This window comes from Macaca nemestrina, chromosome 4, assembly GCF_043159975.1.
Source record: "Macaca nemestrina isolate mMacNem1 chromosome 4, mMacNem.hap1, whole genome shotgun sequence".
Lineage (NCBI taxonomy): Eukaryota > Metazoa > Chordata > Mammalia > Primates > Cercopithecidae > Macaca > Macaca nemestrina.
Genome location: NC_092128.1, coordinates 24,324,053 through 24,439,339, shown reverse-complemented (window position 1 = coordinate 24,439,339; position 115,287 = coordinate 24,324,053). Strand labels below are relative to the sequence as shown.

At 40.2% G+C, this 115,287-nt stretch overlaps 1 protein-coding gene and 1 long non-coding RNA gene across 6 annotated transcripts; one reads left to right on the top strand and one right to left on the bottom strand.

The window, feature by feature from the left end:
* Positions 1-38,483: 38,483 nt before the first annotated feature.
* On the bottom strand, positions 38,484-92,502 carry LOC139362729 (uncharacterized). The gene is made up of 3 exons (XR_011621959.1): positions 92,421-92,502; positions 87,303-87,446; positions 38,484-38,618 (listed from the first exon to the last, which is right to left on the bottom strand). It is a non-coding gene; the product is annotated as an uncharacterized lncRNA (long non-coding RNA).
* LOC105471341 (bisphosphoglycerate mutase) lies at positions 63,789-114,296 on the top strand. 5 transcript variants are annotated; one of them, XR_011621956.1, is made up of 7 exons: positions 63,789-63,929; positions 78,424-79,085; positions 95,177-95,663; positions 101,609-101,816; positions 102,244-102,360; positions 109,639-109,805; positions 114,006-114,296. XR_011621956.1 is itself a non-coding variant. In XM_011723791.3 (4 exons), exons 3-4 carry the CDS (start codon positions 78,485-78,487, stop codon positions 95,353-95,355), a joined length of 780 nt encoding a protein of 259 aa, XP_011722093.1. In that variant the 5' UTR covers positions 63,800-63,929; positions 64,361-64,469; positions 78,424-78,484; the 3' UTR covers positions 95,356-96,139. The 5 variants fall into 5 exon arrangements, 2 of the variants coding, with proteins under 2 accessions (XP_011722092.1, XP_011722093.1); XR_011621955.1 differs by lacking the exon at positions 102,244-102,360 and having other exon boundaries at positions 114,006-114,294; XR_011621957.1 differs by lacking the exons at positions 101,609-101,816; positions 102,244-102,360; positions 109,639-109,805; positions 114,006-114,296 and adding an exon at positions 96,987-97,281.
* Positions 114,297-115,287: the final 991 nt, after the last annotated feature.

Genomic DNA, 115,287 nt, shown 5'->3' with positions numbered 1-115,287 from the left:
AATGCAGTGAGGCGCCTATTGCTGCTCCCGTTCAGGCTAGAGGCTCACCATTGTTCCTGTGCAGCTAAGTGCCTGGGTTCATCCTAATTGAGCTAAACACTAGTCACTGGTTTCCACAGTTCTCTTCCATGACCCACAGCTTCTAATAGAGCTATAACACTCACTGCATGGTCCAAGGTTCCATTCCTTGGAATCCATGAGGCCTAGAACCCCAGGTCAGAGAACAAAAGGCTTGCTGCCATCTTGGGAGTGGTTGCCACCATCTTGGGAGTGGCCTGTCACCATCTTGGGAGCTCTGAGAACAAAGACCCACCTGTAACATTTGGTGGCGTGTACAGGGATTCTCTAAAGCAGTAAGTAATATCAGACCACTTTTGCTTGCTATTCTGTCCTATCCTTCCTTAGAATTGGAGGAAAATAACTGGGATCTGTTGGCCAGTTATAAACGATTAGCATGGCCATTGGAATAAAGACTCAGGTGTGAGGCTTCCTGGGAAAAGGCTTTCTAACAACCCCCAACCCTTCTGATTTGGGAGCATTGGTCTGCCTGGAACCAGCTTCTGCTTTCACAGCTTTCCCGGGGAAGCTGAAGGTTGACTAGAGGGGAAGCTGAAGGTTGACTAGAGGCAGAAAGCTGTCATCCTGAACTCCTGGCATCAGCTGGTAGAGATCATGGCGCAGTCAGAAGTCTCCACTCAACAGTCACCCATGCGTGCACCCCTACCTCTCCTTCTGACCCATACCTCCTGGGTCCCAACCATGACTTTCTTGAAAGTGTAGCACCAAAATTCTTCTTACCTCTGAATCTACCTCCTCCAATCCCTGCCTCCTAGGTACTAATGCTTCAGACTCACTTGCTTTCCCAAGTATTAGAGCAAGTTTTATCTCCAAAGGGATCTAAGGAAGCTCTATGCTGTGTCCTTAGGCATCTAGGCTATGAACCCAGGGAGTCTTATCCCTGGTGTCCCTCCCAATTCAGGCATACAGCTCTCAACATGGGCAGTTATGTGGGACCCATTCCCCACCACCATTGCTGGGTCCTTAGAACTGATAACCCAGAACTTTAACAATTGGAACTGGGTCTACAACAACATAATAGATCAGGATGAAAATGAACTGAGTAAATGAAAGGCAGGCACATATTCCTATAGTGACAAATGGGGGCAATGAGCGAACATCCTTCCACTGTGTTTCCAAAATCCATCTACAAAGGCAGATAAGAGAGAGACAGAGACAGAGAGGAGACAGAGAGGGAGAGAGAGAGAGAGAGAGAGGGAGGGAGAGAGAGAGAGAGGAGAGAGAGAGGAGAGACAGAGAGGGGAGAGAGAGAGAGACAGACAGAGAGACAAGGAAAGAGCAGCAGAGAGAGGGGGGAAACAGAGAGACAAAGAGGGAGTCAAAGAGAGAAAGAAAGAGAAAACTAGAAGTAGTAAAGAAAAAAACAGTGTACCCTATTCTTTTAAAAGCCAGGGTAAATTTAAAACCTATAATTGATAATCGAAGGTATTCTCCATGATCCTATAACACTCTAATACTACCTTGATGTCATTGTAAACAAGGGCATAGTCCAAAAACACTGAGACCACTGACAACCTGTAATGTTTCTATCAAAAATCCTTAACCCAGTAACCCGTGGATGGACCAAATGCATTCAGTAGGTAGTAGCAACCGCTTTGCTAAAAGTAGCAAAGTAACCTTTAGAGGAAACCTCATTGTGAGCACACCTCAACAGTTCAGAGCTATCCTAAGTTAAAAAAAAAGCAAAAAGGTAGCTTACTAACTCAAAAATCTTAAAGTATGGGGCTAATCTGTTAGAAAAAGGTGATTTAACATTAACCACTGAAAATTCCCTTAACCCAGCAGATTTCCTAAAAGGGGATTTACATTTTAATTATCATACAAAGGTCCTTCCATACCTAGGAGGAACTCCCTTCAGGACAGGATGACAGATGGTTCCTCCTGGGTGATTGATTAAAAAATCACAATGGGTATTCAGTAATTTTTAGGGAGACTCTTGTGGAAGCAGAGTTAGGAGAATTGCCTAATAATTGGTCTGCTCAACCATGCGAGCTGCTTGTACTCAGCCAAGTACTTACAGAATCAAAACTCTATCTCAATCCTGACTCAAAAGGTTACCTACACCCTCTCTGAAACGAATTTGCATAAGAACTGTTGTTTATGGGAATGCATCTTGATGGGGCAGCTGGGTTGTTATGAAATACTCAGGAACCCAGCCCAGCTCTAGGACCCACCCCTGAGCACAAAGGCAGTATTGGGCACGCTGGTAAAGGACCACTAGAATCCAGCAGCCCGGATCCCTTTCTTTATAGTCAAGAAAAGTGGGAAACAGGTGCAGGACTGCTACATCGGTGAGTGTAACTAATCCGATAAGCAGAGGTCCATGAGAGGTTATGCACTCTGGAAAGGTGCCGAGACCAGCTCAGTCATGGAGACCCTAATCCAGCAGCACTAGAGGAATTAAAGACACACACACAGAAATACAGAGTGTGGAGTGTGAAATCAGGGGTCTCACAGCCTTCAGAGCTGAGAGCCTCGAACAGAGATTTACCCACATATTTACTGACAGCAAGTCAGTAATAAGCATTGTTTCTATAGATTATAGATTAACTAAAAGTATTCCTTATGGGAAACAAAGGAATGGGCCGAAATAAAGGGATGGGCTCTGGCTAGTTATCTGCAGCAGGAACATGTCCTAAAGCACAGATTGCTCATGCTGTTATTTTGGTTTAAGAATGCCTTACGTGGTTTTCTGCCCTGGGCAGGCCAGGTGTTCTTTGCCCTCATTCCAGTAAACCCACAACCTTCAGCAGGGGCGTCATGGCCATCACAAACATGTCACAGTACTTCAGAGATTTTGTTTATTGCCAGTTTTGGGGCCAGTTTATGGCCAGATTTGGGGGCCTGTTCCCAACAGAAAGGAATAATCATTAGGACCATAGAGGAAGCTCTAGGACTAAAGCTCATTGGAAAATGACTAGGGGTGCTAGCATCCCTATGTTCTTTTTTCAGAAACATTCCCCCCAAGGCAAAAATGCCCCTAAGATGTATTCTGGAGAATTCAGCCCAGTCAGACTGTATGTACTTTTTACCTTCTCAGACTTGAAGCAAATTAAAATAGGCCTAGGTAAATTCTCAGATAACCCTGATGGCTATACTGATGTTTTACAAGGGTTAGGACAATCCTTTGATCTGACATGGAGAGATACAATGTCACTGCTAGATCAGACACTAACCCCAATTGAGAGAAGTGCCACCATAACTGCAGCCCGAGAGTTCGGCGATCTCTGGTATCTCAGTCAGGTCAATGATAGGATGACAACAGAGGAAAGAGAACAATTCCCCACAGCCCAGCAGGCAGTTCCCAGTGTAGACCCTCACTGGGACGCAGAATTAGAACATGGAGATTGTTGCTGCAGACATTTGCTAACTTGTGTGCTAGAAGGACTAAGGAAAACTAGGAAGAAGCCTATGAATTATTCAATGATGTCCACTATAACACAGGGAAAGGAAGAAAATGCTAATGCCTTTCTGGAGAGACTAAGGGAGGCATTGAGGAAGCATATCTATCTGTCACCTGATTCTATTGAAGGCCAACTAATCTTAAAGGGCAAGTTTATCAGTCAGTCAGCTGCAGACATTAGCAAAAACTTCAAAAGTCTGCCTTAGGCCCGGAGCAAAACTTAGAAACCCTATTGAACTTGGCAACCTCCGTTTGTTATATTAGAGATCAGGAGGAGCAGGCAGAATGGGACAAACAGGATAAGAAAAAGGCCACTACTTTAGTCATGGCCCTCGGGCAAGTGGACTTTGGAGGCTCTGGAACAGGGAAAGGCTGGGCAAATTGAATGCTTAATAGGGCTTGCTTCCAGTGCAGTCTACAATACACTTTTAAAAAGATTGTCCAAATAGAAATAAGCCACCCCCTCATCCATGCCCCTTATATCAAGGGAATCACTTGGAAGGCCCACTGCCCCAGGGGATGAAGGTCCTCTGAGTCAGAAGCCACTAACCAGATGATCCAGCAGCAGGACTGAGGGTGCCCAGGGCAAGCGCCAGCCCATGCCATCACCCTCACAGACCCCCGGGTATGCTTGACCATTGAGGGCCAAGAGGTTAACTGTCTCCTGGACACTGGTGCGGCCTCCTCAGTCTTACTTTCCTGACCTGGACAACTGTACTCCAGATCTGTTACTATCCAAGGGGTCCTAGGACAGGCAGTCACTAGATACTTCTCCCAGTCACTAAGCTGTGGCTGGGGAACTTTACTTTTTTCACGTGCCTTTCGAATTATTCCCAAAAGCCCCACTCGTTTGTTAGGGACAGACATCCTAGCAAAAGCAGGGGCCATTATACACTAGAATTAGGAGAAGGAAAACGGGTAAATATATATACAGACTCTAAGTATGCTTACCCAGTCCTCCATGCCCACGCAGCAATATGGAGAGAAAGGGAATTCCTAATTTCCAAGGGAACACCTATCAAACATCAGGAAGCCATTAGGAGATTATTATTGGCTATACAGAAACCTAAAGAGGTGACAGTCTTACACTGCTGGGGTCATCAGAAAGGAAAGGGAAATAGAAGGGAACCGCCAAGCAGATATTGAAGCCAAAAGAGCCATGAGACAGGACCCTCCATTAGAAATGCTTATAGAAGGACTCCTAGTATGGGGTAATCCCCTCCAGGAAACCAAGCCCCAGTACTCAGCAGAAGAAATAGAATGGGGAACCTCATGAGGACATAGTTTCCTCCCCTCAGGATGTCTAGCCACTGAAGAAGGAAAAATACTTTTGCCTGCAGCTAACCAATATAAATCACTTAAAACCCTTCACCAAACCTTTCACTTGGGCATTGATAGCACCCATCAGATGGCTATATCATTATTTACTGGACCAGGCCTTTTCAAAACTATCAAGCAGATAGTCAGGGCATGTGAAATGTGCCAAAGAAATAATCCCTTGCCTTATCACCAAGCTCTTTCAGGAGAACAAAGAACAGGCCATTATCCAGGAGAAGACTGGCAGCTAGATTTTACCCACATGACCAAATCTCAGGGATTTCAGTATCTACTAGTCTGGGTAGATACCTTCACTGGTTGGGCGGAGGCCTTCCCTTGTAGGACAGAAAAGCCCCAAGAGGTAATAAGGCACTAATTCATGAAATAATTCCCAGATTCAGACTTCCCCAAGGCTTACAGAGTGACAACGACCCAGCTCTCAAGGCTGCAGTAACCCCGGGAGTATCCCAGACGTTGGGCATACAATATCACTTACACTGTGCCTGGAGGCCACAATCCTCAGGAGAAGTCAAGAAAATGAACAAAACACTCAAGAAACATCTAAAAAAGCTAACCCAAGAAACCCACCCTGCATGGCCTGCTCTGTTGCCTATAGCCTTACTAAGAATCCTAAGCTCTCCCCCAAAAGTGGGACTTAGTCCATATGAGATGTTGTATGGATGGCCCTTCCTAACCAATGACCTTGTGCTTGACCGAGAGATGGCCAACTTAGTTGCAGACATCATATCAACAAGTTCTTAAAACATTATGGGGAACCTGTCCCCAAGAGGAGGGAAAGGAATTATTCCACCCTGGTGACATGGTATTAGTCAAGTCCCTTCCCTCTAATTCCCCATCCTTAGACATATCCTGGGAAGGAAACTACCCAGTCATTTTATCTACCTCAACCATGGTTAATGTGGCTGGAGTGGAGTCTTGGATACATCACACTCGAGTCAAACCCTGGATACTGCCAAAGGAACTCCAAAATCCAGGAGACAACGCTAGTTATTCCTGTGAACCTCTAGAGGATCTGCACCAGCTCTTCAAGTGACAACCATGAGGAAAGTAACTAGAATTGTAGGTCCCCCTGGCTTTCCCTTGTCATATTTTTTTACTCTTCTCCTACCCACTTTTACTCTCACTGCACCTCCTCCATGCCGCTGTACTACCAGTAGCTCCCCTTACCAAGAGCTTCTACGAAGAATGCGGCTTCCTGGAAATATTGATGACCCATCATATACGAGTTTTCCAAAAAGAAACCCCACTTTCACCGCCCACACCCCTACGCCCCTGCACTTCGGGCCTACATTTCAATCCCTGTATCTTTAACCTCCTTGTTAAGTTTGTCTCTTCCAGAATCAAAGCTGTAAAACTACAAATAGTTCTTCAAATGGAGCACCAGATGCAGTCCATGACTAAGATCTACTGTGGACCCCTGGACAGGCCTACTAGCCCATGCTCTAATGTTAATGACATTGAAGCTACCCCTCCTGAGGAAATCTCAACTGCACAACCCCTACTACACCCCAATTCAGTGGGAAGCAGTTAGAGTGGTCATCAACCAACCTCCCCAACAACACTTGGGTTTTCCTGTTGAGAGTGGGGACTGAGAGACAGGACTAGCTGGATTTCCTAAGCTGACTAAGAATTCCTTTGCCTAGCTGAGGAAGGTGACCTCACCCACCTTTAAACACAGGCCTTGTAACTCAGCTCACACCCGACCAATCAGGTAGTAAAGAGGGCTCATTAAAATACAAATTAGGCTAAAAGCAGGAGGTAAAGAAATAGTCAAATCATATATTGCTTGAGAGCACAGGGGGAGGAACAATGATTGGGATATAAACCCAGGCATTCAAGCAGGGAGCAGCAACCCTCTTTGAGTCCCCTCCTGTTGTAGGGGAGCTCTGTTTTCACTCTATTAAATCTTGCACTTGTACACTCTTCTGGTCCATGTTTGTTCTGGCTTGAGCTGAGCTTTCGCTCACCACCCACCACTGCTGAACAATGCTGTTGCAGACTCACCGTTGACTTCCACCTCTCTGGATCCAGCAGGGTGTCTGCTACATTTGTGATGCAGTGAGGCGCCCATTGCTGCTCCCGTTCAGGCTAGAGGCTCACCATTGTTCCTGTGCAGCTAAGTGCCTGGGTTCATCCTAATTGAGCTAAACACTAGTCACTGGTTTCCACAGTTCTCTTCCATGACCCACAGCTTCTAATAGAGCTATAACACTCACTGCATGGTCCAAGGTTCCATTCCTTGGAATCCGTGAGGCCAAGAACCCTAGGTCAGAGAACAAAAGGCTTGCTGCCATCTTGGGAGTGGCTGCCACCATCTTAGGAGTGGCCTGCCACCATCTTGGGAGCTCTAGGAACAAAGACCCATCCTGTAACACTAGGGTGGCTGTAGCAAATTACCACAAGCTTAAAACACCAGAAATTTATTCCTGCATAATTCTGGAGGCCAGGAGTCCAAAATTTAGGTGTCATCCGGGCTATACTCCCTTGAAGGCTCCAGGAAAGAATCCTTCTTGCCTCTTCCTAGTGTCTGGTGGCTGCTGGCAATCCTTGAGGTTCCTTGGCTTGTAGCTGCCTCCCTCTGATTTCTGCCTCTGCTTTCACATGACCTTCTTATGAGGACACCAGTCATTGGATTTATGACCCACCTTAATTCAGAATGTCCTCATCTTAATTTAACTAACTCCATCTGCAAGGACTCGATATTCAATTAAGGTCCCAATCTGAGGTTATGAGTGGAAATGGACTTTGGGGGAACATGATTCCACCCAATATAGTGTCTGGCACATTGTCCTGCTCATAGTTAAATGCTTAATATTTGTGAATATATACTTAGGGAGTTTTGTTTGTTTGTTTGTTGAGACAAAATCTTGCTATGTTGCCCAGGCTGGAATGCAGTGGCGTGATCTCGGCTCACTGCAACCTCAGCCTCCTGGGTTCAAACCATTCTCCTGCCTCAGCCTCCTGAGTAGCTGTGATTACAGGTATGTGCCACCATGCCTGGCTAATTTTTGTATTTTCAGTAGAGATCGGGTTTTGTCATGTTGGTTAGGCTGGTGCTTGTGCCCCAGGGCTTGTGGTGCTTGTGCACCACTCCCGACCTCCAGTGATCTGCCCACCTTAGCCTACCAAAATCCTGGGCTTTTAGGCATGAGCCACTGTACTCAGACAACATTTTTTATCAGAACTTACTTTCTCATTCATTCGTTATCCAAGTAGCTAAAATAGCATCTCTTGGTATAATCTGATTCATGTTTAGCCACTGCTCTTCTCAGTAGCCTGTTTGTTTCTGTATATATTCATTCTCCAGTCTCCCTGGATTCTCATTGTTTTATTCAAAGCAAAGCCTTCTCAGTTGTGTCTGTGAGTGTTGGCAGCTTCCCCAGCACTATGACTTTGCATTTGTGCTCTCTGACAAGGAAATTTGGACTCAAGCAGTTTAGTCCCACAGTTGACATTTACTGACCTTGTGGAAGAAACAAATTCCTGATCTGACTGGAAGATTAACCGGGCCTTTATCTATCTGGCCTAGGGGCATTTTGCTTTTTATAGCCAGGCTGAGTGGAGGCCCTGATAGTGATAGCCAGCCATTCTCTATCACAAAGAAAATGTAGTTCTAAGATAACCTCCAATGATCCTTGTGTAATCTTGCCCTATGTAACCTCTTTCCTTGAAGAATAGGCAGAATCTGTGATGAACATGATCACATTGGCATGATTATTATGTTGTATGGTAAAAGAAATTTTTTTTTTTTTTTTTTTTTTTGAGACGGAGTCTCGCTCTGTCGCCCAGGCTGGAGTGCAGTGGCCGGATCTCAGCTCACTGCAAGCTTCGCCTCCCGGGTTTACGCCATTCTCCTGCCTCAGCCTCCTGAGTAGCTGGGACTACAGGAGCCCACCACCTCGCCCGGCTAGTTTTTCTTATTTTTTAGTAGAGACGGGGTTTCACCGTGTTAGCCAGGATGGTCTCGATCTCCTGACCTCGTGACCCGCCTGTCTCAGCCTCCCAAAGTGCTGGGATTACAGGCTTGAGCCACCGCGCCCGGCCAAGAAATTTTTTTTAGATGTAATTAATGTTTCAGATCAATTGATGTTAAGATGGGGAGATCACTGGGGTGGGCCTGACTTAATCACACAAGCCCTTCATTATGTTACCTCTGTTTATTAGACACCTTATATTCTGAAAATGATGTAGAAGAAATGAAATGAAAATGAAAAGTGGAAACCATAGTTTATTTTCCTTTCAGTACATCCTTACCAACCAGTAAGCCAAAAATAAAGTATATTAGTAGACTGTGTGCACATCAGGAAATGAAATAAAAATATTTGGGCCAGGCACAGTGGCTCATGCCTGTAATCCCAGCACTTTGGGTGGCCAAGGCAGGCAGGTAACCTGAGGTCAGGAGTTCAAGACCAGCCTGATCAACATAGAGAAACCCCATCTCTACTAAAAATACAAAATTAGCCGGGTGTGGTGGCACATGCCTGTAATCCCAACTACTTGGGAGGCTGAGGCAGGAGAATCACTTGAACCTGGGAGTCAGAGGTTGCGGTAAGTGGACATCATGCCACTGCATTCCAGCCTGGGCAACAGAGTGAGACTCCATCTCAAAGAACAGACAAACAACCCCCTCCAAAAAAAAAAACAAAAACAAACAAAAAAATTTGAATTAGTTTTGCGCAGTGTTTCCACTCTTCTAAGAACAACGTATATACACATATATGAGCTCCAAATATGAGTTGTATAAAGTTGGTGACTCTGTAAAATCTGGTATTGCACAATATAAAGACAAACAGTATAACTCATGCTAAAAACTTAACATTTTAATTTTTCTATACTTAAAATGACATTAAATAACAAACAAACAAAAGCGACTATGACAACTTGGGAAAGAAACTGTGGGAAAAAGGAAAAAGATTTATATTTTAGCACTTTTTTCCCCAGTGAAAAATGATATGCATTTGATCCAGTAAAATGTTATTAAAACTGTAATATACCATAATACAAGAAACTCTTGTGTATTAGTCTGTTCTCACTTTGCTATGAAGATACTACCTGAGACTGGGTAATTTATAAAAGAAAGAGGTTTAATTGACTCAGTTCTGCATGGTTGGGGAGGCCTCAGGAAACTTACAATCATGGCGGAAGGTAAAGGGGAAGCAGGCACCTTTTTCACAAGACAGCAGGAGAGAGAAAGAGCACTGGGGAAACTTGCCACTTTTAAACCATCAGATTTTCAAGAACTTCCTGACTAGCATAAGAACAGCATGTGGAAAACCACCTCCATGATCCAATCACCTCTGACCATGTCCCTCCCTTGACACATGGGGATTATATTTAGAGATGAGAGTTGAGTGCGGCCACAGAGCCAAACTGTATCACCTTGCTAATACATTTTCCCCCATTTCTCAGTTGAACTCAGGTGAAAGTTCAAGATTTTTAGGCACTGTTATTGAAAGCAAATTTTTTTTTCTAAGTACCAAATATAAATTTCACTGTAGAATATGTAGGAAAACAGAAAATCTCAAAAAAAGAAATTAAAATAATCAGTAATCCCAGTACTCAAAGATCACCATTTTTAATGTATTGGTATGTTTCCTTCATTCTCAGTCTGTCCTGGGATATGCCTTCCTTACACGAATACTATATTTTGTAATGTGCTTTTCTCTTTTTTTTTTTTTTTTTTTTTTGAGATGGAGTCTTGCTCTGTCGCCCAGGCTGGAATGCAGAGGCACGATCTCAGCTCACTGCAACCTCCACCTCCCAGGCTTAAGCGATTCTCCTGCCTCAGCCTCCTGAGTAGCTGGGACTACAGAAGCATGCCACCACACCTGGCTAATGTTTTGTATTTTAGTAGAGATGGGGTTTCACTGTGTTGCCCAGGCTGGTCTCGAACTCTTGAGCTCAGGCAATCCGCCTGCCACAGTTACATCAATGGATGATGAAACTAGTGGGTAAACATTTGATGAGGAATAGGGTATCTGTCTTGCCTCAAAGCACCTCTTTATGAAATGCTTATTAATTAATAAAAACAGGTACTTTACAACTGACAGACTGGCAGATACCACTTGTATTAGTTTTCTATTGCTGCATGACAAATTACCACAAACATAACAGCTTGAAACAGCCCATTTATGGTCTTATAGTTCTGTAAGTTAGAAGTCCAGGCCGTACCCCTGAGTTCTTTGCCTAGGGTCTCCCAAGGCTGCAATCAAGGTGTTGGCTAGGCTGGGCTCTTCTCTGGAGGTTTTGGGGAAGAATCCTTCTCCCAGAATTAAGTTTCTTGCTGCAATTAGACCAAGGTCTCTGTTTCCTTGCTGGCTGTCAGATGATGGTTGTGTTCCTAACCTGGAGGCTAATCACAGTTCTGTGCTGTGGGTCTTCCCCATCTCAACAAGGTAGAGCATCTCTGGAGGTGAATCTCTGCCACATCTTGAATACTTTTGACTTCTTTGCTGCTGTCAGCTCTCAAAAGCTCTTTGCTTTTAAAGGCCTGATTTATTTAGATTAGGCCTACCTCGGTAATTACCCATTTACCATATAACACCATCATGGGAGTAATACCATGAGCCAAGGTCATAGGGATGTCTTAAAATTCTGCCTACCACACAATCTTAATCAAATGATCAATTTAATATTACTAGTAATAGGACAAATTGAAATCGTGTACCACTTGATAGCATGCAGTGTGAAGAATCCAGATTCAAATCTGTGATATCCCTGCTAAAGATGCACATTTTGAATCTAAACACTAGGAAACATAAGACAAACCCACAATGAGATAAATCCCACAAGATTAGTGGTCTGTAGTGTTTCAAACAGTCAAAATTATGAAATCAGAAAAACTGAGAAATGGTTCCAAATCAAATAATATTAAAAAGACATGATAAATGAAATATATAATTTTAAAATGGATCATTTGGCTAAAATGGATATTACTGGGGCAACTGAAAAAAATTTAATGATGTCTGAAACAAAACGATAGTAATGTATTAGAATTAATTTCCTCATTTCAACGGTTTAAATGTAGTAAGAGGTGTAAGTCTTTGTAAGAATTGCACACTAATGTATTTAAGGGTGAAGGGGTATCATGTTGGTAAAATACTCTCAAATTACTAAGGAAAAAAAAGTTCTTTGTATGATTTCTGCAATTTTTCCTAAAATTTTTTCCTGCAATTATCCAAAAGGAAAAAAAGAAAACAAAGAATCATTAGTTAATAAAATAAAAGAGACAAACTAGATACAAAACGGAATTGAAAAGAAATGATTTGGGGAAGAATCTCACATATTCTTTTTAAAATCCATTTTATTTTATTGAACATTTAAAAAAATCACCAAGTATAAGGGTCTGTCCCCTTTACCAAATCAGTTTGTAAAAATGGAAAAATTGTTAACTGGGAAGAAATGTCAGTAAATCAGTGTGAGTAATAAAACTGGTCTTGCTGGGCGTGGTGGCTCACGCCTGTAATCTTAGCACTTTGGGAGGCCGAGGAGGGAGGATCTCTTGAGCCCACGAGCTTAAGAGCAGCCTGGGCAACATGGAAAAATCCTGTCTCTACAAAAAAGACAAAAATGAGCTGGGCATGGTGATGTCAGCCTGTAGTTCCAGCTACCCCAGGGGGCTGAGGTGGGAGGATCTCTTGAGCCTGGAAGGTGGAGATTGCAGTGAGGCATAACCACACACTCCAGCCTGAACCACAGAGCAAGACCCTGTATCAAAACAAAAACAAAAACAAACTTGTCTGAGTAGTTGTAAGACAATCAGGGTATCAAAATGGCAAAGCAGAATTTCAGAAGGACAGAAAAACAGTATTTGTTTCTACAGTATATTAAGAAGGTGACAAATGTTTTTAAAAGTGTACAGAAATGTCAAGAGTTTTGTCATGGTCCCAGGGTTACAGAAAGACAATGACTTTCCTTTATGTGGCAATAAGAGGGGTTTATAACAGTTTTTAAAAACATTTCATAAGCAGTGAATATTTACTGATCATTCTTGTTTCTCCTGGAATTCAATGCTTAATCAATACACAGGATCTAACTTTGGTTTCTGTAAAAACAAAAATTGCCCAAGCTTAGGTTTTTTAATTGTCTTAGTAACATTATCAAACTCTAGTCATCACCTCAGACACACATTCGAGGTCCTACTTTTTTAAAAATAAACTCTGATGACTTCCTCAGGTTGGTTCTCTGCACTTTGGATTTCCATGTCCAGATATGATCTGATCAAATATTAAGTTTGCTGGCTGAGTTCCCAGCACCATGACTTTGCAGATGCACCTTCCTCACCCTGTCTTTAGATTTGGGATTTTGACTTTTGTCTGTACAAGATACATCATTGTCATTCTCTCCCACCAAGGCCAGGGCTGTGGAGTCTTGGAGGAGAGCAGGCTTGTGAGAATCAGAAACAGCCACATGTCCCCAGCTCATTCTTTCTCTTAAGAACCTCTTTTCCTGGTGCTAGTTATTATTTTAAAAAAAAAAAAAAAGTCCCAAAAAAGTTATTTTAAAAAAGTCCCACATCTCCCATGCATACTCTTCAGAAGAAACCACATGCCAAGTATTTTCTTAAAAGTACACAATCAGAAGATTAGTACATTGGTAAAGTTAGAAACTACAACCCTTCCTAAAGTATTAATATTCACACATCTGCCAAAAATTAAGTTCCCTCTCTTCCGCTTGCCTCTCAGATAATGTAACATCAGAAGAGGCTCTTTCTGAACCCTATACTTTTCCTTGGCAACAATTTGGAGCTAGCCCTAAAGGCGCTGGAACCTTTGAATCTGCTTCCTTCATTTCTGCTTCAGTTTGCAAAGGGAAAAGTGATCTTGGGAAAATACTTCTTTCGGCTCCTTTTGTCTCCTCTGATTCCAACATTAAAGGTGCAGCTTCTGTCTGTTTAGCTTCACTTGATTTATTTATAAACAAACAGTTAATATTCTAAAGCAGAAAATCCTACTGCAATTGGTGTGTCCTGATGTTTTGTAACTTAGTTCCGTTCTACCTACAAGCTGGAAACCAAGCATCCAGACAAGGGCTTTAAACACTTGCTTCATCATCATATTATCAGCTGCAGTCTCACCCGTTATGCATTCACTAGGTACAAAGCAGCACACGCATAGCGGCAAGCTGTACAAGCCGATAAACTAACAAGTTTGTCTCACTGGAGCCCTGCCCTGTTTCTGTGCAAGATATGAGATAGGGCTGGTAGAAAAGGTAACTCCAAGGCTAGCATGCAGCTGTAGGCTTCGGGCTGCAGGAGAAGGGATGTGGTTCATTTAGGAGGTTTAGCATGTGCCTGCCAGTCTAGAAGTGGAACCAAACGCATGCTCGCTGCTTGCAGAGTCTAATTAACAAGAGCGAGGTCTGGTAGAAAGAAAGTGACTTTATTAACCAACACTAGTAAAGGGGAAGCTGCTGGATTCCTATTCAAAGGAACTTCCTTGAATCTAGTGGGGAAAGCAGGAGTTCAAAATGGGAATACTTGATAAGGAAGGCATGTAAGAATTGTGCTGATTCCAGTGCCTGTGTGTCTTGTTCTGGTGACTGTCTTAGGTCCCAGGCCACCTGGATCTCAGGCTGGCATCATCTTAACAATGGCCAGGTTGTTGACTAGTCACCTTGAAGTAATCTCTGGAATTCTGTAGCTGGGTCTCCAGACTTGGTCTTCTGTCTAAAAAATTAGCCCCTGGCACTTCTAAGAAGGCACACAATTATTATAGACACGAGCATGCAGTTAGATAAATGCGAAGGGCCTATATCTGGTGAGAAAGAGAGGGACATGGAGTCCATTTTAAGGTTAAGGGAAAAGGCTTCTGCAGTTTGCTTCAAGGTTATATGTTGGAACCCAAGAGAAAGGAAAAAAAATGTTTAAGATGCATTTTGAAGTTAAGCAGCCCAGTTACAGTTCCCCATGGTCAAATTTTATTCTACTTCTGTGGAAAGTGGGTGACATAGTCAATCTGGCCACTTCCTGCTGAGAAGGGGTGTAGGTAATGGGTACTGAAATGGAACCTGTTGACCTGGAATTGGAAATATTCTCGAGCCCCTGGACTTACAGTAGGGGTTTGTTGGAGCATTATGGTGGAAGGACCTGAGCAAGTTTGAGCAAGTTCGTCCTACATTACTGTATAAAGTATACAACAGCAATAAAATCCATAGCAACGGAAAACAACAATGGGCAGAAGGCCAATCATACTGTATGTGAGAGTCTTCCATGTATTAGGAAGTTGACTAAACCATGCTGTCACGAGGTCTTGAGAGACAGCATCTATAGTAGAAATATGGGTATTTAAGGCCTGTGTAGCTTGTGAGGATAATTTAGTATATACATAAAATACTCAACCTTAATTAATGCACAAGTGTTGCCTTGGGCTATCGTTAGGATATTTAAAGCCATATGATTTGAAGACATTGTGCGATTAGACATAGCACTAGTTTGTTTGTGCATGTCTTGTAGGGCTGAAGATGTGTTTTTGGAGCAATCTGGAAAGTATGTAAAACATTTAGTCTTAATTACAGTGCATGTTCCTCGCTGTTGTTTGTACCCAGATTTCCTGTGGGGATATGACAAGAACCTGGTTGAACATACATATTCAGTGCCCATACGAAGATGGTCCTGACATGTGGGTACTGAACAAATACGCATTTTTGACCCATGTTATTTTGAGGTGGAAACTTAATATTTAAATGTACTACATTTAGTCCTTATATGTCAAAAGGTCTTTTTAGGACATAAGGCACACAAATGTGTGGTTTATGTAAACTGGCCAGAACTGGCCATGGTTGGTGGTCTTTTATCAGGAAAAAAGTTACTGCAATTAGTTTCTTGACTAATTAAAGCTGTAGTTATGGCTGGTGGAACAGGGGCTGGGAATCGATCAGCTTATTTTGAGGCCAATGCTTTTTTTGGCTGCTAAAGAAAAAGAAGAACATAGTTTCCTCGTTTAGTGTGGGAGTGTGTGACTTAATCCTTGCCTGGTATGGTCATAGGCCCTGTGATGATTTGATATTTTACAGCTAGAGAGCCTGTTTTGTTAGTCTTACAAGGCCAAAAGGGGGGTCCATTCAGTTTGTTGAGGGTCTTAGAATTTTATTTTTTAAGTTTATATTGCCCCTTTTTTTGTTAAGGTATGCCAGAGGCAGTATTAACAGCCAAGCATTTATTTTGTCTCATATTGATGCCGGGGTGGTGAGCTATCTGTCCCGGTCCATTATGTCCCTTGGTGGGAACTCTGTGGCCACGGGAGTTAGAGTCAAAAGACTTACAGCCAATCAAATGTTTAGGCCAGATGGGAATGGAGGTGGGCAGGCACTCATTAACTTTTAAAACTTCTTTTAAGTAATAGAAGAGCCTGTAATCCCAGCACTTTGGGAGGCCAAGGCGGGCGGATCACAAGGTCAGGAGATCGAGACCACAGTGAAACTCCGTCTCTACTAAAAATACAAAAGATTAGCCGGGCGCAGTTGCAGGCGCCTGTAGTCCCAGCTACTCGGGAGGCTGAGGCAGGAGAAAGGCGTGAACCCGGGAGGCGGAGCTTGCAGTGAGCCGAGATTGCGCCACTGCCCTCCAGCCAGGGGAACAGAGCGAGACTCTGTCTCAAAAAAAAAAAAAGTAATAGAAGAGCCAAAACCCAAAAGCCAAAAGGCAAATTTGTTAAGTTTACTTATTTACAAATTCTATGCATTGAGCTACTGTAATCTTGGCTTGTGGCAATTGGCTATATGAAACACAAGGATTTTGTTCAACTATTTAGGCATCTGTGTGCCTCTCCTTGCTTTTCAGGGTCTAAATTAATTTTATTCCTCAAAATCTGGCCCTTACAATCTCATATGCCCACCTCTCCTGCAATATTTCCTGGGCCTGGAGGGATTGAGTAGTTTTAGATTTTGGAGGTAAAAACAAACATAAAGAATTAGCAAAGTTTTAAATAAAAATGTCATAAGCCCTGACTAGTTCTGAGAATGACAGAAAAGGCAGATTAAGGGTAGCTAAACATTTAAATTATTTAGTATCAAGGTATAGAATAACAAATTGTTTTAGAGAGAGGCAAAGTTATTAAATCAATCTTAATGGTTTTGAATGTCGGCCTGTCCCTGTGTCTCATGAAAGCACCTAATTTTGATTGTCTCCTTTGCTTGGGTGCAAAGACAAGGCTTTAGTTAACTTAGATTTGGTGTCAGATACTGGTAGGAGTCAGTGCCTTCTCTGGATGAGGTATGTCCACCCAGTAGTCAAAGCCCTGTGACTTAGCAGCACAAGGATTAGTTAATAACACCGGATAAAGGATTGGGTTTAATAGCACCTGGAGGTGGTGATAACGGAGTCCATGAGCTGATTGAAAGCTGCAAAAAAATTTTATCTTTTTTTTTTTAATGGGCTGTCTTGCAAAAATTTTTTATAGCCTTGTGGTGATTACTTTTATAGCTTTAATAAACCCAAGCAACAAGTCAGAGACTTAATTTTGGATTCAATTTTGAAGACATTTGTCAAAGATATTAACACACTTAAAGCATTTTATCAAAATAGAACAACAGGTCATTGTAAAATAATAGTTATTCATTCAGCCAAAGTGATAATCAAAGGACTTTAAGGACAATACAGGAGGTTACACAGATGTAAGAACCTTAACCCTTCAGACCTCAGTTTTTCCAAGCAATTAAAAACCCAATAAAGACAACATAGGAATTATTTTGATAAAACATAATATGTTGTTTCTTAAACCAGTTACCAGAAAGGCAAAGAAAAGCCTGCAGTGTGAGTGCTTCTCCTTATGGGAGGCCCATTTAGGTAAACCAGGAGTTAAACCCAATGAACAAAAAGTACTTGAATTTAATCAATCACAGGAAGAGTGTGTTCAAGGTTATGAGTATATCAGGGGAATACATAATTCTTTTTTTTTTTCTTTTGAGACAGAGTCTCACTCAGTCAGCAGGCTGGAGTGCAGTGGTGTGATCTCAGGGGACTACGTAATTCTAAATAACTGTATGAGAAGGGTCCTGACTACAATGAAAAATTTAGACGTATCAAGAAAAGCCAAGACAACAAAAATTAGAACTGGAGGGAAAACGTTGAAAAAGCTGAAGGAGAGAGTTATCATCTCAGGCCTCCCCAAGGAGAGAAGAAGCTGAGAGCAGTGAGACACAGCAAAATTGAACTTCTGAGATATGATTCTGAGACATTTTCAAAAGAAATATAAAAATTATTTTCTAGAAATGTAAAATCTAAACATAAAATATATTTTATATTTTAGGTAATTATTTTCTAGAAATATATTTTATAGAAATATATTTTATAGAAATATATTTTATAGAAATATATTTTATAGAAATATAAAATTAAAAAAAATTCTTGACTGGGCACAATGGCTCATGCCTGTAATCCCAACAATCCCAATATAAACAGGGTAGGATTGCTTGAGCCCAAGAGTTTGAGACCAGCCCGGGCAACACAGTGAGATCCTGTCTCTACAAAAAAAAAATTAGTTAAAAAAAATTAGTCTGGCATGGTGGTGCACACCTGTAGTCCCAGCTGCTCAGTAGGCTGGAATGGGAGGATTGCTTGAGCCAAGAAGGTCAAAGTGGCATGGACTATGATCATGTCACTGCATTACAGCCTAGGCAGCAGAGCAAGACCCTGTTTCAAAAAAAAAAAAAAAAAAGAGAAAAAAATTCTTGTAATTCATTAAAAGCAAATCAATACCTTAAGAAAACCTTGTTTTAAAATAGGGAACCAATCTTAGAAAGATTATTTTAAATAATTTCCTTTTAATTATAGCTAATTTAATTACACACAAAATCCTTTTATAAATTTCCTTTCATGAACCTTATAACTTATATAGACCATCTACAATATGCTTAGACTTTCTCACTTGTCTTACGTTTCTCTTGTTCCTAAATAATGTCATTTTACTTTATTTAACATATAAGATTCTTTTTTATACAAAATTATTTTATTTTGTTTATAACCTTTTTATTAAAAAATATACCTTTATATTCATAACTTTTTTCACATCTCCCTCCCCCACTTATATTGCTTTCTTTTCCTTTTTAAATAAATAATTTTAAAATAACTTCTAAATTACATAAAATTATTTTTATAATACAATTTATAGAATTATTAATTATAATTTTTATTTCTAATAATCTTAAATTTTAGTGAAAATTTAGGAAGCAAGAAATTCTGAACTGTTGTCGGATGTTAATATTTTATAGATTAAGTCATTTCACAGTTTTAGAACCATGTTTTTTCATATCATAATTTTTTTAATTGGAAATGACCCAGATATCAAATGAGCATTTATTATTTAATTTAAATTTTAAGATTTTTAAATTACACAAAAAGTCCACTTACAAGCATTTATCTCATTTACATGTACTTAATTTTTTAAATTTTTTATCAGTTTAGATTACTTTTGAACACCCAGATATTGTACAAAGTTACTCATTAAAGTTATTTCCCTGTTAACCATAAAGGCAAATATAAAATTTATTTACTCAGACACAAATGTATGCTGGTGATTCTGGAGATATTTTTATTTTACTAATAATTTTTGAAGTCAATTATATTTATCAAAGATTCATGCTGTGAACCCCCAAAATTTGAGACAGGTCTCAGTTAATTTAAAAAGTTTATTTTGCAAAGTTGAGGACACATGCCAGTGACAGCCTCAGGAAGTCCTGATGACATGTGCCCAGGGTACTCAGGGCACAACTTAGTTTTATACATTTTAGGGATACATGATACATCAATCAATATATGTAAGAAGTGCATTGGCTCAGTCTGGAAAGGCAGGACAACTTGAAGCAAAGGCAGGAAGACTCGAAGCAGGGAGGGGGCTTCCAGGTCACAGGTAGGTGAGAGACAAATGGTTGCATTCTTTTGCATTTCTGATTAGCCTCTCCAAAGGAGGCAATCAGATATGCTTCTATCTCAGTGAGCAGAGGGATGACTTGGAGTAGAATGGGAGGCAGATTTACCCTGAGCAGTTCCAGCTTGAAGAAGCTGAAGATATTTTCCCTTCACAATGTGAACTTGAAAAGTGTTTGGACTTAATTTATGAGTAGTCATTATATGACAATTTGGTAGCATGCTAGACATAAAACAGAACATATTACATGTACATCACATAAACATATCTAAACCTATAAACATACATACACAAAGATCCAATAGCTGTTACCTTGGAACTCTAGCCATGAGGCAGCATCACAAACTCACCAACCTATAAAACCTGGCTTCAAGTTATTTTTCAGATAAAACTGGAACCTGTCCACATGGCTAAACTTTGTTTGCCCTGATAGGTAATTCAAGGAAAGGTGTGAGCCAAAATTTTGGATAAAGCAGTCTTTATGGCAGTTTGGTTTTAAAAACCTCTTTTACCCTTTCCCCCCAGAATTTCAAACAAGTTTCCAATGTTTACATTCTAGTTAGACCATAAATAATAAGTCTTAGCACCAGCAGCTTAGTAACAGCAGATTTAAAGCAGGCAGAAGAGAGAGGAAGATAGAGAGCTTTAGAAGACTCTACTTAACTCTATAATGTAGGTTAGCCATTTGCACTCTGAACTTTTCTTGTTATAATTTGCCCACTAGCTTAAAATGTGCACACAAATGGGCCTTCCTTGGGATGACAGAATCAGGAGCCGGGACGCTGGACACTGTTTTCCTCCTTCAAGGCTGAGTCTCTGGCTTGAACAGGAAAAGAGAAAAATAAAGAAAAAGAATGGAGAGGAGAAAGGTCAAGTTTTATAGGAGAGAAGAGGAAAGAGAAAAGAAAGAGAAGAGGCTCGTGAACCTTCTAGCCACTGTGTGATGTGGAGTTAGTATCCCCTACCATCCTCGTTTAGCTCCCATCAGGGAGAGCCTCAGCATCCAAGACTTACACACCATGTGGCGTGAATCCCTCCCACTTCCACAAGTCACCTGTCAAGGTGAACTGTTTCCAGCTGGAGGGAGCTACGGATGCCTTTGGCTGAGAGGAGGAAGGCTGTAGGTGGCTTCCCAGATAACCAGGAGGATGAAGTCAGAAGAAGGAAAGAGAGAGAGAAAAATCAGGGCCCACACACTAAAGTCACACATTCACATTCACACGTACAAACAAATGGCGAGCCTTCAAATAAATACCCTGTTAAGGGGCTGAGTAGAGTCCTAAATTCCTTGCCTCCCAAGTCTGCTGAGTCCTAGCCAAGCAAAGTCCCAGGATACCACAAATACAAATGCATAAAATGCTCAACTTGTGCCCCTAGTGGCCAAGTCTAAATAGCATAGAGACCCAGGGGCACCACAAAGGAGGCAGAGGGTGGTTGGTGCATTCCAACTAACTCACCCAGTTCCAAAGTTTTAAAGTTCCCAAATCCCCAAATTCCAAAATTTGTCGACTTCTCTAAAGGTCACTTTCTTTGCACCAGCGAAGAATTGAAGGCAGCAGGCACTGCAGCAGGAAGAGAGAGGATCCCTGAGACAAAAGTATCTCAGCAGCTGCAGGGAAAGTCCTCACTCCAGCCAAGGGTCAGCTAGCAACAAGCAGCTCCAACTCACAGACGCCCTGTGCCCTGCCGATAGACACCTCACCGGTGGGCTCAGGCCCCCAGGGCACACAGTGCTGCCTGCACAGGCCGCCAAAACTGTACCTGAACAGAGGCCCAGACTGAATTTGTTGGCTTCCAGTATGGGCCACCAAAATTGTGACCAAACACATGTTCGCTGCTTGCAGAGTCCAATAAACAAGAATGAGGTCCGGAAGAAAGAAAGTGATTTTTATCAACCAAAACTACTAAAGGAGAAGCGGCTGGATTCCTACCAAAAGGAACCGCTTCGCTAGTTGCGGAGAAAGCAGGGGTTTAAAAAGGGAAAACTTGTTACGGAAGGCATGCAAGAATTGTGCTGATTCCAGTGCCTGTGTGTCTTGTTCTGGCGGCTGTCTTGGGTCCCAGGCCACCTGCATCTCAGGCTGGCATCACCCTGCATCTCAGGCTGGCATCACCCTTACGATGGCCAGGTTGTTGACTAGTTGCCTTGAAGTAATCTCCGGAATTCTGTAGCTGGGTCTCCAGACTTGGTCTGTCCAAAAATTAGCCCCATAAGAATTATGTGCTTTTCTGCTATATTTAGAGTAGAAAGCCCTGATGGGAGCTAAACGAGGGTGGTGGGGTGTACTGACTCCGCACTATGCAGTGGCTGGAAGGTTCACGAGCCTCTTCTCTTTCTTTTCTCTTTCCTAGCATGCAGTTAGATAAATGTGAAGGGACTATATTCTGTGAGAAAGAGAGGGACGTGGAGTCCATTTTAAGGCTAAGGCAAAAGGCTTCTGCAGTTTGCTTCAAGGTTATATGTTGAAACTCAAGAGAAAGGAAAAAAAATGTTTACAATGCATTTTGAAATTAAGTTGCCTCGTTACAGAATCATAGACTCGAGGTTGGTGGGGCCCAGAGGCACTGACGTTCTTCTAGATCTTCAATATTCCACACAGTCTGGCTAATGTTTAAACACCTCTAGGGATCAGGAATTCACTTCCCAACTAATATTTAGGAGAAAATCTTGTGTTTAGCAAGTCTTTCTTATGTGCAGCTAAAATGCCATCTTCCTTTATCCTCCACTTAGAGATCTCAATTCCGCACGCAGTGACAGCACAGAACAGGTCTTTTCCTATTCTTCATGAAAGCCCTCCAAATATTTGATATAGGTCTTATATTCCTATGTTACACCCGATTGTTTTTGATGAATACCCCCAATTAATGGATACAGTTCAAATTCACAAATTCATTTTAAAATTTAATTTATTAAAAATAGATTTATTAGTTTACTAATATTGATACATCAATTAAATCACATAACTTCAATTAATACAGTTCCAAATGGATGTGTCTATAATACCCTTAGCTTTAAGAGACAGACAGAAGGCTGGGCATGGTGGCTCACGCCTGTAATCCAAGCACTTTGGGTGGCCGAGGCGGGTGGATCACGAGGTCAGGAGTTCAAGACCAGCCTAGCCAAGATAGTGAAACTCTGTCTCTACGAAAAATACAAAAATTAGCCGGGCGAGGTGGCAGATGCCTGTAATCCCAGCTACTCAGGAGGCTGAAGTAGGAGAATCGCTTGAACCAGGCGGGCAGAGGTTGCAGTGAGCTGAGATCATGCCACTGCACTCCAGCCTGGGTGACAGAGCTAGACTCTGTCTCAAAAAAAAAAAGGAGAAAGACAGAAGCCTCCAGCTGAATCTTTTAGGCTGTCAGTACCTTGGTAGGGTCATTTTGAGACCAAGGTCCAGTCTACAGTTTTTCAAATTTAAAAAATTATTTCTAATTCATTAAAAAACTGATAAATATAGTAGAATCCTACTTACATAACTATTCAGAGAGATACATCCATCAAGCCGACTGAAATATATGTGCACCTGCTGGTCATATATGATCTTTTCAGTAACCAGAAAGCCTTTGAAAATGATTTGCATATCAGAAGAGTGATTATAATAAATAACTTAAGCCTGAGGCACTTACCATCTTGATTGATCGTAAGGACAGAGCACACTGCCATATGCCTGCAACCCAGTGGGTGGATCTTCTTTTGATAGTTGTGGAGGGAGATTCTCATGAATTCTGGATGAATGATTCGTCCCTTTCAATATTCATTATCTGGCATACAAGTCTTCCATCATCTCTGTATTTGGCAGTATGCGTAGTCGCTATGAGGCTTGGCTCTAAAGTAAGTATTTATCAAATGAAGGACTGAATACACAAACCACATGTCATCGGGATAGGATAAAGTCAGTTGAAATTTAATGACAGGAGCATATTTTGCTGGAGGATAGTTTAAAAGCATTGCCTATCCAGATAAAATTTGTAAAAGGTGCCACCTCAGGGTCCTTCCTATGATTTAGAAAACGCTCCAGTTAGTAATGTTTGCAACATCTTTTGGGGGAGTAAGTTGATTCAGAGATGAGATACAGGATACCCATTTTCATTACTTTCTGTTGAAGAGGGTGGAATTTCTGTCTTCTCCATCCAACTCTGTGCACTGACCCTGAAAGACTCTGTAGCTCCTGTGCTCAGTCTACAGTAGAGAGGGGCTTCAGAGAGGACAGGATGGATGATCTCAGCCTCCTAGATAAAGGAGGATGTGAGCTCAACTGCTGCGGTTGGGGAAGCTGAAATGCGGTAAGGGATTTCAGGGAGTGGGGAAGGCTTAGAGTGCTTCCACAAGGAATCACCTAGGGAGTTAATGAAGAATGAAACTTGAGCATTGAAGTCACCGCTGAGGTTACATATCACGCATTTAGAATTAAGTCACTGTGCAGACTTTTGTAATTTTCTGCCAAGCACCTGGCTGCCCAGAGAAAGAGAGATAAGAAGGTTGATTTTATCTAGTGCTGGGAATTGCCTAAGTACAAAGAATTCCAGGAGGCCTAGTGACATTAAGTGATCTTTAAATAGAAAATCCTTAAGGGTTGTTTAGCAGGAAATGTTTCAAAGCAGGGGAAAGGCTACCCATGTAGACAGATAGGAGATGATTATAGACAATGAACCTGAGAGTACCCTGTCATCTCTCCAGCGGCTGAGGTCTCACCATTTGTCTGGTTTACACTTGCATGGGGCTTAAGATCTTCTTGGCCCCAGCTGACTGACCTCCCTGTATTACTCGCTATTGTTTGTTTAATTCCACTATTGTCTTACCCCTTCAAACTTGAGGCTTTCATTATAAATATTAATTATCTGACTTGGTGCCCAAGCTGGGCAATAGTCTAGTTGGGGCTCTACTGTCACCTAGTGGTCTTTGGTTGCTTTGCATGTCTACGGTGTCAAGGCTAGGAAGGGAGCAAGTGAAACCAAGACACAGCTTGGATAGAAGCATTCAAGGGGTCTGGAGTTCACGACGAGGGCAAAGAGAAAAAATTGCTAGGTACCAACAAGACAGAAGAATAATAGTTTGTAGTCTAAAAGAATTTCAGAGTTTGAGATCTTGATGATGGAGGAGTACTAGGGAGGATAATACCAAAGAAGTGGCTATGGTTGTGTGTAGCTGAAAAAGACTGAAGAAGGACATTAAAGCTGAAGGTCAAGGGGTTCAGGGCCAATTTGTTGCAAGGGCCATTTACATTCTCCACTTAGAGATGAGTGTCCCTGTGTTAGGGTCCACGTTTTGGTAATACATATTTTTTATCTTCCACACTTCCCAATACAGTGTCAGCAAAATGTTGGTTGAATTGACTTGAGTGTTGAACAAAAACAATCACTCACAATGACTGTAGGGGATGGAGTGGAGATTATAACTTTGAACTGGCTAATCTATACTTTTAGATGAGAATGGCTTCAAATAGCTGGCTTTCTCAAGCCAGGCAGCTATTTTCACTCCTTCAGTGACTGTCCCAACATATCTCCACTGGATGAATCTCCCCATTCCTGGTATTTTACAGTTTGTTGTGATTCCTTCTAAGGCAAGAGAACATCCTGGATGTTGCTGTGTGCTCATTGTCTGAAATGAGCACACCACATGTAGCACACCACATGTAGCAATTACCTTTCCTGCCATTGATTCTCCATGTGAACTTTCTGTAAGCAAGATATTCATCCAGGAGTTCTCCAAAGCCTACCTTCTCTTCACTCCTTTCTGAGTTTCTAAAAAAATTTGGGAGTTAGTTACTCTACTTTCCCATACTACTCCAGGAAATTTGAAATCCCTGCATGTCTACTTCCTAGGTAAGTTGGCTCTTGATCACACTGTTTTCAGTCAGCTGGGTCTTTGGCCAACCCAGAGGTATTCCTTTGTTAATTCCCACAAGCTAGAGGATTTCTAGAGATTTTTTTCATTACTTATTCAGTGGACACTATTTCTTCTCACCCCAAATCATCTGCTTGCCTCACTCCTGCCCCACTCTGATTTAACTCCCATGTGACTCATTAGCTCCAAGCCAGTTTGCAGTGACTCCTAGGCTCCCAGCTGCCTGAAGGATTGGCTGCCATACTGGACACTTTGATGACTATTCTGGTTGTCTCTTGATTCTTAGAACATCTTTGTAGGCCAACCTATCTATAAAATGACTTCCTTCTTTGTCAGCTATAATAATGGATATTGATTTTTTTCTAATTTTTCATTATAGGAATTGTGAACATATAGAAAGCTGGAGGGAATAGTGTATTGAATGTAGTGTACATACTCAGCTTTAGTGTAATTTATGGACAATATTATTTCATCTATACTTTTTTAGATCCCTGATTATTTTGAAACAAATCCTAAACATCATATCCTTTTATCTGTCGATGACAGTGCATAGCTTTAAAAAATAAGAACACTTGCCACGTCACAAGTAAAAATTAGCAAAATTTAGCAAACAAATTTCCAAAGTCATTCAGACTAGAATAATAGTGGTTGAGAGTAGCTCTTCTTGTTTAGAAAAATTTTAATTTCAGCCTGAGCTAAGACCAAAGAAAATCACAATTAAGCTTTACCACTGCTAAGCCATTAAACTCTTGTTGATAGAGCAATTCAGGATATTCAGCTTCTATTTTTGATAAAAAATCGTAGAATTGCAGATGTTTACACCACAAAAGTGAATAAGGTCCATTTTGGATATGGCCTGTTCAATAATATATGATAGAACCAAACATGTTATACAAAGTACCTACTGATGAATAATACAATGAATGATTACAGGTTTTAACATCTTACTTTTTCACAAGCTTTTAAATGAGTCAAGTAAGCCTTTGTCTGCTTCACAAAAATTTTTACCACCATGTAGCACATCTTAGCAGATTCCACTTCAGGTTGTACTGGCTTAGAAATTTTACCAGCTTCTTTGAAAATATTATTCTCACTTGTAGTTGTTCCATACAGAGTATTCATAGAACCTAATTCTTCAGTTACTTCAAACTTAGCATTGATACCTCAAGTAAAAAACAACAGCTGAGCAGTATCAGTAGCATCTGTCTATTCAACAAGAGACAAGGAAAGATACTCAGAACAATTAACTTTGTTTTTAACTAACTATTGATGTTGCTCCCAATGTCCTCAACTCTTCAATCAACTTTTCTTACCAAAAAGCTCACAGTCTTGAACAAATTTATTTTCTGTGTACCCATTTTTTCAGCTAATAAAAACACAATTTAATTAGCTTACCATTGATACATGGGTTTCCTTGCTTGCTGACAAATGAACCACTTGGAAACTAAGTTTGGTTGCAGCCTCGTTTACATTTGTAATTCTTGTGAAGAAATTTCACTATAATAAGATATTCTATTTAAATTTCCTAATTTTTCTGCCTGTTGCTTTCCTGTGAGTTGGACATATTGTGATGAGTGCTTAGTCTGACAATGTTGACATATATTGTGCTGTTTTAGCACAGCTTTAGTGTCAGTGCATAATAAACACATGCTTTCTGATCTAATTCAATTTTTTACAAAAAGCCAGATGCACAATAACTTAAAAGTACAACATTTGAAGTGGACTTTTCTTGTTTTGACATGAAAGATATGCACTGATAAAATAAAATAAAAGTAAAACAAATATGCTTGGCACTTGAAACATTGTCAAGTTGACTCACTGAGCAGCAGTAGGAAGTGATGAGGATTCCACAAATGGTCTCTGTTGCAACTCTTCAACTTTGCTGTTGAATCTCAAATGCAGCCATAGACAATATGGAAATGAATAAGTATGGCTATGCTATAGTAAAACTTCATTTATAATATTAAGCTTTAATTTAAAACAATTTTCACATCATAGAATATTATTGTTCTTTTGATTTTTTTCAATTATTAAAAAATGTAAAAACTGGCTGGGCATGGTGGCTCATGCCTATAATCCCAGAACTTTGTGAGGTCGAAGTGGGCAGATCACTTGAGGTCAGGAGTTCGAGACCAGCCTGGCCAACATGATGAAATTCCATGTCTACTAAAAACACAAAAATTAGGCCAGGTGCAGTGACTCATGCCTGTAATCTCAGCACTTTCGGAGGCAGAGGTGGGCTGATCACAAGGTCAGGAGATGGAGACTATCCTGGCTAATATGGTGAAACCCCATCTCTAGTACTAGCCAGGCATGGTGACATTGCACCTGTAGTCCCCGCTACTTGGGGGGCTAAGGCAGGAGAATCGCTTGAACCCAGGAGGCAGAGGTTGCCGTGAGCTGAGATCATGCCACTGCACTCCAGCCTGGGCAACAGAGTAAGACTCAGTCTCAAAAAAAAAAAAAAAAGAAAAGAAAAGAAAAGAAAAGAAAAAATTAGCTGGACATAGTGATGCACGCCTGTAATCCCACCTACTTGGGATTCTACTGCTAAGGCAGGAGAATTGCTTGAACTCAGGAGGTGGAGGTTGCAGTGAACTAAGATGGCACCACTGCACTCCAGCCTGGGTGACAGAGTGAGACTCCTTCTCAAAAAAAAAAAGTAAAAACCATTCTTAACTTGCAGACCATACCAAGGCTGGATGTGATCAATGGGCCATAGTTTGGCAATCCCTGGGCTAGACCATTGCTCCTCTAAAAATTTCACAGATGTGTCATGCCCTTGAATCTTTGTAGGGCTTATCTTCCATCACCTGAGGTGCAGATGCCTTACTTAGGCATTCAGAACTCTAGTCACTTTCTGCCACCAGGTCCACTTGGCATGGTCTCATCAAAATAGTGGAACAATGACCAGAATGTCCAGGTGATCAAGGTCCATCATCTGTCTAGTTTAAGCAAGGACCAAACTGGTAAATTGAATGGGTTTTCATGGGGAGCATCACTCCTGCATCCTTTAAGTGTTTGAGGGAGACACAAATCACTGCAGGATGCAGTGAGTAGCAACTTGAGGAAAGACTGTGAATAACTACTTTAACTACTTGGTACAGCATTGCAGGAACTTCCTCAAGGGGACATGGCCCTTTAATCAGTGTATTCTAAGTCTTAAAATGGCCTTAGTTCTTAAAATGGGACAAGAGATCATGATTTGCTATCATGTGCTGACCAACCCAAGGTCTTTTTCAGATTATTAATCAAACAACACCTTAATGTATGTTGTTGCTAGGATACCGTAGTTTATTAGTCTTAGGCTCCCTGGTTGTCACTGTGGCCTTGTTACCCATTAGGGTAATTGAGTATACCTGTCTCCCTACAAGGTTGTTGTGGAAATTAACACAGCAGCTAATTTCATCAGTCCTACCTTTCAACAGTTTTATGCTGTCATCTGGCTATTCTAGATCCTATCATTTATATTGACACCAGGGAGCCCAGTATCTGAGAGTGTCTCCTACTATCAACCTTGACCTACAGAGGACACACAACATTGAGTTTCTCAAGGTGCTAGTGCCTCCTTTATGAATGTTTTATTCCTTATTGCTTTAGTAAAGAGAGCATTCTCCAGGTCCTCCTGGGAAACATAATCATCTAGTGGTTCTTTGGTGTCTCACAATACATCAGTTCTAACATGCCTACCTCTCTGAAGTTTTAGATCCCTTCCTCTGCCAAGGAATTTCCAGCATCTCTGCCTCATTTACTGCAGGCATCATTGTTTCCAAGCTGCAAGGAGCTATTCTAGCAGTTTATTAGCAGTGACTCCAGCTGTCCATGCCAGGACAAGCTGGGGGAGGAGAAAGCAAAGAGCAAGGAGAATGAAAGAATAGACCACACACCTTCTTCCCTCTGTTAAATCCATCAACCAAAAATCAGTTCTGAACTGCGGGAGTGGAAACATGTTGAAATGTATTACAGTTTGAAGTTTTTAGCCAGATAGTACCTCTGAGTACCTGAAAAGTCAGACTGTTTTAACACACAATAGTGAATGGAAAGTGATTGCCTATGATATCTCCAAGGAACAGGGAAGAGAGGAGAACCAGTGGTATTTTGGGGTTGGGGGACAAGATGTTGCTCTGGAGTGAAGTGGTGTGATCTCAACTCATTACAGCCTCGACCTCCCTGGATCAATCAATGTTCCTACCTCAGCCTCCTGAGTAGCTGGGACTACGGGTGCACGCTACCATGCCTGGCTAATTTTTTCATTTTTGTAGACACGATGTCTCGCTATGTTGCCCAGGCTGGTCTTGTGTTTCTGGGCTCAAATGATCCTCCCGTCTTGGCCTTCTATAGTGCCGGAATTACAGGCATGAGCCACCATGCCTGGCCCTAGTGGTACTTTTGAAGGCAGTGGTGGAAGAAAAATCACTGTTTCCTCATTGTTCACTACCAATTACAGATAGTTCAAATAACCAGCTACACAGATGTTGCAGTGCAAAATGGAGTTGCTGCTTCTTCATTCTTTGATTTTTTTTTTTTTGCATTTAGGAAATGGGTTAAAATAAGCTATTGTGGAATATGAAATTACTAGACATTCTGTCCTTTATAAACACACGGAACAAAATACATGAATTCTGCATACCAAAATACGTGAACTGGTTTTGGAGACTGGGAAGTAGTAAAAAAAAATGTCATACAGGAGCTTTAGCCATGCACTATGGTGCTCAAGGAAGGAAATAAATGTCTCATCCATGGCTATGGGGGGCTGCTGGTCAAAGAGAACTTAATGAAAAAAGTTATACTTAAACAGAAGTTGACATGCTGAGTGTGGTTTTGAAAGATATAAAGAAATAATGATTTCTGAGTATAGCAAGCAACAGGAAAAGGCATGGCAGTATATTAAAAATGAGTAATCCAATTTAGATGAAACAAAGAACCTATGAAGAGATATAATGGAAAACAAAGCCTGAAAATATATTTGGCCAGTATCTGAAGTCTTGGACACAAGATGGCAGGATTTATACATTATCAGTGGGCGCATGCTCTGGTTTGCACACATAGTTCACATGTTGGATGTGATCACCTTAACACCCAAGGTGATGGTATTCAGAGGTGGGGTCTTTGGGAGGTAGCGAGGGCTCCATCCTCATGAATGAAATTAGTGCCTTTATAAAAGGGCTTGAATGAAACTGTTAGCTTCTTCTACCTTTTCTGCCACGCGAGGATGCTGCAAGAAAGCACCCTCACCAATTACTGAAGCTGCTAGCACCATGATCTCAGACTTCTCAGCCTCTAGCACTGTAAGAAATACATTTCTATTGCTTATAAATTCCCCCATCTAAGACATTTTGTTATTGCAGCAGGAACAGACTAAGGCAGTGTATTAGTCCATTTTCAAGCTGCTGATAAAGACATACCCAAGGCTGGGTAATTTATAAAGAAAAAGAGGTTTAATAGTCTTACAGTTCCACGTGGCTGAGAGAGGCCTCACAATCATGGCAGAAGGCGAAAAGCACATTTTACAAGGTGGTGGACAGGAGAAAAATGAGAACCATGCAAAAGGGGTTTCCTCTTATAAAACCATCAGATCTCGTGAGACCTATTCATCACCACGAGAACAGTATGGGGGAAATTGTCCCCGTTATTCAATTATCTCCTACTGGGCCCCTTCCACAATGTGGGAATTATGGGAGCTACAATTCAAGATGAGATTTGGGTGGGGACACAGCCAAACCGTATCAGGCAGCATAAGAAAGATTGATTGAAATTCTAATATTTCTCTTAATGTTTGAAAAATAATTTATTTAAATTCTTATTTATAAACTGGACCTCAAGATAGAGGAATTGGGAGTAAGACTCCACAAAGGGACAGTGGGAAGGGAGTTGTGAAGCAGAGCAGTGACTGGGGTAACTATCAGTACATTCTGATGGGAGGGACTTAGTGAAAAGGGACAGCCCAAAATTCTTGCTGCATCTGCAAGTCAGCAATAGCTGAAGTGGGAACAGGCAGGCACCTGTTACTCAGGCACCACTTCTGAATTTGGCATCCTCCAATAAGTCTTTCTTTTGCTGAAGTCCACCCACTATCCCATCCCAGTCTGATCTTGATCTGAGTAACCAAGAAAGTAAGGGAATGGTACACCTCTGTGTCAGACCCTGTGTGCCAAGGGTTCTTTACCTCTGGAGTTGATCACTTAACCTTCAAGTTGAATGCTGGAGTCCAGTATCAAAACACCGCATTTACACTGACAAGCATATGCTTCCCCATTCCTTAATCATTAGAAGAAAGAGAGTTATTAGAAAGTTGCTAAGGTGTTAGAAATCCATCAACTGTCTCAGAAAGTTGGTGGAAGGATGCAATAGAACAACACATGTGAAATGACTACCACTTCCTGGCCCAGAGTAGATATGCAATATCAAGTTCCCTTTCTGTTGTTTTCCTACACAAGAGAGTGGCACAGAGTAAGTAATATCTGTCCTATAAACTCCCTCTGTGACTATCCCTCCCTGCCCCGCTAAAAAAGACATAGTATATCCTCCCATTAATTTCTTTCCCCGTTCCTACAGACATTCTTCCTATGAGATGGTGTCATCCTTATCCATTCCTGTTTCCTTCTTGTGGACACCTGTGGTTTGTTTCTGTCCGTTTATGATGCAATACCTCAAACAATATTCAGTTCCTCAGATATGAGCTGACTAATGAAGGAGAAACAAAAGAGCTTCTTCATCTTGGCTTCAATTGGCTTAGATGCAACAATTCTGTTTTTCCAGGCTAAGGATTTCTTCAGGGTTTTGTTTTTCTTTGGTTTGGTTTGGCATAGCAGCCACAAGTTGCTGTTGACTCATTTAGCTTCTAGCCAAAGGAAACCCCTGAGCCTCTTTTTCCTCCATGTCATGCTTCCTCCATGTGATGCTCTCTTCCCCACTCAGATCTTGGACAGCTGTTTGCTTTTCTAGATCTGAGTAAAGGACCTCTCATACCCAGTAAATTCCATCTTGTTGGATTCATTTTCTTCATTGCAGCCTTTAAGCACATAAACTATCCTGTTCCATCACCACTCCACGTATCTTCTTCAAATTAGATTGATTTTCCGATGATGTCCTTTATTGAAGACATTGCTAAAAAGCCAAAGTAGGACAGGAGACAACACTCAGCACTGTGACCTGCCACAGGAAGCCTCTTAATAGGTTGGAAGAGAATTCATTAAACAGCGTTCTTTGGTTACGGTCATTCAACTGGATGTGAATTCACCTAATTGATCTAGAATCCAGTTCATATTATTACACATTTTCTTTTTTTCTTTTTTCTTTTATTTTCAGATGGAGTCTCACTGTCACCCAGGCTGGAGTGCAGTGGCGCGATCTCAGCTCACTGCAACCTCTGCCTCCCAGGTTCAAGCAATTCTCCTGCCTCAACCTCCCGAGTAGCTGGGATTACAGGTGCCTGCCACCACGCCTAGCTAATTTTTTGTATTTTTAGTAGAGACAGGGTTTCACTGTGTTAGCCAGGATGATCTCGATCTCCTGACCTCGTGATCCACCCTCCTTGGCCTCCCAAAGTGCTGGGATTACAGGCATGAGCCATGGCGCCTGGCCTATTACACATTTTCTAAAACAAATCATGAGAGATCTTGCCGAATGCTTTGTTCAAGTCACATCTACAATTTATGCAGCACTCACTTCGTCTTCCAGTCTAGAAAGTCTGTCAAAAATGAAAATAATTCTACTGTAGAATGATTTACTCTTTGTGAATACTGTTTATTAAAGTTGGAAATGTATTGCCCCTCTCCATTGCCCTCACCCATTAAAAAACTCATTTTCTAAAATGTACCCCCCATCCCCTCCGTTTTTTTTTTTTTTTGAGACAGAGCCTCTCTCTGTCATCCAGACTGGAGTGCAATGGTGTGATCTCAGCCCTCTGCAACCTCCGCCTCCCAGGTTCAAGCAATTCTCTTGCCTCAGCCTCCCAAGTAACTGGGACTACAGGTGTGCAACACCACGCCAGGCTAAGTTTTGTATTTTTAGTAGAGATGGGGTTTCGCCATGTTGACCAGGCTGGTCTCAAACTCCTGACCTCAAGATCTGCCTGCCTTAGCCTCCCAAAGTGCTGGGATTACAGACGTGAGCCACCACACCTGGCCTCAAATGTACCCCTTTTTTCATAGAGACAGGATAGCACTGTGATCCAGAGTGTGGCTTGAATCCTGGCTCCTCCACCTTCTGGCTGTGTTGACATGGGCACTTCGCCTCAGCTATCTGTCCCTCAGGTTCTTAATCAGTAAAATGGGGACGATGATAGAACCCACATCATAGGATTAGTATAAGGATTGAATCACTTCACATTTGAAAGCATTTAGAAGTATTTCTCGCACTTTAGTAAGCAAAATATGATTTTGGAATTTGGAAGATGTTAGAGCTAGAGATATAAACATGGGAGTCTTTGGCATATCAATAGTATTTGTTTTAGCTTGGGTTCCCCTAGAAGCAGACCCCGACAAGGATGTGAGTGTAAATACTTTATTTGGGAGGAGATTCCAATAAATACTGATGGAAAAATGGGGAATTGAGATAGGAAAAGGAAGGATGTCAATAAACGGTGCATTATAAAGTAAACTCTTGCAGGTAACAGAAGTTTAGTCCCACTGTGGGACTCTGGGAGAGAGTGTACAAGAGGCCTTAAAGTTATCCTAACTGAGGGACCGGAAAGCTAGGATAATTATCCATCAAATCTCATCCATCTTTGGCCAACGCCTGCTTTGGGAGCTTAACTCTTCAGCAGTTCCAGCTTCTCTGCAAGAGAGTCCAGAGCTTCCTGGGCCAAGAAAAGGCCCCAAGACAGAGAATCAGAAGTGCCCCCAGTAATCAGCCTTCTGTGTGCAGAGGTGAGTCTTGAGGGACTATGAGTGGGGCCCCCAAGCATGAGAGTATCTGATGTCATCCTAGGAGTGAGTGAAGTTAGAGAGAAGGTGGGGTCTGGTCACCAAAGTGCTATAGCACTCCAACATTTGAAGGTCAAGAAGATGAGATGGATCCAGGAAAAGAAACTGAGGGGAGGCTAGTGAAAAAAAGAGAGTAGAGTTCTGGACTCCAAGTTGAGAGGAAGAATCCAAACAGGAGGAAGAATCAACCATGTCAAATGTTGCAGAAAGGTCAAATAAGGTAAGGATTGAAGATTGACCATTGGATTTAGATACCTGGAGGCCACTGTTGACCTTGACAGGAGCAGTTTTAGAGAGATAGTTCAGGATAGGGAGTGAGTTCCAAAGAGAAGTAAAATTGGAGGCAGCCTGTAGACAACTCTTTCAAATGGTTTGTTGTAGGGAAATAAAACAGTAGCTGTAGGAAATGTGCAAGTCAAGAGAGAGAGAAATTAAATTTTATTGAGACAATAATCCTGAATTCCAAGAGTTTTGAGAATATGTTAAAAGCAAAGTGAGATAAAAGAGATTTATGGGAAAGCAAAGCAGAAGTTGCTGTACTCAGTCCATTTTGAAGTTGTTTCTTTGCCAAAACTGAATAGGGGGCTAGCAGAAACTCATTTACCCTCCATAAATGTTGGGAGCTGGCTTTTCTCTCTGAGTCTCTTGATTCTGGTGGACCCTGTAGCCACTGACTAGCTAAGTAATCAGAACCTAACATGTCCTTTTACTGTAAGAGTGGTAAATTATCTGTTCCAGTTTAAAAGAGGCTGAGTATGTTACAATCACAGGGAATGGTCTGGAAAAACAGAATGACATGTTCATGGGGCTACGGAGACTGAGACTACCTGTAGTCCCTGAAACTTTGGGGGCAATCTCCTTTAAGTTCCCTTTAGAAAAATATGGCTTCTCTTCCAGAAACCACATATCCTGATAGTCTGAAATATCTGTAGTTATTTTTAGTCCATTGTTCCATTTCCATGAAAGTGTTTACAAAATTAGCCAGGCATTGTGGCGTGCAGTAGTCCCAGCTAGTGGGTAGGCTGAGGCAGGAGGATCACTTGTGCCTAGGAGTTCGTGGTTGCAGTGAGCTCTGATCACACCACTGTATTCCAGCCTGGGCGACAGAGTGAGACCATATCCCAGGAAAAAAAAAAAAAAAAAAAAAGAAACAGTTTGCAAATATTTTGTTTCCCAGGAAGCCATAATACCCTTATGATTCAGTCAGCCTGATTCTGCAGTCCTGAAATCTCGGCTTGCAGCAGGTCTGTGCTGAGAAGGCTATGCTTAAAGAGGGCAGCCTCCCAGATCCCTGTATGCCCTGATTCCTGACTTGTCTCATCTGGAATAAAAAGAAATAACAACCAACACTGCCCTTTGATGCTTTTATTCATTTGCTGCTTTTATTCATCTGTTCTCCACCTCAAGTGCCCTCACCCCACTTAGGAAGTCCTGACTCATCCTTCAAGACTTCCCCAAATGCCTTCTGCCCTGTGAAGTCCGCCTTGAAACTGAAGAAGCAATTATTTTTCCTTCTACGTTCCCACAGAACTCTGCACCTCTACTAAAGGACTTATTAAATTCGATTACAGCTTAGTTTTTATGTAACTGTCTTCCCTGAAACACTCCAGAGGAAGCATCATGACTTATTCATGTCTGAATCACCAGCACTTAATCTAGAACCTGGCTCAATAGTTTTCATATACATTAAGAAAAGCAATACCTTAGAAAATCTCTAGCAGCCAAATTCAAAGTTTCTCTAAAGTGTACAACTGCTATGATTTAACTTCCTCTATTTCGGATTTCAAGCCACTAGAATTTGGAACAGGAACAAAATAGTGCAGAAATTATTGTGTACTATGTGATCAGAGTTCAGTGCAGAATTATGGAGGTATGTTAGTGTTTGTAGCTTTGGCATTATGGTCAGGGGAATCATCTTTCCTGCAGAGGAAAAGGGCAGTGTCATCCCTAGGACCACAAGCTTCTTGCACATGTGGGAGGTGGGTTCTTCCTATTTTGGATTTGAGCTCAGCAAAGGCTTTCCTGAATTAATCACTGGAGAAGCACATGGCACCGTATTTCCTTCATCTGGTCACTGCAGAAAGCGAAAATGTTTATACCAGATGATGTTCAATATGATGTCATCATTTCACGGTTTGTCCAAATTCCCTCTTTCATCATGTTTTGCTTGGAGTTACACCTGGAGTTTTATGTATCTGCAAATACTCAGAATGAATTCTCAGTTATGGAAGAAAAAATAGACGGTGCTCTAAGCTTATGTGTAAATATGCTTTGTAGAAAAGATGAAACATTTCAATGAATAAAAGCTGAGGGCAAGAGGAAGGCTTGACTAGGTAAGTGGTGTATGTTCCCATGGGAACGTGCAGCTGCTGCCAACAAATGCATGGGAAAAGGCTGTAGAGTCTTTCTATGATTCAGGCTAAAATTAAATTTGTAAAGGAGTCGAAACACACATGAATCATCCCCTCTTGTTCACTGTGATCATTACTATCTCCAAGTCAAAATCTAGCCAAGAGTCACAATGAAGACTAGCCTGTTGTGACAACTGAAGTTGTTTGTACTAAATAATATCTCCACCAAGGAATTCCAACAGCTTCTAACATCTACCACATAACAATTTAGATTCCTTGGCCTATTAAGACACTCATAATCTGGCACCATGATCTCTATCCCATCTAATTTCTGACCACTTTCCTATATGGGCCACAGTGGTCTCACTATTCCCTAAACGTTCTTGTTCATTCTTAACTCCAAAACATTTCTCATACACTTTCTTTGTCTTCTAGCGCTGTTTCCATCTTCTTCATCTATTCAAACCAATCTATTCTTAAATTCCAGTCCTAGGATTATCTGATCTGTGAGGTCTGTCATGATTGCAAATCATACTGGTTTCTCCCTGCTCTGGATTTCTGTACTGTCCCTCAAGAGCTAGAGGTGCAAGCTAAAGCTTCTATTGAAATCAGCCATCATTATGGACACTCTTTGGTTCACACACTGTGCTAGCAGCATAATGGACATTTCCTATTGTTCTGCTCCCTATTTTCTTTGCTGTTCCTTTGTTTTAAACCATTTAAAATAGTTTTTTTTTTCCTTCCCCCCGATGATCAACATAACTAAGGGCTTTTTGTTCCTCTTCAATCCTATATAAGGAAAACATTTTCCTCCCCTTCTTAGGATAGGAAAGAATTGGTGGATACTAAGTTTGGTGGAATCTGTTGGAATCTTCAACTTTAACCCCTTCCAAATTGAGGAGCTTGAATAAACCTTAGTTAAAGCACAAATTAATTACTAATTAGGGAAATCCCGTACAGATAAGGGAGTATCAGTTTTGGACCATTTGGCCACTTTTTTGGATATCCAGATTGTAGAATTACCAACAGCCATATTCATTGGTATGTACTGAGTCTCAGCCAGGATTCAGAAAGAGAGTAATTCTTTTGGGATCTGAATCTTGCAGGAAAATAAAAACAGACAAAGCTTGATTCAGGTCTCAAAGTCTGGCAATGCCAGTTTAACCATGAACAGATAATGAAATCTTCATAATAACATTTGATTGATAGCTAAAACCCCAAAATACCTTTATTTCTAGGGCAATACTATCTGTACATTTTTTTTAAAAAAGTTTCTGGATGCCAAGACATTTAGTTTGATTTTATTTATTTATTTATTTATTTCAACAGGTTTTTGGAAAACAGGTGGTGTTTGATTACATGGATAAGTTATTTAGTGATGGTTTCTGAGATTTTGGTGCACCCATCACCTCAGCAGTGTACACTGTAAAGTCACTCTTGTTCACTTATGAAGAATGAGAAGAAAAACTCTGAAACAAAAATTTTCCTGCCTTTAATTGAACAAATTACAGCCTACTCTTGAATGACTTTTCTGTAGCTGACTCACTGTGGTAGAGTACTTTCAAAAATACTCACTCCTTCCCCCTTTTACCTCCACAAGGGAAATATCCTTCCCCAAATCCTTGACTTTAGGTTTGGCCGCATTACTTGCCTTGGCAGATGTGACACAAATAGGGGGTTGAAATGTGCTTGAGTGGTTGGGCCTGGCCTCTTCCACCCCTATCATTGCCACGAGAAGAGTATGTCTTGACTAGTCACTGGTCCAAGGCAGGCGAAGAAGATGAAGAAGAGGCACCCAGCTGACCTGCAGCTCTGTGAGATTAAATGATTGCTATTTTAAGATATTGAGTTTTGGGGTGGTTTGTGACACAGAATTTTTGTGGCAATAGCTGGTACACATCCCAATAGTTCCACAAACGGTCATATCTTCCCAAGTTCTGTTTCTGTCCCCAGAAAATATCATTCTTGACCCCCAAAAATGCAAATATGGTATTTTCCTATGGGCTTATAACGCAAATGGCATAGGGTATTTCAGAAAAATGTTCCTATTTAATTAGCTCAATTGTTTTTATTCCTGACATCACGCTTCCCTCTAAGTACTTCAAGTGCACAGAGGGCAATGTGAGTCTGTGTGCTCAGGTACTTATTTAATTTCAGGCTTAGGGGAGTCTGTGATCCCTAAGTCTGACCTGTCTCATGGACTACGAAGAACTTGCAGGCAGGAGGCTCTATTGGCCAGGGGCTCAGCAGAAGAGACAGCACACTCAGCTTTGTATGTAGAGGCTTTTTCATAAAGGAAATATTTAGAAGTGTGGTTGGGTTTAGAGGAACTAGCAAGGCATGTTGAGGTGCCCAGACACTAGGAACAGCAGGGAGTTCTGACAAATCCCAGGCCTGAGCAGCAGGGGGAGAAAATGCTGTTTTTGGAAACTGGCTAAGAGTTAGAGTCAAGATGGGCTGCCCAACGATAGCTGTAGTTTGAGTGATAAGGCCGTTGATAGAACCACCGTGAAGCAGATGGTGAGTGGGAATAAATGGTGAGGAGAGAAATATTGAAAATAAATATTCCAACATCTCTCTCCTTCCACTGGCCAGAGGGCAAGGGAACCTGGGTAACACAGTACCTAGAGGTCAGGCTCCCAGGACAAAGAACATAACAGAACACAGAATAAATCTTCAACGAATCAAAGAATAATCAGAATAGATGTTTGTGAACACTTGTCCCAGTTTTCTCAGGAAAGAAGGCATGGGGAAAGGGATGGCAAGAAATGTGTTATGTTTACAAGGAAATTGGTTACAGAGAGTTTACAAAGTCTTCAATTTTTGATTGTGTAGCAAAAAGATGGAGAATTAGATGACCTGTGGCTGGGCCAGTAGATATCTTTGCATTGCATATGTCGACCTCAAGCATTTCTCTAAAAGTATCATGAGACAAAACTGTAGCACTAGATGGCATCAGTGAAATTAACATTAAAGTACCTGGAAGATACTTATTTTGAGGAGGGCTATGAGATCAAGCTTCTGGCCTTAATCTCCGGGTTTGACATTGGGATTTTAGAAGAAATATTTAAATGGATAGGGAAGTAAAAGGTATATTGGTGCCAGCAGATTCCTGAGCTATAGAATTCTGACACTATTTCAATTTTTTTATAATCTTCTGATTCTTCACCTATGAAAATATTATATGAAACTATTTACCAAATTTATCAACCCATGACACATCCACAAACTCAAACTTGCCTGAATACTTAATTGTTGTGTTAATGTTTTTGAAGGACAGTGTGGAGGGCAGGGGATACTGGAGACTCCTTGGTCTACATGTCCATACATGCATATCCACATACCAGCATTAGCCATCTCTCTTTCTTCAGCAAAATTACTCTTGCTTTCCATTTCTGTTGCCCAAAATGGGCACAGGTGAGTGAGTAAAACCAAAACACCAATACATCGAGGATGTCTTTTATTATATACAGAAGTATCCTACTATGCTAGAAAACAATATTATACTAATTTTCTTTGAGAAACCAAGTAGCTGACTATTCATCTGAATTCAAATATAGGTGAGACACACTTTTTTGCCCTTCAGATACAATTTTCACATCGTACTTTCTCTTTAGATTTTATGGTTGGCCCGGTTTCCCTTTGAATGAGAGCCTTATAAGCATTTTGTACCTCTCAGCATCAAACTCAATGAATAATTAAGACTTGGGCTATTTGTATTGCCCAAATGGGAAATGGGGGAGGGTAAAGGAAGAGAATCCCCCCGTCTTCATCTGAAGGTTCCAGGGGGCTACAAAGAGGTAATGGTTGATGTTGATTCTAGAAAACTGGTTCTCATGAAGTTTTCAAGCAGATTTCTTTATCTATTAACTTCACTGAAAGGATTCCTTTTGATAAGTGAAGACGAAAAGGCACCATTGAATACCAATTACAAAAAAAAAATCTACAAGCACAATATTTTGCTTCAAATAAAATATAATTATGTGGTTGCTATGTTTTTATTGATAGTCAATATATGTAAATATTTAGCTAAATTATGAAAATTCAAGAAAGATCACAGCTATTGGAAGTAGTAGGCTAACTAAAAGCCTCTGCCGCATTGCTTGAACAGAAACAGACCAAAGGCAGATTATGTCTAAAGATGTATTGATTATTTATATCTCCTCAAAGAAATAATAAGTTCTTTAATAGGGCAATATGAGCAACATTCATGTACTTATGAGAAACGTGTAACTAAATACTTCATTGCTTAACTAAGCATTTATTGGATGCCTATCAGTGATTAGAATGAATGATTAGAAGTCTTGACCAAGGGGGTTCCAGTTAATTAATTACCTGAATTTGTCTTCCTATATATCACTTTCAAGGAAGAAAATAATATGACAAAAAGAAAATGGTTACAAAGTAATGAACATTTTATTTCCCAGTCTAATCTTTTTCATCCTATATTTATACCCAGAGCACTGTGTGGCATGTTGAGCATCAAGTATCTTGGCTTCTGTCAAGATGAATATTTTGTATTGATCAAGGCTTCACACTTTACAAAGCACTTTCAAATACTTGTTTCCTTTGACTTCTAAGTCTTACTGCACCATTGTGTAGATGGAAAAATTGAGTCTGAAGTGGTGATTTCCCCAATGTTATACTACTTCATGCCCACTAGAATAGCTAAAATCTAAGACTGACGATATCAAGTATGGGTAAGGATGCAGAACAATTAAAACTCACATATATTGCTGATGGAAGTATAAAATGATATAACCACTTTGACAAAAAGTTTGGCAGTTTCTTATAAAGTTAAACACATCTTCTGATCCAGCAATTGCAGTTGTAGGTAATTATCCAAGATAAGTGAAAATACATGTTCACAAAAAGACTTGTACAAGAATTTTCATAGCAGTTCTATTCACTGTAGTCAAAAATTGAAAACAACCCAAATGTCCATCAACAGGAGGATGGGTAAACAAGTTGTAGTATGTTAGCACTTAGCAATAAAAATGAATGAATTACTGTACTGGTACATCCAATAACGTGAATAAAACATAATGCTGAGAAAAGAAGCTGCATACAGGAGAGGATATATTGCATGTTTCCACTTATATGAAGTTCTAGAACAGGTAAAGCTAACCTAAGCTGAAAAAAATTCAGTGGTGCCTTTGAGGCTTTGGGGGATTTCTCCCAAGGGAGGACTTTTTTCTTATGAGATGGAAATCTGGTGAGGGTATAGACACACAGCTCAAATTGTTTAATTAATACTTGTGCACCTCAATGTATGTATATTTTACCTTAAAAATTGTAAAAACAATAACAATCAGACGGAGGAATTGGGAGTGGAGGTTTAGATAAAAGAAGCGAGGTAGAACATTGATACTACAAGTTGAGTGATGAGTGACGTCCCTTATACTCTTCTGTTTACCTACACTTGAAATTTTCCACACAAAAAAAAAGTTTTAAAAAAGACAATAAGGAAAAATGATCAAAAAGCTTTCAGTGAACTGAAAATAGTTCAGTGTGGCTGGAGCAGAGAGTGTGTTTTCCACGCTTTCATTTCACAGGAATCTTCCCAGACAGTGGTAAACTGAAAACACCAAATGTCTTAGTCACATCCGATTCTACAGCATGGACGGGTACAATGACTAGCTAACAAAAATGAATAATTGTGGTGGAAAAAAACAGATGTTTGTATCTCAAGTGTAAACATAACCTACCAAATATTATTACTTGAAGTACTTGGCAACAATTGGAAAAAGAATTTAAAGATGAGCCATGTAGCTACCATGGAATATGAACATGTTTAATGGTACGGGCTCAGACCAGTATAATCCCCTTCCATAACTTGGTAATGCTCCTGACATTGCAATAAGTAAACTACACCGCACCCAGTCAGCAACTAATTAAAAAACTATAAATGTCTTATAAATAAAAAATTATGTATCTGAAAATATGTGGGAAATATGCTCAATAAATCACCTGATTCATCACTTCTCATCACTTCTTATTTTAATACAGATTATTGCAATGCTGTGGGTATTTCAATAAGAAATCTACATTAAGTTTTCTTCATCTGAATGCAATGCATTTGTGTGTGTGTGTGTGTGTGTGTGTGTGTGTGTGTGTGTGTGTGTGTGTGAAGTTGGGGTTCTGTGTAGACTTAGAATGAATTACAGATTTCTATTTTAGGTAGAGAACTTAAAAGTTCCCTTTAATTTGACAAATGAGGGAACTGAAACCAAGAGAAATGAAGTGACTTGTCCAAAGTAAAAAGGTGTAAGACCACAGATCAGATCTGATTTCTTCAAATTGAAATAGACTGTTTACAGTGTGCCTGAATCTGAAATGTTTTCCATGAGCTGCGTCCATATTGAATAAATCAAGAAAAGTTTATCTTGGCAATTCACAGAACACTATTCAAATACAGAATTGTTTAAAAGGCTTCTAGTACACTAGTGGAAATATTCTTTTGCCCCATGGAGATTATAATACTGAAGCAGATAGATATCTTCAAAAGGTTGTGGAAAACAGCCAATTTACCATTTGTCTATGCTCACTTACAGAGCATTAGAGTGGATATTGAGCTACCAAGACCCTTTCCTCTATTTTCTCTTCTTGCCTAGCTCTTTACTTGGGTGCCACCACATGCTCTTTACACCACTGTGTTTCAGGCTACGGGTTACAATTCACTTATGAGTTATACAATCAACTCAATGGCCACAATCAGCATTTTTAAAATTAAATTAATTAGATTAGAAAATATGAGTAGACAACACTCATAAGGTTAGGGCAAGTTATTTCTTGAAATTCCTGTTTCAGTCTTACACATTTGTGTGTACACAGTGTGGAAATGTAAAACATTTTTTGCTATGAATCAGTCAAGAGTAGTTGAGAGCAGATGGCTTTCATAGGTCCTTAGAGGGACTTGGACATGCTTTAACTCTGATCACCCCTTCCTCAATTTGTGTGTTCATGGTGTTCATGATTTTATTCTCATTTTTAAGTCAACACAAATGAGATGTTATTATAATAATTTATTCTCATAATATACAATGTACAATGTCTGTATTTACCTGCTTATTTGCTAATTTCTTTGCATCTGTGAACTTTTTTCATGTGATAACTTTCATAAAACACAACATTCACCGTTTAATCATTTAACCACAACTCAGTGGCATTCAGTACAGTGATGTGCAACCATCACCACTATCTATTTCTAGAACATTTTTATCACCCACAAAGGAAACTTCCTATTAATTAAGCATCACTTTCCATTCCTGCCTCCCCTGCAGCATCTGGAAAGCAGTAACCTGCCATCTATCTCCATGGATTCTGGATATTCCGTATAAATGGAATCATACAATATATGGCATTTCGTGTCTGGCTTCTTTAAATTAGCATAATGTTTTTGAGATTCATTCAAGTTGTAGCATGTGTCAGTTCTTCATTCCTTTTTTGTGGCTGAATATTTCATTGTGTGAATATGCCATCTATCCATTGATAGACATTTAGGCTGTTTCCAGCTTTTGGCTACAGTGAGTAGTACTGTTATGAACACTTGTGTACAAATACTTATTTGGATATCTGTTTTCAATTCTTTAGGGGTATATACCTAGGACCAGGATTACTGGTTCGTAAGACAATACTATGTTTAATTTTTTGAAGAATCACCAAACTGTTACAATCTATTCGTGGATTATGAAATCAAACTCTTTTCCACAGTGGCTGTACCATTTTAAATACCCAGCAGTAGTGTACAAAGACTCCAATTTCTGCACATCCTAGCCAACATATTATTTTCCATTTTTGAAAGATGATAGCCATTCTAGTGGGTATGAAGTGGTATCTCATTATGGTTTCAATTTGCATTTCCCTAGTCACTAACAATGCTAAACATTTTTTTCATGTGCCTGTTGGCCATTTGTGTATCTTCTTTGCATAAATGTCCATATAAGTCCTTTGCCCATTTTTAAATCAGGTGTTTGCCTTTTTGTTGTTGAGCCATGAAAGTTCTTTATATATTCTGGATACTAGATCCATATCATTTCTATAATTTGCAAATAATTCTATGTTGTCTTTTTACTTCCTTGGTAGTGTCCTTTGATGAATAAAAGCTTTTAAATCCAATTTACTTCTTCTTCTTTTGCTTGTGCATTTGGTGTCATATCTAAGAAATCATTGCCAAATTCAAGATTGTGAAGTCTATCCTTATGTTTTTTCCTAAGGATGTTACAATTTTAGCTCTTAAATTTAGGTCCATTTTGATCCATTTGAGTTAATTTAGATCCATTTTGAGTTAATTTTTGTATATGGTGTAAGGTTAGAGTCCAACTGTATTCTTCTGCATGTGAATACTCTGAACTTTTTAGAATCATATTTCCTCTTTCTAAAATACATTCTTAAAAGTTTGTTTAGAAAATATTTCTTGGTAATAATTTCTATGTGTTTTTCTGGTAATGTCTTTATTACCACTGTATTCTGGCTTCCATTGTTGTTACTGAGAAACTTGACATCATTTTTCCTCCTTTGTAAATTTTCTACCCCTTTTCTCTGCCTGCTTTTAAATAGTCTTTGGTTTTTAATAAAATATACTTGAGTGTGACTTTCTTTTTATCTACTCTACCTTGGACTCTTGTTTCTTCTATCTGTGGATTCATGACCTTTCTTCAGTTCTGGAAAATTCTCAGGCTTTATATCTTCAAATATTGCCTTTCCTCTATTTTCTCTATTCTCTCTTTCTGGAACTGCACTTACATATGTTATATTTACTCATTCTATCCTCCATCTATCCTCCAATCTTTGTCTTCTTTAATATTTATCTTCTATCTCTCTGTATTATGAGTATTTCCTTCAGATTTAATTCTCTCTTCCTGCATATATTCTGCTGGTTAATTTATTGGGTTAGTGATTTCAATAATGATATTTCTATTTCTAAATATCCAAATTCATTCTTTTATCAAATGTGCCTGGTACTTTAAATTAGATTTATATTTTGATCATTTTTCAGTTTTATTCCATCTTTAATATCTTAAAACATTTGCTGATAATTGCTTTTTACTATAATAATTTCATTATCTTAAATTCTCAAGAACTTAAGTGTGTTTTTGTTTCCTCCTAACTTTTGTTTGTGATATATTTGTTAATATCTTATTATACATTATATTTGATTGAATTTAATGTTTCCAAATCAGAAGGCCTTAAATTGGGAATTTGCATTTGCTTTATGGATCTAGGAGGAAGTACTGATCTGGGACTACTCTAGAGTTTTTCAAAGATATTGGCTTAATGAGAGAGTCTCATTTCCTTTGCAGAAAGCCTAGTGCTTAATCTTTGAATTCCAGTGCTGGCACTGACATTTTCCCCGAGGTAATCCTAGCCTTTTCGTTTGTTTAAACTGTTCATCATTCCAGTTTTAGTTGTTTTTCATTTTCTATTTTTGGCACATGGGGATATTCCTTATTTCTTGTCAGTCAGTGTGATATCATAGAAAGATACTTGGCCTTTGTTTCTGGTTTCTGGCACACAGTTCCCAAAACTCTTAGAATTTCCTGAGTGATAAGGGTGATAGGAGTATTTTTTGTTCTCGTGACATGACTTTTGGTGGGCTTCTAGGTAGCTTCAAGAGGGTGGCTGTTCCGGAAAAACCAGCCTTGATTAGAAGCTTGGAACATTCCACCCACCTCCCTCTAATCTCTAGGGCAGGGAAAGGAGCTGGAGAATGAATTGATTGCTGGTGGCCAATGAATTAATCAATTTTGCCTACAGATGAAACTTCCATAAGAAATCCTAAATGATGAGATTTGGAGAACTTCCAGGTTGGTGAACACATCAAGATGCTGGGGGAGTGACATGACCAGAGAAGGCATGGAAGCCCCATACCCCTGATCCCAAACATTGCCCTACAAATCTCTTTCACTTTACTGTTCCAGAGTCATAACCTTGATAATAAACCAGTGAGTTTTGTGAGCTGTTCTCACAAATCATCAAACCTGAGGAGGGGGTCATGAGAACCTCTGATTTATAGCTTGTCAGTGAGAAAGATGGGAGGCCCGGGACTTATGGCTGGCATTCGAAGGCTGTGTTGAGGGTCAGTCCTGTAGAACTGAGTCGAAACCTGTGGGGTCTGCACTAACTCTGGGTTGTTAGTGTCAGAATTGAATTGAATCACTGGACACTCAACTGGTGTCCAGAGAGCTGGAGAAGTGATATTGGAAAAGACACCATGTATTTGGTGTCAGGAGGATAAATGTCTCAGTCAGCAATGTTTTAAAAATTATATTTGAAATTCATCCAGGCTTTAGTCATGTTATAGTGGGAGAGTCATTCTATCTAGTCTATCATACTCCTGGCAGTAAATGGAATAGAATGCTTTTCTCTATATCCGCTGAAGGTTTTGACTTTGGAAGAAAAAAGGAAGTGAGATGTAAATAATAAACCAGGGAGAGGTCTTGGGTAATAAGGTTTGGTTTCTTCTTTTTTTTTTTTTGAGACAGAGTCTCGCTCTGTCGCCCAGGCTGGAGCGCAGTGGCCGGATCTCAGCTCACTGCAAGCTCCACCTCCCGGGTTCACACCATTCTCCTGCCTCAGCCTCCCGAGTAGCTGGGATTACAGGCGCCCGCCACTTCGCCCGGCTAGTTTTTTGAATTTTTTTAGTAGAGACGGGGTTTCACCGTGTTAACCAGGATGGTCTCGATCTCCTGACCTCGTGATCCACCCGTCTCGGCCTCCCAAAGTGCTGGAATTACAGGCTTGAGCCACCGCGCCCGGCCCAGGTTTGGTTTCTTGAACCATGATTATACCATGCTTCTTTTTCTGTGGGCTAGAAAGATAGCAAAATATATGGAGAAAAGTTAGCTGTAAAAGGGGCTAGAAGGGCTTGACACCTAAAGAGTAAAAGAGAGAAACTGTTTCCTTGTAGTTAACTACTTAAAATAAGTTTTATTTTCATAAAATAATAAACTTCTTGAGAATAAGAACAGTATCTCTTTCATATTGCTTATTCAACAAAGAATAAACACCTATGTACTTTTTGGGATCCAAAGCTACTATGCTAAAATGATTGTCAAAGGTCATGTAGACTTATCCTGAGGTCACACAGCCAGTGTAACAGATCATAGGAGTAGACTAAAGTCTCCTGACTCCAGACCATGCTTGTGTATTACACCACACTACACCTCTGAATTGAGCCAATAAAAATTATTCAAGTATATGGCATTGCATGCCACAAAGAAGGAGAAAAAAATACTCTATTTGGATTCAATTATTTTCTTCTTTACTGATTACTTCATACATAACCTAGTTTGTTGAAAGAAGCACATATTCTCTACGAATATACATCCTCAATTGTACGTTTAAAAAATAACTCATATGGCAAGGACACAGTCATTGTGTATGTATACAGCTCAACTTCCTCAGTTGCTAAGGATGAATACTGCTCAGGAGTAAACGTGAAACACAGATCTAGCTAGAGGCCAAGAAAGAGCTGATTTGTACATCAAAGTCATGGTGTCTGAGAGCTATAAATGGTAAATATGTGATGAAAGAGGTTAAGAGAAGAAAGAGAGGTGTACATGCATGAGGTGAATCAGGCTGGGGTCTGAAATTCTAAAAGGTGGATATGTTTTGCTGATTTGGGGGTAGTTTTAAAGCAGTCAAGACACCTTGCACACTATCTCTAGATTTATCCACCTCCCTTCAGAGTGGGCCTGAGTAGAACTGGATTGGAGTTTCTTTAGTGGTTTGTTTAGTGAAGGTTGTCACATGGTTGAAGGTTTGCTTGTAGCACTGTGGACTCCCATTTGGTCATCAGGTGTCACACCTGTTTTTTACAGGATAACCTGTACAGCACGTCCTCACTTCCTCCAGTAACAGAGGTGAGCTATGGAGGCAGGGTTTATTGGATAGATGCAGCTAGGCTCGGTACAGCAGGGAGCAGTGAAGGGCAGGTGCGTGTGTGTGTGTGTGTGTGTGTGTCTGTGTGTGTGTGTGAAGAGCTAGAGATGAAAGTGACACGACGATAACTCTGGATACCCAAGAATAGGCACAGGGCTCTGTTCCACAGCTCCCAGCTGTGAATTGTAGTACAGATCTGCTAGCAAGAGACTACAACCACCTTGCTACTTCAATAGCTTTCTCTAATTGTGGGTTTGCAGTTAAGATCTTATAGCTCTCTTTGACTATAGATGGATGCAGCAAGGAATGATAAAAGATGAGGTAGATACATAGAGAAAAGTAGTGGATGTGGGGAGACCAGTCATGAGGTTACTGCAGTCAATAAGAAAGGATGGCAACCTGAATAGCAAAAGGGTATAAGTACAACGAAAACAGATATTTTTAAATTGCGAGAAAATACAACATAAAATTTTGGTGCCATAAACTTGAAAATCTAGATGAAATGGCTGATTATACAGAAAACACAAATTACCAAAATTGATTTAAGAAGAGATAAGAAACAGGAATAGACCAGCTAGCAGCAGAGGTCAGGGAAAGGGTGAGGTAGTGAAAAGCATATGAAAAAATCTACCCTGTAAAACATCTCCAAGCTTGAATGACTATGCAAAAAACCCTATCAAACATTCAGAGTGTAGATCATTTCAATAATATCCAAATTATGTCAAAGCATCAAAACCACAAAATTTTGCAATTCATCTCACAAGGTTAGAATAACCTAACAGTCATTGAAAATTTTAACAGTCATTGAAAAAATTACAGCCCAGTCTCTCAAATAGAAATAGATAAAAAATCCTAAAGAAAATATATAACAATTGAATCTAGCAGTATATTTAGAAAATACACTGTGCCGAAGTAGGTTTTTATTTCAGAAATGAAAGGATCGCTAAATATTAAATATTCTATAGTTATACTATACAGTGTAAATACTATTTATTTACATACTATAAAAGAATCAATTAATGAATTTAATTAATAGAATAGAAGATAAAGCAAGCAAAAGATAAAGAGTCAGTAATTAGTTAAGTTGGAGGCTAGAAGTAGCCAGTTTGGGGTCTGGTCAAAATACAGGGAAGATTATTATTCCAAGTGAAGAAGAGGGACAATGAGACAATTAAAGTACCACGAGATGTTAAGATCTCTAAGGAGAGCTCAGTTGTCCAATAGATATTTGGTGTGGATGCTGAGTGTGGACTTTTGGCCACAGACATCTCTCAGGAGGCAATCTGTCCATCACTCACTTGGTGATCATGGGCCATTTACTTCAAATCTCTGTGACCCTAGATTCTCACCTAAAAATATGAGGCTAATGTGATGTAGTATATCTTTCAGGGTTGTTGTGAGGATTAAACGAGATAACGAGAACTAAGTAGTTAGCACAGAACCTGGCACATAATAAAGAATGGTAGCTGCTATCTTCATTATTAATGTATTTTTTTAAACTGAGACTGTATTGACAACCCCTTCATCTGTGCTTTCTTCTCTGACCACCAGAGAGCAGACCAACATTACCCTTCCAGAATGAGTACCTCAGGTTCTGCAGCCCGAGAGTTCAGAATGTTTGGGGTAAGCTGCTCTTCTACAAATTTTGTCAGAAGAGCAAACTAACCTTCATGAAAGGCATAGCAAAATATCTTCTTTCTTCTTTATATTTTAGTTGAGAGAGGAGCAGGATGTAAGTTAAATAGTCACTGAATATGAAATTACATGTAAATACTGAGATACACCATATCTGGCATTAGGAATCAAGACGATAACTTGATATCTTAGTTTTCTTTTTGCTTTACATTGTAGGACACTTTTTGAAGTGCTGTTATATACATATAATAGATATAAATATTCAATTTTATCTTCACAGTAACAGTGTGAACTACACAGGCCAAAGCACATTGTTCCGATTTAACTGGTGTGAAAACTGAGGCTTATTAGAGTTTAGTGGTTCATCTAAAGACACACATATATTTGGTGTCACAATCTGAACTTCACCGGATCTGAAGACAACAGCACGTACAGGAGTGCTCTTTTGGTTATCTTTCCCTCCTTCTCTCTCTTCCTGTGTCCTTCCTGCCCTTCTTTTCTTGCTTTCCTCTTTTTATATTCTTTCCCTTCCCCTAGCTCCCCCCTTACTTTTTCTTCACTTCCTTCTTAATTATACAAGATTCCACACATATATGTGATCTAAATAAAATGAATGTGATTAACCCACCATTCAGCTAAGAAATATTACCAGTATCTCTGAAACCCAACTGCATGCCGTACCCAACCTGTAACCTGGATTTTGTGATAATTTTCCTTTTCTTTCCAGTTTTATCACCTTATCACTTATGCATCCCTACAAATACATACATTGTTTATTTGCATATTGTTGGACTTTATGTAAATGAAATCATTCTCTTTTTTTGCTCAAAATTATGTATCTGAAATTTATCCATGTTGATGTGCATAGCTGTGGTTCATTCATTTTCACAGCTTACAGTACTCCATTTTATTCATCTGTTCTCTTACTACTGGGGCTTTTGGGTGATTTTTAGTTTTGTGCTATCATAAACAAAGCTGTATATGACTCTTGCTGTACATACGCAAAAGTTTCTCCAAGGTATTCATCTAGGAATGAAATTACTGGTTCATGAAGTGTACTTACCTACAACTTTACTAGTTAATGCCGAATTGTTTTCCAAATTAGTTTTACCAATTCCTATAAGCTCATTACTTTGCATTCTCACCAACATGAAATTGTCAGAAATTTTAGCCAATTTCACACCTAATGCTCAGATTTTGGTTTTCAAACACCATTCTGCAATAAAAGGAACCAGGTTCCTTGGAGAAATAGCTGATTCCAGGGCTAGGGCAAGTAATAAACAAGATGAGCTTGGAATATCTTATAGTGCCAGAGAGTAAGAAAATGCTCCACAAAACAAAAACCAACAAAATCACAGCAGCCAATCACAAAGGAACTCCTAACTGCCAAACCTGGAACAATCACAGCAGCAAAATAAATACAGCGTGCCTTAGAACAACATGGGTTTGAGCTGTGAGGGTCCACGTATACATGGATTTCCTTTCACCTCTGCCACCCCGAGACAGCAAGACTAACGCCTCCTCTTCCTCGTCCTCCTCAGCCTACTCATTGTGAAGTCGATGATGATGAAGACATTTACGATGATCCATTTCCACTTAATCAATAGTAAATATATTTTATCTTCCTTATAATTTTCTTAATAACATTTTCTTTTCTCTATTTTAAGAATACAGTATATCATACATATACAAAATATGTGTTAATTGACATGTCTTCTGGAAGGCTTCTGGCCAACAGTAGGCTGGACATAGTTAAAATTTTTGGGAGCCAAAAGTTATAAGTGGATTTTTTTTTAACGCATGGGGGTCAGTGGCCCTAATTCCCACGTTATTCAAGAGTCAACTGTATGGTATTGGATTATAAGCCATAAAATACAATAAGTTTCCATGAATTCATACTGATATAAATAATTAAATAAATAAATAAATAAATAAATAGGGGAAATGGGACAGCTCTTCCTTGTGATAGAATTTGAATTAATAAATGTAAAATGAAAGAAAAACACAAAAAGTCATCGCTAAATACCACCATAATAACTCTTGCAGACATCCTCCATCAAGAGATGCTAAGATTAGTGGGTGAAAGTTTGAGGAGAAATAAAGTTTGAATCATTTCAAAATATCTTCCCTAAAACATTGATGACAAAGAGAAAGACAGTAATTTTACCAGGGAGAAACTTGACAGAAAGCAACTTAATCAAGTGATCGAAGTCACCACTCAAGATATCAACATCATGAGCCCTGCGATATGATGCAGTGAGGACATAGCATCATTTCATGGTAGTCTCACACAACATGCATAACTAGAGTTCAATCACAAGAACACATTAGACAAATTCAAAATTGAGGGACATTTGACAAAGTAATGTCTATTCTTCATGAATATCAAGGCCATGAAATATAAGAAAAGATAAGGCCAGGCATTGACTTCTGTCTAGCTATGAAAGTCCGAGGTGGCAACTTCTTCCAATAGAAATCTGTTTCATTTACATTAAAAATGTGTTTAGTGTAGCCACCTTCATCAATGATCTTAGCTAGACCTCCTCGCTAAGTTGCTGAAGCTTCTACATGAGCACTTGCTATTTCACTTTGCATTTTAAAGACACCTTCTTTCCTTAAACCTCATGAATCAACCTCTGTTAGCTTCCAACTTTTTTCTCTTTAGTTTGAAGCTTCAAACTTTTCTTCTGCAGCTTCCTCACTTTTCTCAGCCTTTATAAAATTGGAGAGAGTTACAGCCTTGCTCTGGATTAGGCTTTGGCTTAAGGGAATGTTGTGGCCGGTTTGATCTTCTATCCAGACCACCAAAACCTCCATATCAGCAATAACGCTGTTTCACTTTCTTATCATTTGTGTGTTCACTAGAGTTTAATTTCCTTCAAGAGCTTTTGCTTTGCATTCACAACTTGGCTGTTTGGTGCAAAAGCTCTAGCTTTCAGCCTCTCTTGACTTTCAACATACCTTCCTCACTAAGCTTAATCATTTCTAGCTTTCGATTTCAAGTGAGAGACTTGTGATTTCCTTTAACTGGAACACTTACAGGTCACTGTAGGATTATTAATTGGCCTAATTCCAATGTTGCTGTGTCTCAGAGAATAAGAAGGTCTGAGGAAATGGGGAGAGATGGGGGAATGGCTGGTCAGTCAAGCAGTCAGAACACACACATTTATCAATTAACTTTGATGTAGTATATGGGTATAGTTCATTGCACACCAAAGCAATACAATAGTAACATCAAAGCTAACTCATCACAGATCGCCATAACATATATAATACTGAAAAAGTTTGAAATATCCTGAGAAGTATCGAAATGCGGAAGAGATACAAAGTGAGCAAATGCTGTTGGAAAAAAATGGCACCAATGGACTTGCTTGACAAAGGGCTGCTACAAACCTTCAATTTGTGAAAAATGTAGTATCTGCAGCATGAAGTAAAGTGAAGAGTAATGAAATGGGTATCTGTAGAGATATTAAACTGAATTAAATATTTCCATTTGGTTCAATGACAGTAACTTATAAGAGTGGTTGATCAGAGATTGCTGGGAGATAATTGCTGGGCACCAAGTCACTTTTTAGTAATGGTTTCAAAATTTACAGTGATTGGAATAGTGAGTTTATATTTGGTGGTGCATGAAAAAACAAGGAGATACATCATAAAAACCTTAGAAATAATAAAATCATTATCTTTTATAGCTTATAAAATGGTGGGCTGAGCTTCCGAGTCTACAAAATGGAGTGGGAAACCTTGCACATAGTGAGTTCACCAAGGCTAGTGTCACCTCCGTGGTTTTCTAGTCCTCATTGCCCACATTTTCTTTTAAACTTCTTTGGGTCCTAGGAAGGTGCCCCCTTGGACAACAATTAAGAAGAGTCCAGACCACATTTCTATCATTCAGGCCTGCTTTCACTTCCCTTTCAAGGCTACATTCATTTCTTTTATCTGTATCTGTAGCGATAGACGGTATTTTCTTTTTTTTTTTTAGACGGAGTCTTGCTCCATGGCCCAGGCTGGAGTGCAGTGGTGTGATCTCGGCTCACTGCAACCTCCACTTCCCAGGTTCAAGCTATTCTTCTGCCTCAGCCTTCTGAATAACTCAGATTACAGGTGAATGTCACTATGCCCGACTAATTTTTTTTTTTTTTTTTTCGGTAGAGACAGGGTTTCACCATGTTGGCCAGGCTGGTCTTGAACTCCTCACCTCGTGATCAAGCCACCTCAGGCTCCCAAGGTGCTGGGATTACAGGAATGAGCCACCACATCCGGCTGATAGATGGTATTTTCTAAGCAACAAGTGAGGGTATTTGAGTTGAAAAAAAAGTGTCTCTCTTCAAAGAAAGAATGGATAGAATATTTCAAAAATTCGCCAGTCTTGGGAAATCAGCAGAGTAGTTACTGTGCTCCAATACCACCTCTTTCTGTAAATGACACATAGAGGGTATAACACAGGATTTAGTCTAGGGGTGGGGCCAGGCAAGGAAGTCTATACTGCTAGTTGGGAGGAATCTTCACCTTGACTAATTCTCCATAGTCACAGAATTCCTTTCATACCACTCCCTCTAATTTCTATTATCAGAGTCTTTATACCTATGTCAACGTATTTCTTTAAAAATGTGGTCCCAGAAGGTCCACCTTAGAAGAATGAACTCAAAGAGGGTGCCTTCCCTGCTCCTCTGACCCCACCAGGTTTCCAGCACTTCAGCTCCAGTATCTTCAGTTGCTCCACTGTTTCTTCCAGGCCAGTTTCCAGTGGAAAGACTGTGTCTAATGTCTTTGAGTTCTTCTTCTGATGTTGGTTGAGATATGCCATTGCCCCAGGCAGCAATGGCAGCAGTTCAGGATCTCCAGCCTCTTTCAAAACAGGAAGCCCCATCCCTTAAGCAACCACCTTCTAGTGTAGTACATGCTAGACTGTGCTACCTGGAAATAGCATCCTCTACAGCAGCCTCTGGTCTCAGAGCACATCAGGCCTTTGGCTCTGTGTTTCTATTCTGTCTTTGGTTCACAGAAATGTTTATATTGTTTTCGAACCCTAGAATATATTTTAGGCATTTTCTTTTTATGTTATTTAATACTGCTGAACGTTTACTGTGGAAAACCTACTATGCAACTCTGACTGGAATTCTGTGCATATTTAAACATTGCTCAGAATTCACCTCTTCCATCAAGTATCTAAACTTATTACATCCCTGCACTTAAGCACTCCCTTTCCACCCCAAAATATTCTGAGCCCTTAATCATTCTACTTGCACTTGTATTTGTTGGACGTAATTAACTCTTGAGTTAGTCTTTCCCCTACTGGACCATGCTCCTTGAGGACAAGGAGGATGTTTAATTTATTTACATATCTCTTGTACTTGGCACTGTGACTTTTTTATAGTAGGCACTAAAAATATAAATTCATTTCCTTCAAAATTCCTAACGCAAGTTCTTAAACATTAGGAGGAATTCAATGAATAATTGGTTACTTATTGATTTGCTGGTTGAGACCAGATCCTGTACACTTCTGAAGATTTTACTTATTATTCTTCCTTATCCTTTTTCTCTCCTTTGTCTCCCATTTTTAGAGAGGGCAGAGACACAGCAAAGCATAAGGAAATAGATGAGTTTAGAAAAAGAGAAAAATATGTATATATGCTATATTTACCTTTTTTTAGAAGAAAAGAAATGAAAGCATTTTCCATAATATTTTGTTAGAGGTTGGTTTATTCTTGTTTTACCTAATATAGCTGGGTTTGGAGCTAAGAACACAGGTCTTTTCCTGCTGTGCATAAAAACAATTATCTACAGAAAGGAAACTCTAGCAATATATCAATGTCAGGCCTTTATATACTTGTTGGTATTCTGATGGTGAAGACATGTATGTCATTTGGCATTGCAGTTCTTTCTTTGTTTTGGCTGTGATAGAGTGATCCAGGACCCTAACAATCTAAACATCATCTTACTTCGAATCATCAAGCTTTGAAGCCTTTGCCATTACTCACTTTATAAATCGTAACTTAGTAAACAGAACATCACATGAGAGTGATTTTTCTTCCCTATCTGATTTTTACAGCCTCTGGTTGCAAACAGCAATTTACCTATTCCTCTTATCTGATACCTCACAGAGTGACAACATCAGAAACTAGTTAGGACACTCACCTGGCAGAGACTGGAATTTAGTGGTTGGTACTGACTGATGATATAAGCAAGTAACGAATTATTTACTCTCTTTATTCCTTATTTCAAAAGTTACTAATAAATGAAGCCAGTCAAGCTATTTCTTAAATTGATTTTATAAGGATTCTGTGAGTACTTAAATGGGAAACATAAAGAACTTTATCTCACTCATGTTGGAATCATAGATCTTTAGGAAAAAAAATTGCCTCTCTCTAGACATAAAATAACAACTAGAAGTTGCTATGGAAACAACAGCTCTCAAAGCCAGTAGAGAACATTTTTAAAAAGGGTGCCCCTTAGAATCTCAGGTAGCCTCCAAAATGCTTACACCCAGAGAAAAAGTATTTTACATAGAAGGGCTTAGTTTAGAAGCTTGAGATGATTTCATCTTTAAATAGCTTGCCTTTTATTCTCTGTTGTGATTTTTATACTGTTTTAGATTTCTTAAAAATTTTTTCCCTCTGTGTTTTTCAGACCCCTTAGGCTTCATGTCATCTCACCAGACTAGCATCTGTGGCCTGGCACTTGTTTTGACTAAGTAATCATATGCCTTTCTCTACCTAGTGCAGCCCCTGAAACCTTATCTGCTAGGACCAGCCTTTCACTGCCCTAGGAAGGCCTCCCAGTTGCATGTTACATTTGTTTTTCTCTGGAAGAAAACAAGAGAAAACAATCAAGAAGGTTGATTTTACCCTATATATAAGAAACTTCGATTCTCATTCTGTGCTTTAACTGCTTTTGTACTTAAGCAATTCTTTCGTCTACTTTGAGCCTCTATTTTCTCAACTATAAAATAAGGGAGTTGAGCTGTATGATTTCTGTTTCTTTCAGAGCTAACATTTTCAGTCCACACATAAAATGTAACATTATTCTTATAAGTTTATATATACATATCACATTTTATTGTAAACTCCTAGGGTCTAAAGGCATAAACATTTTTAAAAAGACATGTACTTATTTATTTGTGTGAATCTATACATAAGTACTATTTAGCAAAAAAAAAAAAAAAAAAAAAAAAAAGAGGAAATTTAATCTATTCCTTTTTTGATGCATTCATTTATTAACATATATTAATTAAGCACCTAATGCCAGACATTGTGGACGAGTGGTAAACCAAAGCAACAGGGCCCATATGTTTAGGGAGCTTGAAGACCAATGGAGAGACAGATCATATACAGTGTAAGTACATTTGTGTAAAGTTCTATAAAGAAGTGCATGGTGCCTTGAAAACATGTAATCCACCTAGGAGATATAATCCAGGTGGGATCAAGTTTTTCTAGGGAAACGACCACTCAATTGTCAAAGTTGAATAGGAATCATTAGACTAAGGGGCAGGGAGTTGGGAAGGGAGGAAGAAGCGAGGGAGGGGAAGGATATAGCATTCTTGGTAGGGGAAACACATGCGTGAAGGCCAAATGATCATAAGGAGAAGGAAGGGTTGCTATAAGGAGCAATGGGAAGCCACTGTTCTAAGCTAGGGAGTGGTAGGGGGTGACCTGTGACACAATCACTAAGGTATTCTACCATATCACCCACCCCTGGCTGCTTAGAAGACAGTAAAAGCAGACTCAGAAAGACTTGTTAGGAGCCTACTGAGAAAATACCGGCAAGAGGTGATGGTAGCTTGGGTTAAGGTGTTGGTAGTGTGTAGGGGTGTGGTGTGTGTGTGAATAGGATGAGGAGGATGGAAAAAATATTTAAAACATATACCTTGATTGATGCAGATTTTGATTAGATTGTGTAAAGAGGCTTTAATGAGACATTCTAGAAATTTCACTTTCACATAAGTGTCACTGCCTTCTATGTGTTATATTATGAGGTTACACACCCATTTCAATGATGCTTCATGGGTGTCAACAATTCTGAGAAGCTTCTTCTAGAACTTATGTCAGAAGCAGTATATAAACCATACCAGAAAAATAGACTTATTGCTATATAGAAAATATTTCATAAATCCCCAAAGCTAAGGAAACAAATATGTGTGTAATGTTCTTAAGTTGATGCAGGGTTTATAAAGACTTCCTTTTATGAGTTTGACCTTCCAACATATACGGTGAGGTCACTTATTTAAGAAAATAAGCAAGTATGTAGGGGAAAAGCTATGTTATCTGAGTCTTCATCAAAGAATGAGGATATGGTCTTTTACCCAAGAGCTAGCTGACTGGGGAAGCCCATAGGCAGAAGAAACTCCTGGACAGTCAGGAGGGGTCTTTTAATTTTTATTTTTAGGGAGCAGATAAATACATCTTAGATGACTGACAACAAATTCTCCAAAGAAAAGAAGAATGAAGTTATCTCCATAAGTTTTTAGTAGCAGTGCATGGTGAGAAGAGCTTAGAACAAAGGCTAGGAGTCAAACTCCAGTTGTATAACTAGCTGTGCAGTCTTAGACAAATTATCTCTCCCAGTCTTACTTTCTTCATCTGAAAATGGGGACATATATGCCAGGAGTTTTGTGAGGATTTACTGATGGAGCTCTGATAGTTTGGCTGTGTCCCCACCCAAATCTCATCTTGAATTATATCCCCCATAATTCCCACTGTTGTGGGAGGGACCTGGTGGGAGATCATTGAATTATGGCAGCAGTTTCCCCCATACTGTTCTCATGGTAGTGAATAAGTCTCACGAGATCTGATGGTTTCGTTAGGAGAAACCTCTTTCATTTGATTCTCATTCTCTCTTTGCCTGCCGCCATCCATGTAAGATGTGACTTGCTCCTCCTTGCTTTCCATCATGATTGTGAGGCTTCCCCAGCCACATGGAACTGAAAATCCAATTAAACCTCTTTCTTTTGTAAATTGTCTTTATCAGCAGCATGAAAATGGACTAATACAAACTCTGATTTCCATCCGCCATTCCCTCCATATCACCTCCCCACCCTGGCTCCTCAGCTAAACACCTTTTCTTCAGGTTAAAGAATAGAAAACCTTGTGGAGACAGAGGATAAGAGGAAACCCTTCAGTAGCTATCAGGTTACTATCTTCACCTTTCTTAGCTTTGTAATATCAGAGCATAGAGAAAAGAATTCCTGGCCACTTTATCAGTCTCCATGAAGAAAGGCTGGAGCCAGCAGGCATTGCCATTGGTTCAGTAGACATTCCCAGAGCACCATCATTTAGAGAAAGCAGCAGCTCATTTAAATCACTGAATCTTTTTAAGAAACTGAAACAAGTTCAATGCCCAAGAGTAGAGAATCGGTTGGACTGTGAGACATACCACCTGGACGAACATTCATGTAATGGAATTATACACTGAAGAAAAATATTAAATGACATTGTTCGTATGTTCATAACAAATTAAGTAAAAAAGATTGCCACAAAACAGTATATATACTAAGATTCCAGTTTTTTTTAAGTTATTGGTTTATGGGAAGAAATAGGATACACAAAAATGTTAAAAATAAATTCTGGAGGGTAGGATTATAGGTATTTTAAGTTTTTTTCTTTTCTAAACCTTACACAATAAACATTTTAAAACATAAATTTATAATTAATAAATATAAGCTTTAAAAAAAAACTCTATAGGGCACAATTTGTGTTTATCACAATATAAACAACAAGCATTTAAAGAAACATGGGTTTTTACTTAGTGGAGTAAAGAATTTGTGAAAGAGGAAAGCACCTCTTGATTCCTCATGTTTCTATGTTTTTCCCCTACCCTTGTCCCAGATCTGAAAGTAGTGGGGAAAAAATCAACCTGGCTCTTTTCCTATGCCAAGGTGCTTACTCAATGTTTAATCTTACTGTAAGGGAATTTCACATAGTTCAGGCTTCCCAATACCAGAGGTTCCTGGCTCTGCCACTAGGTCTGTACCCTCTCTGGCATTCACTTCCTGCCCATTACCTCTCTGGGTAGCCACAAGATAGCTGGGGAAATCCCAGTCTCATGTCCTCTGCAAAAGTCCAGGTCTCCACTTGAGTGGAGAGTAGGAAAAAGAGGCAAGCACAATGCCAAGACTTTACTAAGTTATTTGAATTAGAATACTTGTAAGCAGTTAAAATGCTTTACATTTATCATTACCATAATTGCAAAGAATAACTATCATTTATGAGATGCTTTCCATGTGCCAGGCACACACCACATTATCCCGTTTAATTTTCACATTGGCGATTTGGGTATTATCTCTATTTAACAGATAAAGACACTGAGGCTGAGGTCAAGCAATTTGCCTAGGCTATTCTGCATTTTGCTAGGCTAGCGGAACCATTGGCTTCCTCCTTCCAGCAGACTCTAGAGTTAACTATGATTGTGAGGCTTCCCCAGCCACATGGAACTATAAGTCCAATTAAGCCCCTAAGTTCCCAGCGCTGGAAGGTGGCAGACACAAGGTGCTTCAAAGCTATTCCAAAACTACCTCCATGATTCTTCACCCTACTCTGTGAGGAAGATGAGGATTCTAAGTTTTAACTTTAGAAAGAAAAGGGCAGACTTTAAGGTCCCTTCTGAGAGGCCTGGATGGCTGATCCATAAGAGCATTTCCAGTTTTTAGTTTCAGAAAAGGGAGTCTTGTACTTAGGAGGTCAATGATGGGGACCACACGTAAGTCTATTATACTAGATTATGAGTGGTAAATTTTAATCTGACCCTGAAGTAACTAGGGTACAGTTGGAGACTAAATACTGGCAGCAAATAACCAACTCATGGTGTGTCCTGATCATGTGAAGAGAAGGAGACACTCCTGTACATGGGATATAGAACTAGCTAACTCTGGAGTTTGCTGGAAGGAGGGAGCCAATGGTTCTGCGAGGCTAGTACAAGGGAGAATAGCCTAGGTCCATGGATGACGTTTTGATGCATAGTGGACCAATTCAGCCATACATGGAAAAGGCTAGAGGCTCTGTGCACATAACTGTGAAATTATTTTGACCAGGTATGTATGCTATCAATAAAATAGTGGTTTATTCAGGTCACAAGGAAGACAATTTTCTACTAAAACTCAAAGTATCATATGGGTAAATATTGACTTTTTGATATACACTTCTAACAGAAAGGAAGACAAAGAGACAACATAGCTATAATAATTTATTGCTTTTCATTTCTTGTTTGGATAAAAGTAAGACTACATCAAAAGTTGTTTGATGACACTGAATTATTTTCACAGTATCTATATCACTTGCTATATCAGAATTGAAGTCCTCATGGTTGGTCTTCAATGGAAGTGAATCCTAAAATTAATCTTAATTAAAAAAAATACATTGCTTTTGGGGCAAAGAGAAGGCAGCAGGAAGAGGAAGCATTTTCCTAGAATCATATGAATTAGCAACCTTGTCCTAGCCCAAGTTTTGTCCCTAACCAAGTAATTCTGAGCACGTCACTTAAGCTTCAGTTTCTTTATCTGTGCAACAAGGAGCTAGAGTTTAATTTCCAAAGCCCTGTCAAGTACTAAGTTTGCATAAGTTTAATATTCTTTGGAGTTCATCTTTGCCTTAAATGGATTTATGATCATTTTTGTGAACCACGACTTCGTTATTTAAAAATTCATAAAGGAGACAGCTCATCGAATAGAGCAGGACACAGGGTTCAGGATATGATACTGTAACATAATTAAGTATGGAGAACAATCTTGCCATAGGGCAAAAGTAACTCCTGAAATTCTGTTAGCCTCAGTGCACATTTGTCTTACAAAGAACATGCTTGCTCCTGATGAAAATTTGCTTTTTAATTCCTTCTAGGCAGAATCACTGATACAATTGCTTCCATCTTATATCAAAATGAGTTATTCATAAGCCACATACTCTTGCGAATGATTCTAAATGGCAAGTGATGTTTGATATTGTTAAGGTTTTATGTGACAAGCTAGCATTTCATGGGTATCCATAAAAAAAGTAAACTTAAATCCAGTGAGTAGGCTCCCTTAAGTCCAGACTAAGCATCCCTAAATGCCAAATGCTAAAAGACTGCCACTTAGGAATGACTGTTTTTAGCCTCCAGAGTATGGATGGTGGGCACTCGAGTAGGAGCTTTATTACACTGTAGAAGAAAAGCTTTCTCCTTACTTTGTCCTCATCTGATATTGGGAAAAGAGCAAGAGGGCAAATGTATAAGATTTGGAAACTGCCTCTTCAGCTGTTCTGGCCTGAACTCTAGTTAATCTTGTGCAAGTTAAATTCTAACTATCACTAGATGGGACCTATCACCTGCTGGGACTTGTCAAGCCTTGGATTAGTGCCGTCCCAGAAGTAAAGTTCTGTTCTTTGATATCCCAGGAGGAACTGTCATGCTCTAAGATCGGTAAAAGAGATACAGAACTGGCTACAATTAGATCTTAATGAGTTCAATATAGAATTTCAAATGTTGTCACAGAATTTCAAATGTTGAAAGATTATCTTTTCAAATATATGTATAATTATTCTGAGGACTTGCTTGCCTGTCACAAACCTAATGCATTTGTTATGAGGATGAAACAGGAAAAACTCACAGGAGGACACGAACCACTACGTAGGATAGCTTCTAAGTTAAGAAGGGAATCTCCCAGGTGGTCCGGCAAACATAACATTCCTTATCTTTCCCGCCCACCCGAAAGTTCTAACACATATGCTTCAAAGCCTCGTTGGTAGTTCAAGCCTGCTTAGAAGGTTTTAAGGCCTCGTGCCAGACTTCCGGTGTTTTCATAGATTTCTCTTGTTCAGTTATTGTCGCCTCCGAATTTGTCATTCTCTCATTCCACTCTTGCCTCCCTTCCTCTGTGCAATAAGCTTTTAGGGCATTCCATTCATGACTTTTCTTCCCCACCTAAAATACTGTCAGCAAACTGCCTAACGGAAATCCCTATAAAAGCGGTAAGAGAAAGTAAGGATACGTTACTGCCTATAAATCGAGCACTTCAAAGGCATTTGTTTTAATCACGACTTAAGACTTTCACCCACGAGTAATTTGTGCGAAAGGAGCTTCTTCTGGGAGGATAGCCCGGCTTCGTCTTCAGGTTTCAATCCCAAAATTTCCCATAAGAAAAGAAATATCACTTCCTCTCTTCCAAGAGTCCGCTGACACCTGTCTTCACCCGCAGGTGTTTCTCCTAACACTTTAAACGCTTTCTAGAACCTCAAACCGCTAAGACGCTCCCGGGGTCCGAGGTTTTCCACCGGCGATGCTGCAGGGTTTGTTTTTCTACTTCCCTAGGCACAAGCCAGCCCGTTGGAGTCGAAGCCAACTCCTTACTGGTTCAGGTATGTGCTCGTCTCTGTAGCGAACCAATCAGAACCTCACTTCTTACTTCTGGGATTTGGTAAACGGAAGAGACCTCTCTGGTCCCGGGAGTAGGCAGGGACCGTGGATGAGTGACAGTTCGACTTTCCAATAGGCAGAGCCCTAAGACCTGCCCACGTCTGGCTCGGGGGTTAGAAAAGAGCGTCGATGCCGGCGGCAGTGATGAGTCCTAGGAGGCGCTGGCTCTTCGGCTGTTCGGAGGAGCGGCTGCTGCTGCTGCTGCTACTAGTAGCCCCTTTGCAGGTGAGTGGTTTTGTTTTAGAAAATGTTGCGAATGTTTCCATTTTTTAGTGATGTGATGTTTTATTTTTGGGTGCGGGGAAGGCCAGTTTTTTTACTTTCTCCGGTTTAGTCGTTGGTGGGAGTCTGGTGCCCACTCCAGCCTTCAAGCTGGGACCCTCACTTATCGCCCTGGTCCCTTTCCCTTGTCCCTTTCTCAGAATGAGCCTCACAGGCAGTCACAGTTCTGTTAACTGAGAGGAGGAGCCCGCTTTGGTAGTGCTGTCCTTATGGCAAGAATATATAGAAGTTGGAGGGAAGAAAAACGCTATCCTGGACCTTTGAGGCACTGTGTGGCAGAGCCCTTTCAATAGGAAGATCCCCTGGAAGGAAGCAGGGCGATGCCGCTGTATTTGGGGCTTTGGCAGACCTGGCCCTATCATTTTGTTTGGCAGACAGAAAAACTCGAATGCGGTGAAAAGAGAAGGAGGTGAATATATGCAGTGTTTTCATGTAGGAATCTGGAGCCAATCACAAGTTCTTAGAACCACTAGAAATAAAAACGTAAGTGTATTTTCCTCTTTTCTAAGGGACAGGGGCTGGTATTACACTAGAGAAGGTCAATGAAATGCGTAATTGCAGTTAAGTTCACGGTTAAGCTTTAAAGAATAGTTGGTTATTAGCTAACTTATTATAACTCTCATTCCTCTACTGCCTCCTTTCCAAATTACGGAAGATCTTTGGCTTGTGAGTGGTACTATAATGTTAGCTGACTAAATGCAGACTCTTACCAAGGAGGGGAAAAAATCAAAAGCTAAGTTTCACCTGTAGCTACTAAAGTTTTTTTATAGTGAAAGCAGAACTCATGTCAATTTCTCTTTTATTTTATTTTAGTTTTTTCGAAACGGAGTCTCGCTCTGTCGCCCAGGCTGGAGTGACTGCAGTGGCTCGATCTCGGCTCACTGCAACCTCTGCCTCCCGGGTTCAAGCGATTCTCCTGCCTCAGCCTCCCAAGTGGCTGGGATTAACAAGCATAGGCCACCACGCCCGGCTAATTTTTGTATTTTTAGTAGAGACCGGGTTTCACCATGTTGGCCAGGCTGGTCTCGAACTCCTGACCTCAGGTAATCTGCCCGCCTTGGCCTCCCAAAGTGCTGGGATTACAGGCATGAGCCACTGCGCCTGGCTTTGCCTGCCTGCCTGCCTGCCTGTCTTCCTTCCTTCTTCCCTCCCTCCCTCCCTTCCCTCCCTTCCCTCCCTCCCTCCCTTTCCCCCTCCCTTCCTCCCTCCCCCCTCCCTCCCCCTCCCCCTCTCCCTCCCCCTCTCCCTCCTGCCTTCTGTCTTTCTGTCTTTCTTTCCTTGCTGTCTTGCTTTCTTTCATTTTGAGACGAAGTTTTGCTCCTGTTGCCCAGGCTGGAGTGCGATGTCGTGATCTCGGCTCACCGCAACCTCCGCCTCCCGGATTCAATCCATTCTCCTGTCTCAGCCTCCCGAGTAGCAGGGATTACAGGCATGCGCCACCACGCCCGCTAATTTTATATTTTTGGTAGAGACAGGGTTTCACCATGTTGGCCAGACTGGTCTCAAATTCCTGACCTCAGGTGATCTGCCCGCCTCAGCCTCCCAAAGTGCTGGGATTACAGGCGTCAGCCACCGCGCCCAGCCTTCTTTTTTTTTTTTTTTTTTTTTTTTTTTTTTTTTTTTTTTTTTTGCCTTCTTTTTTTTTAAACTGCCTCCCGTGAGTCCAGGGAATAGCGCTTTCTTAGCCATCTTTGTGTTCCAGTAGCACCTCATACACCGCAGATGCTCCCCAGTTGGTGGTGGACTTCAGAGAAGCATAATTCAAACTGTCATAGTGGAAGGAGCTCTGAGTTAGAAATCAAGAACATTGGCTTTAGTCCTGAAGCTGTTACTATTTGTGTGATCTTAAATCATTTCAACTGTGACTCTTAATTTTTGCATTTTTTTTTTTTTGAGACAGAGTCTCGCTCTGTTGCCCAGGCTGGAGTGCAGTGGCGCGATCTCTGCTCCCTGCAACCTCCACCTCTGCCTCCTGGGTTCAAGCGATCCTACCACCTCGAGTTTTGTATCTTTAGAAAGCAGATGTTGCATTAAATTACATCTGAGGTATAAACTCTGTGTTAAAAGTCTGTTTTAAAGTAAAAATGATTAGTACATAAGCAGAGTCTCATTGCAGTAAATTCTGTGCCATCTAGTAGCAAGTAAAAGTTCCCAGCTTCAAGGATATATTCTTGTTTTTTAATTCTTAATTTGTGTGGGTACCTAGTAGGTGTATATATTTATGGGTTACATGAGATATTTTGACATAGGCATGCAGTGCTATTACATCAGAGTAAATAGGGTAGCTGTCACCAAAAGCATTTATCCTTTGTGTTTCTAACAATCCAATTATACTCTTTTTAGTTATTTGAAAATTTACAATTAAATTTTTTTTACTATAGTCACCCTGTTGTGCTAGCAAATACTAGGTCTTGTTTATCTTCCTATTTTTGTCCCCATTACAAGGATATACTCTTTTGTGTTCATATTTAAACCAAACCAGATTATTGTAGAAAATTTGGAGCATACAGAAGTATAATGTGGCAGAAAATTGTCACTTAGAAGCAACCACTGTTAGTGTTTGGGTAGAGCTTTTAGTCTTTCTTCCTCTTTTGCCTTCTGTGGTTGGTTGAGATTAAGAGGCACATTTTAAGTAATGATTGGTGCACCTAAATTCACCGGGCCTTCATCTTTGTGTGTCTAGTGCCTGAAGAACAGAGGTCACAAAAATGTTTGAACCGAATGGTTTCTTGAAACATCCTTGGAATAAAATCTGATATGAAAGATGTTTATATAGGTGGCAGAACAAAAGAGGACAAAAAGTATTACTTAATAACAAAACCCTTCTGCTGAAATTTGGCCACAAATATGAGGAAAACATACTGTGTAAAATATAAATTAAATGTTAACCACTTCATTAAAGCATTTGGATGGCAGAATATTAGTACTTGGTAAGCTTCTGAGACTGTATCTTACCATCACCTCCATCCTACAATATTTGATTGCATTCCTCCTTCCACCACCTAATTTAAGCATTTCCCCTCTAATTCCTTCCTTCATTTTACTTTATTTCCAGTTTTTGCTTCTGCTCATATCATCAGCAAGGTAGGATTGCTTTGACAGGCCTGAGATCTGTGCCATTATTTATGAGTTAGTCAAAGTCTGCTCCATTCTACCTCTCACTTTTTGGTAGAGTGCTTTACCATAATCTCATTTAGTCTTCCTAATAGCCCCCTGAGAGCTGTCGTTTCATGATCCTCATCTTTATAGATATGGAACCTGAGGTTCAAAGAATTTAAATAACTTACTTAAGATCACATTGTCAGTAAGTAGCAGAGCTGGGCTCATATCTAGGTTGTTTTTACTTTAGACTTTTAGAATTTGGTGGAAACAATTTGTGTTGATAAAAGCTACTACCCTGGGGAAGACAATGACCAGAGATAGGAAGGAGGGGTCTGTCATGAGTGGGTGTTGTCCACAATGCTGATGCCATGAAGGCTGGAACATGCAACATGCCCTGAGCAAATTCACGTCTCATTACACATGTATATCTCTTTCCCGTGAGTAGGGATCTGCCTGGTATGGCTGGTTATTCTTGTAACAAGCAATCAGTAGGAAATATTAGTAGATGTAAGATTGGTGAATGAGAGGGTTTTAGTGTCTGGAAAACGTGGGTTTAGTGTTTGGAAAAAGTGAGTGGTAATGTTTGCTCCTGGTAAAAAGGTATTCTTATAACTGCAAGTACAGATGAAAAAGTTTCTACAAAGCCTTAGGAAAAGTAATAGACCATGGAACACTTTTAGGTACAATTGTGTTTGAACATCTAATAGTGAACTTGATATGGCGGAAGGCATAGTTTGTTAAGACAGTAAAAGCCTTAAGGAACTGAGCCCCAGATTTCATTTCCCTTGAGAACTGTTCCTTTTTAATTTGTTAGAGACATGGTTCTTTTTCTCTGTCCTCAAATAATAGCCCATCTTACTATAAAGTTAGATTCCTATTGCAGTGGGGATTAAAAGTTGCTCAAAGCCACACAGTAAGAGTTTGGACCAAGGAAAACATCCTCTGAGTGTCTAGGATAGCAATTGACTATTTAATATTTAAATGTGAGCTTTGAATCTAAGTGACTCTGGTTCTATTTGTCTTATTTTATATAACTTCAACATTACATTGCTGATCAAATTTCTTGCTCAAACATTGGCAATACAAGAAAAACTAGGTTTTTAAGTTGGACTTTACCCTGTAGTTTGTCCTACTTGTCCGTGAGTTGTACCACTAGGGTCTTAGGCGTTATTAATTTTCAAACACGTGAGGAAGGGAGGAAGCAAAGTCCCAGGAGTGTCAGTTTGGAAGACAGGATGAGCCTCAGTTATGGGGAGTACTTATAACAGAGGAGCCTCAGTTATGGGAGAAATATAATGTGAAATTATATTTCACATAATTTCATATGTAGAATTATATAGTTTAATGAAGGAGTAGGAAGCAGCAGCAGATGATCATGCTACATTTGTTGAAAGTACTTAGGGATCTCGAAAATATTAGAGGGGTAACCTTAGTAAATGCAGTGCCTTGCAAGTACATCATTCCCCTATCTACAGTCCCTGTCTTGCCAAAAAGAATGCTAATCTTGAGTCATAATTTTATGTTTCAATTTTATGGTGGCATTTATAGAAAGAATATTCTTTGCTTTATAGCTAACTTAGATGGAATTCCTATACATTTATAGTGAAAAGTCTTTGAAAGTTATAAGTCACCTGCAAAGTGTGTTCTTTGCATCACTGATTTGTTTATTGTCAAAGCAATTACATCCCTAGCACCTACTCCTGAGCAAGTATACATTCACCTGAAGTGTGGGGCACTATGGGGCAATTTATGAAGATGTCTAATGGAGTAAAGTGTGTCAAAATGACACATGATATTTTTGAAGGAGATTAACAGGATGAATCCCGTAGTTTTCCCCTATGGTTCTATCTTGAACCCATTCCTAAATAATTTAGTTAAGCAAAAGTCAAGTACTCAGACTGATTTAAATGTCCTCAGTATGGCCTTCTATGAGGAGTAAAAACAATTATGAATGGGATTCCATTACTCATGGTACTTGCCGTTCTGGCCGAGAATAAAATCTAGTGATTTCATAATGTTGGGATTATTCTATGACGGGATGCTTAAAGGTTAAAAATGCTGCTGCCATTGGTAGATCTAAGTGTGGGATCCAGCTAGGCCAAGATCGACATATTGAGGCCTTCTGGCCTATACCTTTTTAAAGAAATTTTACATTTTTAATTTTAAGTTATGGGTGCATAATAGTTGTATATATTTATAGGTATATTTGATATTTTGGTACAGGTATACAATATGTAATGATCAAATCAGGTTAATTGATTTACCTCATGCATTTGTCTGTTGCCTCATGGATTTATCTTTTTTTTTGTTTTGGGAACATTCTAATTCCATTATTTTAGTTATTTTTAAAATGCAATAAATTATTATCACCCTATTGTGCTACTGAATACTAGATCTTATTTGTTCTAACTATAGTTTTGTATCTGTTAACCATCCTCACTTTAACCTCCCTGCTCCTGTTACCTTTCCCTGCCTCTGGCAACCATAATTCTGCTATTACGATATGTTCAGTTTTCAAAATTGTTAGCTCCCATATGTGATTGAAAACATGTGAAATTAATCTTTCCATGCCTGACTTCTTTCACCTAACCGTATGCTCTCCAGTTCCATCCATGTTGTTGTGAATGACAGGGTTTCATTCTTTTTATGGCTGAATAATATTCCACTGTATACATGTGCCAATTTTTCTTTATCCGTTCATCTGTTGATGGGCACTTAGATTGCTTCCATATCTTGGCTATTGTGAATAGTGGTGCAATAAACATGGAGTGCAGATATCTCTTCAGTATACTGATTTTCTTTCTTTTGGATGTACACCCAGTGGTGGGCTTGCTGGATCATATGTCTACTGCCTGTTTTTGAACAGCCCACAAACTCTGCATGGGTTTTACATGTAAAATGGTTGAAATAAATTAATATTTCATGTGCATGAAAATTATATGAAATTCTAATTTCAGTGTCCATATGTAAAGTTTTATTGAAACAGATTTATCCACTTATATATTACATATGGTGGCTTTCAGCTGCAATGGCAGAATGATACGATTGTACCTAATTATGGCAGAGACCAGTGTAGCCTAGAAAGCCTAAAAAATTTGCTATTTGGTGGTTTACAGAAAAAGTTGCTAATATCTGAGCTAAGCTATAGTGTCTTTCACATTTGTCTCCTTCATCTCACTTAAACAGCCATTGTCCTGGTCCAAGTCTTTATCCTGTGTTACCAGAATTATTGCAAAAACCTCTCGGCTAGTGTTCATACCCCTGGGTTTTCTGGTCTGTCTCTGTATGTAAGTGCTGCCTGATCCTGCTAAAATGCATGCTAACTAAACTTTTAATGATGTCCCAATATGTATAGAAAAACAAGGCCTTTTTTGGGTCATTATTTGTTCTTATCTTTCTAGGCTAGTCGTCTCCTGCTTCTTTGTTATACCCTGTACTTGGAGTGGCCATATAATTTTCCAAATGGGACACTTAAGTGTGAAAGGGGCCCTAGTAGTAATTATGTTGGGGAAACAGGCCTAAGACAATACTGTTCTGTAATAATGATGCATGTGCATCTTTCTCCTAACTACCCTCTCTGTCCTGACCTTGCCAAAAGAATGCTAATCTTGACCCATAACTTCAATTTTATGGTGGCCTTTATGGAAAGAATATTTTTTGCCTATTAGGCAAATCAGGATGTGTGGTTACTCTAGCTATACTCCAACCAGTTTGAATGGGCTCACCATTTTCCATATGTACCTGCTCCTTTGCCTTCACTCACTGTTCCCCTAGATTGTAATTCCTTTACTGTTTTCTGTAAATCTAAACCTTGCCTTTCCAAATCCAACTTAAAAAGTACTGTGTCCATGAAGCCTTACTCAGAAATATTCTCTCCCTTCTCACCTCTCTTTTACTAATGAAGTGCTTTCTCATGGTGTGAATTACTTTGAGTTTTAGACACACATACACACACACACGTACTGAAGACATAATTCTTGTTGGATTACATATTCCTCATAGGCCTAGCATTGGGCTGTCCCTAAACGGGATCTGCAAAATGTTTGAAGAATGAATTAATTGGTCAGGCTAGGGAGACTGAGTATTTGGGGCTTTCAATTTATGAGTCATCCATTTTAATGTGATTAAAGCAGTGAGAAAAGGGTTTCCAAGAACTGAAGACTTAGCCTCAGGTTTCAACGTGATAGTGTAGCAAAATGGTTCAGGGCATAGATATAGACTTCTTGAGACTAAATTCCAGCTCTACCATTTACAGCCTCTGTTATGCTGGGCAAGTTAACCTCTCCTCCTGTTTCTTCATCTGTAAAATGGGAGTAAACATAGTAGCCACTCCATGGAATGGCGGTTGAGGATTCACAGTGCCAGGTAACACTGAAGTAACATTCATAGGTGAGCACTCTGTGAATGTTGGCTACTGTGACTAATATGATTATCTTCATAGTACTCTCACAGGTAGGTAAGAAAATGCAGAGACCCAAGACCAAGATGTAATCATGGAAGAGCTGGAGGAAATGCTACACCAAAATCTTAGTGGGTTTTTTTTCTTGATCGAAGTAGTTTGTTTTAGAGAAGTCATGGAGAAGATGATCTCCACTTAGTAAGAAGTAACTAACCTGCAGTCTTTTGAGACACCTTTTCAGTAGAGTGGGCAAGGCACAAGTTAAGTGTCAGGAAACAAAAAGGAATGGCTAGAAGGGAAGGTAAATGGACAAAAGGAAGGGGAGGGAGGATAAGATACAGAGTTGTGTAAAAGATGTTTCCTTAGTAAACTTTTTCTTCAAGCCAGATCACACTTTAAAAAGGAAGACACCCTGGGGGATAATTCAATAACCTATATGTTTTTTTTTTTAACATGATGTAAATTATTGATTAAAATCGGTACTTAATGTAAGTGCCAGTAACTTTTGCTATGGGATAAATGAGAAACCAGGTGCGTGTTGGTGAGCTTTTATGAAAAACAAAACAAAACAGAAAAATAAAGCTTGAGGTTGAAAAGGAATCGTTTTTAATTTGGGGTGGGGAATATATATTTTTAGTAAGATTTCTCTTTATAAGTTGGGGTGACTATTGCCTGGCTTACTTTGTGCCTTGAGGTTTTTCTCAAGAGTACTAATAAGCCGAGCCCTCCTTCATGCTCACCTTGTTTGTTTGCATTTTATGAAATGGCTGCCTGGGTTTGGAAGGACAAGTTGGGACTGGAGATGCCCCTGTGAAGTGAAGCCAAGTAAGCCAAGATCCTCAAACCACGACTCTAATATCTCCAGTGGTGGGTTGCAGGCAGAAGACCAGGGTTGCAATTCCAGTTTGCCATTTACTGGCCATATGTTTTTGGACAAGTGAATTAGAATCTCCATTTTTTTTCTGTGGAGATTATGGCCATCCATGAGTATACTAAACTTATAGTACAAAAGTACAAGGTACAAAACTATAATGGATAATTATTCTTGGCTCCTGTTTTGACATAGATACACTGGGATTCTTAAGCTAAAGCTTCCTAACATCTTGGCCCTGCCAACTGTTTTTACTGTGGCAGTTACTAAAACTGTCAAGCCTTACTCTCATGAGTACAATCCAGTCATTTCTCTCTGACTTAGATTCAGTCAGCACACCTACCGAGTGCCTCATATGTACCAAGCGATGTGCTAGGTTCTAGAGATACAGCAGTAAGACCTGCCTTGATGCCGCTTACAGTCTTACAGGGTACATAGCCATTGAACAGGTAATATATCGCAAGGGATCCATCGCAGGTGCACCAAATGTGGTTAAGCGGGATGCTCTAGGAGTAGGTCAGCAGGCCTGACCTACTTCCCAATGAGTGAAGAGCAAGGGAGCGAAGTCTGTCTAAAGCAGGGGTTCTCAAAACATGGTCCTTGGACCAGCCATGTCACCATCACCTGAGGACTTGCTAGAAATGCATATTCACAGTCCCACCCCAGACCTACTAAATCAAGCTCTGAAAGTGGGCTCAAGCAATCTGTTTAATGTGATTTTGATGCACATTAAAGTTTGAGAACCACTGGCCTAGAGGAACTAACATTTAAGCTGAGCTCTAAAGCTGCACGATCTAGTGTGGTAGCCACTAGTCACATGTGGCTATGGAGCACTTGAAATGTGGCTGGTTCACATTGAGATGTGTTTTCATTATAAAATACACACCAGATTCCAAAGACATACTATGAAAAAAAGAATGTAAACTGCCTTATTAATAATTTTTGTATGGATCATGTGTTAGAATTGTATTAGTTCTCATGCTGGTAATAAAGACATATCAGAGACTGGGTAATTTATAAAGGAAAGAGGTTTAATTGATTCACAGTTCAGCATGGCTGGAGAGGCCTCAGGAAGCTTACAATCATGGTGGAATGGGAAGCAAACATGTTCTTCTTCACATGGTGGCAGCAAAGAGAAATATAAGTGAAGTGGGGGCAAAGCTTATAAAACCATCAGATCTCGTGATAATTCACTTTCTATCATGAGAACAGCATGAAGGTAACTGTCCCCATAAGTCAATTACCTCCCACTGGGTCCCTCCCATGACACATGGGGATTATGGGAACTACAATTCAAGACAAAATTTGGTTGAGGACACAAAACTAAACCATATCATTCCACCCTGGCCCCTCCCAAATCTCATGTCCTCACATTTCAAAACATAATCATGCCCTTTCTTCAGTCCCCCACAGTCTTAGCTCATTCCAGCATTAACCCAAAAGTCCAAATCCAAAGTCTCATCTGAGACAAGGCAAGCCCTCTCTGCCTATGAGCCGAGAAAATTGAAAGCAAGTTAGTTACTTCCTAGATACAATGGGGGTACAGGCGTTGGGTAAATACACCTGTTCCAAATGGGAGAAATTGGCCAAAACAAAGGGGGTACAGCAGGCCCCATACAAGTCCGAAATCCAATAGAGCAGTCATTACACCTTAAAGTTCCAAAATGATCTCCTTTGACTCCATGTCTGAATGATAACTTTTGGACCTATAGGATTAAATACAAGATTACAATTTATTCCACCTATTTCTTTTTACTTTTTCATGTGGCTTGTAGAAAATTTAAAACTTCATTGTGCCTCGCATTATATCTTGATTGGACACAACTGATCTAAAGGATGACTAGCGCTTAACCTAAAGCAGGGTGGGACTGAAGTGGCAATGGAGAGAAGAGATGAAGGATGAGTGTTCTGCATGGGGTAGAGTGTGTCCAAAACTACTGAGGCAAGAAAGAACCTGACATGCTCAAGGAAATAAAACCAAAGCCTTGCAGGTCACATGAAGGATTCTGAACATTTTCCTAAGACCAATAGGAAGAATTGAGGGTTTAAAATAAGATCAATTTTCAAGGAGTTTGTTAGTTTGCAGTTAATAAATGAGGGCAAGAGAACTTCAACTGAATATAGCAAGACTTTTAACACTGAAGCTCCCCAACTCCCCAGGATGGCAGGGGAGGGGCAATTTGGTCAGCAGAGGAAGCAGGACGCTGCCCATCACCTGCCCCTAACCCTAGGGTATGAGGCATGAGCACCCCCTACTAGAGAGAGAAGCAGTGTCACCTGGGAAGAGGTAGTTTTCAGTTCGGTTCTTTTTCAGCACAACTGATGCTCAAAGCTGAGTGGGAGTTTGAGGACAGAGCTAGGAATTCTCCAGGGCACCAGCAAATGGTTTGGTGAGGGAGGGCTCTAAAGGTGGGTCAGGGAGAAGGAAGCCCAGAGCATTATGGGGATTAGAGGGTCTGTCCTTTGAAAGGCTGTGTTGGACAATAACAGGAAAGCTGGTTAAGTGGTCCAGATGCTTGGGTTCTGTCTGCTGGGGTATGGTGGCTGCATCATTTATCTGTGGCCTAGGGGAGGTTTCCCTTTAAGTCAGAGGTCGTAAGCTAGCAGCTGTGATCTAGCCTGCAGAAGAAATGTTTTGTTTCACTCACATTTTACAAATGTACATTAGTTGCTAATATTTAAATCAGATATCAGATAAAAATACGTTTTCTTTTTTTTTTTTTTTTTTAATTGGAAGATCTAGAAACCTCAATTGCTCAGTATCAGGGCAGTGGGCTGGAGCTAAGTAATAGGTACTCCTTTTATTTTTTACATGAATTTTTAGGAGATTTTGAAAGGACTGTTTTAACTTTTTTAAAAAAGACATTTATTTACTTAAAGGTTCTCTGTGGTCTGACTCTGGGTCTTGCATTCACCCTAGTCTTTGGTGTCAGCAATCCCATCTTCTTTTTGTTTTCCAGAAAAGTTCTAAGAACAGTGCTGTTGGTTCAATGAGAAGAGGTTATAGGAAAACTTTTACTGTTTACACAAGAGTTGCCTCCTTCAGAGAAGCATGCATGTTCCTTGCAGTTCACGGTGCCCATCACTCCCCATAGTCCAGCTGCACTCTGCTTCACACAGCTGCCTGGCCATTGTAGGAATTTGAGTTTGCAATCCATGCCTTAAACTTTAAATCACACTGGCTACAGCGTTGTGTATTTCTTGGTAAACACTGGGTAAATCAGCTCCAGTGGATGTTGATAGAAGTTTTATGTTTGCAAGCTAATCCTCAGCAGTTTCTTTGTAAATATGCAGCAGTTAAGTGGGATAAGTCTGTTGGTAGTACTAGGGAGGAGAGAGGAAAGTGACCTTTTGATTTCCTGAGATAGATATACTAGTTTAGTACTTTATCATATAGTCACCTGCGTAAATGTATTCCTATGCTTCAGAGTGAGGGAAGGATGTGTATTTGCATAGTTTTTGTGTCTGCAGTACTGTTCCTCTGTTCTGGGGTGTGTGTGTGTGTGTGTATTTTTTCAGTAAAAAGAAAACAGAACTTTCTTTTAATGCAGTAAGCAAATACAGGAGAATAAGAGCACAAAGCTTGACGGTGGGTGCCTGAGTGTCCATGTTGCTATTGCTACATTGTTTTGTCCCCTTGGTGTAGTTTATAATCAAAAGACGGTGGAAAGGTGCTTCTGTCTACAAAATTTGTCTAACCGTGCCCTTCTTTAACTGAAGAGAGAACGGCTTCACTTGACAAGATAAACTGAGAGTGAAGGTAGAGCAACAGTTGATACCTTCTCTTTTCTCCATCCCCCTCCTCTGCTACCACTAACAAAACAGAATGATAAATGGTTACAAAGGGTAGATACGGTTTTTGATAGAGCTCAGGCTTCTACTACTTGGTGGATTGGGGCTTTGTAAAGAAACAATGCAAAAATATCTTCCATTTGCAAATTAACATATACACACCCCTCCGTGTGTGTGTGTGTGTGTGTGTGTGTGTGTGTGTGTGTATGTATGTGTGTATTCATAGCTTGGTTTCTTGCAGGTGAGGGGCTCTGAAGCTTGAACTTTGTTAGACTCATGACTATTCTGCCCCTGGGCATAGGCAGTCATCTGGCAAAACACTCCCTAGATACCTTTTGTTCCCTTCTCTGTTCTGCCACCCCGATGTCACTTCTCTGCTAAGGACAGAGACATTGGGCTCCCTCCTGGGGAATTCTCAGCTCTGTGGGATGCTCTCACCTGGGTCCTGAGCCTAGGCTCTTCTGGTTCCCTGGCACTTCCCTGCTCCACGTGCACAGCAACCTGGTACTTAGCAAGAAAGGAGAATCATCATCCTAACTGCTGTAGCCTTTCAATTTCAGCCATGCACCACCTAACGGTGTTTCAGTCAAGCATGGATCGCGTGTATGATGGTGACCCTGTAAGATGGCAATGGAGCATCTATAGACATCTAATATGTGGCACTTGACATTGGCATTGCAGATTGAGTAGGGGAAATGATTGATATTCATTAATTGTGCTGGGATACTTGGTTTTCCATATGAAAAAACATACATAAGTAAAATTATGTATACCATCTAGGTTTGTGTAAGTACATTCTATGTTGTTTGCCCGACGAAATCACCTAATGATGCATTTGCCAGAACATATTGCCTTCATTAAGCAACACATGACGGTACTTGCATATCACCTCAATTTGATTTCTTCCCTTAAGTCCTCTGTTTGCCTTCCATTGAAATATAAAGCCTTATTTTAAAGACTGTTTTCCCTCCAGAATCTCTAGGAATTACTAAAGAAAGGTAGAAACTAGATCTAGATTCCTATCAATTTTGCCACTGATTGTGATTTTACTGTGGGTGACTCACAGTTTAAGTGGGACAGAAAATCTCCAGTTAATGGAAGTTGCCATGAGTGGCAGAAGACCAGGCCCTAGTTCTCGTATAATCTTTACAACCCAGTATGCAAAAACACTGGAGCGGAGATGGAGACGCCGGGCATGTAAACCAAGCATGTGTCAGTGCAGATGTGTCCACCACAAGGAGAGAAAGGCAGACCGAGCAGCCATGTCAGCAGATTCTCTGAGGACAGAGTGGGCCCAGCAGATCTTCAGGCCAGCGGCTTAAATGTAAGGAGTTCAGCATAGCTTGAGAGTTGCTGGTCTCCCTTTACTAGATTCTTCCCCTGCTAAGATGTAGCTGGTGTGTGTAGGATATCTGGAGGGCTGGGGAGGAGGAGGCGTGGCCTCTTTATCAGTGTGGTTCCTCTCACTCCTACAGACCAGATCTGTTTGTACAGGCAGCATCCCTCAGCTGCTTGCATTTGATAGCTTATTTTGCATCTGGATTTATTCCTGCTGAAAACTATCTTCAGGCAGGTGCAAGATTATTTAGGTGCATACCATATTTGGTGTTAGTGTCTCTTTAAATCATTTTTAATTTGTCTGACTATTGAACTGATGTATTTTGCATACCTTAGATTTTCTAGTGTGTGATGTAGCCTGTGGCATTGAAGAGCTAGTTGCCACCAGCCAGTGATACATGCCAGATATATGCAGTGGTGCACTGAAATAACATGTTTAATAACTTCTATATTATTCTAATAATATAAGAATGTGATACTGGTAAATACTTCTTTTTCCACCACAGGAAAACAAAAGTGAAAAGGATGCCTTCAGTGTAGAGTCAGCTGCTGGGAGCTGGGAGTTCCCAGCTACTAGTCATTCTTTCAGACGTCTGTAACTCATTATATTAAATCCTTTCTACTGTAAGCATAAATAGCCTTTGTATCTGGCAGAAACACAGCATGCCATTAGAATGAAGTGTTTTGTTATTTTATGTCATACAGTTAACATGCTATCCAAACATCAGAAAATTTAAGTCAACTAGATTCCCTGTAATGAATTATTAATATCTATAGAATATGCCTGTATGTGTCCCAGTGTATGAGTTATCACGTTTCTGACTGTTCAAAGGGATTTGAGTTTCTTTTAGAAATTGGGTGTTGTAAAGCTGTTTCTATTCCTAGGTGGTCGGTTGAATGAAGAATATAACTTAGACTTGTTCTTGTCTTTCTAGATGTATTGCTGTCCTTGAATATTAGCCCATTTGAAAACGCCTGGGAAGTTCAGCCATCAGTATGTCCAAGTACAAACTTATTATGTTAAGACATGGAGAGGGTGCTTGGAATAAGGAGAACCGTTTTTGTAGCTGGGTGGATCAGAAACTCAACAGTGAAGGCATGGAGGAAGCTCGGAACTGTGGGAAGCAACTCAAAGCATTAAACTTTGAGTTTGATCTTGTATTCACATCTGTCCTTAATCGGTCCATTCACACAGCCTGGCTGATCCTAGAAGAGCTAGGGCAGGAATGGGTGCCCGTGGAAAGCTCCTGGCGTCTAAATGAGCGTCACTATGGGGCCTTGATCGGTCTCAACAGGGAGCAAATGGCTTTGAATCATGGTGAAGAACAAGTGAGGCTCTGGAGAAGAAGCTACAATATAACCCCGCCTCCCATTGAGGAGTCTCATCCTTACTACCACGAAATCTACAACGACCGGAGGTATAAAGTATGTGATGTGCCCTTGGATCAACTGCCACGGTCTGAAAGCTTAAAGGATGTTCTGGAAAGACTCCTTCCCTATTGGAATGAAAGGATTGCTCCTGAAGTCTTACGTGGCAAAACCGTTCTGATATCTGCTCATGGAAATAGCAGTAGGGCACTCCTAAAACACCTGGAAGGTACCAGCTTTATATACCACTTATTAGAGGTTGCCAAGTGTGATATCTGGGCCTTAATCTAGAAATTAAGCTAATGATGCCCTAGTTACACAATAGACTCTCCTTCTCTATCCCCCTTTGTCACTTCAGATTTAAGAATCATCTTGTTCTAGAAATCAGATCTCTTGTGCGTTTTCCATTCCTGTTACCCGAAGCAGCAGTTTTCAGACTTTAGCAAGCATCAGAGTCACCTGGAGAGGTTGGTATATCACAGACTCTGGGTCCCACCCTGCGAGTTTCGGAAGCAGTAGGTCTGGGGTGCACCCTGAGAATCTGCATTTCTTAGAAGCGTTAGGTGATGCTGATACTGCTGATTGGGGTTCCACACTTTGAGAAGCACTGGTCTAAAGGACTGTATGGCTTGTTGTAGTGAAATGAAAGGAAGCTAGGAAAGGAAGGAATTGTTGAAACGGCCTTGAAAGTAAATTTGAGTTCTTCAAGTTGAGTAAATTATCTAGACTTCAGTTTTGCTCACGTTCTTCCAACTTTAAACAATGATTGCTGTGTTTCCAGACGTAGGTTTCCTGAGCAGTTCTTTTGTTTCACTCCTCTTTTCAGAGCAGGTTTAGTCATTGACTGGAAGAAAGTTAGGGGGAAGGAAACTAAAAGCGTAGTTGGTTTATTTATTTATCTTGACTCTCAATTTTTGGAAATCAGCAGCGCCATAATTTTAACTACTTTATGTCATGTTCTAAATGTATACTAAAACATATTGTATTGTTACCTTGTTTTTAAGTAACATGAACCAAATGAACTCTTTTGAGAATTCAGGTTCACCGGTTTTGAGCATCAGTGATTGCACTGTGACACCTTCTGGATTTCTGACTGTTCTGCGGATTTCTCATTTCCCTCTCTGTCTCCACTCATCCCAGATGATTGTGCTTTTTGCATGATATGCCCTATCTGGTGTTTTCCTGCCTTTCATCACTGTCAGCAGTTAGCTTACTGGTAATAAATAGAAGACATTTCTCTACCATTCCTTTTCATTCCGCTTGAATTTTCTATAAGAGGCTGTGACAAGTAAAAAGGCTGACTTTGTATGTGAAATAAGTAGAAATAGATTATTAGTTAAAAATGAAGTAATCTTTAGCATGTGATTATTTTCCCCTGATTTTTATAACATGACCAAGAACTAAATCATTACTTGTATAGCTGACATCCATTAGTCATGCAGAGACCTAAAATCTACAGACTATTAGATACTAAAATTTTATTGGCTAGATGTGGCACTTGATATGTGTGTGTGTGTGTGTGCGCGCGTTTATGTGCACGCGCACACGCACATGCGTATCTTATTTACTCAAGTATTTAAAAGTTTCTGTTCTTGTTCAGGATAATTAGATCTTTAACTTCATCATTAGTGATATATAACTTCATCATTAATGGACCATAGTATTTTATTGTTTGAAGAAGAGTTGAGGCTCCTACTAGACAACAAACTGAAATTCAGAATTTCAGAATTTCTGCCAGAGGTGTATTCTATTCAACTGTGCCAACTCCTTTTTTAGAATTGGGACTCAGATTTACCGTGGCCAGGCTCCCTTCCCTCAAGAAAATGCCACTATCTCCTTTAGGATCCTCTTTCTCCACCTTCTTAGCTTGGAAGTCCCCCTTTTAAAAAGTTTCCTACTGTTTAATACCACTGACTCTTCACCTATCTTCAAATTTGTTATAGATCTCTTTAAACTCATTCTACAGCCCACCCACAGCTGATTGTACACATCCCCTCCTGCTAGTGCATTGATGATTTAGCTGTTTGTTACTGTTCTTTTTGAGGGAAATACGAACATTTAGAAACGGTGGTAAAGAAGACTATAACCATGCTGGGGGCAAAGAGAAAATTACATGTAGAGGTTGTGTTTAGACATAGCAAAACTTACTTTTCCACATTTGAGGGAGGTTTTGAAACTATTAGCAATTTATGAAATTAATTTAATCAAATGGTGTACCTGCTTTGGAAAACAATCTGGCAGCTCCTCAGAAGGGCTGAACACAGTTACCATAGGATCCAGCAATCCCACACCTATGCATATAGCTATATTAGCTTCCCAGTGCTGCCGTAAGAAAGCACCCAAACTGGGTGGGTTAAAACAATAGAAATGTGTTTTCTGGGGGCTGGAAGTCCCAAATCAGGGTGTGAGCAGGGCTGTGCTCTCTCCGATGAATCTAGGAGACAATTCTTCCTTGCCTTGGCTAGCTTCGGTGTTTGTTGGCAATCTTTGATGTTCTGTGGCTTGCAGAAGCATCACTCCTTGGCATTCTCCTTGGGTGTGTGTTTCTCATCCACATTTCCCCTTTTATAAGGCCACCAATAATATTAGCCCACCCCCTCCCACCAGTGCCCTCCATTTTAATGGGATTATTCTCTGTTAAACACTATATTTCCAAATAGGGTCACATTCTGAGGTACTGGAGGTTGGGACTTCAGCGTATCTTTTTGAGGGGATCACAGTTCAAACCATCACAATGCCCAAGAGGAACGAAAGCACATGTCCACACAACAACTTGTACCTAAACCTGCAGAGCAGCATTATTCGTAGTAGACAAAAGATGGAACAACCCCAGTGTTCATCAACTTATAAATGGGATCTGTCTATACAATGGAATATTACTTGGAAATAAAAGGGGAGGTGATGCTGATACATGCTACCATATGGACGAATATTGAAATAACTCTGTTATGTGAAAGAAGCCAGCCACAAGGGATCACATATTATAGGATTTCATTTATATGAAATACCCAGAATAGGCAAATCTTTAGAAACAGAAGGTAGAGTGGTTGTTGCCTAGAGGGTAGGGAGGATGGAAGATTTTGCAAGTGATTTGCTGATGTGTACAGAGTTTCTTGTTGGGGTGATACAGAATACTCTAAAATTGATTGTAGTGAGGGTTGCACAACTCTGAATATGCTAAGAGCCATTGAGTTGCACACTTTGGGTGAATTGTATGTGAATTATATCTCATTAAAGCTGGAAAAATAATAATGGAATTGAAAGGTAAAAGGATTTGTCATTGGCCTAGAAAACCATAGGGGAGGGCAAACATATGGAAGTGAGTACAAAGCTGAAATGCACGACTGTGGAGTATAGAACACCGGGAAAAATGAAAGTGCAGCTTTGACCACTGGGGCAGAAGTGGACTTACAGGGCTCGCTGGGAAATAAGCAGGCATTGGTCTTCAGGCAGCTTCCAGTCCTTCATCTAAAGGTCTTATTTTATTTTATTTTATTTTATTTTTTTAAGTTGGAAGTATGAAACTGAATGACCTTTAGAGATTAATGACATTTTCTTTTCTTTTCTTTTTTAGACAAAGTCTCACTGTGTTGCCCAGGCTGGAATGTAGTGATTCGATCTTGGCTCACTGCAGCCTTCGCCTCCTGGGTTCAAGCGATTCTCATGCCTCAGCTTTCTGAGTAGCTAGGATTATAGGCGTGTACCACCACACCTGGCTAATTTTTGTAGCTTTTTAGTAGAGATGGGGTTTCGCCATGTTGGCCAGGCTGGTCTCGAACTCCTGGCCTCAAGCAATCTACCCACCTGAGCCTCCTAAAGTGCTGGGATTATGGTATGAGCCACCGTGCACCTGGCCATTAATGACATTTTAAAGTAGCCTTACATTATAACTCCTATTCCTATTACCATAAACAGGCTTTGTAGAAAATGTTTTTATTTGGGGGATAATTGATGTAAAACAGTGGGGTTGGTGCAGAAAGAGGTAAATTGTAGGCAATGACTTCAGTGGGAAGTATGTGAACACAGAAAAGGACGTGGGCTACCGGAGAGGGAGGTCTCTATGAGAGAGGTAGAAAATAAAAACGATGGGGTTGGTGACCAAGGAGGATGGCAGAGAGTTAGAGGGAAAAAAATGGCAGAAAAGCCAGAACATGCAGTTAGGATAAGAACGTAGCCAAGAAAACTAATAGAGTGGATGTGAGGATCCAGATTTGTCTGCAGGAAAATAGAAGGATAGTTTGTAAGCTTGACTCTCACCCATCCTGGATATGACGACTTTGTTCCTTTCTGGCCTATAGTACACCCTGGTGGTACTCCAGTTAATACTAATGGAGTTCTTAGATGTTGCTGTAGTTCCCTACTATGACTTAACTCCCACACCTAACATGGAAGAAACTATGTCATGTACATGAAATAGGCTGGATTGGATTTCAGAATCATTTTTGTATAAGTTATTTATTGTCTCTAAATGCCAATCTGCATTAATAAAGTTTCTCTTACAATGTCTACTGAAAAATAAGGTCCCAAGTATTCTATTTCACAACTGTAAGAATTAAGCATAAGTGACTTTCTCAAGATCAGAAGAAATAGTATGTCATCGTATTTTTTTCACATCATTTCTGTTAATTTAGTGAGATTTTAGCCCTTTCAAAATTGATTATAGATGTATTAACTCGCCAGAATAGGTGTGTTAGTCTAATATTAGTCCTCTTGTATTGCATGTCTGACTTTCCAGAGCTCAAATTACAGGGGTTTGTGTGCTTGGTTACTTACCAACCTAAAATAAAACATTTCATAGGATTTAGATGCTAACTTTTCGAGACTCCAGAAATTAAGTGAATCTCCCCAACTGTTTAGGGGGAAATAAAGATTTTCTTTTATAGGAAGGACTACTTTGCCAGTTCATGTGTATGTGTTAATGGTGGTAAAAAACAAAAGTTACTATCTTAATTGCAAGTTTATGCTTACTATCAAGTTACATGATCATACATGCCCATTTTGTGATTAATATCTGTTGTCCGAATGTAATTATTAATAGCATCTCCTTTTACTTTCAAAAGTGCCCCAGCCTGGATGATAAATTATGTGGTTACCTCACTATAAAGATGTTGAGCTGGATGTGGTGTCACGCACCTGTAGTCTCAGCTACTAGGGAAGTGGAGCAGGAGGATTGCTTGCACCTAGGTTTAAGATCAGCCTGGACAACATAGTGAGACCCACTTTTAGAAAATAAAAACATGAAAATGAAGATGTTAGCTTTCACTACTGTTAAGAATTGAATCTAGAAATGGGCATAACCAGGGTTTATATTTCTGTAAGCACAAAAGTTGCTAAATTTCTTTTCATTTATTATGAAAGTAAAAACACTTGTGGCTGCAGATTCATCTGATTCCAAGCCATGCTTTCTAGAGATGTTTATATAAACTTCACCCATACAATATAGGCTCTTTCAAGAGACTGGAGTAAGTTTTCCCTATTTTGTCTTTAAACTGCTTGACAAGTTAAAATGTTTTACCTACTGGGAAGGAGTGTGGTAACTGATAGCATCAATGACAGCATACTGTCCTATCAGAAAAATACTTTCTTATTGTTTGAAAACTGTAACTATGGGGTGGGAAGAATTATGACCCCAGTTAAATAACTAATTAGAATATTGGTCTATGCTGAAATCTCAAATTGCTTTAAGATTTTCTACTAAGAGTATGCTAATATTACTCATCTCCTCTTAGGTCTACTCTTAGAGGTATCATCCGTGTACCTCAACAGTAAAGAGTATTGGTTCTGAAGATGTTAGCTGTTTCTCAAATATTTGATATTATGACACTATAGGCAGTCATATCCTGACTGATGCTTTCTCCATTTGTGGAAAAGAAGACAGGTGCTGTTGGAGGAAACTGAAGTCTAAAGAGACTCCAGATTCCTTGGCCACGATCATGGTAATTAGTTGGCGTCAAGAACTCTACTCAAAACTCAGTTCACTGAGGCTCCACACACGGTTATCACCTGGGCTTTAAAATTTTTTTCTAAAAGGTAGCCCTTCCCTTGACCTGTTCTTCGTTTGGAATACTGTGTTTTAAGAAGCTGAGTCAAGAACATCCATGGCAGGTAAACTATAAAAAGGTAATTTAATGCAACTAATCAAGTCTTAAATTATTACTGCTGTTTTAATATTGTGGTCTGAATGGCGCACTCTAGCATAGCTATACAAGATGACCTTTCTTGAGTGCATACTGCGTGCCAAGCACAGTTTTAGACATTTTACATACACATGTTGTTTTATGTAGGAACTAGAACATGGCTCTGAACTCACTGGAAAGCTATGGTTCAATACTGCGTTTTACTTTGCTGTTTAGTATATCCAGGTCATATTTTTTATTTCGTTTGATCAGTCATTGATCAGTAAGCTGTTTTGCTTAAAGAAACTGCTTTAATAAAAAGAAGCAAACTATTGATACACCCATTATCATGGATGAACCTCAGCTGCATTGTGCTAAGTGAAAGAAATTGGGCTAAAATAGCTGTGTATTATATGATTCCATTTATGTGCCATTTTGGAAAATGTTTTATCGGGAAATAAAACAGATGGGTGGGGAAAGGGTAGGCTGCCAAGGGGCACAAGGAAATTTTAAGGGTTTGATAGAGCTGTTTTATATCTTGACTGGTTATTACATTATTGTATGCAGTTGTCAAAACGCATAGAACTTATATGCTAAAAAGGGTGACTTTTGCTGTATGTAAATTTTACCTCAAAAAGCCTTGCTTTATCCAGTGAACTCACCATTGCCAATTAGGAGAATTAAGTGAAGGTTGCTATATGCACCTATCTTTGCCTTTGAAAACTAACCTGGAGGGCATTTGTTATGCTTTCTCGAGGCTTCAGGAGCCATCTGGTTCTGACTTTATTTAGCACCTAAATCATGGTCATTATAGGGAACTGCCTTTTAAAGTCCTTCTTCATGAGAAGTTATGTTTAAGTTGCTGGACCATGAAGTTTTGTTTGAGAATCTTGCTATTGTTACAGGTTGAAAACTCCTCTAATAAAGTTTTTTAATTTTTTTATCCCAGAGCTATCTCTGCTTATTATCATCAATTTCGTTAGCCTTAATTGGGCCTTCCATCCCCTCCTTTTTCTTCTTGTAACAACCTAGTCTAGGAGCAGGTCAACAAGGACCTCCTGGAGTCAACACAGATGAATGGTACACTGAGAGGCAAGTGATACTGATTCGGAGCTAGATAACACTCTTGTATGAGAATTGCAAACACGGAAACCACATGTCAGTACCTAAGACAGGCTTCTTGGCTGATAGGGATGACCCTTCCCCTGTCAAATGACTTATTTATATAATATCTCTGCTCATAAATCGTATATGCTTTTGAGATTGCTTTACTTTTAATCTGATGGTAGTTAATGCTTTCAGAAGAAAGAAGTCAAAACAAGACATACAGAATATTATATAGTAAAAAAATGCCTACTTAAGGGACTGCTTTACTGGCTTTTAGAAATATAATTACCTATGATTGTGCTAATAAGTCCAGGTTAAAAAGCAGGGCCCACTTCTGACTGGTTCAGAGACACTTCTCACAAAGTGCCACCATGAAAACATCTAATGTCAACCTAAGTATCTGAAAGCATCCTGTACTGTAGTGTTCCAGACAGGCATGTGTTTCATTCTCTGTGGTTGGCATAGTCACTTCCTGTTTGTTTCCTGCTGGCGAGCATCAAAGGAAAAGCCAGGTACCAAAATGAAACACTGGATGTAGTCTGCATCTCGCCAGAGGAAATGGATTGTTTAGTCTGGGTTCAAGCACAGGACGAGGCAGTTTCAAGTTTGGAGTAAGAGTGACAAACAAGACACTCATGCAAGACAGACTTGATCCCTGAAGACCTGTGTGCAGCTGCATATATAGCAAGGCACAGAAGTGGTGAGATAAAATTAGACACTCAGAGAGGAATGGTCAGCTGGGACTAGCTGTGGGGACAGGGACTGATGAGTTGGTCACCTTTGGCATTTTAGTGTGATATTTTCAGAAGCAGCCAATTCAGGCCTCTCTTCTGTGAGGCAAGTAGTTGCCTATTGCTGTGGCTAAGCTGTCTTTTATAATAATTGATTTGTAGAACCCTTTATTTTTTAAACATTATAGGCTATTTTAACTATAAAATTAAACGTAGAATGGATTCTTCTCTGTGCCTTATTCTAAATTAGTCTGTTATTTTATCGTGTTATAATATTCAAATCACCCTAGCCCATCTTTACATATATAGTATTCAGATCTTAAATAATTAAAATTAAAAATAGGTAGATCATCTATGAGATTCAGAATCTCTTGTTTCAGCTCGTATTGGCCATAAAGGAATACAGAACTCTTATCACAGATTGTTTGTCGGTAGGGTTTGAATTGTGATTACCTGACCAGGAGAGGGAAGTGAGGAATGAGTGGGTCGCACCTTATTTAATGAATGAGTTGACTGGAGTTGTTTCCCTTTTTTTTTTTCTGATTCCAAAGCGTATGCACTACAGAATTGGGGTTTCTTCTTTCCTTTTCGTCCTGTAGCAAATCTTTCTGTCTCTCTGTCCATCTCTTCTGTTTTCTAAAATTCAAAGATTTTGAACACTTTGGAGAAAATCAAAGAACATATAAAGCCATTTAATTTGAATTGTTTATTTTATTGGCACTAGATGTCAACAGCTTTTTCTTCGAGGCTAAGATTCTTTTAATTCTCCTTTTTTTTCTTGGTAAGGTCATGGGGAGCACAGTGTTTAATCAAGGCTTCAACAGTAAAAGACTAGATTTAATTTGAAAACCCAGAGAGTTAGAATTTATTCAGTTCAGGTATGCACCTAGGGTTCACTACATCAGGTCTTGTTCTTGGTACAAGGGATACTGCACCTATATGTGAATGAGACACAGGGTCCTTTTGTGGAGCTTTTAACCTCTTTCTGAAATTTGTCTATACTGCACCTCTGACAAAGTCCTTAGGGTGTTTCCATATATAGGCTTTATGTTTTAAGATTTTTAATTAACATTTTGTTCTTTTTTTTTTTTTTTGAGATGGAGTCTGTCTCTGTCCCCCAGGCTGGAGTGCAGTGGCGGGATCTCGGCTCACTGCGAGCTCCGCCTCCCGGGTTCACGCCATTTTCCCACCTCAGCCTCCCAAGTAGCTGGGACTACAGGCACCCACCACCACGCCCAGCTAATTTTGTTTTTGTATTTTTAGTAGATACGGGGTTTCACTGTGTTAGCCAGGATGGTCTCGATCTCATGACCTCGTGATCGCCTGCCTCTGCCTCCCAAAGTGCTGGGATTACAAGCGTGAGCCACCACACCCAGCCTAACATTTTATTCCTTATAGCCTTTAGTTACATGTAAAAAGTAGATTCACATAACAAATACAGTTGTAATTACTTAGTGGATCATATTACTAAATAATTTCTGGACCCTAGCAGCCAAACCATAAAAGTGTTACTATAGTTGAACAAACATTTACTAAATCTTGCAGTGTTCTAACAACATGGGTGATACAGAAATGGATCAAACATTGTTCCTGTTCTCAAGGAATTTATAATCCTGGTGGGGAAAGTGAGCATTTGCACAAGCACCTCTACCAGGAGGTGCTTTGGTAGATGTACAGTGTACATAACAGTTTGTCTTTGGTTCCTGTTCCTGCTATGGTGACTTAGGGGAGAGGGTTGGTAGGTGCAAATTTGACTTCCTGAAGTTAGTCCTCTATGCAGAAAATAAAGTTGTTTGACTTTCTCCCCAATTTTGACCTTGAGTTACTTCCTGGACTTATTATCCCAAACTTTCATTATTTCTTCCTTAAAATATCCCATTATTTAAATTGACTGCAGTTAGCTCCGAGGTGCTTCTACATGAAGATTCAAGACTTAAAGGCAATGGCGGACCCTTAAAGACAGGGGTAGCTGTAAAGGGAAACACCACTGAGTTCTCGCCCTGCACCTGCTCCTCCACACATTACTGTAGAACACAGTGCCTTGCCCACTGCAAGAATTTAGTAAATGTTTGTTCAACTGTAAGTAACACTGTTATGGTTTGGCTGCTAGAGTCCAGAAATTATTTAGTAATATGGTCCACTAAGTAATGACAACTGTATTTAACTCCACACCACTGCGGAGAGGGGTCGGTACAGGGTGAGAACTCAGTGGTGGTTCCCTTTATAGCCGACCCTGGAACAATATGGATTTGAACTGCATAGGTTCACTTATACATGGGTTTTCTTCCAACAAAATTTGGATCAAAAATACCACACTTGCTAGATGTGAAACCTGTGTAGACGTAGGGCTGACTTCCAGCCTTGAGTGTGAGTGGATTTTGGTACACGTGCAGTCCTGGAACAAAGCCCCCACTTATAAGGAGAGACGACCATAGAATTGTAGAAAAATCTGAGCCAGTTATCGAGGGATGTGCCACTCATTTTTAACTTTCCTATAATGTTCCAGTGAATGAGTTTATAATAGGATATTATATAAGATAGCACTAATTCAGTTTGGTTTAATATAGTTCAGATACATTATTCTGGCCTTAGGAGCTCTGCCTGCTTAACTTTCTTAGGATGTTGAATGTAACTTATGCCAAAATTGAGTAATGAGTAATGGCTTCACTGTGGTTTTTCCTAATCTGCTGTTTTAAAATTTTAGTCACTTAAGTCTCATTGACTGATTATTAACCAGTCTGAGTATTTTAAATATTTGTAAGTAATTAGTCTGCTGTGTGAATGGCTTGAGTAGTCATTAAAGTGGAATGTTGATTTTATTTATTTATTGGAAACATTACTATTTTTGTAGAACTCTTCTTCCTTTGTAGTTGAAATATTATAGTTTCGGTGGCCTTTGTTTATTTGGCTCTTTAATTTGGTCCCACATAAAAGGGACCAAACTTGAGAGTGCCGCTGTTAAAGAGGGGACCTGGTGGATCTGGTTAGATCTGAGGCCATGGTCAAACAAGTGAATCCCATGTATGCCCCAGCCCCTTGCTGAAGACCCGGAACTTGTTTCTAAAGTCACAGACAACAACTCCTAAACGTAGCCCATCATGATCACAGTGTGTTAGCTGGCCCATATGTTAGCTGGGGATCAGACAAACTTACTCATTCTCTTTACCAGTCGTGGGAACACTGGATGCATCAGCAGATGTCCAGTTAGGACCCAGCCTTTCACAAGGGTAGAGCGTTCATAGAAACATTCTTCTCTCTCCTCCTCGGTAGTCATGGAAATAACCATGGATAAGTCACCTGACCAGGGTTTAAATCCTGGGGATTTGGTAGTTTAAAAAGGTCCATTTTTACTGCCTCAATAGTCCTGTGACTAGAGCAGGTTTATTTAACCTCTCTGGATCTGTTTACTTTTTTTTTTTTTTTTTTTTTAAAGACAGAGTCTTGCTCTGTCACCCAGACTGGAGTGCAATCTCAGTTCACTGCAACCTCCTCCTCCCAGGATCAAGCAATTCTCCTGCCTCAGCCTCCCGAGTAGCTGGGATTACAGGCGTGCACCACTATGCCTGGCTAATTTTTGTATTTTTAGTAGAAACGAGGTTTCGCCATGTTGGCCAGGCTGGTCTTGAACTCCTGACCTCAGGTGATCCACCCACCTTGGCCTCCCAAAGTGCTGGAATTAGAGGCGTGAACCATCGCACTGGGCCCTGTTTACTATTTTTTAACATCTTTATTGCATTATAATTCACATACCATGCAATTTGCCATTTAAAGTATGCAGTTAAATGACTTTTAGTGTATTCACAAAATTGTAACTCCATTACCACAATCAATATTGGAACACTTTCACTACCCTAAAAAGAAACCCAGCACCCCTTAGCTGTTACTGTCCCCTCAGTCCCTCCCCTATTCCACCCAGCCCTGGGCAACCACTAATCTACTTTCTGTCACTATAGATTCGCCTGTTGTGGACATTACATATAAATGAACTCATGCAATAAGTGGTCCTTTGTGACTGACTTCTTTTATTTAGTAGCATCATGCTTTCAAGGTTCTTCCAAGAACCTTATTGTGGTTTGCATCAGTACTTCATTCCTTTTCATTGCCAAATAATATTCTATTGTATGTATATACCACATTTAATTTATCTGTTCATTAGCTAATGGACATTTGTGTTGTGTTCACTTTTTGGCTATTATGATTAATGCTGCTATGAAGGTTTGTGTACAAGTTTTATATAGACTCATGTTTCATTTCTCTTGGGTATATGCTTAGTAGTGGAATTGCTGGGTCATATGGTAGATGTGTGTGTAACAAAAGGAATTGCCAGACTGTTTTCCAAAGAGGCTATAGCCTTTTGCATACCTGATTTTACAGTGTATTATGACTCCAGTTTCTCCACATGCTTACTCACACTTGTTTATAATCTGACTTTTTATTGTTGCCATCCTAGTGGGTACAAAGTAGTATCTCATTGTGGTTTTGATTTGCATTTCCTTGATAACTAGTAATATTAAGCCTATTTTTATGTGCTTATTGACCATTTGTATATCTTTGGAGAAATGGTTGTTCAAACCTTTTGCCCATTTTAAAATTTGATCATTTGTCTTTTTATTATTGGAGGCAGTTCTTATATCTGATAATTCTAGAACATATATATCTAGAATATATATGCTATGCAAATTTTTCTCCCATTCTCTGGGTTGCCTTTTTATGTTCTTAATAGTGTCCTTTGAAGCACAAACATTTTTAAATTTTTATGTAGCCAGTTTATTTTTTTTTCTTGTGTATGCTTTTGGTGTCATATCTAAGAAACTATTAATTAACTCAAGGTCATGAAGACTTTACTCCTATGGCTTCTTTTCTAAAAAATTTTTACAATTTTAGCTTTTGACTCTAAGTCTTTGATTCATTTTGAGTTAATTTTTTTATAAAGTGTGAATTAGGGATCCAACTTCATTCTTTTACATGTGGATATACAGTTATCCCAGTACTATTTGTTGAAAAGATTATTCTTTATGCATTTCATCGCCTTGGCACACTTGTTGGAAATCTATTGATAAAAAATATGAGGGTTTATGTTGGGTTCCCAATTCTATTTCATTTATCTGTGTCTATCTTGATTGCTATAGCTTTGTAGTAAGTTTTGAAATCAGGAACTATGAGTCCCTTGGTTTTTTCTTCTTTTTCAATATTGTTTTGGCTATTCTGAGTACCTTAGATTTCCATATGAACTTTAAGATCAGTTTGTCAATTTATACAAAAAAGTCCACTGAGATTCTTGATAGAATTGTATTGAATCTGTATGTTAATTTAGGGAATGTTGCCCTCTTGATACGTGTTACGTCTTCTAATCCATAAATACATATTTAGGTTTTCTTTAATTTGAACACTGTGTTGTAGTAGTCAGAGTATAGTTTTGTACTTTTTGGGTTAAATTTATTTTTAGCATTTTATTCTTTTTGATGTTATTATAAATAGAATTGTTTACTTAATCTTTCATGTTGCTTATTGCTACTGTATTAAAAACCCAATTTCCTTTTCTGTATTGTTCTTGTATCCTGCAGCCTTGCTGAATTTATTAGTTCTAACAGGTTATTGGTGGGATCATACCTTCGGCAAATAGAGATAGTTTTACTTTGTCCTTTCCAATCTGGGTGCCTTTAATTTCATTGTCTTGCCTAGTTGCCTTGGCTAGAATCTTACAATGTTGAATAGAAGTAGAATGTTCAGTCATTCTACAATAAAGTCCTGGATTCAAGAGCTTAAGATTAATGGTTGGTGACACTGCAAAGGCACACATCTATGAGTGGTGAATCCGAGATGCTGATAGATATGTACACCCATAGTTTCTGCTTCTCCTGGTAAACTTTAGTCAAACATGGTCACTTTTGTCACTTTTGTTATCTTTTAACAAATTAAGTTTTAGAATTTAGATTATTTGGAGAAATCTATAAAATCAATTTTTCTCTCCAATTTAGTGAGCAATATGCTTACAGACTCTGGAAACAGATAAAGCATGGTCCTTGCACAGTACATGAATATAAACAGTACTCAGTGTCCTCATGCTCTTGTGTCTCTAAGGTGCCTCTGCTTTTCTTAACCATTAAGAATAAAATAAAGGAATGCTGGTGCTAGAGAGACTATCCTCTCTCATTTTATAAATGAAGAAATAGTTCATTGGAGGTAAAATCTTGGCCAAGGTCACTCGCACATGTTCTGCCACAGAGTACTAGGAACATAAAGAGCCCTCAGTTACTAGTTAGTGAATGAGTTAGGTTTGGAGACCTCCAGAGCTTCCCCTGGATTTGGGAGTGAGTACTGTTGGATTTGAAAGGCTCAGTGGTCACCTGACTCCAAACGACAGGTTGTTGACTTCCCCTCCTGCTCTTTCCGAGGGATGTATGTGGTGGCTGTCGTGCAGCTAGCTGACATTTCTGACCTGATGGAGCCGGAAGGTGCTAAGAATCTAGAGCAGTCATCTCCCTGCTAAACAGCTAGCGGTCTGGTCTGAATAGATTTGTTCTCAGCAGCTGTAGTTTGTGATGGTAATCTTCTGTAAGGTTGCAGTGTGAGGGTGGGGGCTTGGCAGGGCAAAGGAGTATCTTAGTATAAATCTTCTACCTAGAAGGGAATTCCTAATAGAGAAAGAAGAGAGACTTATTGTGCTACCTTTTTTTCATGTATGTTCTCTTTTAAGCCACCCCTTTTATCCCACAACCCTTTAAAATGCTGGCAAAGGAAGAGTGTGTGTTTTTCGTTTGTTCTTTCTTTTAATTGACAGGAGAATTGGAGGTCCAGAGAAGTTACTTGCCTAAAATTGCAAAGGACATTGCAGGGGGATTGGCGGGGGAGGTGATGGGACAGTACACTTACTTGGAAGAGACTGTGTCTTCCAAGTTCAGATCCTTTCCATTTTCGTAGTTGTTTGAGTGTGGATAGTTTGTGTATACGAGTTATTAGGTAGCTCTTCTAGGCCTTGACATGAAATTCTAATAAAGAGCCAGCCCAGCAGTAAGGATCCAGTGCTACGATTCTGTGACTCCTTGGCTGGTGCTCACAGTTAGGACCAATGGCTAATTAAAATGAAAAGGTGCATTGATTGCTAACTGATAACAACTTATTCTGCCACCCTCAAGTAAAGACAAACCCTTGGACTCCCCTGAACTTGTTCCAGCTAGGTCCTTTCTGTTAAGATAGAACAGGATGCATATGGTTAGCATTTAGAAGTCTATGTAATTAATAAAGGAGTATTTTTAAAGTAGATAATTTGAATACTTTCAGTTGTCTTTTAGTTTGTTGAACTTCATCTCTTTGTCAGGCCTTCCCTTTGCTCACTTTGAAATCAGAGAAACTTGAGAGGAGTTACATTACACAGTAGGTACAGACCCCTAGGTTTGAATCCAGGCTGTGCCATTTACTATCTGTGTGATCATTGTTTACTTAACCTCTCTGTGCCAGAACTTGTTACATGGAGAAATAATATATCGTCATAGGATTGCAATGATGATTAAATGAGTTAATACATACAAAATGCTTAAAAGAGTACCTGGCATGAAATATGTACTCAGGATATGTTTGCTGTTTCTTGTTAAAAGTGCTTGTAATAATAAAAAATATTATTACTACCACTTCTACTACAACTACCGCTCTTCTGGTCCAAGTTGAATTATCTGTAATTCGGTTGTACTTTAAAAAGGACTAAAGGTGGCTTGTGTATTATATATACCTTCCTTTTTTAGCAGCTGGAATGTTTAGAGACCACAGGAGAGCGAACCGTGTTCACAGGCATGCTGTAAAATCCCTTCCTGATTCCCCTTGACTGTGCTTTCTAAGCACCTAGGAAAGCATTCCTGCTGGACTGGATCTAGCTCTGGGTATTGCAAGCTCACTTAGTGTGGGAAAACCAAACACATTCTAATCAAATGAACTAGATTTAGAGATTAGCGAAAAATCCTAATTTTAGTACCAGCCTGGGTACAACACATAAAAGGAGAAACACAGAAAATGCTCCTGGTTCACTTTCTGATTTTTTGAGATTACCTGATTCTTTGGAAAACTAGTAACACAAATGTGGGCATAGAGAAAATAATTTTCCTTCCTTTCAGATTTAGGTAGGAAACAGGAACAGATTGTCCCAAAAGGTATCTACTGTCCTGATGTAGCAGCACTTGCTCTGAATCTCTAAGCCTTTTTTTCTTGTAATTTCTGGAAAGTTCCTGGCTTCCAGGAATTATAGCTGGAATCCCTCAGTATCTGCATATTTCAGGCACACAGTTAAATGGGATTAAAGTGCAGTTATGTAATTAAACAGAACTTCCTCCTGAGTTGTCTTTTAACACCTAGTCTCTTCCTGTCCTGATCAACAGGTATCTCAGATGAAGACATCATCAACATTACTCTTCCTACTGGAGTCCCCATTCTTCTGGAACTGGATGAAAACCTGCGTGCTGTTGGGCCTCATCAGTTCCTGGGTGACCAAGAGGCGATCCAAGCAGCCATTAAGAAAGTAGAAGATCAAGGAAAAGTGAAACAAGCTAAAAAATAGTCTCTCCCAACTGTTGGCTAAGAAGAAATGCAAAAGAAGTGGCATAGGAGTGTGTTATGGGTGCTGAACTCTCTCTCTTTTTCCCCGATTTTCCAGAGCTAGGCTGTGGAGTAGAGTTTGTATAGGTAACTAGGTAACTTATTGTGACCCAGATAAGGCTTTAGGATGCCTCAGTGCTTATGTCACAGCCTTATGAGTTAGCTTTCCTGCTAGCCCCCTAGTCAGTCACTAAACTAGTAACTAGTGGGGTTTAATGAAGGTCATCAGTTTCTGAGATGGGAGAGCAACAAGTAGAGATGAAGTTAAAGGTATTTATCATCCAGGAAATCATTTCTGAGTCACCATTGACAGGCACTATTCTAATCAGTAGTTCACTTTTATATTTAGTAAGATTTTCTGGGGTGACAATAAGAGATATTAGATAATATACCATATGTATTTATTACTAGTCTTTTCCTCTAGGAAAAGGGATGCTTTGATAATTAAGGCCAGAGGCCCATTAAATGAGAAAGTCACAGATATATTTCTCCAAGAAAGCCAACAACCGCCACCACAATGACAGAAATGACAACAAGGCCCTTTAACTTGTCTTCTAGTTTAGCGACATCCTTCATTTGACATTTAGTAGAATTCCTCTTTGGCCACAAGAATAAGCAGCAGATAGACAACTATGGCTGTTGAGGTTCTCATTTTGGTTTGTTTTAATTTTTCGAACTTCAATGTTTGGGTACCTGTAATTAGTTTAAAAATAAAGTTCCTGACAATAAAGTGACTGAAAATGGCATCCCCAAAGTGTCTCCATGTGTTTGGTGAATTTTAGGTAGGCTTCTAAACAGGTCTGACTCATGCCTTCCTGTAACAGTTGCACTTATTTCAACACAACAGACACTCGCGATTTTCTATATGCTGAAGCATGAAGCAGGGAAGGTAGAACACAGTGCATGGAACTTTATTCACATGAGCAGAGGGAATGGTATATTAGGGCTTGTGACATAAATTTGTTGTTCATTGAGGGCAAAAGATTATGGTATGTAGCGCAGAGCAGTCAGGGTAGGCCATGACACAATTGATTGCTTATCTGTCATAATGATACTCTTCCACACTATGTTTTTAGATGCTGTGGGTATGTAAGTCATCATTTATTTAAGCCGTTGACTCTGTTTCAAAGCAGGTCACATATATTTCAATGATAAAGTCATGTAAAACATTTGTAGCTATAATACCTGTTATAGATATTTACCATTTTTTTCATGGTTTTTCATTGGTGGATTAGTTTATTTGTATCTACTTTATAGTACAATTGGCATTTGAAGAATACTAACTTGAAAGTATTTTTGCTACTGCTTTGTCTCCATTTGATTATTAATGCAAGACTTTTAAAGATTAGCCAAAGAAGATGGCTGAAAAGATGAACCTGCTTTGCCTACAGCTGGCCACATGTGTGATGTATAAGGACACAGAATGTGGATGCTTTACATTTATTACCTACTATTGGTTTCTCTAGTGTAGCCCCTTCATTTTAGTGGTGTAATACTCTAGAATTCAAATATCAGGGTCAAGAATGCAACTACCAGATGTTCCTAGAATTCCAAACCTATGGCTAGGCTGCAACTCATACCATTTTTTAATAGCATCATCTCTGGAACTGGCCTCTGAGTTTTCCAGCCCAAGTGGTGACCGTGTCTTAATGTACCTCAAGATCCTAGAGTTGGATTCTCCCATTGTCCTGCATCTAGGTATCTTCTTCCAGGGAACCTTCTGGCAGCATGATGTGCTTCCGCACACAAAGCAACTCTCATATCCAGTCACTTTGGAATCTCGCAGGCTTCTCAAGAAAAGGATGATTTTTGCTGATATTCTATGATACAACTTGGTCTTACTGTTTTTGAGATCTTGGCTGAAAAAATAAATGTGAATAGAGGAGACTTTTTTTTGTTTTTTGTTTGTTTGTTTTCTTTTGAGACAGTCTCGCACTTTTGCCCAGGCGGGAGTGCAGTGACGCGATCTCGGCTCACTGCAAGCTCCGCCTCCCAGGTTTACTCCATTCTCCTGCCTTAGCCTCCCGAGTAGCTGGTATTTACAGGCGCCCACCACCACACGCGGCTCATTTTTTGTATTTTTAGTAGAGACGGGGTTTCACCATGTTAGCCAGGATGGTCTCTATCTCCTGACCTTGTGATCCGCCTGCCTCGGCCTCTCAAAGGGCTGGGATTACAGGCATGAGCCACCGCGCCCGGCCAAGACATTTTTTTAAATGTCACTTAAAATTAGTTAACAACTCCAGTACTCCAGCCTTAGGATCGCCTAGTGAACCTCTTTCCTTTGCATTGTTAACAGTGTGTCCAGAATTTCTGATGCAGGAATCTTGAAGGCTGCTTATTCTCTATCCTAATCTTGGCATCCTTCTGTTCTGAGGCAGGGACAGAAATTAGGGATTTATTTTCTCCTAAAAAAAAAAAGAGGGATGACAATGACCAGCCCAGCTGTGGTGGTTCATGCCTGTAATCCCAGCACTTTGGGAGACAGAGGCAGTAGGATTGCTCGAGCTGAGAAATTCGAGACCAGCCTAGGCAACATAGCAAGACCTTGTGTCTACTTAAAAAAAAAAAAAAAAAAAAAAAAGCCTATCTAGGAATTAGGTCCTTAGAAGGGGCAGCCTGTCCTGCTTCCAGTTTAGGCTTTCCCTGGAGCCAACTCTGCATGTCTGCTCTGCCCAGGCTGAGATGATTGTCCCACGTGTATCAGAGTGGCAAGATAAAGGCAACAGCGGCATCAGCTGCTCCCAGAGTTTTAACTTTTCAAAAGCCTCTCAGACCAGTACCGTATCCCAGTACACCGAGGATGGTTTTTCTGAAAGAGCAGTTCTGACTCAGAAGAGAGGATTTTGCATTGTTTGGTACCAATATGGGCACCAAATTAACAAAATATCCTTGGTTAGAATACATTATGTCTAATGTATTTTTCCTTGGTAAGGTGTGCAAGGAAGATGAATGTGACGATCTATTTCCAAGCTCAACCAGACTCTTCTGCTCAACATTTGCAAGTTATTTCTCATCCCAGGTTGTGACCACTTGTATTAAAATGCGGTTCCCAATGTGCACGTTAGTAACAGTGGTTATTTGTCTCCTGGCCTGGGACAAGCCTCGCCTTGGCCTATAGCTTTGGGGAGTATGCTTGTTTTTTTCTTTTTGGTGAGAGTGTGAGTCTGGTAGAGCCAATTTCTGTTGGATTGTAATTGGCCACCTTGGTGGCAGAAAGCAAAAATTCTCCCTCTGGTCATGTTACCACCCATCCAGTCCCCCAGGAAAGAAAGAGGTCAGAGGTCAAGTACTCTTTCCCCGCTCTCTACTGTGTAGTCGGAGTTACTTTCCCAGCACCTTACTGTTTTTGACAAAATGGAGTTGGGGGAAACAGCTTTACTAGCCAGAAGATTCATCACGCCCCCAGTGTCATTTCAAATTTATTTTGATGCTTTCACAAGTAGCATGTAGGAATCTCTTCAAAGTTCACCTTCCCTGTCACCTGGAAAGCTTTTCACACATTCTCATTCCCTCAGAAAGGCACCCAGATTGCCTTAGCCTGGGAAATCCTGATCATGTTTCCTGGTTTTGTCTTTTGTATCACTGGGATCTGCAAGTTTGGGGCTCACTTACATGACGCCCTTTACTGTGTTAAATCCTGCCTCGCCTCACAGCAGATCTGGCGGCGGCAGATGCTGTGCTATGCTGGAACCCAAGGGTTTCATGTTGGACTATGAAGGGAATTTAAACTGCTGATCCCAAGGGAATAGGGAACACCCAAAACATAAAATAGCCATCCAATATCTCTCCAATGACAACATTATTTGGCAAAATTAAAGACAGAACTGAAATCACTCTTTTCCCCCCGCTGTTGATGTTTTCCTTACTGGAGGGTAATCTAGTTATATAGTCTGGCCTTTAAGATCCTGGGACCTGAAGTTGTCCCCCAGATTTATTGTAAGTTGCTTTGGCAAGTTTTTAAAGGTAGGCTAGTGTGTCATCACCACCTCCTAGGTACACATAAGAGAGCCACGTCTGAGTCCAGGCTGGTCATTTAAGCTTATTACACTTACCCTGATTTGACACGGATACATTTTTAAGATACTGTAAATATTGTAAACATTTACAAAAGTAGAGAGTATAAATAGCACAAAGAACACTCCTATGCCCCTCACCCAACTACCAAATTCTTGTGACCACCGTTAGGTACCTTCTCAGTTTCTCCCCACACCCACCCCACTGGATTATTTTGAAATCAATGACAAATGTCAAACAGGATAGATTTTGAAAAGGAGAACAGCATAAATAGTCTCCGATTCATTAAAATGAAAGTTATCAGTAATCTGTTCTGAACTTGGACTTTTTGGGGATTCTAGAGAAACTAAACAGCTTTGCAGCCATTGCAAAGCCGTTCAATTCAAATTTCAACTTGTGTATAATCTGTATTATCTCTGGTTACTGTTTAGAAGCCTGTTAGCTTGCTATGTGCGACTTGTGCAAGATGACGTGGGATAATTTGGTACCTCTGATGTTAAACTCAAGTGCATAAAGATGAAAATGTTGCTGAGACTATTTTTACTACATAATTCTGAAATAATTCTGTAGCATTAAAATGAGTATAAATGTATTGATGTTATCGTAAGTGAGGTTACTCACTATGGGAGAAGAAAAATACAGAATGGAGGAAGGTAAAGAAGGACCGTGTGGTATACTGGTCCTGGGTGAGAGGTGTTTGTGTAAGAGAGAGTGTATTTGTGTCTGTGTGTGTGTGTGTGTGTGTATTTTCCACTCTCTTTCCCCCAAGCCCCTCCCTACTAACTCTGGCTCTGTCCTCTGAAAGGGCCTAGAAAGAATAACCCAGAAACAACAAACACACTGAATTCCTTCAGTCTTGGTTCCTAAACACTATTCCACAGAAGCAGGGATGTTTGGGGAAATGCCTGCTTCTAGGTTTGAGGCAGATGAAGCATAAGGTGAACTTTGAGCACTTTTGTCTTTTCTGACTCATCAAGATGTTACAAGACTGATGGGACACAGACATTTTCTTGAAGGACCAAATCTAGGGCAATTTAAACTTAGAAAAAGAATGATGGTAATGAATTATAGAACATTGAATTCAAAAAATAGTGCCTAAGACCATAAAGGTATTTTTTTAAAGGTGGGGAGAGAAAAAGAGACAAAAATATATACTGTTTTTTACAGAAGATTACCAGCTTCCACCGTTAATAACGGATCCAAGCAAGGACTATTATTGGATGCTAAAACCACTGGGCTTTTAGAGAACTGAACATTTGCGTAGTCTCGAGTCATAATAAACGTATTAATTACAAAGAAAAAATGTATCTTCACAATAGAGAGATCCCTTAGACACTACTGCAACCAAGGGATTAACCTTAAAATCTCCAGTGGATGGGTCAAATAGATTGCACGTGATTTTTATGCATGTCCTTGTATAAATCAGTGGGAAGTACCGATCACTTAGTCGTCTTCCCAAAAACTTTAAATCTGATAATGAGAAAGCAATATGACATATTCAAAATACAGGATACCCTAAAAGATAACTGGTTTGGACTTTTAAAAAATATCAAGGCCAAGAAATAAACACAGAAATATGAAGGGACAGTTCCAGATTAAATGACACTATAGGGACATAATAGTGAAATGTAATTCATGAACTTTAATTGGGTCTTTAGCTTGTAAACACTTACAAAGAACATTCTGGGGCACTTGGGAAAATTTAAATACGTGTCTATGTAGGCTGGACGCAGTGGCTCATGCCTGTAATCCCAACACTTTGGGAGGCCAAGGCAGGCGGATCACTTAAGGTTAGAAGTTCAAGACCAGCATGGTCAACATGGTGAAACCCCGTCTCTACTAAATATATGAAAATTAACGAGGCATGGTGGCGGGTGCCTGTAATCCCAACTACTTGGGAGGCTGAGGCAGGAGAATCGCTTGAACCCGGGAGGTGGACGTTGCAGTGAGCTGAGATCATGCCACTGCACTCCAGCCTGGGTGATAGAGGGAGACTCCATCACTCCTCCACAAAAAAAAAAAAAAAAAAAAATCTGTCTCTGTATTAGGTGATAATAAATATTACATTTATTGGGTATAGCAATGGTATGGTGCCTTGTTCTTAAGAGAAGCTGCTGAAAAATTTAAGGATAAGGCATCCTGATGTCAGTAAGTCATTTGTAAATGGCTCAGCCAACACAATGTTTCTATATTTTTAGAGAGAGACAGAAAGCAAACACCAGTCATTGGTCACTTAGCAACGGGACTTGTTCTGAGAAATGGATTCTTGGATGGTTTTGTCATCGTGTGAACATCATGAAGTATACTACACAAACACAAAAAAATACGGTTTAGCCTATTGCTTCTACACTGAAGATTGTGCAGCATGTTACTGTACTGAACACGGCAGGCAATTGTAATACAATGGTAAGTGTTTGTGTGTCCAAACATATCTAAACATAGAAAAGGTACAGTGAAAATACGTTATAAAAGATTAAAAAGTGGCACATTTGCATAGAGCACTTACCATGAATAGAACTTGTGAGAATGGAAGTTGCTCTGGGTGAGTCAGTGAGTGAGTGGTGAGTGAACATGAAGGCTTAGGACACTACAGTAGACTTCATAAACACCATACACTTTGTCTACACCAAATTTATTTAAACATTGGCTTTCTTCAATAATAAATTAACCTGAGCTTACTGTAACTTTTAAAAAGTTTTTAATATTTCAAGATCTTCTGACTTTTGTAATAACACATTAAAACAGAAACCTTATTGAACTGCATGAAAATATTTTCTTTATATCATTAAAAGCTTTTTTTTTTTTTTTTTTTTTTTTTTTTTTTTTGAGATAGAGTTTCGCTCTTTCTCCCAGGCTGGAGTGCAGTGGTGTGATCTTGGCTCACTGCAGCCTCTGCTTCCTGGGTTCAAGTTACCCTCCTGCCTTAGCTCCCGAGTAACTGGGATTACAGGTATGCCACACCATGTCTGACTAATATTTTGTATTTTTAGTAGAGACGGGTTTCACCATGTTGCCCAGGCTGGTCTCAAACTCATGGACTCAAGTGACCCGCCCACCTCGGCCTCCCAAAGTGTTGAGATTACAGATGTGAGCTACTGTGCCCGGCTATCAGCTTCTTTCTGCATTTTAAATTTTTTATTTTTAGTTTTTTACCTTTTAAACTTCCTTGTTAAAAGCTAAGACACAAATACCACATTAGCCCAGGCCTAGACAGGGTCAGGATCATCAGTATCTCTGTCTTCCACCTCCACATCTAATTCCACTGGAGGATCTTCAGGGGCACCAACATGCAGGGAGCTGTCATCTCCCATGTTAACAATGCCTTCTTCTGGAATATTACCTGAAGGATTTGCCTGAAGCTGTCTTAAAGTTAACGAATTTTTTTAATAAGTAGAAGGAGTATATTCTAAAACGATAAGAAAAAGTATAGTATAGTAAATACAAAAAGCACTATCAGCCATTTATTATCATTTTCAGGTATTACATACTGTACATCATTGTATGTGCTAAGCTTTTGTATGACTGGCAGTGCACTAGGTTTGTTTACACCAACATCACTACAAACACATGAGTAATGACTCATGCTATGACCTTAGAACAGCTATAAGTCACTGCACAACAGGAATTTTTCAGCCCCCTTATAATCTTATATCTTATATGCAGTCCGCTGTTGACCGAAACAGCACATGACCGTGGCACATTACTGTATAGTAAATGTCATAGTTGGTGAATTGAGGAAATAATTGTAATGTATCATTCTACTATCATCTCAGCATTTCTGTAGGTTTGAAATTTTTTTAAAGAACTAGAAAAAATAAAGTGACAAGAAAAAATTGATAAGTTTAACAATGTTGTGTTCAGTATAGTCATTAAAATATGTCTCGTTATTCTGAGTGAGGTGCCTGGTTTTTGACTTTTTATTTTTGAAACCTCAGTCTTTGTTAAGAGAAAGATAAGAGAAAGCCTTCTTCTTTTTTTTTTTTTCCTCTTCTTTTGAAACGGGGTCTCACTCTGTCACCCAGGTTGGAGTGCAATGGCATGATCTTGGCTCACTGCAACCTTCGCTTCCCCAGGTTCAAGTGATTCTTGTGCCTCAGCCTCCCGAGTAGCTGGGATTACAGGTGCCCACCACCATGCTTGGCTAATTTTTGTATTTTTATTAAAGATGGAGTTTCACCATGTTGACCAGGCTGGTCTCAAACTCCTGACCTCAAGTGATTCACCCGCCTCGGCCTCCCAAAGTGCTGGGATTACAGGCGTGAGCCACCACACCTGGCCCAAGAGAAAGACTTCTTAAGTCTGTATTATCTTGTCAAGAAACAAATTGTATGCTTATTTTGTTTCTATTACCTTTGAGGCTACAGCTTGCATCAGGCCAGCAATGAGCTTGTGTGCTGAAACAACAAATCTGAAAGGCGACTATGATTGCCATCACCTTGCAGTTAACAAATAGTAATGGAATTACTTTCTCTTGATGCAGAACCTTCTATTTATTCTCCTTAGTACCTTTGGGTGATATCCCTTCTTGGTGCCAACATTTGGCTCTTGAACTTAATCTCTGGGCCTCCATTTCCTTGGATTTTAGCTCCTTATAGCAGCCACCTCCCAAGTGTCCCTTGTGTCACTTAGCTCGCTGTCATGGTTCAGCTTGATTCCATGTGACACTAAAGTAGTTATCATTTCTACTCTTCCACACACCCTTGGATCAAGACTGCTGAAGGTCAATGGCCTGTCAGGCATGCTTCTTGCTGCTCTCAACAGAGTCGAATGGATTCTGTTGGCATTAAAAATTTGCCTTTGATCATATCATAGTTGGCTATTTAAACTGAAGTCTATTTGGTTTTTTAAAAAACAAGATTCAGGAAAAATGTCTTATTTTCATGAAGGAGGCTCTACCTTATCAAGACAGCCTCATTACCTGACCTATAAATTTAATTCTTTATAAAGCCAAGTTTTAAAAAACCTCCATGTAGTCCAGAATGGGACAGTGACATAAGCATATTTTCAAAGAGTCTATGCCTATTTTCTAGTTTACAAAAAATAGATGCCATCTGATAGCAAACTATAGCAACTCTTGGCCAAGATGCTAGAGGGCCACTTTCTCTCTCAGGATGCAGCCACTCCGGCTGAAGGAGTTATTTTGCTGCAGAGCATTTACTCAAAAATTTCTTGTGAACTTGGCTGGGTGCGGTGGCTCACACCTGCAATCCCAGCACTTTGGGAGGCTGAGGCGGGCAGATCATGAGGTCAGGAGTTCAAGACCAGCCTGACCAACATGGTGAAACCCTGTCTCTACTAAAAATACAAAAATTAGCCAGATATGGTGGCACGTGCCTGTAATCCCAGCTACTCAGGAGGCTGAGGCAGGAGAATCGCTTAAACCCAGGAGACGGACGTTGCAGTGAGCTGAGATCGCGCCACTGCACTCTAGCCTGGGCGACAGGGGAAAACTCCAATTCAAAAAATAAAAAAAAATTTAAAATCTTGTGAACTTAACCCTAACCACACAGTATTGAAAAGGGAAAGTCTGCCCAACCACACTGCCTTTTATCTGCCTTAGAGGAAAATTATCTGGATGTCGTGTTGAACTGGTTGGGGAATCAGACAGAGCTGGAATTTGTATTAGTCAGATTAATTGCATAAAATCTACCCCTAGTGGGAAGACTCTTTGGAGTAATTGAACCTAGACTTTTACATATGTAACCTCTGAAGCAGAGGGGGCAAAGGCCAACACATAGCTCTGCACCACGATTGAGGCCATGTAATCCATCCCGACACTCATTCTGTAGAATACTCGTTAGAGTTCTCCAGACAGCTGCTGGTCATGGGTTAGCCAGTCAGTATTTTTATCTCTGAGGATGCCCGCTAGGATCCTGGGATTGGATTGCAGGGAATGTTACTTGCAGCTGGAATTTCAGGTACTCTCCCAGGAGTCTTGGTATTTTACATAGTTTTTTAAATTTTTGTTTCTGTACATAGACACTGGGGGTCAGTATTTATTCATAAATGCCTCTGGATATTTATGACAAAAGATTGTTTCTAAAGAGGCTTGGAATTCCTTCCCTGGTGTGACTTCTTTCTCTGATTATTAACTATAGAGCTTACCCTATGTAACCATAAAATGTAAATAAAAACACAATCGATGTCCGTGGATTAGAATATGGGAAAGGGGCAGGCAGTTTTCTATCTAAAATACGAATGAATACCAAGTACTCGTTTGTCTCTAGACACTTGTTTGGCAATGTTGGCCCCACCAGTGCACCCAGATGTCTAGCCAGCATCTTGATGATCACCCTTGACTTTCCTTTTTCTGATGGTTACGAAGTCCTGCTGATTCCGTCACCTCTTACCTTGCAAATTCATTGCCTCTCCATCCCCACTGTTCTGCCTTGAGTCAAGCCCTCATCTTTTCTCTCTTTCAACATCTCAGCAGCCTTCTAGCTGCTCCCCTTGCCTCCGCTTTTACTCTCCTCCAGTCCCGTCCAGACAGTCATCAGGGTAATTCTCCGAGGCTGTGCCCCACAGAGCCTCGTGCAGACCTTCAGAGGTCCAGCACCCCTCCTAGGCTCTGCCTTTGCACCCGCTGTCCCCTTGCCTTTGAACTACCCTCCATCACCCACCCCGCCTTGCCCTCTTTTCATTGCCTGCCTAATATCTGCTCATCTTTCAGGGCTCTTAACGGTCTCCTGTGGAGCCCTGTGACTGACTCTTGCTGGATCTGGCTTGTTCACTTGTCTGTTTGCTTCACTGGCAGGATAACTGAATGGATTTAAGTCTGGGTGCCAGCCAAAGGCATGCAGACTTAAACTCCAGAATTCCCTAGAATTATCCACCTGGAGGGCTAAATTGCCCACTTTTTTAGATTTGTTCTTTAAAATATTTCTCACAACTGGCATTTTTTTTTCTTTTTTTCTTCCCTTTTTTTTTTTTTTTTTTCCTTTGGAGACAGAGTCTCACACTTGTTGCCCAGACTGGCGTGCAATTGTACGATGGCACAATCTCGGGTAACGACAACCTCCACCTCTCGGGTTCAAGCGATTCTCCTGCCTCAGGCTCCCAAGTAACTAGTGTTACAGGCACGCACCATCACGCCCGGCTAATTTTTTGTGTTTTTAGTAGAGACGGAGTTTCACCATGTTGGCCAGGCTGATCTCAAACTCCTGACCTCAGGTGATCCGCCTGCCTAGGCCTCCCAAAGTGCTGGGATTACAGGCATAAACCACTGTGCCCGGCCTAAAATATTTCTCTTGCTGGCATTTGATCTGACCTGTCTATTCTCTGCGGCCATCTTCCCACCATGCCAATGCATGGAAGCAGGTGTGGAAATCCTGCCACTGCTGGACAGGAAGGCAGATGAGGCCGAGTAGCCTGTCAGCTCCGAGCCCTTCTCCACAGGCAGCTGCTGTAATCGTATGGAAACAGGTTACTTATGGAGTTGCAACCTGTTTTTAACCTGTAATTATAGAGTTAAATATAATCATATAAATATCTTGAAAATAAGTGGAAAAGATTCCCTAATGTTCCTATCCTAAGAACTATTTTCTTTCTTTCTTTCCATATGCATGTTTCACTCACACATATTCTTGATTTATATTCATATTTTATTCTTATCTTTATCATAAGGATTTCTCCATGTTGTATAGACTTCAAACAATTTTATTCTATGGCTGGACACTGTTGCATCATTTGGATAGAACTTAAATGTCCCACAGGAAAAAAAAATTAGGTGTTTTCAACATTTTGCTGTAAGTAATGTCTAAATATTTAAAAACTCAACCAAGCTAATAAACTGCTATATTAAATATGTTTTGTATATTTTTATGCCTTGAGAAATATACTTTCATAACCAAAAGTATTTTAAAATATATAAAGCCATTTTATATGACTAAACGCCACCACACATTATCAAAGACAGTTCTCTCGGAAAAGGTTTCATATATATCGAACTTTGAATGATTTTGTGTGTATTTGCGTAAGTGTGTGTGTGTACCTGTGCGTGTGCTCCAGGCTGAAGAAATAACAAATGCAATAGTCCTGAGAAAGAAGAGAGGGTTTAGGCAACAGATAACAGGTGAGCTCAGTGTAACTCAAAGAACTTGAAGAAGGTGTTTAGGCAACAGATAACAGCTAAGGTCAGTAATGAAGGCTGAAGTGGTGTAGGATTAGGGAGGTAGGCAGAAACCAAATTGAGCCATGGTGGGGTGAACAGAAGATGGGAAAGGTCTTCCAAGCAGAAGAGTAGCCCAGTAGTCCAAGCCCTCATTGCCACTGAAGAGCTTCTGCCATCTGAGCATGTAATTTCTCCAAGACAACATTTACACTCTTGTGTAAAAATAGATTACTGTGTAACATAATCTCTATAAGAACTGTAATTCCTATCATATTTAAAAAGAGAGTAACAAGGAGACCTCAATGTTTCTAAATGCACCACTTCTGAAAGCACTTAAATCTTGATTTTAAATTGTATCATTTAGCTACAATGAATTAACTCCCCTGGGTCATTCTCTAACGGCAAATTAAGCCAGAGCTTGGATCTTGTTTAATCCTCACAATAATATTGTGAGGTGAACATTTTTATTATATTCATCTTACAGAGGATCCTCACAAAACCTGAGTAGCAAGACACAGTCGCAAAGCTAGTATATAGCTGCAGCAAGATTCAAATCCAAGTTGACCTAACTCCAAAGCCCATGCTCTTGGCCACTATCCCATACTGTTTTTAGTTTAAAAAAAAAAACTTTTTTTGTTTTTTTTTTTGAGATGGAGTCTCGCTCCGTTACCCAGGCTGGAGTGCAGTGGCTTGATCTCAACTCACTGCAACCTTCGCCTTCTGGGTTCAAGCTATTCTCCTGCCTCAGCCTCCCAAGTAGCTAGGATTATAGGCATGCGCTAATTTTTTTTTAATTTTAGTAGAGATGGGGTTTCACCGTGTTAGCCAGGATGGTCTCGATCTCCTGACCTCGTGATCCATCCACCTCAGCCTCCCAAAGTGCTGGGATTACAGGCGTGAGCCCACCATGTGCCTGGCCGAAAAAAACATTTTAATTAAAATACCCATCCAAAATTGGTCAAAGAATAAAGTGGTTCAACGAAGCTGCAGTGAGCAAGTTCCATTTTCATTCTCTTAAAAAGTAACATGGTCCCACACCAGTTCAACAGGACACCGAGTGGAGCTAGAGAGCTTAGATTTTTTTTTTCCAGACAAAATTTAAGTGTGTGCTTTTGAAAGTGGGAGAAAGAGGCGTTTGCTTTCCTTCTTTTCTTAAACCGTCTGCTTTGATATTTGGAGAGTTCAGAGCTTGTATATTAAAGCCTAACTGAATTATATAAATACACACATAGGAAGAGGAGAACAAAACATTTTATTTGCAGAAAATAAAGCAAAACGTTGTGCTTTCTTTAGCATGGAGTATTAAAAGCCACAGAGCTCCAGCCTTTGAAAGCTATCAGAGCCAGGGCCTTCCATTAGAAGCTGTAAAGACCAATCTAGCTAGTTTAAACAGAAAAGGAATTTGTTAAAGGATATTGGGTGGCTCACAGACTCTTTGGTAAAGCCAGATTGTTAAGCTTGGAAAGCCAGTCAGCTGAGAACAAGACTCAGCCCACATCGTGGGATGGTTCCAGCAAGGACTCAATGGCCCTGCCGCTGGGCACAGACGCTGCCCTCCTGCTGGAACATCTGCTGCTGCTAGCCCACTTGGCAATGGTCTGAGAGATTGCAGAAGTGGCTACACATCCTTGTCCTCCTCTGTCCATCCACGCTCCCTTACAGAGAACTTTGAATGTCCTCCCAGCTGATTCTGGGCTCAGCTGCTGGGCCGACTTCTTTCTTTTTTTCTGCATGTGAGTTCAAAGTCAATCCCAGATGGATTGTGAGCACGGACAGGAATGCTTTCCTGCACTGAGAAATACCTACTGCTCCCCAGTGCCAGGCCCTTGGCTCCCACAGCTGCGGCTGCGGCTGCACACACAGGGCCTTTGTGTAGTCTGAATATGCCAGTTCCCACAAACCTCCAGCTGCGATTCCCTTTTTACCAACCATTCCTATCTAAAGAATTAAAGGACGAATCACATTGCAAGGGACAATGGGTGTACAGGCTTGCTGAGAGAGCTTGCTTCCAAATCCATGAGATGAAGAGACTCATGGGCAATAAGAGGCCATGGAGGCACTGCTGTTTTGGCAAAGAATGCTGGTCGTGATCACTTCCTTGTCTTTATTCTTCCTTAGAGTTCAACACTGGCCTTGCCCAAGTACCATGCTGAGACCTGGACCTCAGGAACTCCAACACACACGCCCTTTTCAGAAATTTGTAATTTCATCATTTCTTGACCAAATGACTCCAACCGCAGAAAGGCACGAATTTTCCACTGGGATTTATTCTCCCCTCCCCTTTGGTAGGTATACTTTTTCTCTCTTTCTTGCTTTTGAAACCCCACTCATTATATGAAGTATAGGTTTTTCAAACTGATTTTAAAGTAAACTTGTTATTAAATATACACATCGTGCCTTTCTGTCTTTCTAACTCCACTTTATAGATTTGAGAATTGAGACACAGAACAGTCTATGGCTCAGAAAAGCTAAATTCAATTTTTATTTGGCCTACGGGCCCTAATCTGGGCTTTGAAGTCTAAAGATCTAGAATTACCACCCTCTTCCTACCCTCAGTCTGGTCAGACTCTGATGCGCAAAGCCAGGAACCTCACTCCCCAAGCACGGGCAATCCAAGACTTCCCGTTTCTGGTTGCAATTGAAGGCCAGTAAATTTGGAGCACAGGATGGAACTGTTTCTAGTACAGGCAAATAATTTGTAATAATTAAGAAGTATGAAGTTAATGAAAAGCAATTAACCCCATGGCAAGCTCGGCCATAAATTTTACTCCCAAAGTGAATGCATGATGCAGGTATGAGCCTTGATTTCAGATAAAGAAGAGAATGTGGAGCTATTATTAAATACAAAGTAAAACAACATGAAAAATGCCAGAAGATATAAAGAATGCAAGTAGGAGCCTGGGGGCAGAGGGAGGGAAGAGCTAAGTGAAGGCGGGGGCGGGGTGGTGGGGCGGTGGTGGAGGATGAAGGGAATGGGAGACTGTTCCAGGGAGCTATGCCAATCTGATGTGGTCTCCAGGCTGGCTGATGCTGAGTGGAAGGGACAGAGCTGGCTCCTCCCCCAGGAGACCCGAACCTGGACTTCTCCAGGCACCACTGAGCCCCCTCAGCCTCCCCACCCCACCCCTCACCCACCACAGGGAGGAGTCACATGGTGTTCCCCTTTTAAAGCAAGATTTAAAGAATTACTCCTCATTTCCTGGAACACTTGAGACCACAGGGGAGTTGGCAGAGGCAGGGGAAAGTTAAGATTTTTGGTAGAATAGGAAAGGGGCCAGGGAAGAGGGTGCCACCACGGCCCTTGTGTCTTTCCCTACCAGGCAGAGTCCTGGCAAGAGGCGTGGAGGGGCTTTTCAGGCAGCCTGTGGTTGAAAAACCAACAAAGGATGCTTCAAGTTCTACTCATAGGTCCTGATGACTAGGGAGGGATTTCTGCCTTTAAAAGATCAAAACAGGACTTGCTCTTAAGCCACCTGAGGGTAGCTTGAATTAACACCTGATATGATCACCAGGTCTTCCCCAGCCACCGAGAAAACAGAACCCTTGTTTCTGTCACGGACATTCGAAATGCCTTTCATAAAAAGTCTTTACTGAAATCATTAGAGATAAAATGTTAACAGCACATACCACAAAGGAACAGAGAATTCTGAAGACATTTATTCACAGCGGAAATGTAGTCAGTCAATGGAGGTTCCGGTAGAATTATTGGTGGCAGATTCCTTCTTGATTTGACAGTGAAAAAAGGGCTAAAGAGGAGGAGGGACTGTCTTTTTTAAGAAGGACCTGGAAAACTAAGTTATTGACTAGCTGATGATGCCAAGGGCTGGCGTTGTTTATCTTCAGCTGGGGTGGAGGAGAGAGAACAGTCCACCTGCAAGCTGGGTGTGAAAGTATCTTGTTGCGTTGGGCTGTTGGAGATCGATAACCTTGTACATGCTTTCGTGGACATTTTGGTGCTTTCTTTTGTAATGCTTTTTAAAAAAAGTGTTACTGGAGCATCCTCTAGCATCGTTATTTGAGATGTATATGTATAATGAGACACTAGGCAGCACGAGCGAATGAAGTGGAAGGGGACTGGGCACAAGGCGCTCAAGGTTTGGATTCCACCCCAGGCTCTGCTACCAACTGACTGAATGACCCGCAGCCCATTACTTCATCTCTGAGACTTAATTCCCCAAAGCAGTAGCTCTAAGTCAAGGTTTTCTTCTTTCTAAATCACAACACTTTCTTTGAAAGCAGGGCTGCCCAGTGGAAATGAAGGAGGGGCCCCAGGACTCTGCCCATTCAGCTCCCCACATCCTCCCCATGCCTGTGTGGTGCCTCATCAGAACCCTGGGCTGATCTGAACTGCACTGGCTCAGATGATGACTAAACACCCCTCCAGGTCGTCAAAGAGTAGCTGCAGTTGGAGGAGCATCACTGACCACTCTGGGAAGCTGGCAGTCCTGTTTCAGTATGTGGCACAGGTCCCATGAAACTTATTCCGCTCTTGGGTTGAGCGTGGCAGCCAGGGAGCTGATGCTGGTGGGTTTTAGGGTCCCCCAGGGCGTGGATAATTTCTTTCTTAGCTGCATGAGCTGCTGAAGACATGGAAGTTCTAAGAATTTGTATTAAGAATTATTTGATTAAGAATAGCTTCTAATCATTACATCCTCTACGAACAATCACATAACTTCCTGACTTCCAGTCCAGGCCCTCCTTGCTAGCCTAGGCTGCCTCTTGTTCTTTTCTATCTCTGCCATCCCATTGGAGCCTGAAAATAAATATTGTTTGACACTCCGTGTCACAGATGACTTCAATGGTCAGAATAAACATGTCTTCTGTATTATCTAAGTGGAGCTATCACGCTTCCACATCCTATTCCCATCAGATGCAACAGAGAACAAAGAGGAAACTGTGATCTTCTCCTATACCTGCCATTAAATTGCTGAGTAGCCTTGGAGATACTTATGTCGAGCAACTTTTCAGTACCCCTATGTCCCTTCTGTTGTCAAAAAGCCTTTACTGAGCACCTACTCGTTGGGAAAGCAAATTATTAAGCACTAGATGGAATAAGAAGTGACATAAAACATGAGAAGTAATGAAACTGCTTCTTTAAGCCTCCATAAAAATTAGAGTCAGGTCCAAAGCCACACCACACACAGGGGGGGAAGCCCTAGAGACTCGTAAGTGTGGGAGTCGGGTGAGAAAATTGCATTTGAGCAAAACGGTCCTGCCAAAAGATATACAGGGAATCAGAAAAGACGAAACTCAAAACAAGGCCAACCACCTGAGTGCTGTAGAATCCACACTAGGAGAGCTGAGGACCCAGTGCCTCTCCCCCAAGAGAGGCAGCACTGAGCAATGGGAAGAACTGGGCCTAGGGGCTGGGGACTGAGAGATCCCAGGGGCTGGCACAAGTTCTGCACTCAACTTCCTAACAACAGGCTCTGCAATGAGGAGGAGAGCCTCATGGTCTTTGAGCACTCCCTGGTCCTTACAGTCTATAACTCCCTCCTTCATCAGCCTTTTTTAAAGAAAATTAAATGTCCTCAGAAGAGTCACAAAGCCACTCGGCATCCTTCCCTTCATTCTCTGCATGCATTTTCATTTGTCCCCAGATTCTTCTGGCCATCTTCCATGTGGATAGTTAAAAGTCATCAGAGCAGTCCCTGATGGTGCAAAGCCCTACCTAAAAACACTGTGTGATAGTAACTCGCATTTGTGTGGAACTAATTCTGTACAAGCCCTGCTTGAACACAACTTTATACATTTTTGCGTATAAAGTAGGTACTAATATGATTCCCATTTTGCAGATGAGAAAACTAAGGCACCCTGCAGTTAAATAAGTTGCTCAAGGTCACACAGGGACAAGTAGCAAATAGCTGGGCTTCAAAGCTGGGCAGTTTGTTCGGGAGGCCATGTGTTAAGCCATCATGTTTCACCACCTCTCCGTAATATGACAAATCATAATGGCAAAGCCTCAATAACATATATGGGAATTTCTTGGACATTCTGAACATGGAGAGTTTTGAGCCCTTATGAAAGAGCTGATGCAACAAGGAAGTGGGTGGTGGAGTGTCTTAGACTGTGCTAAGGGGCCTTAGAGGATATCACAGCTATTGTGTACATGCACTGCTGCCACTGTCTATTTCTCTCTAAAAATTAACAGCTACAAAGACACATGATCATTTTCAACTTAAAAAAAAAAAAAAAAAAAAAGGCCAGCAGCTATAGGAATCTGGAAATAATCCCCAAACTCAAGGGACTGATGCACTGGTTTAAAAGGGGTTGACTTTAAAGCTGGTATGTGAGTTGACTGAGGCTATTGGCAGGGATGCTAACAATTTGTGGAATGCATTTTTGGAAAGAATTAGGGGGAAAATCATGTTGTGTCTTACAAACCAATAATTAGGTATACAGCTCTAAGGGGTGAGCATTAAATATCAGGTTTTCAGAATGCATAGTTTTTAGGGGAATCAGTTTGCCTTTCTTTTCTTTCTCAGATCTTACCCTAAGGATCAAATTCAAGCCATACCGGATGTGCCCAAATCATTTCCATCTGACGCCCAGGACGACCCAGAAGGCCTGGCCTTGAGGAGCAGCTCCCAGTGAGAGCTATTTGTGAAGGAACCAAGCTAGAACCACGTCAATTGTTTCTGTTCAGCCTGGTCCTAGCCCCACTGGTATGGTCTTACTGACTTTCTTCTGACAGCTGAGTTTTTAAAATGGGCTGCTTTACAGTGTGGCCATGGATTAAAATAAGAAAAAAGAAGCCCTACATTTCTATTCTATTTCCCTCCCACCCCCTCCCTTTCCAGCATATAAATAAAGTGCTTCTCACAGAACAGAAGCTTACTGACAACAGATGGGGAAACTGAGGCACACAGAGATTTGACTCATGTGTCCAGTTCTGCTTAATTTTTGTGTAACAAATTAAGAGACACAGAGCTCTCTGTCCAGAACAAAACCCCAGGTAGTTAACGGGGTGTTCAATCAAAAAGAGAACACTGGGCTTTTATTTTTATTTACTTATTTCTTAAGAACCCCTTTGTGGCTGTTTTTGGGAAAAGTGATTGGAGCCCACCTGCCTGATCCCAGGTTTTCACTGCTCCCCAAGACACAGAAAGAGAGCTGTTTAGTTCTGTATTTACCTCCACTTTGGCCAGATGTGATCAGACAAAACATGCCTGGCAGAAAGGATTTCCAGCTGCTCCCGAAGGCAGCTATAGTAATTTCAAGGGTAGAAGTTGGACACACTCGTGTTTACCAGGGAGGTCAGTGTCTAAACTGAAAGGAGACAGGGAGGTGTGACTGACAGCCTCAGGCACTGGGCAAGACGTACACAAAATCCTGCCTCTGCTCAAGGGGGCTGGGGGAGGGGACCTGCAAGGAGTGGCTTGTTCTATCCTGAACAAGCATTTTACCCCAGGAAGGGGCCTTAGAGATCTCTGCCTCCAACCTCCTAGTTTATTTGTATTATTATTTTTTTTTATTTTAAATACATAAATTTTTAATACCATGAGACATACTATTCTTTTTGGTTTTTTGTTTGTTTGTTTGTTTGTTTGTTTTTTTGAGACGGAGTCTCACTGTGTCGCCCAGGCTGGAGTGCAGTGGCACTATCTTGGCTCACTGCAAGCTCCACCTCCCAGGTTCGCACCATTCTCCTGCCTCAGCCTCCCAAGTAGCTGGGACTACAGGCACCCGCCACCGCGCCCAGCTAAATTTTTTTTTGTATTTTTAGTAGAGACAGAGTTTCACCGTGTTAGCCAGGATGGTCTCAAT

Bases quoted from the DNA above. Each gene is read 5' to 3' on its own strand.
- LOC105471341 (XM_011723790.2), top strand. From the start codon at position 78,485: ATGTCCAAGTACAAACTTATTATGTTAAGACATGGAGAGGGTGCTTGG. The intron at 79,086-95,176 runs GTACCAGCTTTA...CCTGATCAACAG, and splicing joins ACTCCTAAAACACCTGGAAG to GTATCTCAGATGAAGACATC.